This window comes from Nipponia nippon, unplaced genomic scaffold, assembly GCF_047370975.1.
Source record: "Nipponia nippon isolate SJK-2023a ecotype South Korea unplaced genomic scaffold, ASM4737097v1 scaffold_12, whole genome shotgun sequence".
NCBI lineage: Eukaryota > Metazoa > Chordata > Aves > Pelecaniformes > Threskiornithidae > Nipponia > Nipponia nippon.
In genome coordinates, this window is record NW_028262313.1 from 2,461 (window position 1) to 104,360 (window position 101,900).

Below are 101,900 nucleotides of genomic sequence, written 5' to 3' on the forward strand. Positions count from 1 at the left end.
CCTCTTGGCCCGGCACTCTCCCCACCAGACAGCCCTCGCTGACGCACCCGCGGGGCACCCGCCGGAGACAGAGCCAGGAGCCTCCAGGCACGGGGCCGGCCCCTTACCCTCGGGACGCTTCACGACCGGCAGGCCAACCTGGGCCGGGGGGGACCTAGCGAGCATCACGAGACGCCTGCAACGAGACACCTGAAAAACAAAAATCCCAAGCGATATTTCCGCATGTGAAAAAAATAGCACAGCAGCGAGTAGAGGAATTCAGTCAGAGCAAGGGAGAGGAGAGCAGTTGAGCTCAAGGAGGATTCGAGGTAAGCAGGTCAGCTCAAAACACAAGACGTCCTTTAAAAGCTAGAGCGACCTGAACGCTTCCAATCAGCATGAAGACTAACCGGTACGATTCCAAACACGTTCTGCGCGTAAAAGTACGCGCTCTTGCCGGCGTTGGAAAACGTCTCACCCCTTCCTTACGGCACGGCTGCAGGGAGACAACCCTGCGAGGCTGCAGGACAAGGGCGTACCGCAATCAGAATCTACGCTTACAGATCCGCCGCAACAGCTACGGCCCTCGCGCTCCTGCGCAGCTTGCTGGCTCGGTCGATAAAGCTGGAAGCGAAGCGTAACGCTTTCGAGGGTAAAAGGAAAACCAGAGGACAAATCGCAGCAATTCGCTTCCTACTAAAAAAGCTGTGCGTGTGCTTACAGACATCCAATAAAAATACTTCTACTGGAGAAGGGCTGGATTTTCCTTTTGCGTTAATTTAACTTGCACAGCTGTGAATCGATACCAGCAGATTATCTGTCTCCAAGATACGCAGTTATCATTTGACCAGGGGTTTTTTTGCGCCTTACGTCATTAGGAGCGACATCTGGCCAGCCGCGCTGCCCGAGAGAGATGCTACTGAACTGCCAGGGAAACGCACCCTTGAAAGCCAGACAGAAAGAAAAGTACTTCAGAGCACTCCGTCAAACGAGCGGGGGGGACAAACCCGTAACGTTCAGTTGCCTCTCCTGGTCAACGTTTAGAACAAATACCTAACGGCTCAAATACACCTGAGCAATTGTACGCCACAGCTAGTTGGCAGTTAAAGTTGAAACAACGCCACAGCTAGTTGGCAGTTGCAGGTGAAACAATGCAAGGCAGTTTGTATAGACAATTTTAACTTTTTTTTTTTCCTAAAGTTACATCTAGGGTAGAAAAATCAGTGAGAGAAGAGATCCCCCATACGGTTTTACTTTGCGGGCGGAATCCAATCCCCGGGGCTGCAATGCCTAAGGCTACCAGAAAGGACCGGCAGATTTGCTAACGCTTTTGGCTGCACCGAAGCACGCAGAGGAACGCGTGTTGATGACATCTCGGCTGTTGCACCTGAGAACCAGCGATGCCATCAACTTCCGGAAGACGTGCTGTGCTCGGGTCTTTGGAAGCAAACGGACTTTTCTTTCTTTTTTTTTTTTTTTTTCTTTTTTTTTTTTTAAGAGAGCGGAAAGTCTCGCTGCTGCTGACTTCTACTGCCAAGCGCATCATCTCTGAAGATCCCCACTCTGATGGGGAGTTCATAAAACACAACTTCTTTGAATGGGAAAGACTTCCATTCTGGAAAATCTCTTTCCAACTGAAGTAAGAAACCACACGCTGTAGGTTAAGGAAAAAGGACGCTGCCGAAGCAGTAACTCACCGAAACCACGTCAGGACTCGCTGTCGCTACTTACAAGGCTGGCAATGCTTCTCGGGAAAGCGACGCCGATTCCTCCTCTTTTGTCCACGTCTCTCCTTGGACCTGGATCGCTTTTAGTATGGGTGCCAGTATCTCAGTAAGCTTTTCAAGTACTACTGTAAGATATTTTCAAAACTTACTGACTGAAAAAGCACACAACAGACGATCCCTCAGAAACATCTGTAACGCGACGCTTCCCGGACACGTCCGCGCTTTAAGCGCAAGATAAGCAGGGCTCAAGAAACGCCATGCCGATGAGGCGACGCGTTCGAGACCCTCGGGAGGCTTACCGAGGGGCCCCATGATCACCAAGAGCTACGGAAACATCAAGACCCGAGAAAGCCAGGGTACGAGACACAGAAGACAGACTACGCAAAAGCAGAACGCACAGACACAGGATGGAACCGCCCTGCCCAGCCAACGTCAGCAGCGTGCTAAGAACAGTAACCCGGTCCTTTTCCCTTCCCAAAGGAGACTGCTCCTGGACAGGCCTCTCCCCGACACCAACTTTATAACCCCTCCCTGCAATTCCTATCCTTGATACCTCCTCAGCCCTCACCCCGCAACTGAGCTTTCAGAGGGCCAGGGATCTGAATCCACCCTCAAAAAAGAAAAAAAGAAAACCACCACACACCGAACTAGAACATTCCTGCACTCACTCAGTTCTTCTTCATCATCTCAGAAAAAACCAAAAAACAAAAAACCCCAAAACCTCCCAACCCAAAAACCCACAGCACACTAACAAACTAAAACACAGTGCTGGTATTCAGCATCGGTCTGGTTACTGCCAACCGCTTCTGCGACACCCTCCTCCTCAAAAGCACCGCACCGCCCTGCTCCCCTGCTCCACGCCTGTTCTCAAGAAAGATGCTGCGGCTGTCGCTCGGTGCGCCTAGGATGCCAGGAGACACAAAGTTCCCGTGGCGCTCGGGTGAAATAGCCAGCCCCGTGTGCCTCCCCTCTACCACCCAGCTCACCTCAACTTCTCAGCCGATTCTCAAGGCAGCCAGCACAGCTCCCACAAAACCAAACGGGAAACGATTAACCAACATGCCATTTCATACTTTACTATTAAATGACGACCCGGCTGACAACCACCTCGCCTCCTCCAGCCGCTCCTCAGCGGGAAGCTACGCCCCCTCCGAGGCTGTTAAAAGGGAGGACCCTAAGGAAAGAGAACAACTCCTTGAAAACTAAAGACAGGGAACGGGATAAAAGCAAAAAACTTCAATAATGACGGGAATTAGGGCAACAAAGAGAAAAAAATGAAAACCGGGGACAGTGAACTAAAAGAGAGACGTAGGAAGACAATTGAAAAAGCAAAGGTACTAATAGAGACAAGGAAGAATTAAAAAAGGGAAACGGCAAACGGAATACAAGTAGACAGAAGCTTTTGTCGTGGTTTAACCCCAGCCAGCAGCTAAGCACCACACAGCCGCTACGGGGGAGAAAATTGGAAGGGTGGAAGTCAGAACACTCGTGGGTTAAAGGAAGAACAGTTGAACAATTGAAGGAAAAGACAACAGAATAGTAGTAATAGTACTAGTAGTAATAATAATAAACCAATAACAGTATACAAAGCAAGCGATTCACTCTACAGGTGCTCACCACTCGCCGACCGATGCCAAGCACGTCCCCAAGCAGCGATCGCTGACTCCTGGCCAACGACCCCCCGTTTCCCTACCGAGCGTGACGTCACACGGGAGGGAATAGCGCTTCGGCCGGCGCGGGTCAGCTGAGCTGGCTGTGGCGCCTCCCAGCTTCTGGCGCACCGGGCAGAGCACGGGAAGCTGAAAGGTCCTTGAGCGGTGTAAGCGCTACTTAGCGACAAACAAAACGTCAGTGCGTTACCAACATTGTTCTCATCCTCAATCCAAACCGCAGCACTGTGCCAGCTACTTGGCCCAGCCCCGTCTTCGCTTCATGGGTCCCACCTGGGCTGCCCTAGCTGGAACCCATCAGGAACTGAGGCCATCACCCCAGCCCCACAGCACATCACTGCGTCCCCTGGACCCAACCGCAGCCGCTCACCCAGAGGCCAGGGGCTGGAAACACATCTGGGGTCACAAAGGAGGCAGCAAATGTTTGTTCCTTCACGCCCATCAGAAATCCCAGCAATGAGCTGGTTACGAGGCTTGGTGCCCAAAGGCAGCGGGACAGAGGGAAAAGAGGGACGAGGAAAGCAGAAGGAAGGATGGAGGGAGGTAGAGAAGAGGGGTAGGACAGGGAGCCAGAAAACGGGATACTGGGAACAAGAGAGGGACGGGGAACCGCACAAGGGTGTTGAGAGAGAGAGAAATGGAGTGCAGCGAGGAGGAGGATGGGGAGATCCCACAGGAACAGGGAGCAACAGGGGGCAGGGGAGAGAGACAGAAGGGACCGAGCGGGACAACAGGAACAGCAGAGAGGGACAGAGAGAATAAGAGACACACAGGCAGCGGCGGGGCGGGGCGGATAGAGGGAAGTACAAAAGGGGGAAAAAGCAAAAAGAATTAAAAAAAAGTGACAGGAAGTTGGATAGAGGCAGTCACAGAAATAGAAATTAAAAAGCAACAAACATAGGCAAGAATTAAAAATTAGAGAATGTAAGACAGAGCGAGAAATAGAAAGGGAACAGGACAGAGAGGCAGGACATGTAAAAAATTGTTAAAGGGAGCTATGTAGAGGGAGATTTGAAAGGGAAAATAAAAAACAATGGACTACAGGAAACACAGGAAAGAAAAATGGGACAGGGAACTAGATAAATGGAGACATAGAAATAAGACGTTAAAAGCAACATGGTACGTGACAGGAAAGTATTAAGAATAAAGGAAAGGGAACTAGATAAATGGAGACATAAAAAGAAAATTGTAAAAGCGACAGGGTAAGGAAAACCAGAAAAAATTAAAAACAGGGAGAGCAAACTGCGTAAAAGATGAGAGAGAGAAAAATTCAAAAAGGATGGGACAGGAAAGAATTAAAAAACAGGGATAGGGACCTTGATAAAAGTAGACCTAGAAGGAAACTTGAAAATGCCAAGAGGTACAGCACAGTCAGCAAAGAACTAAAAACAGGGACAGCAAACCAGATTACATATGGAAACAAAATTTTAAAAGCCGAGGGATAAAGAGAGGGGAAAATGAAAAAAATAGAGATGGCAATCTAAATAGAGACATACGAAGAAAAGAAATGAAGTGAAGCACAGGCTGGAGGACAGACAGGAAAGCATTAACAAATAAGCGCATTGGATGGGATAAAATTAGATATCGGAAAAATAAAAGCCACGTCTCTTAGGAAAGACAAGAAAAAACTACCAAATAAAGAAAGGGGGACAAAGAGAGAGACGCATACAAAGTAAATTTTAAAAGCAACGGGGTACACAACAGACCGAAAACTATTAAAAAGTAAGGATAGGGAGCTTGATCAAAGTAGATGTAGAAAGAAAATTTCAAAAGCAACTGGGTAGAGGACAAACAGAAAGAAAATTAAACACAGAGGCAGCAAATGAGATAAAAGTAGACATAGAAACAAAAATTTTAAAGCCGAGGTACTAAGACAGGAAAGAATTAAAGAAATAGCAACAGCGAACCAAACAAATGCAGAGAGACAGAAATTGTAAAAAGCGACCGCCCTAAGGAAAGATGAGAAATAATTAAAAAATAGTGACAGTGAACGGAATAAAGGTAGAAAATTTTTGAAGCAACAGAGTTTAGGGAAATAGAGGAAAAAATTTAAAAGTAGGGGCACTGAACTGAAACGGGGACATAGGAAGAAAATTGAAAATCAAAGGCACTAAGGAAATAATTAAAAATAAAGACATCGAAGGGAAAAATGTAGACAGGGAAAGAACGTTTTAAAAGTGATGGGTATGAGGGAAATAAAGGGAAAAAATTAAAAGATAGGGACAGCGAACTAAAACAGATGTGGAAAGAAAATTTAAAAAGCAACGGCACGAATGAAAGAAAAAGAAATAATTTTTTAAACAACAGCAAAGGGAATAAAAGTGGGCATAGAAAGAACATTTAATAAGCAGAGGGGAACTAGGGGAATAAAGGGGAAAAATTGAAAAATAGGGACAGCAAACTCAGAGATGGAGAAAGAACATGGAAAAAGCGAGGGCACTAAGGACAGACAAGAAATTATGAAAAGACAAGACAGCAAAATAAAGACTGCAAAGGGAATAAACGTAGACAATTTTAAAAGCGACAGGGATTAGGGAAATAAAGGGAAAATTATGAGATAAAGGAGAGCAAACTAAAACAGAGATGTAAAAATAAAATTTTTAAAGTGACGGCACTAAGACAAGAAATTATTAAAAAAAATCAAAGGTAATAAAAGTAGGCATAGAAAGAAGATTTAATAAGCAGAGGGGAATTAGGGAAACAAAGGAAAAAATTAGGAAATAGGGACAGTGAACTAAAATAAATGCAGAAAGAAACTCTAAAAAGCAAGGGCACTAACAAAAGACAAGAAATTATTAAAAGACAAGACAGCAACATAAAGACAGTGAACGAGGTAAAAGTAGAAAAATCTGAAAAGCAAGGGGGATTAGGGAAATAAAATGGAAAAATTTAAAAATAGGGACTGAACTAAAACCGAGATGTAGAAAGAAAAGAAATAATTAAAAAATAAAGGCATCAAAAGTAAGAAAAGTAAGCATAGAAAGAACATTTTAAAAGGGGGCGATAAGGGAAAAATTAAAACATAGAGACAGCAGGCTAGAACAGATTAAAATAGACCATCTAAAAAGCAAAGGAATTAAAGAAAGGCAAGAAGTAATTAAAAGAACAGCATAATAAAGACTGGGAACGGCATAAAAGAAAATTTTAAAAAGTAACAGGGATTAGAGAAATAAATGGAAAAATTAAAAAATAGTGGCAGTGAACTTAAAGAGATGGAGAAGGAAAATTTAAAAAGTGAGGGCACTATGGAAAGACAAGAAATAATTAAAACATAAATACAGGGAAATAATGACAGCTACTGGAACAAAAGGAGACAGAAAACTTTAAAAGAAACTGTGATTAAGGAAATAAGGATAACATTCAAAAATAGCATCACTGAACTACAATGGAGATGATGAAAGAAAATCTAAAAAGCGATAGCACTAAGGAAAGACAAGAAAGGACAATCAAAAACTAACAGCAGCAAACGGGATAAAAGTAGAACATTTTAAAAGCCAAAGGACGGAGAAAGGAAAGAACTAAAAAATAGCAGCAGTGAACTACAATGCAGAAATAAAAAAAAAAATGCACTAAGGAAATACAAGAAATCATTCAAAACTACAGATGGTGAACAGGAGAAAAGTGGGCAGAGAAAGAAAATTTGCAAAGCCGTGAGCATTACGGAAAAGAAGGGGAGGGAACTAAAAACTAGGGACAGCAAACGAAAGGCAGAGCAAGAAAATTTAAAACGGGAGGGCCCCAAGGAAAGACAAGAAATAATTAACTAGAGCACAATAAAGACAGCAAAGGGGATAAAAGGAGACAGAAAATTTAAAAGCAATGGAGATTAAAGCCATATTGAGCAAATGAAAAAACGGCGATGGCAAACTATAAGGAAAATAAGGAAAAAATTAATCGAAACTGTGAACTAAAAGAGAGATGTAGAATTAAAAAATTGTAAAAGCAATGGCAGTAATGAAAAACAAGAAAAAATAATTAACATCTCATGACAGCAAAGGAGATAAGAGTAGAAAATTTTAAAAACCAATGCTCAAGATTAAGAAAGGAAAAAAGGAAAACCCAAATATTAAGATTAAGAAAGGAAAGCACTAAAAAATAGTGACAGCTAACTACAACACAGACATAAATAGACATTTTAAAAAGCAAAGGCACTAAGGAAAGACAAGAAATCATTAAATAATAAAGACAGTGAACAGGACAAAAGTAGGCATAGAAAGAAAACTAAAAGAAAAAGAAAACAAACTAAGAGAGAGCTGTGGAAAGAAAATTTTAAAAGGTAGGGCACTAAGGAAAGACAAAAAAATAATTAAAGATAAATACATCAAAATAAAGACAGGAAATGGTATAAAAACAGACAAACTTTTAAAAGCAATGGTGATTAAGGAAATAAGGAAAAAATTTTAAAATCCCATTGGTGAACTAAAATGGAGATGGAAAAGAAGATTTAAAAAGTGATGGCACTAAGGAAAAACAAGAAAGAATAATTAAAAATCAATGACAGCAAACAAGATGCAAGTAGAAATTTTAAAAGCCAAAGGATTAAGAGAGGAAAGCAGTACAAAGTAGCAACATTGAACTACAATGCAGACATAGACAGAAATTTTTAAAAGCGACAGTGCTAAGGAAAGACAAGAAATCATTCAAAATAAAGACAGTGAACGGAATAAAAGGAGGCATAGAAAGAAAACTTAAAAAGCAATCAGCATTAGGGACAGTGCACTAAAACAGAGATGCAGAAACAAAATTTTAAAAAGCAAGGGCACTAAGGAAAGACAAGAAATAATTGGGAAAATTAAAAAACAGGACATCAGGAAGTGATTTAAAAACCCGCATCGGTGAACTAAAACGGAGACGGAAAAAATGGAAAAAGACAGAAAATTATTTTTGAATCATTTATATAATACAGCAGATATAGGTTTGTATTTGGAAATCCTTCTTTTTATATATATATATATATATATATGAATACTGTATATATACATATGAATATTATTTTTTTATATATATATATATATATAAAGGCGAGAGATTTTTCTCTACTGCAATGCCTCACACCCGTATTTACAGTTTTGAACGTTTTTGATCACACACACGAATTTTCGAGGCCGATTCCTCCTCTTTTGTCCACGTCTCTCCTTGGACCTGGATCGCTTTTAGTACGGACGCTAGTATCTCAGTAAGCTTTTCAAGTACTACTCTAAGATATTTTCAAAACTTATTGACTGAAAAAGCACACAGCTTCTATGACGAAAACAAAGCCTGTTTCTTCTGAACGCCTGAACTCTTACAAACGGCGTCTTTCCTCTTTTAGGACGCAACTATTTTCCCGATATCATTTCCTAGTAAGCGCACAGAAACAGAAGATTGCGCTTTCAGGAAGGCAAAATAAACGGAGGGAAGTCGGCTTTGCACAGGCAGAACACGCTCCAGCGCAGACCTTCTTTTCCTTTTAGGATCTGCGTTAAAATAGTTCCTAGAAAAACTACAGAAGGAAGGAGAGCTGGCGCATTCTTGACGTTAACTTTGAAGTCCATGCTCCAAGCGCCTTAGGAAAAACGCGGACACGCATCGCGGACGTACCTTGTACTCGCAGACCGCTACGCAGCCTTTCCGTCCGTCTTGCGCTTTCACGGCAGAAGAAAGGGCGACCACGGTGAAACGGCGGCAGCTGACACTCTGCTGAGAGAGGAAAAAAAACCTGTAGCATAAAGCTGGGGAGGAGTCCCAAGCTGCCCGGTTTTGTGAAGTCTTGCGAAGGCTACAGCCGAGCAAAGGAAAAAAGAGCCGTTTGGAACATATTGCCAAACAACATTCGGCAATAAAACTCGGAGGCGTTTGACACGCGCCCATTTTTTGGTAACTTGCTATTTGCTTCCTGTTATCGTTGTTCTTCCTTCAGAACCTCTACTTGGAGCCAACTTCTTTGCTACCGGTTCAAGCGTTTCCCTTCCTGGTATTACTAGCACACGGGCCCAGGCAAGTCCCTGAACTGCTCTTCCGAACTTCTCCAAACGACAATTACAGCCACGAAAGAGGACTTCAAGAGAGGAAAAGGAGAGGCCGGGCAGCAAAAAAGCTCTGCAGGCTGCCACCAGTCAACATTCCACTCTTTTTTTTTCTTTTTTTTCCTTTAAATACACCCCCCCGCCCCCAAATACAAACAAAAAAACCCCATGACCTTGTATTTTTTTTCCTTTGGGAGCTCACCCCTGTCTCAGCACAGTGTCCTCCACAGAGCAGGAAGCGCAGACGATCTGTATCCCGATCTGCACGCGACGAATCCGTGTTCAGAAGAAATAGGCCAGATCTGTAAGACCGGTGTTATTTTGGGGGTTTTAACAATCACAACGCAATTGCATCGACCGACGCGTTTGTGAGAAAACTCCTTAACTTCTAAACGTAGCACCTCCTTGGGTAAAAAAACGTGTGCGAGACTGAAAAAAAGGGATGATTCAGAGCTCCCGCTCACGATGGAGCCGTGGCGAAAGGAATGAAAGTGAAGACAAACAGCAGCAACACGAAGTGAAATTCGGCTTTAATTCTAGGCACGTGCTTAAGAGACTCTCCAAGCCCACACCTCAATCCTAGGAGCGACTAGCCCTTTTCTGGAAGGACAAACTTTGTTACTTCAAAGTCCTAGACCGAAGGCTCCACGGAACAGAACGTGCACCGAGCCACAGGCCACCGTGCCACCGACGCTCTGATGGCAAAGAAAAACCAAGGAAAACTAAAGTTTAAAGATCGGTTTCCATCGCGTTTCATTCCTTACGTTTCCACTGGCACCTAGGTGCTCCAAAATGAACTCTACCGACACCGCATGTTACTAACAATTTAGTTCTGCGTATCAAAACAACAGGCTATTTCCAGCTCGCCCATCAAAGTAGCACGACCGACCAGAAGAGAAACACCGGACCCTAAAGAAGGGAACAGGCAGCTCTTCATTTCTCCTAGAGGAAAGTCTGTTCTTTTGCCCGGAAGGCAAACAGCCGAAACTGCCAAGGGAGCACTGCAGGAACGCGGCGCGCTCTCTCAGCTGCAATTTGTCATCGGCTTTTCTGCACGGGCAGCGGCTTTGCCTTTCCTCTGGCTTTGATGTGGCGCCCCTGGAGCGTCCTTGACCCGGCAAGGGTTTCTCCCCGCTCCCGCAGCCCCAGACACGCGATTACCTGAGCGCCGAGCGGAATCACCCACGCGGGATTTTCTTCCCGGGACGCAGAAGGTGACGCTGGGAAAGGAGGAGGCAAAAAACGAAGCGGTTTGTCCGGCAGCCACGGCCCTAGAAACTACACCTCCCGGCATGCCCCGGGGAACCAACGTGACCGACCAAAAGCCCCGGATGCCGCGAGACGCAACCCTCCGTGCTTTCGGACCCTGCGGGGACACCGTTCCCCCCGCCGCCGCCGCACGTGGAAGCCCCGCCGAGCCCCCAGCGCGGCTCCGGGCAGCCCCCGCCAACACCTCCGGCTGCCCGCCCCCGCCCGGCGCCGACGCGGCGCGGCGCCCCCCCGCCGCCCGGCCCCGGACCGGCGCGGCGCGGCGCCCGCCCGGCCCCGGAGCGGCGCGGCTCGGCGCGGCACCCCCCCGCCCCGGAGCGGCGCGGCTCGGCGCGGCGCTCCCCGCTGCCCAACCCCGGCGCGGCTCGGTGCGGCGCCCCCCCCCGCCCGGCCCCGGAGCGGCGCGGCTCGGCGCGGCGCCCCCCCCCGCCCGGCCCCGGAGCGGCGCGGCTCGGCGCGGCGCTCCCCCCGCCGCCCGGCCCCGGAGCAGCGCGGCTCGGCGCGGCGCCCCCGCCGCCCGGCCCCGGAGCGGCGCGGCGCTCCCCCGCCGCCCGGCCCCGGCGCTCCCCCGCCGCCCGGCCCCGGACCGGCGCGGCTCCCCCCCCCCGCCCGGCCCCGGACCGACGCGGCTAGGCGCGGCACTCCCCCGCCGCCCGGCCCCGGCGGGGCTCGGTGCGGCGCCTCTCCGCCGCCCGGCCCCGGAGCGGCGCGGCGCCTGCCCAGCATCGAATCAGTGCGGCTCAGATCGGCGCGGCGGCCCCCCGGCGCCCGGCCCCAGAGCGGCGCGGCTCGGCGCGGCGCCCGCCCGGCCCCGGACCGGCGCGGCTCGGCTCGGCGCGACGCTCTCCCGCCCCCCGGCCCCGGCGCGGCTCGGCGCTGCCCCGCCGCCCGGCCCCGGCGCGGCTCGGCGCTGCCCCGCCGCGCGGCTCGGCGCTGCCCCGCCGCCCGGCCCGCACCGGCGCGGCGCCCGCCCAGCATCGAACCAGCGCGGCTCAGCTCGGCGCGGCGCCCCCCGCCGCCCGGCCCCGGAGCGGCGCGGCGCCCCCCCGCCACCCGGCCCCGGGAAGCCCCACCCGCCCGGCTCCCACACGGCACCGCACCCTCCCCGCTCCGTGCCTCCCGCCGGCCCGGCCGCTCCCCCCCCAGGCACCGCCGCCCTTCTCGGGACTTTCCCCGCTCACCTCCTCCCTGCCTGCAGCCGCAGCCGGGCTCCCGCTGGCCCCTCCGCGGGGGGAAGCTCCACCCACGGCGCGATGCCCGCCCCCGATGCACCTCGCAGGCGCTGGCGAAGCTCCGCCCTCCCAGCGGAAAACCCCGCCCTCTGCAGCCAAGCTCTGCCCTGCACACAGCACGCATGCGCCGGTGAAGCTCCGCCCCCTCGACAAAGCTCCACCCTCCCATGGCAAAGCTCCGCCCCCCCGCAGCAAAGCTCCGCCCCTGAGACAGCGCGCATGCGCAGACAAAGCTCCGCCCTTCACAGCAAACCTCCGCCCTCCCACGGCAAAGCTCCGCCCCCCGCAGCAAAGCTCCGCCCCTGAGACAGCGCGCATGCGCATACAAAGCTCCGCCCTTCACAGCAAACCTCCGCCCTCCCACGGCAAAGCTCCGCCCCCCCGCGGCAAGGCTCCGCCCCCGACGCATCGCGCATGCGCTGGTCAAGCTCCGCCCTCACCCGGCAAAGCTCCGCCCTCACCCGGCAAAGCTCCGCCCCCCCCCGCGGCAAGGCTCCGCCCCCGACGCATCGCGCATGCGCTGGTCAAGCTCCGCCCTCACCCGGCAAAGCTCCGCCCTCACCTGGCAAGGCTCCGCCCCCCCCGCGGCAAAGCTCCGCCCCCGAGGCAGCGCGCATGCGCGGCAAAGCTCCGCCTTTCACATCAAAGCTCCGCCCCCACGGCAAAACTCCGCCCCAAGACAGCGCGCATGCGCCGGTTAAGCTCCGCCCACCCACGGCAAAGCCCCGCCCTTCAGCGCAAAGCGCCGCCCCCCCTCGGCAAGGCTCCGCCCCCAAGACAGCACGCATGCGCCAGTGAAGCTCCGCCCTCGCACGGCAAAGCTCCGCCTTACCACCGCTAGGCTCCGCCCCCCCGCGGCTAAGCTCCACCCCAACACAGTGCGCAGGCGTGGTCTCCAGGGCCGGGGCCTGTCGCTAGGGGTGGTGCCCTTCCCCTGCCCGGGGGCATCCAGGGGCGGGGCCCGGCGCTAGCGGCGGGGCCGCTCCACACCAGGACCGGGGCATTCGGCGGGGCGGGGCTGCAGCGGAGGCGGACGCGGCAGTGCTAGCAGCGGCAAGCGCCTCCCGTGCGGCGAGAGCGGCGCTTCCTTACCGGGAGGCAGCAACGGCTGCGGCGGCAGCACCCCGCGGCCACCGCGCTGTCGCATGCCCGTTACCGGCCACCGGCACCGGCGACCACGGGGACGCCACCGCCCCTGCGCGGCTCCCGCCCTGCAGTACCCGCTTTTGGCCGCCAGGCGGCAGCACCACACCAAGCCCGGCGCTCCGACCGCGCCCCGCGGGGAGAAAGGACTCGCCCCCCGGCCCGCCTGGGGCCGCCCGCAGCCGCCGCCGCCGCCGCCGCCGCCGCACGGGGGGGCGGGGGGTGTCACAAGCCTCGCCCTTCTCTGCCCCTGCTCCCGCTCACAGCCCACGCAGCCACAGCCATCGCCTCGCCACCAAAAAGCACCCAAGCGGCTCGAGCATTTCAGTCCTCTGCACTTGACAGCTTGCAGCGGCTGCTGGCCCTTTCTCTCCGCACCCCCCACCCCAGCACCCAGCCGGGGGACGCAGCACAGGGAACCTGGTCAATACCTTTGCCTTGCCTCGGCTTTTTTGCCCCCAGAAAAAGCCCCCGGGAGTGCTGGATTCATCTGCATGTGGCATCAGGGGTGGGAGAGTGACACCAGCGAGTCAACAGACCCTGGAGAGATTTTAGTAAAAAAAAAAAAAAAAAAAAAAAAAAAAGAAAATGAAAGCGACACCGATGGCATCCTCAAGGCACTGAAAGCTGCTTTGCGTCAGAGGGGCAGCTACCTACGATTATCAGGAAGCGCTGCATGCGAGCAGACCGCGGGCAAGCGCGCGATCTGCGAGCGAGCGATACGCTGGCGCCCCTCGGGCTCTGCTGCGGTGCCCTCTGCTCATCCTGCACACGCACCGGGCTTCCCGCGCAGGGCTTGCCGCTTAAACAAGACGCTGCGCCATGTTACTTACCGCCCTGCCCTGCGGCGTGCAAAGGAATGAGACGTGAAACAGGGAAAGCAAAGGGGCACGGCGGCCCCTCAGCTGGCCGCACCAGACGGCCGTAGAGCCCTGCCAGTTCCCTCGCTGCTCTGGACGGCAGCGCAGCTCCGCGCTCCCTGCCGCTCCCGCCAGCACGCGCGGCGCCCGCGCTTGGCCGCCTGCAGCACGCGAGACTCGGGAGGCTGGAGGGGCCGCTCGCCTCCTTCGGCTGCTTCATTTGCCGCCTTAAAACAATCGCTTCCACGCTCCGTTTCTTCATTTCAGACCCCTCTCCACATCTCCTGGCCTGCAAGCCATTTGCAGCAAGCAACACGGCTGAAATCCTGTGCTGCTAGACACCTAGCTGTCATCTTGCTCCCACGCCCAAAGGCTTTGGGAACCTGAACCCCCTGCTTGGTTGGGCATCGAGACTGCGAGGCGAGAAACACGCCTGGACTCCACCAAGCCAGGCGCCTGCCACATCGCTCAGCACGGTGCTACGCGGCTGCCTGACCGACACCTTCTGCCGCTAAAACCAGAGCGCGGTTCCCTTCTGAAGAGTCACCGGCAGCGCGGAGAGTCCCTCGCCTTTCCCTGCGCCAGGTCCCCCGGGAACAGCGTCTCAGTCGGACTGGAGCGTGCAGCAGCCTCCGGTCGTCCCAGACCCTCGCCCGTCCAGAAAGCGCCTGCCTGTAGCAGCGGCAGAACCACTGCTGCCCAGAGGGGAAAGGAATGGCTCGGGGCAAAGCTCCCCAGGCTGCCCGTGTCCCGTGCGGAGCTGGGGGTCCAGAAGCAAAGGAGCTATGGGAGGGGGGAGCAGGGGAGCGGGGGCACGAGACTGGAGGGCAGGGGACGCGGGGGGCACGTCACGGGGAAAAAAAAAAACCCGCACGGGGGGAAAAACCTTGTGTGGGGGGACGTTTGGGTGGAGAGCACTTGGGAGGGCGCAGAGACAGGCAGAGGAGGACGGGGGGCGGAGACGGACACGGACGGACAGCGGCTGTGTGTGGGTAGAAAGGTGCACGGGGGGACACGGGTGGGGATGACCTGCACCAGGGGGTCCGCCCGGCATAATCCACAGCAGATAACTCACCTGGGATAAGCCGCAACGGATAGTCCGCTCCGGAGAAGGAATCCACGCCAGATAATCCCCAGCAATGCCCCTCAAACTGCCAGCGGTTCACCCCAAATTTGGCCCAAATTGGTGCGGGTTTTGCGTTTGGGTTTTTTGGTTTGTTGGCTTGTTTTTTTGTTGTTGTTCTTTTTTGTTTTTTCTTTTACATCATACAAAACTTGGGGGTTTCTGCTTTTCAAAACTATTCAGTTCTGGGGTTTTCCGGCGCTTTTCCACATCATAACAATGGGTCATTTTTGGTTTTCTGCGTTAAAATGTAGGGGGGGGGGTGTGTGGGTGTGTGCGCGCGCGCTTGCTTTCCAGCTGCACAAATCCAGGCGGATTCGGCTTTCCTGGGAGCCCCAAACCGTGTTGCTCTTGGATATTTTGCTCTTGGACTTGGATATTTTGACACTTTGGTATCTTAGACTTCGGTATCTACTTACAATTCTGTCTATTTAGACTTAGTTATCTGTTTACACTTCCATAGAACCTTTACTTCCATTACACAGACGACCTACTTTGGCTTACTCGGTGACACACGGTAAGCGTAGATACCTCTACCTATCCAGACTTTCTTCTGTTTTCAATTCCTTCATCTACATCATCTCTTTTTGCATTTTAAACTCCTTTATTTCTTCACATATAGACAAGTTCTTTTTTATTTTAAAACCCTATCTATCTCCATTTAGATTTTTTAATAATTTCTAGAACGTAGCAGGTACAGGTTTGTATTTTGAAATCCTTTTCTCTCTCTCTCTATATAGAAATGAATATTATTTTTCAATATATATATATATATAAAGGCGAGAGATTTTCCTCTACTGCAATGCCTCACACCCGTATTTCCAGTTTTTAACATTTTTAATCACACACACACACACACACGAGTTTTCAGGCATTTTGGGGCTGTGACCCCCCCTCCTCTGGGGGGGAACCTCCCCGTGACACCTTCATCCCCCACTCACCTGCTCCTCTGTTTCATCATCACACCCCCCACCCCCAGGGACGTTGGGGTGCCCCAAATGACATCATCACCCCCCAGGCCCCTCCAACACTTTTTCATCACCCCCCCAAAAAAGGCACAAAACAAGGAAAACAGCCCCGACCGGCAGCTCGCTACTTTAATAATGCCGTTTACATATGTAGGCGCCCCCCGAAAAGGGGAGCTCCGCCAGAGAAATAAAATGGGGGCAGCCCCCCCAAACGGTTGCAGCCCCCCCAGCCCCTGTCCCGCAAGCCGGCGGCTGCCCCACGCCGCGGGGGGAGCCTGCCAGGGGACGGTGACGCACCTCTCGCTCAGGCTCTGCTCTGCCGTGCTCCCCCTCCGTTCCCGCGCTGGGACGGGCTCCCCGGGGCAGCGAACCTCCCCGCTCCCTCTTGGCCCGGGACTCTCCCCACCAGACAGCCCTCGCTGACGCACCCGCGGGGCACCCGCCGGAGACAGAGCCAGGAGCCTCCAGGCACGGGGCCGGCCCCTTACCCTCGGGACGCTTCACGACCGGCAGGCCAACCTGGGCCGGGGGGACCTAGCGAGCATCACGAGACGCTTGCAACGAGACACCTGAAAAACAGAAATCCCAAGCGATATTTCCGCATGTGAAAAAAATAGCACAGCAGCGAGTAGAGGAATTCAGTCAGAGCAAGGGAGGGGAGAGCAGTTGAGCTCAAGGAGGATTCGAGGTAAGCAGGTCAGCTCAAAACACAAGACGTCCTTTAAAAGCTAGAGCGACCTGAACGCTTCCAATCAGCATGAAGACTAACCGGTACGATTCCAAACACGTTCTTCGCGTAAAAGTACGCGCTCTTGCCGGCGTTGGAAAACGTCTCACCCCTTCCTTACGGCACGGCTGCAGGGAGACAACCCTGCGAGGCTGCAGGACAAGGGTGTACCGCAATCAGAATCTACGCTTACAGATCCGCCGCAACAGCTACGGCCCTCACGCTCCTGCGCATCTTGCTGGCTCGGTCGATAAAGCTGGAAGCGAAGCGTAATGCTTTCGAGGGTAAAAGGAAAACCAGAGGACAAATCGCAGCAATTCGCTTCCTACTAAAAAAGCTGTGCGTGTGCTTACAGACATCCAATAAAAATACTTCTACTGGAGAAGGGCTGGATTTTCCTTTTGCATTAATTTAACTTGCACAGCTGTGAATCGATACCAGCAGATTATCTGTCTCCAAGATACGCAGTTATCATTTGACCAGGGGTTTTTTGCGCCTTACGTCATTAGGAGCGACATCTGGCCAGCCGCGCTGCCCGAGAGAGATGCTACTGAACTGCCAGGGAAACGCACCCTTGAAAGCCAGACAGAAAGAAAAGTACTTCAGAGCACTCCGTCAAACGAGCGGGGGGGGGGGCGAAACCCGTAACGTTCAGTTGCCTCTCCTGGTCAACGTTTAGAACAAATACCTAACGGCTCAAATACACCTAAGCAATTGTACGCCACAGCTAGTTGGCAGTTAAAGTTGAAACAACGCCACAGCTAGTTGGCAGTTGCAGGTGAAACAACGCAAGGCAGTTTGTATAGACAATTTTAACTTTTTTTTTTTTCCTAAAGTTACATCTAGGGTAGAAAAATCAGTGAGAGAAGAGATCCCTCATACGGTTTTACTTTGCGGGCGGAATCCAGTCCCCGGGGCTGCAATGCCTAAGGCTACCAAAAAGGACCGGCAGATTTGCTAACGCTTTTGGCTGCACCGAAGCACGCAGAGGAACGCGTGTTGATGACATCTCGGCTGTTGCAACTGAGAACCAGCGATGCCATCAACTTCTGGAAGACGTGCTGTGCTCGGCTCTTTGGAAGCAAACGGACTTTTCTTTCTTTTTTTTTTTTTTTCTTTTTTTTTTTTTTTTAAGAGAGCGGAAAGTCTCGCTGCTGCTGACTTCTACTGCCAAGCGCATCATCTCTGAAGATCCCCACTCTGATGGGGAGTTCATAAAACACAACTTCTTTGAATGAGAAAGACTTCCATTCTGGAAAATCTCTTTCCAACTGAAGTAAGAAACCACACGCTGTAGGTTAAGGAAAAAGGACGCTGCCGAAGCAGTAACTCACCAAAACCACGTCAGGACTCGCTGTCGCTACTTACAAGGCTGGCAATGCTTCTCGGGAAAGCGACGCCGATTCCTCCTCTTTTGTCCACGTCTCTCCTTGGACCTGGATCGCTTTTAGTATGGGTGCCAGTATCTCAGTAAGCTTTTCAAGTACTACTGTAAGATATTTTCAAAACTTACTGACTGAAAAAGCACACAACAGACGATCCCTCAGAAACATCTGTAACGCGACGCTTCCCGGACACGTCCGCGCTTTAAGCTACGACGGCAAGATAAGCAGGGCTCAAGAAACGCCATGCCGATGAGGCGACGCGTTCGAGACCCTCGGGAGGCTTACCGAGGGGCCCCATGATCACCAAGAGCTACGGAAACATCAAGACCCGAGAAAGCCACGGTACGAGACACAGAAGACAGACTACGCAAAAGCAGAACACACAGACACAGGATGGAACCGCCCTGCCCAGCCAACGTCAGCAGCGTGCTAAGAACAGTAACCCGGTCCTTTTCCCTTCCCAAAGGAGACTGCTCCTGGACAGGCCTCTCCCCGACACCAACTTTATAACCCCTCCCTGCAATTCCTATCCTTGATACCTCCTCAGCCCTCACCCCGCAACTGAGCTTTCAGAGGGCCAGGGATCTGAATCCACCCTCAAAAAAGAAAAAAAGAAAAAAAGAAAACCACCACACACCGAACTAGAACATTCCTGCACTCACTCAGTTCTTCTTCATCATCTCAAAAAAAACCAAAAAACAAAAAAAACCAAAACCTCCCAACCCAAAAACCCACAACACACTAACAAACTAAAACACAGTGCTGGTATTCAGCATCGGTCTGGTTACTGCCAACCGCTTCTGCAACACCCTCCTCCTCAAAAGCACCGCACCGCTCTGCTCCCCTGCTCCACGCCTGTTCTCAAGAAAGATGCTGCGGCTGTCGCTCGGTGCGCCTAGGATGCCAGGAGACACAAAGTTCCCGTGGCGCTCGGGTGAAATAGCCAGCCCCGTGTGCCTCCCCTCTACCACCCAGCTCACCTCAACTTCTCGGCCGATTCTCAAGGCAGCCAGCACAGCTCCCACAGAACCAAACGGGAAATGATTAACCAACATGCCATTTCATACTTTACTATTAAATGACGACCCGGCTGACAACCACCTCGCCTCCTCCAGCCGCTCCTCAGCGGGAAGCTACGCCCCCTCCGAGGCTGTTAAAAGGGAGGACCCTAAGGAAAGAGAACAACTCCTTGAAAACTAAAGACAGGGAACGGGATAAAAGCAAAAAACTTCAATAATGACGGGAATTAGGGCAACAAAGAGAAAAAAATGAAAACCGGGGACAGTGAACTAAAAGAGAGACGTAGGAAGACAATTGAAAAAGCAAAGGTACTAATAGAGACAAGGAAGAATTAAAAAAGGGAAACGGCAAACGGAATACAAGTAGACAGAAGCTTTTGTCGTGGTTTAACCCCAGCCAGCAGCTAAGCACCACACAGCCGCTACGGGGGAGAAAATTGGAAGGGTGGAAGTCAGAACACTCGTGGGTTAAAGGAAGAACAGTTGAACAATTGAAGGAAAAGACAACAGAATAGTAGTAATAGTACTAGTAGTAATAATAATAAACCAATAACAGTATACAAAGCAAGCGATTCACTCTACAGGTGCTCACCACTCGCCGACCGATGCCAAGCACGTCCCCAAGCAGCGATCGCTGACTCCTGGCCAACGACCCCCCGTTTCCCTACCGAGCGTGACGTCACACGGGAGGGAATAGCGCTTCGGCCGGCGCGGGTCAGCTGAGCTGGCTGTGGCGCCTCCCAGCTTCTGGCGCACCGGGCAGAGCACGGGAAGCTGAAAGGTCCTTGAGCGGTGTAAGCGCTACTTAGCGACAAACAAAACGTCAGTGCGTTACCAACATTGTTCTCATCCTCAATCCAAACCGCAGCACTGTGCCAGCTACTTGGCCCAGCCCCGTCTTCGCTTCATGGGTCCCACCTGGGCTGCCCTAGCTGGAACCCATCAGGAACTGAGGCCATCACCCCAGCCCCACAGCACATCACTGCGTCCCCTGGACCCAACCGCAGCCGCTCACCCAGAGGCCAGGGGCTGGAAACACATCTGGGGTCACAAAGGAGGCAGCAAATGTTTGTTCCTTCACGCCCATCAGAAATCCCAGCAATGAGCTGGTTACGAGGCTCGGTGCCCAAAGGCAGCGGGACAGAGGGAAAAGAGGGACGAGGAAAGCAGAAGGAAGGATGGAGGGAGGTAGAGAAGAGGGGTAGGACAGGGAGCCAGAAAACGGGATACTGGGAACAAGAGAGGGACGGGGAACCGCACAAGGGTGTTGAGAATGAGAGAAATGGAGTGCAGCGAGGAGGAGGATGGGGAGATCCCACAGGAACAGGGAGCAACAGGGGGCAGGGGAGAGAGACAGAAGGGACCGAGCGGGACAACAGGAACAGCAGAGAGGCACAGAGAGAATAAGAGACACGCAGGCAGCGGCGGGGCGGGGCGGATAGAGGGAAGTACAAAAGGGGGAAAAAGCAAAAAGAATTAAAAAAAAGTGACAGGAAGTTGGATAGAGGCAGTCATAGAAATAGAAATTAAAAAGCAACAAACATAGGCAAGAATTAAAAATTAGAGAATGTAAGACAGAGCGAGAAATAGAAAGGGAACAGGACAGAGAGGCAGGACATGTAAAAAATTGTTAAAGGGAGCTATGTAGAGGGAGATTTGAAAGGGAAAATAAAAAACAATGGACTACAGGAAACACAGGAAAGAAAAATGGGACAGGGAACTAGATAAATGGAGACCTAGAAATAAGACGTTAAAAGCAACATGGTACGTGACAGGAAAGTATTAAGAATAAGGGAAAGGGAACTAGATAAATGGAGACATAAAAAGAAAATTGTAAAAGCGACAGGGTAAGGAAAACCAGAAAAAATTAAAAACAGGGAGAGCAAACTGCGTAAAAGATGAGAGAGAGAAAAATTCAAAAAGGATGGGACAGGAAAGAATTAAAAAACAGGGATAGGGACCTTGATAAAAGTAGACCTAGAAGGAAACTTGAAAATGCCAAGAGGTACAGCACAGTCAGCAAAGAACTAAAAACAGGGACAGCAAACCAGATTACATATGGAAACAAAATTTTAGAAGCCGAGGGATAAAGAGAGGGGAAAATGAAAAAAATAGAGATGGCAATCTAAAGAGAGACATACGAAGAAAAGAGATGAAGTGAAGCACAGGCTGGAGGACAGACAGGAAAGCATTAACAAATAAGCGCATTGGATGGGATAAAATTAGACATCGGAAAAATAAAAGCCACGTCTCTTAGGAAAGACAAGAAAAAACTACCAAATAAAGAAAGGGGGACAAAGAGAGAGACGCATACAAAGTAAATTTTAAAAGCAACGGGGTACACAACAGACCGAAAACTATTAAAAAGTAAGGATAGGGAGCTTGATCAAAGTAGATGTAGAAAGAAAATTTCAAAAGCAACTGGGTAGAGGACAAACAGAAAGAAAATTAAACACAGAGGCAGCAAACTAGATAAAAGTAGACATAGAAACAAAAATTTTAAAGCCGAGGTACTAAGACAGGAAAGAATTAAAGAAATAGCAACAGCGAACCAAACAAATGCAGAGAGACAGAAATTGTAAAAAGCGACCGCACTAAGGAAAGATGAGAAATAATTAAAAAATAGTGACAGTGAACGGAATAAAGGTAGAAAATTTTTGAAGCAACAGAGTTTAGGGAAATAGAGGAAAAAATTTAAAAGTAGGGGCACTGAACTGAAACGGGGACATAGGAAGAAAATTGAAAATCAAAGGCACTAAGGAAATAATTAAAAATAAAGACATCGAAGGGAAAAATGTAGACAGGGAAAGAACGTTTTAAAAGTGATGGGTATGAGGGAAATAAAGGGAAAAATTAAAAGATAGGGACAGCGAACTAAAACAGATGCGGAAAGAAAATTTAAAAAGCAACGGCACGAATGAAAGAAAAAGAAATAATTTTTTAAACAACAGCAAAGGGAATAAAAGTGGGCATAGAAAGAACATTTAATAAGCAGAGGGGAACTAGGGGAATAAAGGGGAAAAATTGAAAAATAGGGACAGCAAACTCAGAGATGGAGAAAGAACATTGAAAAAGCGAGGGCACTAAGGACAGACAAGAAATTATGAAAAGAAAAGACAGCAAAATAAAGACTGCAAAGGGAATAAACGTAGACAATTTTAAAAGCGACAGGGATTAGGGAAATAAAGGGAAAATTATGAGATAAGGAGAGCAAACTAAAACAGAGATGTAAAAATAAAATTTTTAAAGTGACGGCACTAAGACAAGAAATTATTAAAAAGATTCAAAGGTAATAAAAGTAGGCATAGAAAGAAGATTTAATAAGCAGAGGGGAATTAGGGAAACAAAGGGAAAAATTAGGAAATAGGGACAGTGAACTAAAATAAATGCAGAAAGAAACTCTAAAAAGCAAGGGCACTAACAAAAGACAAGAAATTATTAAAAGACAAGACAGCAACATAAAGACAGTGAACGAGGTAAAAGTAGAAAACTCTGAAAAGCAAGGGGGATTAGGGAAATAAAATGGAAAAATTTAAAAATAGGGACTGAACTAAAACCGAGATGTAGAAAGAAAAGAAATAATTAAAAAATAAAGGCATCAAAAGTAAGAAAAGTAAGCATAGAAAGAACATTTTCAAAGGGGGCGATAAGGGAAAAATTAAAACATAGAGACAGCAGGCTAGAACAGATTAAAATAGAACATCTAAAAAGCAAAGGAATTAAAGAAAGGCAAGAAGTAATTAAAAGAACAGCATAATAAAGACTGGGAACGGCATAAAAGAAAATTTAAAAAACTAACGGGGATTAGAGAAATAAATGGAAAAATTAAAAAATAGTGGCAGTGAACTTAAAGAGATGGAGAAGGAAAATTTAAAAAGTGAGGGCACTATGGAAAGACAAGAAGTAATTAAAACATAAATACAGGGAAATAATGACAGCTACTGGAACAAAAGGAGACAGAAAACTTTAAAAGAAACTGTGATTAAGGAAATAAGGATAACATTCAAAAATAGCATCACTGAACTAAAATGGAGATGATGAAAGAAAATCTAAAAAGCGATAGCACTAAGGAAAGACAAGAAAGGACAATCAAAAACTAACAGCAGCAAACGGGATAAAAGTAGAACATTTTAAAAGCCAAAGGACGGCGAAAGGAAAGAACTAAAAAATAGCAGCAGTGAACTACAATGCAGAAATAAAAAAAAAAAAAAAGCACTAAGGAAATACAAGAAATCATTCAAAACTACAGATGGTGAACAGGAGAAAAGTGGGCAGAGAAAGAAAATTTGCAAAGCCATGAGCATTAGGGAAAAGAAGGGGAGGGAACTAAAAACTAGGGACAGCCAACTAAAGGCAGAGCAAGAAAATTTAAAACGGGAGGGCCCTAAGGAAAGACAAGAAATAATTAACTAGAGCCCAATAAAGACAGCAAAGGGGATAAAAGGAGACAGAAAATTTAAAAGCAATGGAGATTAAAGCCATATTGAGCAAATGAAAAAACGGCGATGGCAAACTATAAGGAAAATAAGGAAAAAATTAATCGAAACTGTGAACTAAAAGAGAGATGTAGAATTAAAAAATTGTAAAAGCAATGGCAGTAATGAAAAACAAGAAAAAATAATTAACATCTCATGACAGCAAAGGAGATAAAAGTAGAAAATTTTAAAAACCAATGATCAAGATTAAGAAAGGAAAAAAGGAAAACCCAAATATTAAGATTAAGAAAGGAAAGCACTAAAAAATAGTGACAGCTAACTACAACACAGACATAAATAGACATTTTAAAAAGCAAAGGCACTAAGGAAAGACAAGAAATCATTAAAAAATAAAGACAGTGAACAGGATAAAAGTAGGCATAGAAAGAAAACTAAAAGAAAAAGAAAACAAACTAAGAGAGAGCTGTGGAAAGAAAATTTTAAAAGGTAGGGCACTAAGGAAAGACAAAAAAATAATTAAAGATAAATACATCAAAATAAAGACAGGAAATGGTATAAAAACAGACAAACTTTGAAAAGCAATGGTGATTAAGGAAATAAGGAAAAAATTTTAAAATCCCATTGGTGAACTAAAATGGAGATGGAAAAGAAGATTTAAAAAGTGATGGCACTAAGGAAAAACAAGAAAGAATAATTAAAAATTAATGACAGCAAACAAGATGCAAGTAGAAATTTTAAAAGCCAAAGGATTCAGAGAGGAAAGCAGTACAAAGTAGCAACATTGCACTACAATGCAGACATAGACATAGAAATTTTTAAAAGCGACAGTGCTAAGGAAAGACAAGAAATCATTCAAAATAAAGACAGTGAACGGAATAAAAGGAGGCATAGAAAGAAAACTTAAAAAGCAATCAGCATTAGGGACAGTGCACTAAAACAGAGATGCAGAATCAAAACTTTAAAAAGCAAGGGCACTAAGGAAAGACAAGAAATAATTGGGAAAATTAAAAAACAGGACATCAGGAAGTGATTTAAAAACCCGCATCGGTGAACTAAAACGGAGACGGAAAAAACGGAAAAAGACAGAAAATTATTTTTGAATCATTTATATAATACAGCAGATATAGGTTTGTATTTGGAAATCCTTCTTTTTATATATATATATATATATATATATATGAATTCTGTATCTATACATATGAATATTATTTTTCAATATATATATATATATAAAGGCGAGGGATTTTTCTCTACTGCAATGCCTCACACCCGTATTTACAGTTTTGAACGTTTTTGATCACACACACGAATTTTCGAGGCCGATTCCTCCTCTTTTGTCCACGTCTCTCCTTGGACCTGGATCGCTTTTAGTACGGACGCTAGTATCTCAGTAAGCTTTTCAAGTACTACTCTAAGATATTTTCAAAACTTATTGACTGAAAAAGCACACAGCTTCTATGACGAAAACAAAGCCTGTTTCTTCTGAACGCCTGAACTCTTACAAACGGCGTCTTTCCTCTTTTAGGACGCAATTATTGTCCCCGATATCATTTCCTAGTAAGCGCACAGAAACAGAAGATTGCGCTTTCAGGAAGGCAAAATAAACGGAGGGAAGTCGGCTTTGCACAGGCAGAACACGCTCCAGCGCAGACCTTCTTTTCCTTTTAGGATCTGCGCTAAAATAGTTCCTAGAAAAACTACAGAAGGAAGGAGAGCTGGCGCATTCTTGACGTTAACTTTGAAGTCCATGCTCCAAGCGCCTTAGGAAAAACGCGGACACGCATCGCGGACGCACCTTGTACTCGCAGACCGCTACGCAGCCTTTCCGTCCGTCTTGCGCTTTCACGGCAGAAGAAAGGGCGACCACGGTGAAACGGCGGCAGCTGACACTCTGCTGAGAGAGGAAAAAAAACCTGTAGCATAAAGCTGGGGAGGAGTCCCAAGCTGCCCGGTTTTGTGAAGTCTTGCGAAGGCTACAGCCGAGCAAAGGAAAAAATAGCCCTTTGGAACATATTGCCAAACAACATTCGGCAATAAAACTCGGAGGCGTTTGACACGCGCCCATTTTTTGGTAACTTGCTATTTGCTTCCTGTTATCGTTGTTCTTCCTTCAGAACCTCTACTGGGAGCCAACTTCTTTGCTATCCGTTCAAGCGTTTCCCTTCCTGGTATTACTAGCACACGGGCCCAGGCAAGTCCCTGAACTGCTCTTCCGAACTTCTCCAAACGACAATTACAGCCACAAAAGAGGACTTCAAGAGAGGAAAAGGAGAGGCCGGGCAGCAAAAGAGCTCTGCAGGCTGCCACCAGTCAACATTCCACTCTTTTTTTTTTTTTCTTTTAAATACACCCCCCCCGCCCCCAAATACAAACAAAAAAACCCCCATGACCTTGTATTTTTTTTCCTTTGGGAGCTCACCCCTGTCTCAGCACAGTGTCCTCCACAGAGCAGGAAGCGCAGACGATCTGTATCCCGATTTGCACGCGACGAATCCGTGTTCAGAAGAAATAGGCCAGATCTGTAAGACCGGTGTTATTTTGGGGGTTTTAACAATCACAACGCAATTGCATCGACCGACGCGTTTGTGAGAAAACTCCTTAACTTCTAAACGTAGCACCTCCTTGGGTAAAAAAACGTGTGCGAGACTGAAAAAAAGGGATGATTCAGAGCTCCCGCTTACAATGGAGCCGTGGCGAAAGGAATGAAAGTGAAGACAAACAGCAGCAACACGAAGTGAAATTCGGCTTTAATTCTAGGCACGTGCTTAAGAGACTCTCCAAGCCCACACCTCAATCCTAGGAGCGACTAGCCCTTTTCTGGAAGGACAAACTTTGTTACTTCAAAGTCCTAGACCGAAGGCTCCACGGAACAGAACGTGCACCGAGCCACAGGCCACCGTGCCATCAACGCTCTGATGGCAAAGAAAAACCAAGGAAAACTAAAGTTTAAAGATCAGTTTCCATCGCGTTTCATTCCTGACGTTTCCACTGGCACCTAGGTGCTCCAAAATGAACTCTACTGACACTGCATGTTACTAACAATTTAGTTCTGCGTATCAAAACAACAGGCTATTTCCAGCTCGCCCATCAAAGTAGCACGACCAACCAGAAGAGAAACACCGGACCCTAAAGAAGGGAACAGGCAGCTCTTCATTTCTCCTAGAGGAAAGTCTGTTCTTTTGCCCGGAAGGCAAACAGCCGAAACTGCCAAGGGAGCACTGCAGGAACGCGGCGCGCTCTCTCAGCTGCAATTTGTCATCGGCTTTTCTGCACGCGCAGCGGCTTTGCCTTTCCTCTGGCTTTGATGTGGCGCCCCTGGAGCGTCCTTGACCCGGCAAGGGTTTCTCCCCGCTCCCGCAGCCCCAGACACGCGATTACCTGAGCGCCGAGCGGAATCACCCACGCGGGATTTTCTTCCCGGGACGCAGAAGGTGACGCTGGGAAAGGAGGAGGCAAAAAAGGAAGCGGTTTGTCCGGCAGCCACGGCCCTAGAAACTACACCTCCCGGCATGCCCCGGGGAACCAACGTGGCCGACCAAAAGCCCCGGATGCCAGGGGACGCAACCCTCCGTGCTTTGGGATCCTGCGGGGACACCGTTCCCCCCACCACCGCCGCACGTGGAAGCCCCACCGAGCCCCCAGCGCGGCTCTGGGCAGCCCCCGCCACCGGCTGCAGCCGGCCCCCCACGACCGGCGCCGACCCGGCGCCCTCCCACTGCCCAGCCCCGAAGCGGCTCGGCGCCCGGCCCCGCACCGGCGCGGTGCCCCCCCGCCGCCCGGCCCCGGACCGGCGCGGCGCCCGCCCGGCCCCGGCGCGGCGCCGCTCGGCACGGAAGCCCCCTGCCGCACGGCCCCGGACCGGCGCGGCGCGGCTCAGCGCGGCGCCGCCCGGCTCAGGACCGGCGCGGCGCCCCCCCCACCGCCCGGCTCTGGACCGGCGCGGCCCCCGCCCGACTCCGGGCTGATCTCGCCACCGGCCCCGACCCGGCGCGCCCCACCCCTCGCCCGGCCCCGGGAAGCCCCGCCCGCCCGGCTCCCACACGGCACCGCACCCTCCCCGCTCCGTGCCTCCCGCCGGCCCGGCCGCTCCCCCCCCAGGCACCGCCGCCCTTCTCGGGACTTTCCCCGCTCACCTCCTCCCTGCCTGCAGCCGCAGCCCAACGACCGCTCCGCTCCACCCCGGGCTCACGCTGGCCCCTCCGCGGGGGGAAGCTGCGCCCACCACGCGATGCCCGCCCGCGACGCACCGCGCATGGTCTGGGAGGATTTCCAGTTTAATCTCTGTGGGCTGGACGACCTTCTGTATCATCCAGGGGACTTCTCGTTTCACCTCTATGCTCTGGAGGGCCTTCTCGATGGTCTGGGTGGACTTTCGCTGTCATCTCCATGGTCTGCGGAGCTGCTCTATACTACGGGAAGACTTCTGGTTGCATCTCTATCATGTGAAGGACAGTCTTTCGAATCTGGGATGACTTTCTGTCTCCTCTCTATGCTCTGGAGGACCTTCTCGATGGTCTGGGTGGACTTTCGCCGTCATCTCCATGATCTGCGGAGCCGCCCTATACTCCGGGAGGACTTCCGCTTGCATCTCTATGGTCTGAAGGACAGTCTTTCGAATCTAGGACGACTTTCTGTCTCATCTCTATGGTCTGGAGGACCTTCTCGATGGTCTGGGTGGACTTTCGCCGTCATCTCCATGGTCTGCGGAGCCGCCCTATACTCCGGGAGGACTTCCGCTTGCATCTCGATGGTCTGAAGGACAGTCTTTCGAATCTGGGACGACTTTCTGTCTCATCTCTATGGTCTGAACGACCTTCTCTGTGATCCGGGAGGACTTTGTCGGCCATTTTGGTGGTTTGGACGAGTTATTTTTTTGCCGGGGGGGGTTTGGTTTTTTAAGCTTTTGTGTGCTCTGTGCAGCCGCAGCCCAACGACCGCTCCACTCCGCCCCGGGCTCCCGCTGGCCCCTCCGCGGGGGGAAGCTCCACCCACGGCGCGATGCCCGCCCCCGATGCACCTCGCATGCGCTGGCGAAGCTCCGCCCTCCCAGCGGAAAACCCCGCCCTCTGCAGCCAAGCTCTGCCCTGCACACAGCACGCATGCGCCGGTGAAGCTCCGCCCCCTCGGCAAAGCTCCACCCTCCCATGGCAAAGCTCCGCCCCCCGCAGCAAAGCTCCGCCCCTGAGACAGCGCGCATGCGCAGAATAAGCTCCACCCTTCACAGCAAACCTCCGCCCTCCCACGGCAAAGCTCCGCCCCCCCCGCAGCAAAGCTCCGTCCCCAACTCATCGCGCATGCGCCGGTTAAGCTCTGCCCTCACACGGCAAGCTCCGCCCACCCGCGGCAAAGCCCCGCCCTTCAGAGCAAAGCACCGCCCCCCTCGGCAAGGCTCCGCCCCCAAGACAGCACGCATGCGCCAGTGAAGCTCCGCCCTTGCACGGCAAAGCTCCGCCTTACCACCGCTAGGCTCCGCCCCCCCGCGGCTAAGCTCCACCCCAACACAGTGCGCAGGCGTGGTCTCCAGGGGCGGGGCCTGTCGCTAGGGGTGGTGCCCTTCCCCTGCCCGGGGGCATCCAGGGGCGGGGCCCGGCGCTAGGGGCGGGGCCGCTCCACACCAGGACCGGGGCATTCGGCGGGGCGGGGCTGCAGCGGAGGCGGACGCCGCGGGGCGGGGCTGCAGCGGAGGCGGACGCCGCGGGGCTAGCAGCGGCAAGCGCCTCCCGTGCGGCGAGAGCGGCGCTTCCTTACCGGGAGGCAGCAACGGCTGCGGCGGCAGCACCCCGCGGCCACCGCGCTGTCGCATGCCCGTTACCGGCCACCGGCACCGGCGACCACGGGGACGCCACCGCCCCTGCGCGGCTCCCGCCCTGCAGTACCCGCTTTTGGCCGCCAGGCGGCAGCACCACACCAAGCCCGGCGCTCCGACCGCGCCCCGCGGGGAGAAAGGACTCGCCCCCCGGCCCGCCTGGGGCCGCCCGCAGCCGCCGCCGCCGCCGCCTTACGGGGGGGCGGGGGGTGTCACAAGCCTCGCCCTTCTCTGCCCCTGCTCCCGCTCACAGCCCACGCAGCCACAGCCATCGCCTCGCCACCAAAAAGCACCCAAGCGGCTCGAGCATTTCAGTCCTCTGCACTTGACAGCTTGCAGCGGCTGCTGGCCCTTTCTCTCCGCGCCCCCCACCCCAGCACCCAGCCGGGGGACGCAGCACAGGGAACCTGGTCAATACCTTTGCCTTGCCTCGGCTTTTTTGCCCCCAGAAAAAGCCCCCGGGAGTGCTGGATTCATCTGCATGTGGCATCAGGGGTGGGAGAGTGACAGCAGCGAGTCAACAGACCCTGGAGAGATTTTAGTAAAAAAAATAAAAAGATCAGAACCAGAAGGGTAAAAGTGAGAAAATTCATGGATTGAGATAAAAACAGTTCAACAACCACAACCACCATTACAGAAAAGAGGAAAACTAAAAATCTAAGAGAAAAACAAAAGCCAATGCAGACAAGCCATACAAATGAAAACAATTGCTCACCACCAAGTGACTGATGCTCCGCCAGTCCCTGAGCCGCAGCCCCCCGCCAGCCTCCCCCCTCATTTTATGGCTGGACGTGACGCACACGGTGCGGGATGTCCCCTTGGTTGGCCGGGGTCCGCTGTCCCAGCCCCCTCCCCTCCCAGCTCTCTGTGCCCCCGCCTGCTCGCCGGCGGGGCAGGGTGAGGAGCAGAAAGGGCCTTGACTCTGTGCAAGTGCTGCTCGGTGACTAAAACATCCCTGCGTGTGTTATCAACACTTTTTCCAGCACAAATCCAAAACACAGGGGCAGGGAGAGTGGGATGGGAGCAGGGTGCAGGTGGTGTCTTGCGGAAACAGTAATTTTCCAATTAGCAAAACTGCTAACTGCTTGTGCCTTGGGAACGGAATTTGGGAGGGAGCTCAAAGAGATGAAAGTGTTTGTTTAAGTAACAAACTGTGGGCAACTAACGGCTCCAGCCTTGAGGAAGAGCTCACAGACCGATAAAAGGGAGCATCTCGGCACCAAACACTGGACGGTGGCCGGAGAAGCGTGAAGTTTGATCAAACTGCAGAAAGTGGGTGAAAGGTAAACGTGGCGAGGGGAGATCGTGACCGCCGACTCAATTCAGGACCGAAAAGACTTGCCCCCCCACCTGAAAGGAGCACGCCTGCTAATTTACATAGCAAGCGAGGCTAATTTAAGTACAGCAAACCAATAGTGTATGAAATGTTAATCACCAGCTGATAAGTGTAAATTTAGGCAGGTTTATACCGATCTTGTCACCTGACAAATACACTGCCGGTTTGTGTGAGGGTGTGCCTGACTTGTGGGAAATCGCCAAGCACCCAGCTTTGCGCAGACCTGAAATAAGTGATCAATGTCTCTCCTGAGTGGGTGGTTATTGGGCTGTTGCACACCGGGCAAAGGATCCGCCTTTCGGACAACAGTTTTGGCGACCGCGGTGGGACAGCCGTGAAGCCTTGCCCAGAGCGACTCGCCGGCCACCGGAGGGGAGAAGCTGTTCTTCGGATTCCAGCGTGCGCCGACCTGTTTGTTCGGGGACTCTGCGAGTGCTCTCCCTGTCCGGAGCGGGCAAGCGACTCAAAGGTGCAGCGCGTAAATTAGAGACACTGTAAGGGGAGCTGTATAAACGGTAAAAGTAAGAGGTATTCGTGAACGCTTGACAGTGATGACTGGAGTGCCTGAAAAAGGGGATAAGACCATTCTTTTTGGGTAAAAATATGGGAGCGGGACAAGGGGCAGGAAAGTCTGCTGAACCTCCCCTTTGCTCTCCGTTAGGATACATCCTGCAATATCGGAATAAGTTTGGTGGGGATCCCCTAACTAAAAGAAAATTAAAAGAATACTGCAGTCAATGGTGGCCGATGTATAAATTGGATGATGGGGAAAAATGGCCGGATATGAGAACTCTGAATTATAATACTATTTTGCAGCTCGTTATTTTGTAGAAGGCAGGATAAATGGGATGAAATACGTGGATTTGTTCTTTTCTTTAAGAAATGATTATAAGACAACAAGAAAATGCAAATTGTTGGTATCTGATTCAAATGTCTTGATGACGGAGTATAAAAATAAATTGCCTCAGTGTTGTTCTGCTTCTAGCATTGGGAAAAGGTGTTTGAAAGTGGAAGCTGGAGAAGAGGATGCGCAGCTGATGGTGTCCCCGGGAAGGGAAGGGGACAGTGTTGGTGGCAGGGAGAGAAGCAGCGAAGGACGTGAGTCCTATTGTGGGCAGAACTCGGGCGCAGCAGAACCCCGTTATTCGGGCTCCGTTGCGCCAGGCGGTAGGACCGGACAGAACGCCTGTCTCTGTGACAGTACCTTTTTCAGCTTCAGAGTTAATGAATTGGAAGGAGTCTGCTGGGTCATATCGGGAAAATCTGGAAAAAATGTATCGGTCCTTTAAATTGATAATTGAAAATCATAACCCGGATTGGAAAGATATGCAGGTGTTGCTTAATACTTTATTTCTCCCTGAGGAGAAGAGAATGGTGTTAGGAAAAGCTCCAGAGGACAATATGAGGTTAAATACCAGGGGCGGTCCGGGTCATTTTATGCCAATACAAGAACCAGATTGGGATCAGAATATTAGTGCGGACAGATTGATGATCAAAAGGTATCAGCAGTTAATTTTGTGTGGGGTAAAGCAGGGGGTACCTAGACCCAAAAATCTTGCAAAGTTGTATCAGGTGGTTCAGAGTAAAAATGAAGACCCTTCTGCTTTCTATGAGAGGCTGTGTGAAACTGCTACAAAATGGATGGATTTGAATCCGGATGATGAAGCAAATGGGAGGATGTTCAGTATGGTGTTTATTGGGCAGTAGGTGCAGGATATAAAGAGACTGTTACGGAAAGTCGATGGGGACAGGGGTATGTCAATAACTGGGATGAGAGAGAAAGAAAAGAGAAACAGAATAGAATGAAGTTGCAAGCATCTTCGCTGGCAGCAGCAATAAATGGGAATAATAGTAGAAGGAAAGGTAGGGGTGGAAGTAGAGTAAGAGGGGGACGAGGCCGGGAAGAGGGTCACAAAACCTAACCCTGGTGGGGCCAAAGCACCGTGCAGCCTGTAAACAGGAGGGACGCTGGAAGAATGAACGCCCGAGCCCAAAGGAGCTAGAGGAGCAGGATCGGGTAAGAAATGCCCACCTTATGGCGTCAGAGGATTCAGACAATGAAGGAAGGGCACCGGGGGAAAACATTAAGGTCTCCCCAGCTGATCCCCTGGTTTCAGTTCAGCTGGCGAATCAGACGGTTAAATTTTTAATTGACATAGGAGCAATATATTCTCTATTAAACAGTTGTAAAGGACCTATGAGTAAATTCTCAATGTCAGTAATTGGTGCCACGGGAAAATGAGAGATTAGAACTTTCTTTCAACCGATTAAGTGTGAAATTGGAAACAAAGCACTTACACATGAATTTTTGTATATGCCAGAATGTCCCCTACCTCTGATGGGAAGGGATTTATTGAATAAATTGGGAGCACAGATAACTTTTTCATGAGAATAAAGTTCAATTGCATATTCCACAAAATAACGCCTGGGAGGCACAAGCATATATGTTACAGGAATTGTCAGAAACGAAGAATGCTGAAAATAAGGAAGAACAAATTGAAGCGCCCTCTGAAATCATGAATGCAGCGGTTCCCTTTGAATGGGCAACTGAGAAACCTGGAAGAGCCAAATTGGCAGAACCGGTAAAAGTGGAATTGAAACTGGGAGCGAGGCCAGTAAGACGAGAACAATATTCCATGAAATTGGAAGCTCGGGTTGTACTGGAGCCTATAATTAATAATTTTCTAAAATATGGACTGTTGAGAGTGTCAATCTGAATATAATACCCTGATTTTGCCTGATAAAAAGCCACATTCGTAGGAATATTGATTAGTACAGGATCTAAGAGCTATTAATCAAATAGTGATTGCTGTACACCCGGTGGTGCCTAATCCCTACACTCTGCTGACACGATAGTTGATTCAAATGTTTATTTTACAGTGTTGGACTTAAAAGATGCTTTCTTTTGCATTCCATTGGACGAACAAAGTGGGAAGCTGTTTGCCTTTGAATGGGAGAGCCCTGCAACGGGATGCAAAGTGCAGTTCTGCCGGACAGTGCTTCCTCAGGGACTCAAGAATAATCCTACAATCTTTGGTAATGCATTGGCAAAAGAACTGGAACAATGGCAAGGTCAGAAGCCTACCGCTCCCTGGTTACAATACGTAGATGGTATCTTGTTGGGGGCAGACAGAGCTGAAGAATGTAAAGAGGCAACTATTAATCTATTGAAGTGTCTGGGGTTGGCAGGATACAGAATGCCACAAAAGAAAGCACAGATTATGCAGAAAAATGTAATTTATCTTGGATTAGAGATATCCCAAGGAAAAAGGAAACTGGGAGTTGAGAGAAAAGAGGCGATCTGCCAAATCGCCCTCCCCCCATCGAAAAGAGAACTCAGGGGATTTCTAGGAATGGCTGGATGGTGTCGCCTGTGGATACCTAATTTGGGGTTAATGGCTAAACCTTTGTATGAAGCTGTTAAGGGACCAGGAGAGCTATTGGAATGGACTCCAGAATGCCAGAAAGGATTTGATGAAATAAAAATCGCTCTCATGAGTGCTTTAGGTCTCCTGAATTTATCAAACATCAGGCACTGGGAGTGCTTGTACAAACTTTGGGAGACGAAAAGACCAGTAGCTTACTTTTCAAAACAATTGGATAAAGTAAACTCTGGATGGCCAGGCTGTCTGAGAGCGGTAGCAGCTGCTGTGTTGCCAATACAAGAGGCATGAAAATTGACTTTGGGACAGAAAATAACTGTTTATGTGGCACATGCTGTTGCAGCGGTGCTGGAGCAGAAAGGACATCATTGGCCATCCCCGAGCAGAATGGTACAAGACCAAGCAATATTGCTCGAACAAGAATATATAGCAATGAGAGTGTCCAGTGCCCTGACTCTGGCATTGCTGTTACCTGTACATGAAAGGGAGGAATTGTCATATGATTGTCCACAAACCATCGAACAGGTGTACTCTAGTCGTTCAGACCTGAAGGATACTCCCTTGCAGAATCCCAACTGGGAGCTGTTCTCTGATGGAAGCAGCTTCGCCGTGAAAGGGGAACGGAGGGCTGAGTATGCTGTTGTTACCTTAGAAGAAGAAATAGAAGCAAGACCACTGCCAGTGAATACACCTGCTCAGAAGGCTGAATTAGTCACTTTAACTCAAGCTCTGGAATTATCAGAAGGAAAGTGGGCTAATACCTATACTGATTCAAAATATGCTTTTGGAGTAATACATGCACATGGTGCAATTTGGAAAGAAAGAGGACTGTTATCATCACAAGAAAACCCAATAAAGTACAGCAAAGAGATTATGAAATTACTTGAGGCACTTAATAAACCTAAAGAAATAGCAGTAATACACTGCAAAGCACATCAGTCTGGACAAACTGATGTAATTAAAGGAAATCGAAAAGCAGATGAGGCTGTGAAAAAGAGTTGCTCTATCAGCAACAGTGACAACCTTAGTTCCAGAAAGAATCTTAAAAACTGACACTCCTAAATATACAGAAAAAGAAGACAAGTTGGCTGAACTACTGAAATGCATTAAGACTGCCGAAGGATGGTGGGTGACTCCAATCGGACAATGTGTTGTAACTCCACAGATAATGAAGGAACTAACGGAACGAACGCGTAAGAGCACACGTATGGGAACTGAAGCTTTAATTGAAACAGTAAGAGGTAGGCTGTAGGAATCAACATGATGTTGATTGCTAAAAGTGTCACACAACAATGCGCGGTTTGTGTCAAAAATAACCCTAAGATCCAAAGGACACCCCCTCCCGGAGAGGTAAAAAGATGTTTCACGCCTGTGGAATATTGGCAAATTGATTTTTCCGAATTACATAATTGTAATGGATATAAGTATTTATTAGTAATTGTTGATACTTTTTCAGGATGGCCTGAAGCTTTCCCATGTCGCACCAACAAGGCAAGAGAAGCGGTAAAAACTTTGTTAAAGGAAATTATACCAAGATTTGGGGTACCAGGAGGGTTTTCTTCAGATCAAGGGCCTCATTTTGTTGCAGAAGTGGTTCAAGGGGTGTCAAGATTTTTACAACTTAAGTGGGATTTACATACTCCATGGAGACCCTGGTCCAGTGGAAAAGTAGAAAGGATGAATCAGACAACAGAGAGGCAGATTGGAAAATTGTGTCAGGAAACCCAGATGAAATGGATAGAAGTTTTGCCTCTAGTGTTATTAAGAATTAGAATAACCCCTGAAGTTAGAGAAAGAATTAGTCTATTTGAAATTTTGTATGGGAAACTTTACACAGTAAATTTAACAGGGAAAGGAACTCAGATGCACCTTAAGGGTGACCAAGTGTCGAGTGACTCTCTCTTGCCTGTGGCAAGGGTTCTCACTTCTCTCCATAGGCACGTCCAGCTGAGAACGCCTGTGCCTTTGGATTCAGCTGTACGCCCGTTTAAGCCAGGAGATCAAGTGTGTCTGCAGACCTGGAAAGAGGAGCCGTTGACAGAAAAGTGGAAGGGACCTGACCTTGTACCGTTAACTACAAACACTGCCGTGAAACGTCAGGGGATTGATACCTGGATTCACTACACCCGAGTAAAAGCGGCCCCTCCAAAGATGTAGAGAGTTGAACAAGTACAACCTTTGAAGTTAAAATTATGCAGAGACAAATGAACTGCACTTGGACTGATATTGAATCAGTTTTACATTTAGAGTGTACAAGGAAAAATTTTCTTGTATTGTCTTTTAGGAATAACATTAATACTGTTTCTATGGTTTTTATACAGGTACACTACTTTTCTAAAGCCCAACAAGAGAAATACGGTGGTTACTTTTTTTCCCTTTCCTGAGCCAGGTACCCAAAGGGAACCAGGAGGGATGCTCTGATGCTTGGAGTCATAATCTCCACCTGGAAATGGTTGAAAAAGCTATGAAAATAGCTAATCGAACAAGTTGCTGGGTGTGTACCCATTTCCCAGAGCATGGCAATAAGGGAGTACCTTCAGTCAGAATACCAATTCCCTTCAATAAGTCCTGGAATAATTTGTGGGTAAAACCGAAATTCACAAGGCAAAAAAAAAAAAGAGAGAGTGATTTTCAGACCTGGAATGTGTGAGATGTGTTAAGTGTATGACAACAAATAAGACCAGGTCACCTGGTAACACGTCGGTAGAGCGTTACCCGTGCTGTGAGCGGCCAGTGCAGTCACAAGGAAAGACACGACAGAACGGCTGTGGGAACGTTCCGAAGGCAGCGGCCGGTTTTGGCCATGTGGAAAGAAGGCACGGGAAGTCTTGCCGCCCAGTTGGTCTGGGACTTGCACCCCACGTGCGGTTGTCCCTAACATTACCATAATGAACGAAATGAACACAGGGCTATGGGTAAGAACATGTATGAAAAGGTACCAAAGAAGCCACGATCCATTAACTGATCGACCAGCTGCCTTCCATTCATTTGTCAGGTGGTTTCTGCCTTGGTTAGGAGTTAGAGAACTTGAAAAAGCAATAGTGACTATTTCAGCACTTATTGAAAACAGAGAATGCGACAGCTGACGCTATCAAAGCCTTGCAAGGGAAGCGTCAGAGATTGCAGAAGTAGCTACCCAAAATAGAATGGCATTGGATATGCTATTGGCTTCTCAAGGAGGGGTGTGTGCAGTGATCAATACTGGTTGTTGTGTATATGTGGATCAAAGTGGGCAAATCTCTACTGATTTAAATGAAATTTGGCAACAAACTAAAATCTTACATGAAATTCAAAAAGATGATGCATCTTCAGGATTCAGAGAGACTTGGGGATGGTTAACTTCCTGGTTCCCTGATTTAAACCTATGGATCAAGAGATTACTGGCATTATTAATAATAATCCTGTTAGCTTTTGTATGTCTGTATGTACTTCTACAATGCACCTGTAGGTGTTGCTTGGCCAGCAATCCAGCACAAAAAAGACTTATCTAAGGAATACCCTTAGAAAAGTCTCAAAAGGGGGAAATGATGTCTTGTGGAAACAGTCATTTTCCAATTCGCAAAACTCCTAACCGCTTGTGCCTTGGCAACGGAATTTGGGAGGGAGCTCAAAGAGATGAAAGTGTTTGTATAAGTAACAAACTGTGGACAACTAACGGCTCCAGCCTTGAGGAAGAGCTCACAGACCGATAAAAGGGAGCATCTTGGCACCAAAGACTGGATGGTGGCCAGAGAAGCGTGAAGTTTGATCAAACTGCAGAAAGTGGGTAAAAGGTAGAATGTGGCGAGGGGAGATCGTGACCGCCGACTCAATTCAGGATGAAAAAGACTTGCCCCCCCACCTGAAAGGAGCACGCCTGCTAATTTACATAGCAAGCGAGGCTAATTTAAGTACAGCAAACCAATAGTGTATGAAATGTTAATCACCAGCCAATAAGTGTAAATTTAGGCAGGTTTATACCGATCTTGTAACCTGACAAATACACTGCTGTTTTGTGTGAGGGTGTGCCTGACTTGTGGGAAATCGCCAAGCACCCAGCTTTGCGCAGACCTGAAATAAGTGATCAATGTCTCTCCTGAGTGGGTGGTCATTGGGCCATTGCACACCGGGCAAAGGATCCGCCTTTTGGACAACAGAGGGAGCGGGTGGGGGGTGTCGGAGTTTGGGTGGGGGCAATGGGCAGATGGGGGGTGCAGGCAGCACCCCAGGGGTCCAGAAGCAAAGGAGCTATGGGAGGGGGGAGCAGGGGAGCGGGGGCACGAGACCGGAGGGCAGGGGACGCGGGGGGCATGTCACGGGGAAAAAAAAAACCCGCACGGGGGGAAAAACCTTGTGTGGGGGGACGTTTGGGTGGAGAGCACTTGGGAGGGCGCAGAGACAGGCAGAGGAGGACGGGGGGGCGGAGATGGACACGGACGGACAGCGGCTGTGTGTGGGTAGAAAGGTGCACGGGGGGACACGGGTGGGGATGACCTGCACCAGGGGGTCCGCCCGGCATAATCCACAGCAGATAACTCACCTGGGATAAGCCGCAACGGATAGTCCGCTCCGGAGAAGGAATCCACGCCAGATAATCCCCAGCAATGCCCCTCAAACTGCCAGCGGTTCACCCCAAATTTGGCCCAAATTAGCAGTGTTTTTTGGTGGGTTTTGGTTTGTTTTTTGGTTGTTTGTTGTTTGTGGTTTGTTTTTTTTTTTTTTTTTTTTTTTTTGCTTTGCATCATACAAAACTTGGGATTTTCTGCTTTCCAAAATATTCAGTTCTGGGGTTTTCCGGCGCTTTTCCACAACATAACAATGGGTCATTTTTGGTTTTGGTTTTCTGCATTAACATGGGGGGGTGGTGCTTGCTTTCCAGCTGCACAAATCCAGGCGGATTCGGCTTTCCTGGGAGCCCCAAACTGTGTTGCTCCCCCCCTCCAAATTGTGTGGCCCCGCAGGGGAAAGTCCCCCTTTGGGGGAAACTGGCCCCAAAGCGGGATGGGAAAAGGGGGAAGGGACAGCTTTGGAAAGTGCTTTTATACCTTCAAGAGAGATTCGAGGGGGAGGTCGAGTTTTTAAATCCTTTCTATAAACAGGGTTTCTTTGCATTTTAGAAACCTTCTGTAGCATAGACGTTTACACTTACGTAGCTAGTTACACATACATATATTCAGGCAACAGATACCTTTGATGCATATTACCTGTTTACACTATTATATCTATTGACATGTACGTGGCTATTCACACTTATTATATAGAACATCTATTTAGATTAGCTAGCTGTTTAGACTTGGATATTTTGACACTTTGATATCTTAGACTTCCCTCTTCAGACTTAGGTACCTACTTACAATTCTATCTCTTTAGACTTAGTTCTGTTTACACTTCTATATAACCTTTTACTCTGTGACACACGGTGAGCGTAGAGAGCTCTACCTATCCAGACTTTTCTCTGTTTTAAATTCCTTCATCTACATCATTTCTTTTTGCATTTTAAACTCCTTTATTTCTTCACATATAGACAAGTTCTTTTTTATTTTAAAACCCTATCTATCTGTATTTAGATTTTTTAATAGTCTAAAATCCTTTATATAATATAGCGGATACAGGTTTGTATTTTGAAGTCCTTTTTTTATATATATAAGTGAATATTATTTTTATATATATATATATATAAAGGCGAGAGATTTTTCTCTACTGCAATGCCTCACACCTGTATTTACAGTTTTTAATGTTTTTAATGAATTTTCAGGCATTTTGGGGCTGTGACCCCCCTCCTCTGGGGGGGAACCTCCCTGTGACACCTTCATCCCCCACTCACCTGCTCCTCTGTTTCATCATCACGCCCCTGCCCCCAGGGACATTGGGGTGCCCCAAATGACATCATCACCCCCAAGGCTCCTCCACCCCACCCTTTTAATTCACCCCCCAAAAAAGGCACAAAACCAAGGAAAACAGCCCCAACCGGCAGCTCGCTACTTTAATAATGCCATTTACATATGTAGGCGCCCCCCCGAAAAGGGGAGCTCCGCCAGAGAAATAAAATGGGGGCAGCCCCCCCCAGCCCCTGTCCCGCAAGCCAGCGGCTGCCCCACGCCGCGGGGGGAGCCTGCCAGGGGACGGTGACGCACCTCTCGCTCAGGCTCTGCTCTGCCGTGCTCCCCCTCCGTTCCCGCGCTGGCTTGGACTTATCCAAGGGCTGCAGTCCTTTAGGAGTTTACCCGCTCCAAGTGGAGCCTGATCTACGAGCCAGTCTCTCCAGGAGTATACCTGCTGCGGCACAGACTTCTCCACAGTCACTTAGAGGTGCACCTGTTCCAGCGTGGCCTTCTCCACAGGCCACAATGCCTTCCGAGATATACTGGCTCCAGCATGGCCTTACCCACAGCCATGTCCTCTTCAGAAGTAAACCTACTCCAACATGGCCTTACCCATGCCCACACGCCTTGAGGTGCTCCAGCATGAGCTCATGCACAGCCACCAATGCTTCAAGGCGTACCTGCTGCAGCGCAGACTCATCCACAGCCACAGGTGCTTCGAGGGGTACTTTCTCCAGCGTGGCCTTCTCCTTCAGCCACAATCCCTTCAGAGGTATACCTGCTGCGGCACAAACATAACCACGGCCACAGATGCTTCGAGACGTACCTGCTCTGGCATGGGCTTACCACGTCCACAGACGCTTTGGGGTGTCCTGCTCCCACGTGGACTCATCCACAGGTCGCAGTCCCTCTGACTCAAGGTCAGCTGTCCTGGCCGTGCCCCCTCCCAGCTTCTTGTGCACCTGGCAGAGCATGGGAACCTGAAAAGTCCTTGACTAGTATAAACACTACTCAGTAACAAAAAAAACATCAGTGTGTTATCAACATTATTCTCATCCTAAATCCAAAACACAGCACTATACCAGCTACTAAGAAGAAATTTCACTCTAACCCAGCTGAAACGAGTACAAGTCCTTGCACTGCTGCTGCACATCTTGCTGGCTCGGTCGATAAAGCTGGAAGCGAAGCGTAATGCTTTCGAGGGTAAAAGGAAAACCAGAGGACAAATCGCAGCAATTCGCTTCCTACTAAAAAAGCTGTGCGTGTGCTTACAGACATCCAATAAAAATACTTCTACTGGAGAAGGGCTGGATTTTCCTTTTGCGTTAATTTAACTTGCACAGCTGTGAATCGATACCAGCAGATTATCTGTCTCCAAGATACGCAGTTATCATTTGACCAGGGGTTTTTTGCGCCTTACGTCATTAGGAGCGACATCTGGCCAGCCGCGCTGCCCGAGAGAGATGCTACTGAACTGCCAGGGAAACGCACCCTTGAAAGCCAGACAGAAAGAAAAGTACTTCAGAGCACTCCGTCAAACGAGCGGGGGGGGGGGGGGGGGGAGGAAACCCGTAACGTTCAGTTGCCTCTCCTGGTCAACGTTTAGAACAAATACCTAACGGCTCAAATACACCTAAGCAATTGTACGCCACAGCTAGTTGGCAGTTGCAGTTGAAACAACGCCACAGCTAGCTGGCAGTTGCAGTTGAAACAACGCCACAGCTAGTTGGCAGTTGCAGTTGAAACAACGCCACAGCTAGCTGGCAGTTGCAGTTGAAACAACGCCACAGCTAGTTGGCAGTTGCAGTTGAAACAACGCCACAGCTAGTTGGCAGTTGCAGTTGAAACAATGCAAGGCAGTTTGTATAGACAATTTTAACTTTTTTTTTTTCCTAAAGTTACATCTAGGGTAGAAAAATCAGTGAGAGAAGAGATCCCCCATACGGTTTTACTTTGCGGGCGGAATCCAATCCCCGGGGCTGCAATGCCTAAGGCTACCAAAAAGGACCGGCAGATTTGCTAACGCTTTTGGCTGCACCGAAGCACGCAGAGGAACACGTGTTGATGACATCTCGGCTGTTGCACCTGAGAACCAGCGATGCTATCAACTTCCGGAAGACGTGCTGTGCTCGGGTCTTTGGAAGCAAACGGACTTGTCTGTCTTTTTTTTTTTTTCTTTTTTTTTTTTTTAAGAGAGCGGAAAGTCTCGCTGCTGCTGACTTCTACTGCCAAGCGCATCATCTCTGAAGATCCCCACTCTGATGGGGAGTTCATAAAACACAACTTCTTTGAATGAGAAAGACTTCCGTTCTGAAAAATCTCTTTCCAACTGAAGTAAGAAACCACACGCTGTAGGTTAAGGAAAAAGGACGCTGCCGAAGCAGTAACTCACCGAAACCACGTCAGGACTCGCTGTCGCTACTTACAAGGCTGGCAATGCTTCCCGGGAAAGCGACGCCGATTCCTCCTCTTTTGTCCACGTCTCTCCTTGGACCTGGATCGCTTTTAGTATGGGTGCCAGTATCTCAGTAAGCTTTTCAAGTACTACTGTAAGATATTTTCAAAACTTACCGACTGAAAAAGCACACAACAGACGATCCCTCAGAAACATCTGTAACGCGACGCTTCCCGGACACGTCCGCGCTTTAAGCTACGACGGCAAGATAAGCAGGGCTCAAGAAACGCCATGCCGATGAGGCGACGCGTTCGAGACCCTCGGGAGGCTTACCGAGGGGCCCCATGATCACCAAGAGCTACGGAAACATCAAGACCCGAGAAAGCCAGGGTACGAGACACAGAAGACAGACTACGCAAAAGCAGAACACACAGACACAGGATGGAACCGCCCTGCCCAGCCAACGTCAGCAGCGTGCTAAGAACAGTAACCCGGTCCTTTTCCCTTCCCAAAGGAGACTGCTCCTGGACAGGCCTCTCCCCGACACCAGCTTTATAACCCCTCCCTGCAATTCCTATCCTTGATACCTCCTCAGCCCTCACCCCGCAACTGAGCTTTCAGAGGGCCAGGGATCTGAATCCACCCTCAAAAAAGAAAAAAAGAAAAAAAGAAAACCACCACACACCTAACTAGAACATTCCTGCACTCACTCAGTTCTTCTTCATCATCTCAAAAAAAACCAAAAAACAAAAAACAAAAAACCTCCCAACCCAAAAACCCACAGCACACTAACAAACTAAAACACAGTGCTGGTATTCAGCATCGGTCTGGTTACTGCCAACCGCTTCTGCGACACCCTCCTCCTCAAAAGCACCGCACCGCTCTGCTCCCCTGCTCCACGCCTGTTCTCAAGAAAGATGCTGCGGCTGTCGCTCGGTGCGCCTAGGATGCCAGGAGACACAAAGTTCCCGTGGCGCTCGGGTGAAATAGCCAGCCCCGTGTGCCTCCCCTCTACCACCCAGCTCACCTCAACTTCTCGGCCGATTCTCAAGGCAGCCAGCACAGCTCCCACAAAACCAAACGGGAAATGATTAACCAACATGCCATTTCATACTTTACTATTAAATGACGACCCGGCTGACAACCACCTTGCCTCCTCCAGCCGCTCCTCAGCGGGAAGCTACGCCCCCTCCGAGGCTGTTAAAAGGGAGGACCCTAAGGAAAGAGAACAACTCCTTGAAAACTAAAGACAGGGAACGGGATAAAAGCAAAAAACTTCAATAATGACGGGAATTAGGGCAACAAAGAGAAAAAAATGAAAACCGGGGACAGTGAACTAAAAGAGAGACGTAGGAAGACAATTGAAAAAGCAAAGGTACTAATAGAGACAAGGAAGAATTAAAAAAGGGAAACGGCAAACGGAATACAAGTAGACAGAAGCTTTTGTCGTGGTTTAACCCCAGCCAGCAGCTAAGCACCACACAGCCGCTACGGGGGAGAAAATTGGAAGGGTGGAAGTCAGAACACTCGTGGGTTAAAGGAAGAACAGTTGAACAATTGAAGGAAAAGACAACAGAATAGTAGTAATAGTACTAGCAGTAATAATAATAAACCAATAACAGTATACAAAGCAAGCGATTCACTCTACAGGTGCTCACCACTCGCCGACCGATGCCAAGCACGTCCCCGAGCAGCGATCGCTGACTCCTGGCCAACGACCCCCCGTTTCCCTACCGAGCGTGACGTCACACGGGAGGGAATAGCGCTTCGGCCGGTGCGGGTCAGCTGAGCTGGCTGTGGCGCCTCCCAGCTTCTGGCGCACCGGGCAGAGCACGGGAAGCTGAAAGGTCCTTGAGCGGTCTAAGCGCTACTTAGCGACAAACAAAACGTCAGTGCGTTACCAACATTGTTCTCATCCTCAATCCAAACCGCAGCACTGTGCCAGCTACTAGGAAGAACCTTAACTCTCTGCCAGCCGAAAGCAGGAGGCTTTGAACAGCAAGGGCGATGGAAGAAATAAGGAAAAACTTAATCAATAGCGACAGGGAGCTCCCTCGGAGAAGGAAAATTTAGAAAGCGAGGGCACTAAGGGAAGAGAAGAAACAACTAAACCCAACTAAACCCCAAGGGGAAAAGTCAACATAGAACACTGAAAAAGCAACAGGGATTAGGGAAATAAATGGGAAAATTAAAAAACAGGACAGCGAACTAAAGGGACGGAGAAGGAAAATTCAAAAAACGAGGGCCCTAAGGAAAGACAAGAAAGAATTAAAACATAAATACAGGGGAATAAAGGCAGCAAAGAGGACAACAGGAGACAGGAGAGTGCTTAAAGGAAGCGGTGATTAAGAACATCAGGAAGTGATTTAAAAACCCGCATCGGTGAACTAAAACGGAGACGGAAAAAACGGAAAAAGACAGAAAATTATTTTTGAATCATTTATATAATACAGCAGATATAGGTTTGTATTTGGAAATCCTTCTTTTTATATATATATATATGAATTCTGTATCTATACATATGAATATTATTTTTCTATATATATATATATATAAAGGCGAGAGATGTTTCTCTACTGCAATGCCTCACACCCGTATTTCCAGTTTTGAACGTTTTTAATCACACACACGAATTTTCGAGGCCGATTCCTCCTCTTTTGTCCACGTCTCTCCTTGGACCTGGATCGCTTTTAGTACGGACGCTAGTATCTCAGTAAGCTTTTCAAGTACTACTCTAAGATATTTTCAAAACTTATTGACTGAAAAAGCACACAGCTTCTATGACGAAAACAAAGCCTGTTTCTTCTGAACGCCTGAACTCTTACAAACGGCGTCTTTCCTCTTTTAGGACGCAATTATTGTCCCCGATATCATTTCCTAGTAAGCGCACAGAAACAGAAGATTGCGCTTTCAGGAAGGCAAAATAAACGGAGGGAAGTCGGCTTTGCACAGGCAGAACACGCTCCAGCGCAGACCTTCTTTTCCTTTTAGGATCTGCGCTAAAATAGTTCCTAGAAAAACTACAGAAGGAAGGAGAGCTGGCGCATTCTTGACGTTAACTTTGAAGTCCATGCTACAAGCGCCTTAGGAAAAACGCGGACACGCATCGCGGACGCACCTTGTACTCGCAGACCGCTACGCAGCCTTTCCGTCCGTCTTGCGCTTTCACGGCAGAAGAAAGGGCGACCACGGTGAAACGGCGGCAGCTGACACTCTGCTGAGAGAGGAAAAAAAACCTGTAGCATAAAGCTGGGGAGGAGTCCCAAGCTGCCCGGTTTTGTGAAGTCCTGCGAAGGCTACAGCCGAGCAAAGGAAAAAAGAGCCCTTTGGAACATATTGCCAAACAACATTCGGCAATAAAACTCGGAGGCGTTTGACACGCGCCCATTTTTTGGTAACTTGCTATTTGCTTCCTGTTATCGTTGTTCTTCCTTCAGAACCTCTACTTGGAGCCAACTTCTTTGCTACCGGTTCAAGCGTTTCCCTTCCTGGTATTACTAGCACACGGGCCCAGGCAAGTCCCTGAACTGCTCTTCCGAACTTCTCCAAACGACAATTACAGCCACAAAAGAGGACTTCAAGAGAGGAAAAGGAGAGGCCGGGCAGCAAAAGAGCTCTGCAGGCTGCCACCAGTCAACATTCCACTCTTTTTTTTTTTTCTTTTAAATACACCCCCCCCCGCCCCCAAATACAAACAAAAAAACCCCCATGACCTTGTATTTTTTTTCCTTTGGGAGCTCACCCCTGTCTCAGCACAGTGTCCTCCACAGAGCAGGAAGCGCAGACGATCTGTATCCCGATTTGCACGCGACGAATCCGTGTTCAGAAGAAATAGGCCAGATCTGTAAGACCGGTGTTATTTTGGGGGTTTTAACAATCACAACGCAATTGCATCGACCGACGCGTTTGTGAGAAAACTCCTTAACTTCTAAACGTAGCACCTCCTTGGGTAAAAAAACGTGTGCGAGACTGAAAAAAAGGGATGATTCAGAGCTCCCGCTCACGATGGAGCCGTGGCGAAAGGAATGAAAGTGAAGACAAACAGCAGCAACACGAAGTGAAATTCGGCTTTAATTCTAGGCACGTGCTTAAGAGACTCTCCAAGCCCACACCTCAATCCTAGGAGCGACTAGCCCTTTTCTGGAAGGACAAACTTTGTTACTTCAAAGTCCTAGACCGAAGGCTCCACGGAACAGAACGTGCACCGAGCCACAGGCCACCGTGCCATCGACGCTCTGATGGCAAAGAAAAACCAAGGAAAACTAAAGTTTAAAGATCGGTTTCCATCGCGTTTCATTCCTGACGTTTCCACTGGCACCTAGGTGCTCCAAAATGAACTCTACTGACACCGCATGTTACTAACAATTTAGTTCTGCGTATCAAAACAACAGGCTAGTTCCAGCTCGCCCATCAAAGTAGCACGACCGACCAGAAGAGAAACACCGGACCCTAAAGAAGGGAACAGGCAGCTCTTCATTTCTCCTAGAGGAAAGTCTGTTCTTTTGCCCGGAAGGCAAACAGCCGAAACTGCCAAGGGAGCACTGCAGGAACGCGGCGCGCTCTCTCAGCTGCAATTTGTCATCGGCTTTTCTGCACGGGCAGCGGCTTTGCCTTTCCTCTGGCTTTGATGTGGCGCCCCTGGAGCGTCTTTGACCCGGCAAGGGTTTCTCCCCGCTCCCGCAGCCCCAGACACGCGATTACCTGAGCGCCGAGCGGAATCACCCACGCGGGATTTTCTTCCCGGGACGCAGAAGGTGACGCTGGGAAAGGAGGAGGCAAAAAACGAAGCGGTTTGTCCGGCAGCCACGGCCCTAGAAACTACACCTCCCGGCATGCCCCGGGGAACCAACGTGGCCGACCAAAAGCCCCGGATGCCAGGGGACGCAGCCCTCCGTGCTTTGGGATCCTGCGGGGACACCGTTCACCGCGCCACCGCCGCACGTGGAAGCCCCGCCGAGCCCCCAGCGCGGCTCCCCCCCGCCACCCGGCCCCGGAGCGGAGCGGAGCGGCGCGGCTCGGCGCGGGGCCCCCCCGCCCCGCACCGGCCCGGCGCCCGCCCAACTCCGGGCTCACCTCGCCACCGGCCCCGACCCGACGCGCCCCCCCCTCGCCCGGCTCCGGGAAGCCCCGCCCGCCCGGCTCCCACACGGCACCGAACCCTCCCCGCTCCGTGCCTCCCGCCGGCCCGCCGCTCCCCCGCAGGCAAGGGAAAGGAGGAGGCAAAAAAGGAAGCGGTTTGCCCGGCAGCCACGGCCCTAGAAACTACACCTCCCGGCATGCCCCGGGGAACCAACGTGACCGACCAAAAGCCCCGGATGCCAGGGGACGCAGCCCTCCGTGCTTTGGGACCCTGCGGGGACACCGTTCCCCCCGCCGCCGCCGCACGTGGAAGCCCCGCCGAGCCCCCAGCGCGGCTCCGGGCAGCCCCCGCCAACACCTCCGGCTGCCCGCCCCCGCCCGGCGCCGACGCGGCGCGGCGCCCCCCCGCCGCCCGGCCCCGGAGCAGCGCGGTGCGGCGCCCGCCCGGCCCCGGAGCGGCGCGGCTCTGTGCGGCGCCTCTCCGCCGCCCGACCCGCACCGGCGCGGCGCCCGCCCAGCATCGAATCAGTGCGGCTCAGCTCGGCGCGGCGCCCCCCCGCCGTCCGGCCCCGGACCGGCGCGGCGCCCGCACGGCTCCGGGCTGACCTCGCCACCGGCCCCGACCCGGCGCGCCCCCCCTCGCCCGGCTCCGGGAAGCCCCACCCGCCCGGCTCCCACACGGCACCGCACCCTCCCCGCTCCGTGCCTCCCGCCGGCCCGGCCGCTCCCCCCCCAGGCACCGCCGCCCTCCTCGGGGCTTCCCTGCTCACCTCCTCCCTGCCTGCAGCCGCAGCCCAACGACCCCTCCGCTCCGCCCCGGGCTCCCGCACAGCACGCATGCGCCCGTGAAGCTCCGCCCCCTCGGCAAAGCTCCACCCTCCCATGGCAAAGCTCCGCCACCCGCAGCAAAGCTCCGCCCCTGAGACAGCGCGCATGCGCAGAAAAAGCTCCGCCCTTCACAGCAAACCTCTGCCCTCCCACGGCAAAGCTCCGCCCCCCCCGCAGCAAAGCTCCGTCCCCCAACTCATTGCGCATGTGCCGATGAAGCTCCGCCTTTCACATCAAAGCTCCGCCCTCCGACGCATCGCGCATGCGCCGGTTAAGCTCTGCCCTCACACGGCAAGCTCCGCCCACCCGCGGCAAAGCCCCGCCCTTCAGAGCAAAGCACCGCCCCCCCGGCAAGGCTCCGCCCCCGAGACAGCACGCATGCGCCGGTTAAGCTCCGCCCTTGCACGGCAAAGCTCCGCCTTACCACCGCTAGGCTCCGCCCCCCCGCGGCTAAGCTCCACCCCAACACAGTGCGCAGGCGTGGTCTCCAGGGGCGGGGCCTGTCGCTAGGGGTGGTGCCCTTCCCCTGCCCGGGGGCATCCAGGGGCGGGGCCCGGCGCTAGGGGCGGGGCCGCTCCACACCAGGACCGGGGCATTCGGCGGGGCGGGGCTGCAGCGGAGGCGGACGCCGCGGGGCGGGGCTGCAGCGGAGGCGGACGCGGCAGTGCTAGCAGCGGCAAGCGCCTCCCGTGCGGCGAGAGCGGCGCTTCCTTACCGGGAGGCAGCAACGGCTGCGGCGGCAGCACCCCGCGGCCACCGCGCTGTCGCATGCCCGTTACCGGCCACCGGCACCGGCGACCACGGGGACGCCACCGCCCCTGCGCGGCTCCCGCCCTGCAGTACCCGCTTTTGGCCGCCAGGCGGCAGCACCACACCAAGCCCGGCGCTCCGACCGCGCCCCGCGGGGAGAAAGGACTCGCCCCCCGGCCCGCCTGGGGCCGCCCGCAGCCGCCGCCGCCGCCGCCGCCGCCTTACGGGGGGGCGGGGGGTGTCACAAGCCTCGCCCTTCTCTGCCCCTGCTCCCGCTCACAGCCCACGCAGCCACAGCCATCGCCTCGCCACCAAAAAGCACCCAAGCGGCTCGAGCATTTCAGTCCTCTGCACTTGACAGCTTGCAGCGGCTGCTGGCCCTTTCTCTCCGCGCCCCCCACCCCAGCACCCAGCCGGGGGACGCAGCACAGGGAACCTGGTCAATACCTTTGCCTTGCCTCGGCTTTTTTTGCCCCCAGAAAAAGCCCCCGGGAGTGCTGGATTCATCTGCATGTGGCATCAGGGGTGGGAGAGTGACACCAGCGAGTCAACAGACCCTGGAGAGATTTTAGTGAAAAAAAAAAAGAAAAGCGACACCGATGGCATCCTCAAGGCACTGAAAGCTGCTTTGCGTCAGAGGGGCAGCTACGATTATCAGGAAGCGCTGCATGCGAGCAGACCGCGGGCAAGCGCGCGATCTGCGAGCGAGCGATACGCTGGCGCCCCTCGGGCTCTGCTGCGGTGCCCTCTGCTCATCCTGCACACGCACCGGGCTTCCCGCGCAGGGCTTGCCGCTTAAACAAGACGCTGCGCCATGTTACTTACCGCCCTGCCCTGCGGCGTGCAAAGGAATGAGACGTGAAACAGGGAAAGCAAAGGGGCACGGCGGCCCCTCAGCTGGCCGCACCAGACGGCCGTAGAGCCCTGCCAGTTCCCTCGCTGCTCTGGACGGCAGCGCAGCTCCGCGCTCCCTGCCGCTCCCGCCAGCACGCGCGGCGCCCGCGCTTGGCCGCCTGCAGCGCGCGAGACTCGGGAGGCTGGAGGGGCCGGTCCGCCCAGGGGGCAGCTGAGCCGCTCGCCTCCTTCGGCTGCTTCATTTGCCGCCTTAAAACAATCGCTTCCACGCTCCCTTTCTTCGTTTCAGACCCCTCTCCACATCTCCTGGCCTGCAAGCCATTTGCAGCAAGCAACACGGCTGAAATCCTGTGCTGCTAGACACCTAGCTGTCATCTTGCTCCCACGCCCAAAGGCTTTGGGAACCTGAACCCCCTGCTTGGTTGGGCATCGAGACTGCGAGGCGAGAAACACGCCTGGACTCCACCAAGCCAGGCGCCTGCCACATCGCTCAGCACGGTGCTACGCGGCTGCCTGACCGACACCTTCTGCCGCTAAAACCAGAGCGCGGTTCCCTTCTGAAGAGTCACCGGCAGCGCGGAGAGTCCCTCGCCTTTCCCTGCGCCAGGTCCCCCGGGAACAGCGTCTCAGTCGGACTGGAGCGTGCAGCAGCCTCCGGTCGTCCCAGCCCCTCGCCCGTCCAGAAAGCGCCTGCCTGTAGCAGCGGCAGAACCGCTGCTGCCCAGAGGGGAAAGGAATGGCTCGGGGCAAAGCTCCCCAGGCTGCCCGTGTCCCGTGCGGAGCTGGGGGTCCAGAAGCAAAGGAGCTATGGGAGGGGGGAGCAGGGGAGCGGGGGCACGAGACCGGAGGGCAGGGGACGCGGGGGGCACGTCACGGGGCAAAAAACCCGCACGGGGGGAAAAACCTTGTGTGGGGGGACGTTTGGGTGGAGAGCACTTGGGAGGGCGCAGAGACAGGCAGAGGAGGACGGGGGGGCGGAGACGGACACGGACGGACAGCGGCTGTGTGTGGGTAGAAAGGTGCACGGGGGGACACGGGTGGGGATGACCTGCACCAGGGGGTCCGCCCGGCATAATCCACAGCAGATAACTCACCTGGGATAAGCCGCAACGGATAGTCCGCTCCGGAGAAGGAATCCACGCCAGATAATCCCCAGCAATGCCCCTCAAACTGCCAGCGGTTCACCCCAAATTTGGCCCAAATTGGTGCGGGTTTTGCGTTTGGGTTTTTTTTTTGCTTTTTTGGTTTTTTTTGTTGTTGTTGTTCTGTTTTGTTTTATCTTTTACATCATACAAAACTTGGGGGTTTCTGCTTTTCCAGAATATTCAGTTCTGGGGTTTTCCGGCGCTTTTCCACATCATAACAATGGGTCATTTTTGGTTTTCTGCGTTAAAATGGGGGGGGGGGTGGTGTGGGTGTGTGCGCGCGCGCTTGCTTTCCAGCTGCACAAATCCAGGCGGATTCGGCTTTCCTGGGAGCCCCAAACCGTGTTGCTCTTGGCTATTTTGCTCTTGGACTTGGATATTTTGACACTTTGGTATCTTAGACTTCGGTATCTACTTACAATTCTGTCTATTTAGACTTAGTTATCTGTTTACACTTCCATAGAACCTTTACTTCCATTACACAGACGACCTACTTTGGCTTACTCGGTGACACACGGTAAGCGTAGATACCTCTACCTATCCAGACTTTCTTCTGTTTTCAATTCCTTCATCTACATCATCTCTTTTTGCGTTTTAAACTCCTTTATTTCTTCACATATAGACAAGTTCTTTTTTATTTTAAAACCCTATCTATCTCCATTTAGATTTCTTAATAATTTCTAGAACGTAGCAGGTACAGGTTTGTATTTTGAAATCCTTTTCTCTCTATATATATAGAAATGAATATTATTTTTCAATATATATATATATATAAAGGCGAGAGATTTTCCTCTACTGCAATGCCTCGCACCCGTATTTCCAGTTTTTAACATTTTTAATCACACACACACACACACGAGTTTTCAGGCATTTTGGGGCTGTGACCCCCCCTCCTCTGGGGGGGAACCTCCCCGTGACACCTTCATCCCCCACTCACCTGCTCCTCTGTTTCATCATCACACCCCCCGCCCCCAGGGACGTTGGGGTGCCCCAAATGACATCATCACCCCCCAGGCCCCTCCAACACTTTTTCATCACCCCCCCAAAAAAGGCACAAAACAAGGAACACAGCCCCGACCGGCAGCTCGCTACTTTAATAATGCCGTTTACATATGTAGGCCGCCCCCCAAAAGGGGAGCTCCGCCAGAGAAATAAAATGGGGGCAGCCCCCCCAAACGGTTGCAGCCCCCCCCGGCCCCTGTCCCGCAAGCCGGCGGCTGCCCCACGCCGCGGGGGGAGCCTGCCAGGGGACGGTGACGCACCTCTCGCTCAGGCTCTGCTCTGCCGTGCTCCCCCTCCGTTCCCGCGCTGGGACGGGCTCCCCGGGGCAGCGAACCTCCCCGCTCCCTCTTGGCCCGGCACTCTCCCCACCAGACAGCCCTCGCTGACGCACCCGCGGGGCACCCGCCGGAGACAGAGCCAGGAGCCTCCAGGCACGGGGCCGGCCCCTTACCCTCGGGACGCTTCACGACCGGCAGGCCAACCTGGGCCGGGGGGGACCTAGCGAGCATCACGAGACGCCTGCAACGAGACACCTGAAAAACAAAAATCCTAAGCGATATTTCCGCATGTGAAAAAAATAGCACAGCAGCGAGTAGAGGAATTCAGTCAGAGCAAGGGAGAGGAGAGCAGTTGAGCTCAAGGAGGATTCGAGGTAAGCAGGTCAGCTCAAAACACAAGACGTCCTTTAAAAGCTAGAGCGACCTGAACGCTTCCAATCAGCATGAAGACTAACCGGTACGATTCCAAACACGTTCTTCGCGTAAAAGTACGCGCTCTTGCCGGCGTTGGAAAACGTCTCACCCCTTCCTTACGGCACGGCTGCAGGGAGACAACCCTGCGAGGCTGCAGGACAAGGGCGTACCGCAATCAGAATCTACGCTTACAGATCCGCCGCAACAGCTACGGTCCTCACGCTCCTGCGCATCTTGCTGGCTCGGTCGATAAAGCTGGAAGCGAAGCGTAACGCTTTCGAGGGTAAAAGGAAAACCAGAGGACAAATCGCAGCAATTCACTTTATACAGGCAAGTGCCTGAACTGGTCTTCTGAATTTCTCCAAACGACAATTACAGCCACAAAAGAGGACTTCAAGAGAGAAATAGGAGAGGTCAGGCAGTAAAAGAGCTCTGCAGGCTGCCACCAGTCAACACTGCAGTCTTTTTTTCCTTTTAAATCCGCCCCCCAAAATACAACCAAAAAAACCCCACGACCTTGTATTTTTTTCTTTGGGAGCTCATCCTTGTCTCAGCACAGTGTCCTGTCAGAGCATGAGGTGCAGATGATCTGTTGCATTCATTACATTTCAAGTGGCATCTAGGTACTCAAAAAGTAAGCATACTGGCAGCACATATTACTAACAATTTAGTTCTGCGTATCAAAACAACAGGCTATTTCCAGCTCGCCCATCAAAGTAGCACGACCGACCAGAAGAGAAACACCGGACCCTAAAGAAGGGAACAGGCAGCTCTTCATTTCTCCTAGAGGAAAGTCTGTTCTTTTGCCCGGAAGGCAAACAGCCGAAACTGCCAAGGGAGCACTGCAGGAAGGCGGCGCGCTCTCTCAGCTGCAATTTGTCATCGGGTTTTCTGCACGGGCAGCGGCTTTGCCTTTCCTCTGGCTTTGATGTGGCGCCCCTGGAGCGTCTTTGACCCGGCAAGGGTTTCTCCCCGCTCCCGCAGCCCCAGACACGCGATTACCTGAGCGCCGAGCGGAATCACCCACGCGGGATTTTCTTCCCGGGACGCAGAAGGTGACGCTGGGATAGGAGGAGGCAAAAAATCAACCTGTTTGTCACACCCAGCCAATGGTGAAAACACAGGGGAGGATTCTGCCAGAGGGGCTGCATGGGCCAGGCCGTGCACCTTGGCAGCTCTGGCCAGCCGGTTTCTCTCCCCTTTGCCAGGTACCAGGGAGACACCGCCGCCTCGTGCTGCTACTTCACCCATGGCCCCTCGCAGCGCAGCTGTCCCAGGACAGCCGGGGGACCCCCACCTCACCTCTGCCCTCAGGAACGGTACCGGGAGGGACCCTCCACGCAGAGAGAGGCGCATGGCATGGATTTAGTTCCCGAGGGAAGACACTGGTCTCCCCGCTGGCAGAAGGATGACTCGCCTCCCTGCTGCTTGGAGCTGCTTGCTGGGGACAGCCCTGCCATGCCAGGAGTGGAGTCCAGCCGACAGATGCTCCAGCAAATAGACCCTCCAGCTAATTGCAGCTCCTGCTCATTATACCTGTAGGTAACTTTGCCACTGGCTAATGCGTGCTCCAGACAGTGGACACCCCATCTCTCTCCACAACTCCTGCTTTCTACAGTTTTGGCTACTTGAAGCCCCAGCTCTGCACTGAAGCTGCAGTTGATTTCAGCTCCTTCTCCCTACAAGCTCCAGCTATTTGCAACAGTCTGGGCTTTTGACAAGGTCGTGAATCAATCACTGTCAAAACTTGAGGATTAGGATTAAACATCATAGTTGTACATTGTAGAAATATTAATTAGTTTGTATTATTAATTAGTTAATAACTATTCTAAGCAGTGCACAAAGAAAAGCTGGACTCAAACAGGGCGTGCAGGGCCTGTAAAGTGCCCTTTCCCCCCCGGAGACCACCTCAGACGTTGAGTTCAGCCTGGTGCACGCCAGCCTCCCAAACTTCAGGTTCTGACACGACCAGACCCCCACTCTGCGGAGGGTCCACACACCCTGCCCACTCTCTGCTTTCCTCTGCAGCCCCCAACATCCTCCCACCCCCCTCCAAAACCAGCCAAACGCTTCTGCTTTTGGCCCCCAAACCAGCTCACTTAGCGGCTATTTCTGAGTCCAAAAACCCAGCTGCTGAGCCTGTTCTCAAGTCCCAAACATGCAGGACTGGACCTCTGTTTCTGAGCCCAAGGCCACACAACTCAATTGGTTTCTGAGCCCCAAAATCAGCTCCATGACCCTGTTATCAAGCCCCAGGACCAGAAGACCTGGTCTCCCTGCTCAGGTCCCGAACCAGCTCACCCCCTCTGCTTTCCAGCCCCCGTGGCAGTGCCCGTGTGCGCTGCTGGGGGGGGCGCACAGCCACCCCTCAGCCCTGCACCCCCGGGGCCTCACACACGGTTTCGGGGAGTGCTTGGGGACTGCGGAGAGCCCGGCCCTACGCCTCTGCAGGGCAGCACCAGCACAGGCAGGGCATCGCTTTATTATTGCCGTTTCGGGCTTTATTTCTCCGGCATCATCAGCACCGAACTCCAAACCCCTCAGGCTGAAGGACCCCTGCGGGGAGCCGGGCCTAACCACACCGCCTCCTCCAGAACTCACTGCAGCTCTCGCTCTTGGCACTGCCGGGAGAATTGGCCAGTTCAGACCCTTCTTTCTCCTTCTCTCCTTCCTTCCTCTTCTGTCACTCAGTTGTCCTCCGGTCTGTCTTATGACTCTTACAAGACAAGGCTTCCTAGACACGTAGCCTCGCTCACTTGTGCACTACACGGCTGTACCATACTTTGGGTTACGCATACAGACCCTGTGGTTCATGTTGGTGTTCTTGCCTGCTGCTGGGTCCCTTGGGACCCCCCTCAATTTTTTTGGGGGAGCATCCAGATGCCTGGATCCTCCCCTGTCCCTCCCCCCAACAGTGTGGTCCCCCCACTGCTCCTCTGTACCCAGAATCCTTCGCCCCAGAATGGGGCAGGGGATCCACGGGGCAGGGAGATCCATGGCCATGAGCAGCCAGTTTCTCCAGGAGAATGCTGTGGGAAACTGCATCAAAGGCTTTACTGAAGTCCAGGTAGACAACATCCACAGCCTTCCCCTCATCCACTAAGTGGGTCACCTTGCCACAGAAGGAGATCAGGTCAGTCAAGCAGGACCTGCCTTTCATAAACCCATGCTGACTGGGCCTGAGCACCTGGTTGTCCTGTACGTGCTGCATGATGGTACTCAAGATGATCTCCATGATCTTCCCCAGCACCGAGGTCAGGCTGACAGGCCTGTGGTTCCCCAGATCCTCCTTCTGGCCCTTCTTGTAGATGGACATCACATTTGCTAACCTCCAGTCAGCTGGGACCTCCCCAGTTAGCCAGGACTGCCGATAGAGGATTGAAAGTGGCTTGCTGAGCACTTCTGCCAGCTCCCTCCATGCCCTGGGGTGGATCCCATCCGGCCCCACAGACTCGTGGGTGTCTAAGCAGTGTAGCAGGTCGCTGACCATTTCCCCTTGGATTATGGGGGCTTCATTCTGCTCCCTGTCCCTGTCCTCCAGCTCAGGGGGCTGGATACCCCGAGAACAACTGCTCTGACTATGAAAGACTGAGGCAAAGGCAGCATGAAGCACCTCAGCCTTCTCATCCTTTGCCACTACATTCCCCCTGCATCCAAGAAAGGACGGGAGCCTCTCCTTAGCTCTCCTTTGGTTGTTAATGTATTTATAGGAGGAGCCAGGGGCCTTAGCCAAGGAAAAGGAGTGGGAAGATGACAGTGACACAGAGCTGTCCCAAGGGGAAGACATCACCGCCAACAGCATCTGGGTCACCCCCTTGGTGCTGGAGCTCTTCCAGGACCCCCGCGCTGGTCCCCAGGAGGAGCCTGGCTGGCCCAGCAGCATGGGCACAGAGGCAGCAGGAGAGGCAACCTGCAGAGCACGTCTCCTGCCCCGGCAGGTCCCATGGACGCCAAGCCGGCAGCTTCTGCCCTGGCCGGAGCTCCTGAGGAAGAGGAGCACCGCGCACCTCTCGCTCCTGCGGCACAAGAAGAGGCAAAGGCACCAGCTTCTCCTGTCTTTGGTGAGCAGGCTACAGCAGCACAGGCAGAGAGCCAGGCGCCTGCCCCACGCAGCCCCACAGCCTGCGCCGCCGCTCTGCAGGACACAGCCCAGTGCGTCGGGAGCGAGGTCCCGGGCGAGGCTGCGGCTGCGATCCAGGGACCTGGCCAGCAGCCGGAGGAACAGTGGGACCTGGAACACAGCACGGATGCGGAGATGGCAGCAACAACACCTACAGCACCTCAGGTCACCGAGTCTGCCTCGGCTGGAGAGCCTCAGGGAGAGGCCAGCACAGCCCCTCTCGTCCCAGCGGCATGTGAGGATGGAGAAAAGATGGCTTCTCCCATGTCTGGAGACCATCGAGGAGAGGCCAGCACAACCACTGGATCCCCGGCAGCACAAGAGGGTGAAGTGGCATCTTTGCTGCCTCAAAACCCTCTGGCAGATGCTGGCACACCCCACCTTGCCCCAGCAGTGGACAATGAAGGAGATGCAGTGGCTTTTCCCTTGGCCTGGGACCCTTGGCACCAGGTGAGCCAGGCATGCGTGGCCAGCACCAGGCGTGCTGAGGCACCGGAGGCAGGCACAATGCCCGAGCTGTGTGTGGTGCTTGCCTTTGCTGGACTTCCTGGGGTCCCTGGCCCCCCATTCCTCTGCGCAAACCAAGGCCCTCCCAAGAGCTGCCTGGCTGTCAGCGTGATCCTCACATGCTCCACCTCCGGAGGAAAGGCACTGAACAAGAGCAGCCCGTGATGGACCTCCCAGTAAAAAGACACCAGCCGGGCTCAGAACGCCAAGCGCCACCACCCCCGAAAGCCACCACCCCCAGAGCCCAAGCAACCGGGCAATGTGCCACCCACCCCTGCCACTGGTCACAGAGCCTCCCCTCTCTGCTCAGTCTCACGGCCGGGGGCAATCCCAGAGGGCCTCAAGCCTGTCTGGCACCGTTGGTCTGGGGAGAGCCCAGATGGTCTTCCCTGTCCCCTGCTCCTCCAGCGTGTCCCAGGGAACGATGTCCAGGAGCGTTTGTGTCAACACCTTCCCAGGGATGGAGCAGCCTGGAGGTTCTCCCACCGCTCCTCCTTGCCCTTCTGCAAGACGGCTCTGGCAGTTGCTCAGGTCGCCAGCAATCTCCCCAGATAAGCCAGCCCTTCCAGAGAGCAGCAGAGCGTGGCTTCGCACTGGCACGGCACGGCTCCCCCCAGCCCTGGGATGCTGCCCAGCCAGTCACACAGCCATTTGGTAAACGGTTTAATTAATATACTGAAAGGACCACTGCTGGCCCGAGCTGGAGTTCACCCACTGCTCTGCTTGGCCGCCAGCCTCTTGTCTCTCTCTTCAGCAATGGTCAGGCGGATGCCCTTTCCACGGGGCAGGGAGATCCACGGCTTGTTGCCCTGCAGGAAAGGAGAAGCAGCCACCTCACATCATGGAACCTGGACAGGGGCAGAGCTCTCCCTCATAGAGAAAAGCAGCAGCAGTCAGCCCCTGCCCACACTGGGCCACGTACACATCGCCCTGGCATTGGCCCAGCAGGAGCCCCTTAGGAAGGTGCCGAAAGCGTACAGGCCTACATCTGCTTCTTTCGCTCATGGCCATGAAGAATGCACTTTGGCCAAAACTGCAGCACCCCCCTTTCCTTCCCAGACAAAAGAGCCCATCGGGGATGGTGAGGGAGCAGAGGCGTTGGGGCGGCGGGTGCTCTCAGTCAGAGCAGCTGCCCAGGTCACATCAAGCTCTGAGCACTGAAAGTTTAAAAAAAACACAGGGCTGCTTCTTGAAAACGGCCCCATTCCTAAATTTACGATGCTTCCCCTTCCCAGAGTGGTCAGTGCAGTGCAGGCAGAACCACAGGGAGTGGAGCCAGAACTGGTGCCAGCACTGGAGCTTCACCGCGTGGGAAGGCAGCTGCCTACAGAAGACACCAACGCCTCTCTGCTTCAGCCAGCAGCCCCCAACAACAGGGGAGAACCCACCCGCCTTGTGTCCGCGCAGGCTTACTTTGCCAATAACGAAGATGTTGGAGAGCCTGGTGGCAAAGCTATTGCCATTGGCGTCCTTCACATGAACCACGTCAAATGACCCAGGGTGTCTCTCCCGGTTGGTGATCACCCCAATACGGCCCAAGTTGGCACCGCCGGTCACCATGCACAGGTTACCTGCAGTGAAGGGAGACGGGTGTGACAAGAGCTGGCACAAGGTGCTGTGGTGAAGCCGTTCTGCGTGGGCTCTTTGAGGAGCACCGCTGGAGAGGGCAGGGACAGAGCCGCAGTGGCCCACAGAGCGGCCACCGGAGCACCTGGTGACACCTGCGTCCCACAGGAACATCTCAGGAGCCTCACAGCACTCTGGCCCCAAGGCCCGTACCAACCATTCCCCACCACCTTCTCGCTTGTGTCAGCACCAAGGAGGTGACCCTGTACCACTTGTTCTGGCACTGCTCATGGCTCTGCAACTGAAACCTTCTCCCACAGCCAAGAGCCAGGAATCTCTCTAGGGCTGCCCAGAACTTTCTGCTCACAGGCCTGTGAGAGCCGGGCTCAAGCAACCTCTCCACCAGCTCGCTGCTTCTACCTGGTGCCTGCTTGCTCTCAGAATCGCTCCAAGTCCCTGTGCCAGCTGCAAGTGGAGATGCCCCAGGGAAACAAGCCCTTTCCTAAGGCTGCCACCCCTGCCTCTCTACTTTAGAGCAAAGACATCTCGCATTTGTATTTCACTTCTACACTGCTCCCCATGGTAGGGAAGAGTACAGTGTTTTAAGTGTGATGCAAGACCTACCTGTGTCAAACTTGATGAAATCTGTGATCTTGCCTGTCTCCAGGTCAATCTGGACCGTATCGTTCACCTTAATGAGGGGGTCCGGATAGCGGATGGTGCGGGCATCGTGGGTGACCAGATGAGGGATTCCTTTGGTACCCACAAAGATCTTCCTCACCTTGCACAGCTTGTACTGCAAACAAAACCCAACAGTGCTCAGCCAAGGCAGCGAGTGGCACCGTGGACCAGAGGACTCTTGTCCCCCAGAGAGCCACCAGCCACTGCAGGCCTCAGACCCCAAGTGACACCCCAGGGCTCGCAACAGGAGCCCAAGCAGCAACTTGCCCAGCTCACTGCCCCAGCAATCCCCCTCGTCGGGCTGCCACATGGTTATGCTACAGCCCCACTGGGAAATGCCTCCGCTTCAGGAAGAGCTGCCCACCCCAGATTTCGGCCTCCCCACAAACGCTGGCTGCATTTTCCCAGGAAAGCCTATGCCAGGGCAATTTCCTCATTTTGCCCTGAAGCCCATGGTCACACAACGGAGAGATCTGTATCCCTCCTCCAGGGCACCCTGGCTTCCCTCCTGCCTTTCACCCCCGACTCCTTCTCAGCCACTTTGGGACTCATGGGACAACAGAGTGGTAGCCAGAAGTAAAAGCGTATCACGGGGGGGCAGAGAGGCCCCAAACGCGCACCACAGCCGGCTACAGCACAGTCAGCTCTCCCCTCAGCATCACTGCATGCCCACACAGCCTGCCCTTAGGAAGGACACACGAAGGAGAGTGCAGACTCGCAGCTCAGGCATGACAATGTGCTTGGGTTAAGGAAAAATGTGCGGAAGTCGCTCCCTGACACCCAGGGCCAGAGGGCAGTTTTGTAAACACTTCTGTAACAGACAGGAGGAGTTCACGGCTTTTCCACCACAGGCAGTACCATGTTTCTGACCACTGTTCGCTTGCGGAGCCCTACGCTAAGGCTCGCCACACCACAGCAGAGCCACCCCTGCCCCAAAGCTCCCCGTGATGGTAACCCAGCCTGTGCCAACAGCGGTCATTTCAAGCACCAGACAATGCACCTGCAGTCATCTGGGAGCTGCTCTCACGTCACCAAAAGGCTTCCCCCTGCCAAAGGCTTCGGACCCCAACCCTGAAGGCCCTGATCTTCTCAAGGGTGGCATGGACTCAGCTCTCAGGAAAGAAAGCCAACAGCTCCTGTTCAGGAGATGCCAAAGAGGAAACACTGGCCCGACCAAACCCAATTGGGCCCGCACTTACGCCAAGCTGAAGCCCCTCACCTTGGCCTCTTCAGCTGTGATGCGATGAACAGCAAACCGGCCCTTGGTATCATACACCAAGCGGAAATGCTCGCCTGTCTTCTCGATGCTGATGACATCTGATTTCAGAGAGGGAAATAAAATAGCAGCTGTTATCAGCTATGTTACCTGACATTGTAACTCAGCACGAAGTTCACATTTAAAAAGGACTAGGGACTGCTGAACAATGCTTCAGGCGTGAATGACGAGGTCAGTGTCTCCTTCCTGACCACAGGCTCACACCTTTTACTGTGATACAGTGCAAATTAGCAAAAACTGCCAAAAGGCCGAAGTCTGAACAGCAATTTACGCATATGCAAGCAGGCAGTTATAGGCTACAGGTATCTGGCTTTGGTATTCATTGCAGTGCACAACTCCAAACTAAGCAACAACTGCTTATGCTTAGCTTTTCTTCAACTCCACCAGGAAAGCATCTTTCCCCCCAGATCATGCCAGCCTTGCAAAACAAGCCCCTGCCCAGTGCAGCAGAGCTGCCTAAGGTACCTGCCCCAGCCCTCCCCACTCACCCATGAAGCCCGCAGGGTAGGTGATGTCCGTGCGGACTTTGCCATCTATCTTGATGAACCTCTGCATGCAGATCTTCTTGACCTCATCTCCTGTCAGGGCATACTTCAGCCTGTTCCGCAGAAAGATGATGAGCGGAAGGCATTCCCTCAGCTTGTGAGGGCCTGTCGATGGACGGGGTGCCTGCAAACAGAAGCTTTCTGCTGGGTGCTCAAGCACAACAGCAGCATCAATCGTCCCCAGAGAAAGAATGCTACTGCTCCGACAACTCTTGCAGCAGCACCTAAGGACAGCCGTGTGGAGCCTAACTGCTAAGTAGGCAGTGACAGGCTGCAGATATCTTTTTTTGGTGTTCACAGCACCTTTCCCCCAAGTCTTGCCAGCCTCACAAAGCAGTGCTCCCAACACAGTACAACCATCTACTGACCCACCCCAGTGAAAGAGAAACACCACAACAAGCAGGTCAAAAGAGAGCAGCCAACGACCCCACCGCATATCCCTTACAAACGGGGTAAACACGAAAGCTGTTTGCAGGGCCCGTAACAGCAAGCACCCCCTTCTCCCCCGCACTGCCCAGCTGCCCCAGCTCACCGCCACCCCCCGAGCAGCGCGCCTGAGCACGCCCGCAGACCCCGCCGGGCCCTGGCACCGCCTGGAGAGACTGCCAAGCCGCCTGGGCCCGCGGAGAACGGGAAAGGCTGCTGCCCCGGGCAGCCCGGCCCCGGCCCCGGCCCCGGCCCCATCCCCGTCCCGCACTCACGAAGACGCCCGTCAGCTTGTCCAGCATCCAGTGCTTGGGCGCAGCCACGCGCTTCAAGTGCTTCTTGGGGCCGCGAGCCTACGGGACAGGACGGGATGCGTTACGGGCCGCCGCGAGGCCCGCCCTCCTCAGCCGCCCCTCCCCGGCCCCCCCGGGCCCCCACCCCCCCCAGCCCTGGCGGCGGGCTCCCTCCCACGCCCCTCGACGCGGCGGGAGCGGCGGCGGCCCGCGGCGGGCAGCGGATGGCAGCGGATGGCGGCGGGGAGCGGCCGCGCCGCGCTCTCACCATGGCTGCGCTCCGCCGGGAAAGGGCCGCCGCTTCCGGTCCGCCGCTGATATCCGCGGGCGCGGCGGCCGCGCCGCGGGGGCGCCCCCTGCCGGCCCGGAGGCCCAGCGCCGCCCGGTGCCGGGGCAGGCGCGGTGCCCGGCGCCCCACGCGGGCCGGGCCGTGCGCTCCCCGCGGGGCCCCGCTGATGTGCGGGGAGGGGGGCTCTGGAGGGGAGGAGGGGTCTGGAAAGCCCCCACCAGCGAGGCTGGGTGCCCCGTCCGCTCCCCGCTGTAAGCGGCCTCGACGGGGGCCCTCCTCCGCTCCCGGCAGCGGGCGGCTGTGTCGGTGCCGGGGGGGCACGGGGGAAGGGTGACGGGATCCCTCCTGGCCCTCGCCAGTGCCATGGGACAGCCCCCCACGCTGTGCCCATGCGGTTTGGGAGAGGGTGTGAGGGTGTCTGGGGTGGCACATCCCATCCCCTCCCCTGCGGCGCGGGGCGGGGGGGCTCGGAGACTCCGGGTGCCCCGGCTGCCCCGGGAGCCAAGCCGGGGGGGGGACACGCGTGCCGGGCCACCGCACTCCCCTCGCCCACGGCCCCTCCCGGGGTGGAGCTGGGACGCCACGCAGCCCCCCGAACCCGACTCCGGGCCTGAGCGCCCGCTCCCGAAGGCAGCTCGGGGGCCAGCGGTCCCCGGCTGGGCTCCCCGGGGAGGCTGGCCTGTCCCCCCGCGGTACCGGGGCACCCCCGGCCCCCCGCGCCCCGCCAGGCAGCCGAGTGGAGCGGCCCCGCACCGGGCGGCCCCCGGCGGGTCCCCGCAGCATCATCCCGCAGCGGGGCGCGGGCGGGACAGAGGTCCCACCCTCGGGGGTGACACGATGGGGACCCCGCGCAGGCGGCACCCCTGGCGCTGCCGTAAAGCCGGGAGGAGGCACGGGAGCTGCGGCGGGCAGATCCTCCTCCCACCCCGGGCCGCTTCCCACGGGGTCCCACGCGGAGATGGACCCCTCGTCCCCGCCCCAGCGCCGAGCTGGACGGGGAAAGGGACGCAGCCGGGGGGACAACGCTCCTTCAGATTTTATTAGACAGCAGCTTGAGGCCCCCGCCTGCCTCCCAGCGAGGCGGCTCCGCGCGGGGGGCGGGCAGCGCGGCCCCACCCCTCCTCCAGCCCCGAGGGCGGCCCCGCCCCACCCTCGACCGGGCCCCGAGCGCTCCCCGCGCCCCCAGCCCGCCCGCAGCGCCGGCCCTCGCCCCCCCGTGGGGCAGCCGGGGCGCTCGCCGCGCCCAGCGGCACCGGACCGCGGGTCCCCGGTGGGATGGGGCGACGCGGGAGCCTCCCCCGCCCCCTGCGCCAGCCGCCCTCCAGCCTCAGCAGCCGGCCGGCAGGTCCGCGGGGAAGTCGAACTCGTGGTGGCCGAGCCAGAGCTCAGGCAGCTCGTCCGCCCTGTCGAGGCCAAGCTCCAGCACCAGCGCCCTGAGCACCTCCTCGTCCACCGGGTCCGAGTCGATGAGGCCGGGGCCGGCGGCCGGGGCGGGGCGGCTCCCCGCGCCCCGCGGCTGCGTCCCCAGGCCCCAGCCGGGCGGTGGGCCGGGCTCCCGGGGGCGCCGGGCTCCCCCCGCGGCGCGGTGCTGGCTGTTGAGCTTCTGGAGGTGCATGCTGGCCAGGAGGTGGGGACCCGCCTGCAGGGCCAAGGGGGCGGCGGCAGCCGGCGGAGCCCCCCCCGCGGCGGCCGGCAACTCCCCGGCGCCGGTGCCGGTGCCGGAGCGGTAGGGCAGGGTCGCCGCCACCTCGCGGTCCTTCGAGCCCCGGGGGGGAGACCGTAGCGAGCTCATCTCCTCCGGGGCCTGCGGGGACACGGCGGCGCTCAGCGGGGCGCGGGCTGCCCGCCCCCCCCCGTGAATGGGGGGTCCGGCGGCGTCCCCAGCCGGGGGGGAGGCTGGAGCGGGGCGGGGAGCGGGGCCCCGGCTCCCCCCGCGCTTACCTGGGCGGCCCCGCTCCCCGCTCGGCTCCGGTCCCCGCACGGCCCGGGCAGCTGCCGCCGCCGGCGGATTTATAGCGGCTCCGGTGCGGCCGGGCCGCGGGGAAAAGCGAAGCGGAGCGGGGCCGGCGGGCGGACGGGGCGGGCTGGGAGGGATGGGACGGGGCGGGACGGCCCCCGGGGGCGGCGCCGGCAGCGCCTGCCCCCGGCCGGCCCCCGGTCGGCCCCCGGTGCCCCCCCCTTCCAGGCTCGGTCCCTCCGCGTCCTCCCCGTTCAGGCGTGGACCCGCCATGTCACCCCATCCAGCCTGGACACCCCCAACACCCGCCGTGGTCTCCCACCTGCCTCCCCCATCCAGGCTGGGACACACTTGTAACACCTATCCATGGTGGGCGGCAAGAAGGGGGTTCAGTTGGCGCAGGGGCTGACGAGGGTGACGTGGGCTGGTGCCCTCAGCGCGCCGGAGGGGGATCTGGGTGTGAGGGCGTCTGTTGAGGGGGCATTGGGGGTACCCCCCGAGCCTTTATCCCACCTTTTGCACTTTTCTTGCTTTGCACCAAGCTGAGCTCCAGTTGTCCCTCCGCATTCGGGGATGTGGACAGAGATGGCAGAGGGGGTGCTTTACCCTGTGCCTCAGTTTCCCCAGCTGTCTCTGGGTGGGCAACCTGCCTGGTTTAGGGTGCCATATCCCTACAGTCCCATCCCCAGGTGCAGCTCTCCCTGCACCTCACCTAACCCCCATTTAGCGACACGATGTTTGACACTTGGGGGGATTCCTACTGTTTGTTTGTTTTCCCAATTGTGTTCCTGAACAGCTCGCAGAGCCGTCTGTGCCTGCTGCCGGGACAGAGCACGTGGGGCCCCAAGGTGGCTTGGAGGGGATGCTGGCCAGCTTCTCCGCTCTCTCATACCCCACTTTTCTCCTGGCTGAACCATCCCCAGGGCTGATGTCTCCCTGGGCACCGAGAGCCTTTGCTGTGCCGGTGCCAGCGCCAGCCTCCTGCCAGCAGTCACCGCGCAAGGCCGGTCTCCCCCTACCCCACCGCAGCAGGCACCGGGGGATGGGGGGATGACGGGGGGAAGCAGGAGGGGGTCAGCAGTCACTCCGCAGGGACATGGGAGCCACATCCAGCTGAACTCCCTCCATGCTGGATTTCCTGTTGTTTGGATCAGCAGTGAAAAACAAGAGATCAAAACAAAGCCAGGCCAGGCTTGGGGTCCCTTCGTCTTGCTATTTATTCCAGCATAATCTAATTAAAGCAACAGGAAATATGCTTTCCCACAGCAACTGGACATCTTTAAAAAGAAATGGCACAAATAAAAGCTCTGCAGGCCAGGTGAAGGAAGGGACAAAGGCAGCAGAGGCCAGGCTCCGTGGTCCCAGGCACCAGGAGGGATCTGCCCCAGGTACCTGTGCCCTTGCTGAGACGCCTCGCTGAGATGCTGAGCAGCAGCTCTCATGGGGCGCCGTAGCATCTGGAGGTTCATCAGAGATCTCCTGGGACAGGAGCTGCCACCCTGCCCTGAATCTCCCTCGATACTCGGCAGAACATCCCCAGGGTCTGGCCCCTCCGCACAGGATTTCAGGAGCCCACCCATCGCCCAGGGTGGGGGGTTTGTGCTGCCTTTACGTGATGGGGCTAGAAGTGACGGTCACAAACGCAACTGCAGATCTTTGCTTTCCAGGGCTGGCTGGACCTCTGCTGAACACGTGAAGTGCTGTGAAAAAGAGCACTGGCAAGGCAGGGTGGGCGCAGGAAGAAAGGAAAGGGCTGGGAGTATTTCAAATACTTTATTTAAAAAAAATTTCCCAGTTAAAAACACAATGGCCGTGCCTTTCTGTAAGAGGCACAGCGTGTGCCCCGGGCCCCAGCTGGCCCTCAGCACCGCTCCCTGGGTGGGCAGCTCAGAGGCCATGCTCCTCCGGGAAGGCAATGCGGCGCTGGGCTCCATCTGGGGAGGGTTCACAGCTCTGAGCAGCCCCTCTCTTAAAAAACATTTAAAAGCAGTTGTGAGAATAAACTCTGTGGTGTTAAAAAAAGGAAAGAGAAAGGAGCAAGGGAGGCTCTGCCGGCACTGGAAGGCTGTGGCGGGAGGGCCCACACTCCTGCCTGGGGAGAGCCACGGTGCTCGCAGTGCACAGCAGCTTTTCTTCTTTAAAGAGAAAAAAATCAACCAACCAACAGTAATTTCTTCCAAATTTCTCCCACAGCCACAAATTTCACCAGCTGCTCACATAAACACGCCGTCTTCCCCATGGGAAATGCTCTTGCGGAAACCTGAGACTTCCTTCTCCTCTAAACAACATGCTTCAGATTCCCTGCAAATAAAAGGAGGCAGAAATGGATATTTCCACTGATATTTCAGCCTGACGGAGTGGCCTGGCCAGGCAGGGACAGGGGTGTCACCCCTATGCCTGACGGACCGGGCAGCAATACAGGAATCCCAGCCCCAGCGCAGACCCTGGTCCCTGCTGGCCCCTCGCACCCTTCGCAGAGGCTGCTGTCCTCCTCCCAGCCAGACCTGGGGAACTACCAAAGGGAGACCTTGCCACTGCTTCCACTACGAGTTTCACCTGCAGGCTGATCGCTGGTTCAGGATTCATGGGCCAGCACTGGAGGAGCACACACTCACTCCCTGCTGCCTTGTCCTTCCTCTGGGCTGGATGCACTGCCAGGAGTGTGCAGCATAGAGCCCTCCCTTCCAGCTCTGGAGCGATGCTGTTCCTTCTACCCTCCTGGACAGGTCAGGGGGGTTGGGAGGGACCTTTGAAGACCATCTAGTCCAACCCTCCTGCCGTGAGCAGGGACATCTTTCATTAGATGAAGTTGCTCAAAGCCCCATCTTAGTCTGCTCAAAGCAGACTGAGGCCCTTCAGCTTGGAAAAGAGATGGCGGCGGAAGTGCAACAAGGGTCTGTGAAATCACAGACTGGCATTGGGAAGGTGAATAGGAACTAGTTACTTGCTGTTTCTCATTTACAAGAACAAGATAGCACTCAGTGAAATTACCCAACACCCAGTTTTACACAAAAGAAAGTAGCTTTCCACACACCAGCCACGACACTCACTGCTGTGGACACCCAAAGTCTAAATAAGTCTGGAAAAGGAATAGAGAAATTAATGGAGGACAGGTTCCTTGGTGGATCCTTAATGTGCATCCAGCAACAACAATGCCTGGCTTGAGAAGCCCTGAAACCACTAAATCCAAGAAGCTGGGTAAAGATACCAGGAAAAGGATATATAAAACCAACTGCCATGCTTCTTTTAGAAATGCAGATTTACAGACACATTTACTGTACATTTACAGATATACCTACTGAGCCTACCTTCCTGTAGAGAGCTACACACCCTCCTGGCTTTAGTAACCACCCTTGCTTTCAGTGACATTTTTATTAAACATCAAGAAGTTAACACAAGAATGGGTTCTTCAGATATGTAAGCAGTAAGTAGAAGCCCAGGGAAGACATAGGCCCATTGCTAACAAGGGCAGGGAAACCAGTTACTAATAATGCTGACAAGACAGAGGTTCTTAATACCTTGTCCACCTCTGTCCTTACCAGCGTAGCTGGACCCCAGATCACAGGAACACATACCTACGGCGATGCACGTGTCCACCCACCAGCAGGGATGGGTGGTCTGTGACCTCTTGCAAAGGTTCAACCCACATAAATCTATGTTAACAGAAGTGGCTGACGTTGTTGCAAGGCCACTGTTTATAATATTTGAAAAGTCGTGGAGATCAGGGGATATGCCTGATTACTGGAAGAGGGCAACTGTCACACCCATCTGCAAGGAGGGTGCAAAAGAGGACCAGGAAACTACAGGCACATTAGTCTTACTTCAATCCCTGGGAAAGCCATGGAACGAGTCCTCCTAGAAACTATTACAAACCAAATGAAGCAGGTGACTGGGAAAAGCCAGCACGGATTTACCAAGGGTAAATCATGCCAGGCTGATCTGGTCGTCATCTACAACAAAATAACATCTTCTGTCGACATGGGGAGAGCAGTGGATGTTGTTTACCTGGATTTCAGCAAAGCATTTGACACTGTTTCCCACAGCCTCCTCCTGGACAAACTGGCAAGATATAGATTGGATGGGTGGTCTGCAAAGCGGGTAGGGAGGGAATTGGCTCACAGGCAGCACACAGAGGATGGTGATCAATGGTTTTTACTCAGGCTGGCAGCCTGTCACAAGTGGGGTCCCCCAGGGATTGGTACTGGGCTCCACACTGTCCAACATCTTCATAAACGATCTGGATGATGGGATTGGAACAACCTCCCCAGGGACGTGGTAGAGCCCCCATTGCTAGTAGTTTTCAAGATGCGACTGGACAGGGTGCTAGATAATCTCATCTAGGCTCCCTTTCCCATGAAAGGTTGGACCAGATGATCTTTGAAGACCCTTACAACCTGGGCTGTTCTACGATTCTAATAAGGACAAGGCCCCGTGCTCCTCTGCCCAGCCAGAGGAAAAAGGCAATGGCAACTTTTGCTAACAGGGACCCACAGCTCTGAGCTGATGTGCTACTAACACTGAGAATCCCAAGTGAAGCAGGAGACAGATGACATTGTCCACATTGAGCAGTCAAGTGAATGGTTCATCGTTTTAGTCATTGAGAAAGACTCCAATGAACTTTCTGAAGTCCTCTCTAAAAAGACCTGTAAGCCTGAAGCAGAAGCGTTGGCTTGGACAACTCACTTTTGATAGAGTTAAGAATTTCTTCAACTCTCTGTGGCTCATTGCGGTCTGGCCTGCAGCTTGGTGTGATCTCCAGCACATAATCAGGACCGTACTCTGTGAAGAACTGCAGGGAAGAGGAGAGGAGAGTCAGCAGAGAGGTCTCTGGCTGGCTGAGGCTGGAGGGAGGGCTCCCCATGGGTACCTGTTTGTAAAAAGGCAAAAACATTTTCTCCATCTGAGGGGCACATGTAGCTCAACTACATCAAAGAGGTGCTTCTGCAGTGTGCGTGCCCACCTGAAGTTTGCAACCGCTACCAACTCAAGGGCTTGGAAAGCAGAGCTCAGTGGTGCAGCCAAAAGCAGTCTCATGTCTATCCCAATGCTTTATTTGGGAAAGCTGTTGACACTCACTTTACACATGGTTACCTGCAAACCTGATTTTTTTTAAGAACAAAATTCAAGTGCTGCCTATCCAATATCCTTCCTTTTGGCTCCCCTCCCCACCTTGCAGAGTCCTGCATTGACATGACTGTGAAAACACCTGGAAAGAGAAAAATCAGTGTGCTTCAAGGTTAATAATGTGTCTTTCCTGGCTGAGTGCTCCAATAGCGTGCAGCTGAGCCTGAATGAGGAAATCTGCAGCATATGGGCTCTACACGATAACACAGAATCGCAAATTATTGCCAGCAGTTTTATTTCACAAGCACACAGTGCTGAGCGAAGAAGCAGACACACCAGGGTTAAAAATTCGGCAGTGAAGTTGCAATCAGTCCTGTTGCTACCCCTGGAGAGCTTCACCACACGGAGCGTAGTCCAGACTTAAAGCTATTGTACCAAAGGTAAGGAAAGTCACAGCATTATAGTCTCCCAAGTGATTAATGATACACAGGGCTGGGGTCTTCTTTAAGGATGAGATTGGAGGTGGCAGATCTGGCAACCCAAGACCGACATCTCTGCACTAGCAGGGGCAATGAGGGCTTCTCCAAGCACACCTCAAATGCCAGTACTGACGAGGAAAATGAAGTGGCTCCTGAATGCTGTAGGTTACAGTCCAGCATTTGAAAGCAAACCTGAAATCACACTGGGTTTACCAGCCTGTGAATTGCAGTGTTACGGAGCTGCCCGCTCTGTAAGTACATCAGCTATTCACACAGAATGGGCAAGGCAGCTGGGTCAGGCATGCTGCCTGCCCTGCTGCCTGCCCTGCTTTTTTGTGGGCCGACACAATATTCCACTGAAAAGGGAGTAAAAGGCAGATTTTGACAGCTGCACCAGCTCATTTGTGCAGTGCTCGGTCACTGTAGACCCAGCCAGCTGATTTAAAAAATGGAAAAATCTTTCCTTTTTAGCGAGTCAGGGTTTTGATCCATGCTTTCAACGCTGTGAGAATGAGATCCCATCTGTCCCCCAAACCAACGCAGGGCAGCAGAAAGCTGCAGTATATCGTGGCTGCTCTTAGCTCATTAAAAAATTACCATGACTATTCAGATCAGAGATGGACCCAGGGCCAGCTTGAACAGGAGCCGTACCCAGCTGTATCGTGCAGCATGGGAACACATGGTTAGCTAATTAGCAGGCTAGGCCTCTTTCTTCCAAGCTTCTCCATGGTCAGCCCAAGGACCGAGGTCTATTTTTCAAGCAGACTATCTTCACAGTTTTCTTAAGTAATCTCTTTTATAGCTCAACATTTTCTTTTCTTCACCTCTGCCTGGAGATCGCTTTGGAAAGGCCCTGCTGAAATACTGAGATGAGAACACTGACATTTTTCCTGCTTAGAAAGACTGAAAATGGCTACAGCAGAAGAAGCCAATGTGTTTTGGGAAGTCCTCACTGAGAGCTGGTGCCTCTAGTCTGGTTCGAGTTAGCTCTTGTAGTGTGAACAGGAGACAGATACTCCCAGAGCATACAGGCTCCACTGGCAAAACCCACTGACTCCACAAACCAAGCAAGCTGGCTTATTTGCAGGAAAAAAGGAAATACACATGAAATCTTGACTGCAGCATCCGTGAAAGAGCACATGGAAAACGCACACCTCTCAGTAACTGGTCTCGGCTGCACAACCTGCTGGTTACACAGGCAGTGGCACAGCAGACTTTGTACCATGGGTCTAGCACATACAACCTGGGAAACAACGAGGCACAGTTAATCCTGATGAAGGCATCATTTTGCACTTCCTCATCCTCTGATTTCTGTGGCATCAAGTGAAACAGAGCACCAACACAGTTTCATGAAACTGTTTTTCAAAGTCTATGTTAAAGGGCAAAAATACCTGGACTTTTGCACTGTTGTGGTTTATGGCAGTTGAGAAGCTTTTGGTATTAAATAACTAATATCCTGTAGAGCAGCTTCGTGTGTTGAGCCACCCAGCATGGATTGCAGGGCACAGTCAATGCAGAAGAGCTTGGGGCTGGCTGGGTTTTACACCATCCCCCAGAAAGCAGGTCAGCAGGGCAAGCCTGGTAAATCTAGAACTGGCTTATCCAAGAGCTCCGATGCAGGCGCTCTGAAGCGAACAGCTCCAGCTGTTCAACACGTTCCTACCCCTCTACTACAGGTTCCTGTGCAGGTGGCAGGACAAAATACGTGTCCAGTCACCCCAGGTCACAGACTGAGACACAAGGGCTGAGGCACAAACCAGCAGGGCACAGGGGCAGCAGCAGGAGCCCCTGCCCACTTTTGCTCCCCTGTGCTGGCAGGACAGCCAGGCAGGTAGGCAGATAAGGACAGGACCGCCTCTCATTGCTGCAGCTAGAGGTGCTCCTTGTCTCTGAGGAAGCACTAACAAAAGAAATTATTTCAACCACTCATCAACTGATAAAAGCAACAGGCAGCATCTGGGAATCGGCTGAGTTTTGACCCACCACAGGGACCCAGAGAGGCAAATCCACCAAAACAAACCAGTAACGTTGATTTTCTCTTTGAGGTGAGAGGCTTAAGCCTTAATATTTCCAAAGACAGTACAAAAGAGCTATTTGTACAAGCACCTTGTATCCACTCTCTTGCAGCATGGAGGGGATTCAAGAGGTGGTTTTCAGTATTTCAGAAAAGACTCATTCTGTTTCTTCATCTCTCGGAACAAGGAGGATGTTACAGGCAGGCAAACTCATGCTTCAGCAACAAAAAAAAAGGCGTGCACTACTCACTCATCCATTTATTTGTAGCAGGGGAAAATCTATCTCTTTCATCCCTGAAAAAAAACCTGTCATTTTCAGGGATGAAAAAAACAGCGTTGAGAACCAAGACTCACAAGGAAAGCTAAAATTGCTCTCCTTAATCAGCAGCTCACCTGGAAACTCACAACTGCTCCCCTTTAAAACTCAGGCATGCCAAAACTGAGAGAATCACAAACGTCCAATGCACAATCCCAAAGCCCTGAGCAGGCCAAAAGGAGCTGAAGTTTAAACCAGAGGGAGGCATACCTGGGACTGCAAATCCCTTCCCTCCCATCAGCGGGGTGTCCCAGAGAAAGGAGCAGTGCCCAGTGTAGTGCCACAACTGCTGAGTGCTTTGGTGGTCTGAGAGAGGGTGGGAGTAATGGTTCAGGAGATGGGAATGTGGCATGACTGCAGGAAAAGAAGTGTTGGAGGAAGAAAAGAGTAGGCATAGAGGCCTACACAAAGACCAGCCTTTTCACAGCTTCACTGGTTTATCAGCCTCGGCTGATAATTTCCTGATGATGAGTAAACAGATCCAGCTGGCAATGTTTCCAGTTGACTGTTCTTCCTCCATGAGCGACAAGACCTTGGAGGACCATGGACACAAGGAAGAGTTATGGGTCTGAGTAAAGCAGCCTCAGCCAAACATGGGGCCAAGTAACCAGAAATCGTTGCATTTGTCTCCACCTCAGAGACAGCATAAGAGCAACCCCAAACCCAGCTTCCTTCTCTTCTAAGAGACATTCAGGCACTGACCCAAACCACTCGAGCAACCAAGTGCAAATCAGCTGGAGAAATCACTCCCAGGTTTCCTGCACATCTGTGCTGCTTCCCATCTTATTTCAAAGTATGAAAAAGATTTAAGCTACAAACCCAAAGATGCAGTTTCCAATGAGAATGAAAGTCAGCCAGAAAGGCTTTACCAAGGAAGAAAGGATGGGAAGAATCAAATTTTTACACTGCAAGAGGAGCTGCTGGAGTCTCCAGCTGGAGGTCTAAGCCCTGAGAGTTGGGCAAGAACAGCCTGGTGGCACTAGGGATACTGGGACAAAACAAAACTGAGGGAACCAACCAGAAAATCTGAGCATTTCTTGCGATGGAAATATTTTTTAAAGTGGACAGTTTCCTAAAGGAAGTGGTGGAAGCCCGACTGCTTCCATTATCTCAAACCAGATAAAGCCCTTGAGCATAAACAAAAGGGAACATTCCTGTACTGGGTGCCAGTTTACTTTGAAAGGGGAGTTTTGATACCTAAAAGCAAGTATTTTTTTCCACGTCCAGTTTTCATGAGCCAGGCAATTTTCTAATTCATTTATTTTTTAAAATGAAAGTCCTGGTAACTGTTACCAGCCCAATATACCCCTCACAGGTATCTTTTAACAATCCTCTCACACAGAAAAACGCCACCACATTTTGTCCACACAGTAAGACCTACACGCTGTAATACACAGGCTGGGGGGGCAACGGGCAGGGATAACCTGCCCACAACTCCCCGACTGTTGAAGAGTATCCAGAAGACAGAAAAACTTGGATGATGCAGACGGAGACTGCATGCATGTGAATTCTATTACAGGGGTACAGACCTTTGCATCACCTGAAACCTCGGTGCTACAGACACTGGACCCGTCATCCTTGTTCAAAGAGGTGGATGAACTTGCTCCAGGTAACTCAAACCAAGGTGGCAGAGCAGGCTCTCAGGTGTAATTCCCCTGCCTCATTTATGGTAGGCAGGGTTTTAATGAAGAACGGTGGAATTAAAGCCCCTACCTTTAGTGTTACCCCATGCAAGGTGCATACTGGATCACATCTTGGCATACAACCAGGCGTCCCCACCTCGCTCCAAACCAGAGGCTCAGCCAATTCAGCCCTGTCAAGTACCAGATGGAGAGCAAGGAATTACAGAAACCAAAAGGACGGCCCCAAACATGCCGCCTTGGAGAATCAGCTACCCCCTTTCCTGCGTGCACTTGGCAAGTCCCGTAAAGCACACTATGCACAGTCAGTTGCTAGCCTTGCACTCTTCTTTTTGCCCAGGGTCCTGCTTGACTAGGACAGGTTTGGAGAAGTGCTGAACACCCACAGCTGCCCCCAGGACTAGCTTAAACATGTATGTACCATAATAATGCTGAATCCTCTCACACACCAAGCCTTACATGTTACCAGTGGGACGAATACAGAGACAGCAGGATACTTCTTGGCCATACATCACAGAAAACTGGAAGAGCACCCAGAGAAACTCTGTGTTCACACTGTTCTTTATACTCATTCCCCTGCATCTGCTATCGGCTACTGTGGCAGAGAGGAGAGGATACAGACAGACTGACAGCTTCCTGGACAATACTGCTCACCTGACATGGTGAAGGAGGTACCATCCTCCAGATTGCACATTCCCACGCTATTTAAGACCATCACAACACGTCAAGCAAGCAAAGTCCGGTGTCCAGGCCAAGGGAGAAAGAGAAACACTTGCAGTGGACATAACCATGACACAACTGTTTCTTGCAGCACGTGGGAAAAAAATCTCAGATCCATGGTTTGGGAAGAAAGCTCTCATGGGCTGGGAAGAGGAAAGGACTTTTGCTACAGAGGGCTCAACTCCACTTCCCAGTTCTCTTCAGCTCTGTGGAACAGCTGTTTGCCTTTTGAGAATCGCTGTCTGCCGGGCCAGGCGCCCAGCTCAACACCAGCTGAGCCACCAGCAGACACTAGAACATGCCCCAGCCCACAGGCAAGGAACAACTGAAGGGCTTCACTCACAATCAGGGCTTTGTGACAGCTTTCCTGTGCCCCCCCGCCTCCCAAATGCAAATTGTCCCATTCCCTGCCCCAAGCCCCTTGCATCCCCTCAGAAAGGCCCGGCTGCTTGTTCGCTCACTTCTGGGAGCAGCGGCGGCAGTTGGTGGAGCAGGGACCGGAGCGGAGGTTGTTCAGCAGGTACAAAGTGATTTTTGTTTCCTCGACAGGGCTGAGCTGCCACTTCTCCTGCTTCTAACCCTCCTGGGGTCCCCAGGAGAAGGGGCATGCGCAGTTTAGGAACGTGACTGTGTTCAGTTTGTGGTATCTTAGCAGGGCCACAGCTTGCCTCTTTGATCCCTGGCCATGAAAAGCGCATAAAAGATTTAATTCAAGAATGAAGACCTTTAGAAACTGGCCTACGGGGACTCTGTCTGCCCCAGACCTCCTCCCACAGTAGCAGTGCCCTGTATTATCACCACCCCCTGTGCTGGTCACTGGCTGGTGGTCCCTTTCATTTAGCTGCCAACACTTCCCTGCCCAACACATCGCGTTCAAAAAGCACTCTGCAAGCACCACTCTGGGGCCCCAGCACCGAATGTGCTGCAGGCTCACTGCTGCCCAGATATACGCAGTCAGCATCTCACACAAAACGCTTGATTCCTGCAAGCACAGCCCAAGCACATGATCACACCGAGGCAAAATCTCCCCAGCTGGGTACAAAACAGAGCGACATTTAACTCTTCCCCAGTAAATAACCCTGAGGAGGGCAGCAGGCAGCAGCCAGAAGGCCAGGACTGAGAGCACACTGCTCTGCCTGATGAGCCGGGGCCCGTCAGGCCACCTCGCTCACGCCGCGCACAAGGATGCTCTGCTCCCTCGGCCCTCCTCATTTTGTAAATCACGCCTTACAAGAAGACCTCGATGTCGTTTATGAAAGCGTTTCACACTAGTTTACTGATGCGTCATTCCATTTCCTCGTGTCCTATCGCTGGTCACCAGAGAGAGGAGATCAGCACCTCCCCCTCTGCTGCCCCACTTGAGGCAGTTGTAGACTGTGATGAGGGCACCCCTCAGGCTTCTCTTCTCCAAGCTGAACAAGCCAAGTGACCCCAGCTGCTCCTCGTAAGTCTTACAGACACCCACGGTCCACTAAGACGCCCACAGACATCAGTCTCGTGCTCTGGGTTTCTTCCCTCCCTGCCCTCCTTCCTCCATTCCTGCTCAAAGTCTGTTAACGTTACCTTCTCTGGTTTGTGAGCATTTTTGGGGGGACTAAACAAGGCTAACGAGACTTTATAAATGTCTCATTTAGCACACCCAAGAAGACAGAGCATAACTGCACACAAGCCCCATGGATCGGCAAAGCTCTTCAAAGCAAACATGCTCCATCTGATTTGGATGGCAGACATTCAGACGCTGATCCAGCACCGCACGCTGTGCTGCACCGTCATTAGTGTTACGCTGTGTGTAGCGGCATGAGAGCAACCATGGGCCGATGTACCCCATGGCTGCTGGCCACAGCTGCCCAGGCTCGGGGCGAGCTGCTAACCTAACCCTTCAGTGCGCAAAGTTTGGACATCTCTGTTTCAATGCAAATGGCCTTGCCACATCCAATACAAAAACGCGAGGGGGACCCTTACTCCTGGGCAAGTAAATACTATGCACAGCATTATGAAATAATCCACTTTAGGAGGAGGAGGGGGCAGGTAACTGCATCAGAGTTATATTAAAGAAAACAAAAATAATCCTTCAATGTTCTTGTCAAGATGGTTGGTTTCAAAAATTGTTGATCTTGGTTGTGGTTCAAGAGCTAAAACACAGACCAATGCTGATGGGAAGAAGCAAGAAAACATTTAAAATTGATAATGGAAATCCTTTGAAAAACTGTAAGCATCAGACTATGGTTCTGGCTTTCAGGGTACTTGTTGATAGAAACTGCCTAATGCATTTCAGAACAGGATTATTAATGTAAATGAAAAATAGCATCTGGTGCCATTAGCGAGGCTAGAAATTAAGCTCTTGATCTCCGGCCAGAGGATGTGAGCTAGCACCCCTCTAGGAGAGGCAAAAACTTCACACCTGACCGGGGACACACACCTTCCTGACTGTGAAGCAGCCCACAGTGGCCACTTGCAGGCAAAAACACAAGTGTGGCAGCTGGCTTGTGCCTCGGTTCAGTGCAAGCCCTACACGGCTGCAGGGCATTGCATGCACGTGGGTAACACATTACAGCCCAAAATCTCACCTTCAGCTGCAAGGTAGTCCCAACCACCAGCAGGCTCTGTAGCAGATAATACTGGGATAAACCTGTAGACAGGGAACACTCCTCCCAGTGCCTTTTAATTAGCAGTTCATCAGTGCCTCAAAGCCAGGGAGCATACATCCATTTGTTCTACTACTTCGGAGCAAAGCTGTAAGGAAAGGTTCCTATGCCAACCTAAGGGCCGTGCCTCGGGGTACTTCACCTCCTGCTCTTCAAACACAACTTCACCACTTCCACCTGGTAACTGAGGGGCTTCATCCCTGGGGATCTGAACCCCACTGCAGTTCACGTACCCACTTCTTCCAGGTCCCAAAAGAGATGCAGATTCCCTGAAGGCAGGTTGCTGCTCCCTGCTTACTGACATGAATATCACCATCTTTTAGCTGGTACCTGACCCAGAACCGTTCAACTCGTACCAAGGCTGTTTCTTATTACCAAGGTCACTTTATCACTAAGGCTACTTTATTACCTTTGATGAAGCACATGGCCACAGGCTTTAAAATAATCAGACAACTTATCATATGCCAGCATCTCCATGCATTTGTTGTGGACCTGATGTATGCTCTAGCAGAGCACCGTAGATTTCTGACTTGTTCCCGACTCAGCTCCAGCAAACTCCACTCACCCCAGAGCTTTCTGGCTATGATGAACCACCGCTCCAGCCACTTCACCTTCACCAGCATTCAATAAGCACTGCAGCTATGCTTCTGATACTCACCGGCTGCTTTGCTGGCTAACATCACCACCCCAGAGATGATTATTATTAAACCCTCTCTGTGGTGCAGGAGTCAAGATGTGCCTGCTCATGGCAGGCACTTGGTTTTGCAAGCCTGCCATAAAATTTCTCATATAGGTGCCCAAGTGGGAACAGCAGCACTTGGTGACTGCTTCATGCAAGGCAGCCCACGTTTCCCCTCCCTCCGGCTCACTCCTCTTCAACTGCTGCACCACAGCTCCAAGAGACAGGCTGGGCTGATCTCCGGGAACTTGTTGCTCCAGGGTGAACCCTGAGCAGCTCATCTCACCTCATCTCCGGAAACAAAACCACAAGCACCGTTTCGCTGCAAGGGGAACCCAAACAGGCTGGCCACCAGCAGCACCACAACTCGCAGCCAGCTCAGCTCTGCAGCCCAAGTACCGGGCAGCCCAGGAGGGGATACAAATTTATAGAATCATAGAATACCAGGCTGGAAGGGACCTCAAGGATCTTCTGGTCCAACCTTTCTTGGCAAAAAATTCCTTTGACAAGGAGCAGCCAGAGCACACAGGGCCCCACTGTGCACCTTGTGACATCCTGCAATCAACTCATTCCCACGCTGCTCTTAGCCTTCAGGGCACTCGGTGCGGGAATCCACAACAAATAAACCGTTCAGAGCAACAACAAACAGGCAAAACCTAACCACCTTCAGCAGTCAACTCCTACAGAGGGACCCACCCTTTTCAATTCCCACATATACGAAAGATCCAGTCTTGTTTAAAACCTCTTTCTGCAGAAACCTGGTTAAAGGATCATATTTAAGCACGACAGCTCTCAAAAAGCATCTTGTAGCTGTAATCACCAGCTTCTAGAATGATGAATTTCCAGTTTCAATCCAGACAAATGCTTTACTTCCTCATGCATAGTGGTCCATGGTATCCTTAGACAAAGGCAAAACTGTAATTCTCCTCTGTAGTCACTGTAGGCTTCAACTGCTTTGCACATGCAGGTTTGTTTCTGTAGGGTCAATAACACTGATCTGCAGTTTGAGACCTATTATGAACCTATAGTTATTCCACCCAAATTCAGTCTAGACTGTGTCCCTCCAACCAGCTGTCCAGACCCGCTCAAGACTTTAAAAGTGCCAGCACTGGAACTGAGACAGCTCATATGCGATCTTGAACAGCACCTGACCCCATGGCCCGCTGCAAGACTGCTGGTCAGAAAAGCTTCAAAGTTGCACCTGGTACTTTCTGTAAGTCGATGAAAGCAGGGCTAAACTTTAAAGCCTTGAGAAAGGCTTGGCTCTTTCCTGGCAAAACTATGTGCACATCCTAAAGAGCTCTTTGAGCCAACAGATGACTCCCCCTCCCCATCCTCTCTGTAATTATCTGAGACTGGAGTTTATTGGAGCCTGAGATCCCTTGCAAAAAGATGCGGACGGCCTCGGGTTTTGGGAACAAGCACCCACTATGCTGCTAGGACAGTGTGTTATTGTTATCGGAGTGTCTCAACAAAACAGTATTGAGCGGCAAGGATGCCGTTTGGATTAGGTAGAACGACTCAGCTCTCGCACAAGTAGAAGGGAGGGTTTGTCAAAGCTTTACCTCGTGATCAGGGATCTCGGAGGACAGCGTTCTCCCAAGGATGACACCAGTCAAGTATGCCCAGCAGCGAGCTGTGTTGGCAAGGTTGTAGCCTCCTGTCTCCAGCAAGAATTGTGATTTTGGAACGGGAAGAGAGAGGGAGAGACTTTAGTGGAAGGAACAAATTGTGGAGGCGACACACACAGTTTACATGAATTCAGCTTATTTCATCCACTCAAGCTGTACCCAAAAACTGCATTTTGCACCTGCTGGCTACACAAGGGCAGGTCCGAATGACACCGTATGCAAGGGCAGACCTCCCAAACTGAACCCCAGTTACACCCAGCGTGGCACAGGCTAGGCTGCTTCAGCCACCATCTCGAACCCAGCACAAGCCCCCAGCCCCGCGTGCTGGGCTCTCTCCTGGCGACAAGGAGGAGCGTTCAAAGGTAGCAGGGAGAGAAGTGCAAGGGCAGCAGTGGAGACAGGATTCCTGCTTTTTAATGCCAGCCTTCGACCCATAAAGCATAACATACATGCCCAGCCATTCACCGGCGAGCTCTTCAGCACTGTCATGTTTGAGAGGACAAATATGAAGCTCATTAGTACAACTTGCAACTGCTTTACAAGTAAATGAGGTTTCACAGTCAGTATGGTAATGGTCACCTTCGTGGTAATGGTACATGAGCCCACAAGGAGAAATTTTAGCTGAAAGCAATCCTGCAAGAGACTCAGAGGAAGTTTTTTTCCAGCAAAGATGACTAAAATAGTAAGAGAGAAAACCACTTTGAAAAGAGAGGGAGACCATATTTTCCAACGTTCCCTTCTCTTTGGGTTGTTTGTGGGTTGGTGTTTTTTTTTTTTGTTTGTTTTGGTTTTTTGCAAGTATTGACTCATCCCCCAATTTCCACTTCAAATGCTTCCACAAGTTGCAGTAGTGGGACAGTCCTTTGGTATTTTCACGAGTGACAAATAGTTGTGCCTCATTTTTTGACAAAAGTTTTGGGGTTTCTTTCTGCCTGAAAGGTGCCATCCCCAGCATACCCACAGACATGCCATAGCAAGACTGAACACTCATAACCTTTCCAAAACAAAGTGCATTAGGCACATCAAATTTTAGGCTTAACATGCTATACCTGATCTCCCCAGCCTCAAAAAGGACAACAGCTAGAGCTGATACAGCTCCAGGCACAGAGCTGGGGGGCTCTCCCTGGCACACAGTGGCTTTTGTTGTTCTGAAATGCTGTTGCATAAAGCCTGTGCTGTGCTCTCCCCACTGGACAAGCAGATGGTTATGCAGCATGGCAGAGCTAAGCCAACCTTTGCTTTTGCTGGGTACCAGAGCCCTGCCGTACCATGCAGGCAGACAGTCCTTTTCCCAAGCCCCTGCCTGAATCCAAATGAAATCACTCATTGCCAGATGCCTGAGGTCAGTTTGGGAACACAGCGCTCGCTTCTAAAGAGAAGCACTGAAGGGCTGATCAGCAGAGATGGGAATCAGAGGTGCCATTGAGAAGCCAGAGTCAGCTCATCGGGGTCAACATCCTCTGCTCTCCTCCAGAGGAGCCAAGCAGCCTTTAACTCAAGATCTTAGGGTCAGGACTGAGACTTGCACCTGTCGGTATCAAGGATTTCAGGTCTGTGTGAAAACAGCACTGCGCCATAGAGTGCCCTCCGGACGCTGCCCAGCAGCCACCCTGCTAAACTCCAGTCAGTGCCGAGCCCAAGGGCACACACGCGAGGAGGGCCTGCAGGAGGACAAACCCGCTTCCTTGTGAACAGCAGGATGCGCATGCACTCACCTCCTCCCAGGATGAGAGTTGCTAGCTGCCACTGCAGGACATACTTCAGGCACTTGCCCACTCCCTCGGGCGTCATGTTGAAAGAGCACATGGGATCTCCGGCAATGGTGTCTGCACCCAGCTGCAGCACAACCGCGTCTGGGTTGAATGCGGCGTACACCTCCTTCAGCACACTGTGGAGAGGAGAAGCAGCGGGGGTTACTGCAAACATGGCTCAGAAGGATGCTGGTGGCATGGTCCTGGTCCCTCAAATCCACCAATGCCTCTCAAGGTTTCTGCATTCTCTGCTCCCACCCCCCCCATACCAGTTATGCTCCCTCTGCTCCCAGTTAGCCTTCTGCTTCCGCTACTCTCCTGCAGTAAGTTTAGCTCTCAAGGCACTCATCACAAGGCTGATGAAGGCAAAAGCATCACTAAGAACACAGGGGAGGGGAGACATCTAGTCCCGATCAGCTCAGCGGTAGCATCACACCACACATTTACATTGGCCACCCTGAGCGGAAGGGCTGCAAGCCAAATCCAGGGACTTTTCTCCTCTGTAAAAGTCACGGTGAAGAGCAGGGCCTGGCAAAACAATCCTAAACTCTCAGACACCTCTCACCAGGACAGGACAAATAGAGGAAGGCTCTGTCTAGGTTCTTGCTCTCCTCTCTCCCATGTGGCTCTTGAGGCAGAAATACATTTCCCCCAGCTCTAGCAGATGCTGGGGTGCAGCAGGGCCAGTGTCCTGGAGACAGTTTACTAGAAGTATTCTCTCTTGCAGAAGGCAATTGGGCATGTCAGACATTTGGCTTTGCTCCAGGAGATTTTTAGTATTATGAACACCACAAAGGGAATAATCCTGTTCCCAGCACTGTGCTCCAAAGCCCAAAATACAAGGCAAATAATGGAGAAAAACACATTCCTTTCACAACAGTGTTTTTATTTTGCTCAAGTAGAAACAGATGTGATCCCTGGAATAAATGCTTTTGCCTTGGTTAAGGGAACCTAAGCATCGCCAGTTCTTATTTGATATGCAATTAGAAACCACTGTGGTGCCAAACGAGAGAGCTGCTTCCCCGTGACAAAGAGCTTGCATTTACCAGCACTCACCCCAAGAAACTTAGCCAGTCACTGCACCCAGACAAGGAACCCCACTGAGCTCGGTGTGGTCTGCCGAGGCAGATGCCTGCAGGGCTGAGGCCATCAGCTCTACAAGCACCACAAATTCACTACTGAAATACAGGCACCACTGGGAAAAAACTCAACCAGTAATGAGAACAACTCTGGGAAAAAACTCACACACACACACACCCCCCGCAACGAAATATGCGAGCCTGGGGAAAAACAAGATTTCCATTCAGTATGCACATTCACCCCGGGTATGGCAGCACAGCCTGCACATGCCAAGAGCCTGGCCCCAACACCCCAGGTACCCAGCAGGGCCAGGTAGCTGACAGCTACTTGCACCGCTCATGTTTTGACAGCTACCAAGCCATGTTGTCCACACAGCCCCACCAAGCTAAGCAAACTGAGGCATATGGTGAAAATCACAGTGCCAAGGAAAAAGCGGTCAAATCGGCATAAGCTTCCTTCCTGAAGTGGAGCCAAAGTCATCCTCTATTCTGCAGATGTCAAGGACAGGACGGATGAGAGGGGCTTCCACCTCTGCCCAAGGCCCACGTTGTACTACTCTTCCCTGGAGTAAGGAGGACTGAACCAGCTTTCTTCAGACACCGTAAGGCTTCTTGACACTCTCTGCTGCTGGCGAGGGCTTTTGTCACCTGCACTCAGACCTCTGCAAGCACATCTAGCTCCTATGAGGTGTCTCTGGGTCCCTCTTCCTCCATTTCCCTCGGACACGTTTCTCTGCTTTTGCTAGACAGGCAGCTGACACTGGCCAGTTCAAACAGCTCACTTTTTCCCTAGGAAGCTTTACATTCCTCTTGGATCCACCAGAAACGGACAGATGCATGTGAAATAACACGAACAGAGGAAAGTTTATCCCTTGCTAGCAAGGACTGAGGGTCCCCTGCCCCCTCACCCATCTCACAGTGCAAAGACAGCCACTTCCACCAAAATGCAATCAGTATCATGAGTCCTATTATTTCCCCAATGAAACTCACTTCAGGCCAAGGCTTCCTACTCTTTCCTTTCTCAGCAAGGTCTCCCAGCGAGGACAGAGAAGAGTCTTTTAGCCCACCCCTGCAGGTTTTTGCTGGCTGCATGAGGAGTTTTAAACAAAGTTCACTCTCTCCCAGGACTTTTTATTTTTAAAGCACATTGCAGACATTACCTAAATGATAAACATCTCCTTGACACGACAGCATTTGTCTGTAGCTGCTGGGATCTCTGTTAACGCAGAAGGGTAGCTTAGCCTGCTTCTTGCCCCACGCTGTGCTCAGAAACAGAGTAATTCTTTCTGGTGTTTTAGGAAATCAGCAGGAGGACTGCTCTGCAGTCTCAGCCCCATCCAGATGTTGACGGACCCTCACACGCATGCAGGCTACAAGCTTGAGCTGACAATAAAGTCAAACTGACCATACAGCAGCAGGTAGTCCCTTCCACCTATCCTTCCCAGCCCCTTCCTTTTGCTTATGATGGACCTGCTCTGATCCCACAGTGTGCAATTTCAGAGACCTGAACTAGTAGGAAGTTGCTTAGCAGGGTTAGTTTTCTGCTAGGTTAACTCCCTGAACTGGTTCATGGAAAGGAAAAGAGGTGAAAGGAGTGGGCAGCCAAGGATAAGGCAGTGGGAACGGGACTCTCTTCTCCTTCTGGCAGCATCCCTCAGGGAGACCAGCTCAGTCATGCTGTCAGAGCTCCAAGCCCGTCTGGGAACTCCCGATACACCTCCCTGCAACGGCAGGCTAATCCCAGCTAGAAAACTGACTTTGCATCGAGATGCATCATGATCTCTCACCACCTCACAGCTGTGGATGCAGGAACCTCTGACTTGTGACAGCTGGCTCCAGTGGGATGGTATCCCTATCACTGTGGCCAGGGCACGGTGCGGCCAGCAAGGACCGTGCGATCTGGGCTGTGCGCTCATTTGGCACATGTGCAAAGGGGATGTTCTGCCCCCTTTCTGTTCCTGAACTAACAAACAAGTTCAGGGAAGTCTCATGAGCAATGTAGGGCCACGAAGACAAGGTGACCCCAGCGGTTCCTTTCTGGCCCTGGCAGAGCGGTGTGCCAAGGCAGGGCTGCACTGCCTGCCCTTGCAGCGGAGATGAACAGACATTGCCAGTTTTCAGACTTCTCCAAGCTCTTTCTTTCAGCAGTATCCAATTCACTGCCCCCCCAGCCAGTCAGTCCCTGAAGGAAGCAGCTGACTAAGAAGTTGCCTTTTGTTACCCCCAGAGAGGTCAGAAGGACAGCTAAAACAGTCAGCAGCTGACAGGGAGGATGGAAGAGGATGGGCTTCTGCAACTGCTCAAACAAAGCCAGAACGGCAGTCAAAATTTCACAGCCCCAGTGAGATTGCCACTGGAAGAGGACCAGTGCCACACAATGTTTCCTCCCATCAGTGTCAGGAGATGGCCAGCAGCACGGGAAGGAGCTCCCCAAACTGGAGGGCTTTCCTTTACCTGGAAATACAGGCAAGACTGTGACTTACACCTCCAACCTCCAAAAAGCTGCATCCAAACCCCACCAAGCAATCAAGTTACATCTGCTGTCACCTTAGCAGCAACGCATGGGCCTGCCTGCTCCTCCTGCCGACGCTGCAGGCAGACACGACCCAGAGCCACCCAGGGCCCTGCTGCTCTCAGAGCCAGCAAACGCTCCCCACACCAGCTTGCCTCCTGGCTCCTATGGGTCTGCCGCCCTGCTGCTGACTGCCCCGCTTTGTACACGTCCCGGCGAGACCCACGATATGCCAAGGTGATACACCACAAACACCACAAGCCCCGTCCATAAGCTAAAGAAAGCAGCCAGACTAATTCTGTCAACTGGAAAGTAGGTTTGAGCTGAGGGTCATGCCCAAATGCAGTGCACACATAATGCCTGCCAGTGCAGGCACTCAGAAAGCTCCATGATCCAGTCGGTTAAATTGGGCCTTTTCCCCACGTTAAAACTTGGGACCTTTCAAAAGAAAGCAGGGGTCTGGAATTTCAGACTAGTTCCATGCCTACACACCGCTAACACAGCTCCCCTGCAGCACATACAACAACAGGCCAAACAGCATCCAGATTTTGGGTGGGTTTGTTTGGGCTTTTGTGTGGTTTGGGTTTTTTTTTTGGGGGGGTGGGGGGTGGGGAGGGGCGGGTTTGTTTGTTTGTTTGTTTGAACTTTTTTTTAACATTCTGGACAATACTAGAGGACAAATAGCTGATTAGTTATCTCTTTCAGCTATAATTAATTGCAAGCTTATCAAGCAAACTACTACAGCCGTTCAAAATAACTCAGATTTCTCTCTGTCTTTGGAGCAAAGATAATGCTTTTGAATGTCTCTGGATTATTTCTAAGTTTACTTTTTTGCACTTGCAATGTTTCCCACATTTTGCATTTTTTTTTAGTCTTCAAAAGGTTAATATTTAAACTCCAGGTAAAGTTACTGACATGTTTTCAGAACCAATTTCATTCATTGATTTGGGCAGTTTTGGAAGGTGATCAAGCAAATCAGCTCTTCTGGATGCTTACAATTAGCCAGACCCATCATAACGTTCTCTTTTGATGGAGAGACTACCCGAGCAGGCGGGCTCCCAGAGGGCTCTTAGTGGGAACATACCTTGGACACATCTCTGCATGAGCAGAGTATACTGCAGAAATTCAGCATCCAGCTCTGGTGCTGTCACTCTCATGGCATCTCTGAACCTTTTCATCCCTGGCTGCCTTTGTCTTCAAATTTTTAAAGACATCAGATTTTCCAGAAATTAAATAAATAATGTCACACTTTGGCCCCCTTTCCTCACAGCAGCTATTAGTAACAATGTACTTTAATTGGAGCCTGTGTCATTCAACTTCCAAAAACAATAGGCAATTATCTGTGTGCCACACCACCTCGAAAGCAGGATAGGACTTTATCTACTAGAACAAAAGCGATCAAACACAAGCACTGTAATTTATAGAGAGGCAAGTTCAAAGCGCACATGCTCCGAGACACCAAGAGCAAACCTCCTCCCCGTTTATTTATATTGCTGTGCTGCAGCAGACCAGCCTCCACCGAGACTGGGAAGGCAGTTGTCCTCCCTCCACCGAGGGAGGTGAGACTGTTTTGCACAGCGTCTCCCTGGCTGTTTGCTCTGGGAATGCCTGATCTGGCAGTGTCTCAGCACGGAGCAGAGGGCTGCCAAGGAGCAGGTTTCCTCTCACCAGCAGCGGACACAGGAGAAGAATACGAGGAAAGGCTCTGGGCAGCGTGCAGTCAGCCTGCAGAAACCCATGTCGGAGGGAGTCACGCATTCCAGTCTCACCATGGGTTTGGGAGGCACAGGCAATCATCCTCAGAGATCAGCTGGATGAGACACCCAAAGTCACGCACATGACTGTCTCCCAGCCAGGACAGAACTCCTCCTCTTTGCCCAGGAGATCTCAAAATTTCTTTGTAGATACTTTAGTTACATGCAGCTTGGAACCTATGGTTGGCTTTGATGTCCTTCAACTGGGAATGCTTGCAATGGGCTACTCCTGAATGGGCTCCTAACCCCTACTCAGCCCCTAAAGCTGCCCTGCCTTTTGGAAACATGTCCCCCAGCAGGAAGAGGGCTGCTCTACCACCAGCAGTGACAAGCACCAACAAGCTAGCAGGAGGCACGGCCACAGCATGACTGCCCTAGTGGGCTACAGGTCCGGAGAGGTTTCAGCTCTCAGCTGTTAGAGCTGAGAGGTGGATGTGCTACCGTGTCCTACAGCCTGATGTTCCTCTCCCCTTGAAAAGAACAAGCCCCGCAGCCCAGTTTTGACACGGGCAACGGCTTGTGAGGTCCATCACCAACTGAGTGACACAGGGGCCTGCCGGGAGGCAGCTCAATCACCAGCAGACATTTAGCCTTTCATTCTTCCAGTATAAACAAAAGGTGCTTGGAAAACACTTTTAGCTCAGCCCCAAGATCTCCCACAGATGGTCAGGGTTCAGAGCATTTATTTGAAGAAAAAGCATCTAGCCCTAAGTCCACAGCTAAAAAGTACATGTCCCTTCTCTTAAACACACAAGGCTGACCAGTGACAGAGACCCTCCAGCCACCCACAAATGCCTCTGTATATTCAGTTTGCCTAAGGATTCGGACAAAACCTGTGAGACCTCCAAAGATCTGTGTTCACTGTAATCAAAAACTGTAACAGGGGAAGGGGCAAGCCTTAAGGAAGGACTGTAATTAAAAATAGTAAATAAACAAAAATCTGCGCAGTCTCTGTTCTCTAAAATCCCATCCAAGTATGCTGTATCAGAGCAAGAGGGCTTACGTTTCACAGATCTGGTAATATTTCTCATCCTGAATGCCATCTTGAATAGGTACATTCACGCTGTAATAGCGACCTTTCCCCAGGCCCACATCTGTTACATCACCAGTGCCTGAAAAACAGAAACATCCCATGATTAATTACGAGGGAAAGGGGATCAGCAGCAAGAGAAATGTGGGGGATGTCTCAGATGAGAGCAGAGAGCCAGGACCTTTGGCGTGTTTATGGAGAAGTCCACTTGCCACCACCAATAAAGGAGGGGTTGGATGGACTTGGTTCTTGCCCTCTGCCCAATTCTGTCATGCAGCTTTCAAGGGCTGCAGGTGGCCGCCCAGCAGTGGCTCTGCCCAGAGCTTAGTCACAACCAGAAAGGGGGAAATGCCAAACATGTACCTCCCCCCTCTTTCCTTCTCCTGGGTCAACAGGAGAGGCAGCGAGACGCCTCTGCTGGACAGAAGGGATAGGACTTGCCTTTGCTGAGGCCTCGGCAGTGACGCGCGAACCGAATTAGCACAAACCTCACAAGTTCAACTCGCCTGGGAAAAATCCTGGTGAAAACTTGTGCAGAGAAACAGTCATGACTTTCGAGGTGAAACTAAAGGCATCTTCAACTCCTGTCAGAAAAGGGAAGAGAAAAAAGCTTTCATGCATCATTCACATAAATGACAGAGTCTAAACATACAAACAAGCCACTCGATAAACACGGGGCAGCAAGCAGAGCAGGAACAGAACGAATGAAGCAGAAACCCAGATGTGCCTCAATAAATCCATCCTTAATCAACAGAGACCCGAATTCAACTGCAGCAAAGGTCACAACTGAAATGAATTTGGCGGGTCTCATGCTAATCAGTACTGAATGGGTCTTAATACCTCAGGTCAATGCCCACGTTAGCAGCGCTCGCCTGCACTGCTTGGCCTGCAAGGCTGCGGGAGGGAGCTGAGCAGGGATGCCTTGGCCAGAGCTTGGCTCTGATTAGAACCAGAGCTACTGGGAGCTCTCGCTTTTTCTCAGCGCTGCTGTGGTTCAACACGCCTTTTCTTTTCCTTAAAGACATATTAAAATAGTGGGGGTGGGGAGGGAAAAAGAAGTAACAGGAAACGTAACAGAAACCAAATGTGGGGGGAAAACTGAGCAAAATGAAACACACCATAAAATTTAGGAGAGCAGGAAATGTTAAATGGTGTTGAAATAATGTCCCTGAAGGAGAGAGCCGTTTCAGCAAGGCCAGCTCTGGCTTTAGTTTTATAGTGTCAAGCCTTCTTTCAAAAGCACCGTTTACTACTGACTGCTTCCCTCTTGCACTGGTGGCATTAAACAATTAAACACTGTCAGCAGCTGTTCTGCCAGGATGGGAGACAAGGGACTGGGGGAAGTTCTTGCTGGCAGAGGGGATTACTGGAATGGGAACACGCTGTTTGTTGCTTTAGGTATAAGACTGCTGCCCAGACCCTCAAGAGAGGTCTGATGAGCGGCACAGGACTAACCCACAAAGCAGGACAAGGCAGAAAGGGACTGAGGGAACTCGACTGCACTGAAAGCCATGGCTGTTGCAGCTGGTAAAGCCCTACTGCCCCAACAGGCCTTCACTTCTCCCATTCCTCCCCCTGAGTCTGTGCGGATGTGCTGTTTGCAGCCTGCGCTGGGCCTTACCATCCCCATGATGCAAATCCAAATCGATATAAAGGACACGGTCAAATTTCTGGCGCAGCCGCAGGATCCCCAAGACAGCGTCGTTCAGGTAACAGAAGCCAGAAGCTTCATCTCTGTGAAAACAATCTCCGTGAGGTCGAACATCACTAAAGCAATCACCACTAATTTCGGCATTGTCACTTTTGCTTTGCAAGTCTCCACCTTGCAGGGGCACAGAGGAGGATGAAGAGCCCTACCAAGGCCCAGCAGCAACCAAGGGATGGGTCAGGAGCAGCTCAAAGCATGGCTGGGAAGCACAGGGAACATGACTGCTTGTGCCAATCGCTTCTCAACCCTGGGCTTGCTGGCAGCTGGTAAAGCATCAGTCGGCCCTGCTGCAGAGAGGCCCTGACCCCTGGGGGGCTTGGCAGGGTACCTGTTTCACTGTTGCACAAACAGAACATTAGCTTTCTGCATCTGAGATATTTTAAAGAAGTTCAGAGCCACTCGACTCAAACCCAGTCTCCGCTGTACCTCCTCTCCCTCTGCGGCAAGAGGATGGGCCCCTGGACAGTCCTGCTTGGCCATTTTCCTGCGAGTGCTGGATAGGCACAGGCAGGCAGCTACTCCATCCCTGCTGTCTGGGTCACAGCTCCCAGGAAGGTCCTGGCAGTAAAAGGCTGGTCCAAGGCAGTCACAACACTGCTGCTCTGTTCCAAAGTCTCGGGGTATGAAGGTTAAGCCTCTCCCGAAAGCAACGTTCTCCCTTCCTCCCCAGGAAAATGCAAACAGGATGCCCCACGTGCAGTCCCTCACAACACAACTCCCAGGTTCAGCCAGAAGAGAGCCCCAGAAGCTAAACAGAGGACAGATGTTGCATGGAAAGATTTATCCCGGACGTACATCAGAGGGCATCTTCCATATTGCTGGCATCAAAGGAACAACAAAGTTTCTTAATACCTACTCCAGACTCGCTTCGAAGTCAAGTCCCCATCACCACTTGGCACTAGCCCATATGCACTCTTAGGTCAGCCCTGGATAGCTGATTTAAACCAAAGCTTTATAGTTTGCAACAGGAGTGTCCAAACCCCTCTTCCCCAGGCTCAGATGACTCCAGGATCTAAGATGGGCCTCTTGGAAATACTTCTTGACTTTCAGCCACAGCACTCAGCTCATTTCCCCTGACACTCCCCTGCTTAGCAAACAGCTGGAAACAGGGAGGAGCAAGCACGGGATGGCAGAACTGCACTTGCTCTCACTCCCTGCAAATGTCACGGAGCACAGATGCTTCCCAGTGACTCTCTTCATTTACAGTGATGCTGAGAACTGGGATGTTAGCAGGTATCCTGGGAATCTTCCTTAATTGTGATTACACACCGTACTCCTCCCCTCCTTCCCAGCCTGCAAGGAAGCAAAGTGAACTATGTCATGTCTCGGGCACTCTCTCCATGCTGTAACACACAATCTCTTCCAAACTCGAGGCCGAGCAGAGCTGGACACTGGCTTGGACAGAGGCTGACCAGAGTCAGAGCTGCAGCTCAGGGCCAGCACTTGGGATTTCCCCCACCCCCCGCGCAGATCCACGCAGCAGAGCTCGGACTGTCACTGCTGGAAGGGAGGGCAGGGCTGGGTCAAGAAAAGGCACTGACTCAGCATCTCGCCCTCTGCCCCAAAGGCATCCCAGTGAACTGGGAGCTTCAAAAGCCCCAGGTGACAGTGATTACCATTCCTACCTTTACGACCTTGGAAAGTAACTAAGCTACCAGACAGCAGGTCTTTTTTGACAAAAGGACATGTATTTTTCTAGGATGCAGCTCCTAGCACCAGGCACCTGCAGTTGGGCGTGACACCCAACTGGTCTGGCTGGACCTTCACGCTGGCTTGGCACCTACCACAGATGCTGCCTACCCTGCAGCATCCCATGCCACCTCACTGGGGTGACTGGGAAGGCTCCTTTGGGATCAGTAAGTATTAAATGCCTTTTTTAAACAGACTGTTTGCTTCCCAGAACTGTACTAATAGCACAATAGTGGCAGCAACACTGCTAAGATTTCTTCCGTTACAGACATTTTATAAACCACGCAATCAAGATAAAAGACAACAGAAGATTTTTAAAAAGCCATCCCTCCTGCAAAGAGCAAGAGGGCTCAGCTCAGCCAAGCTGAACTCTCTCCTTTCTCAGCAAGCCGTAGCTGAACCCATATTCAGCAAGGTGCTGACCAGGAAAAGGGTCCTGATGAGACCTTGCCATCACTGGAGTTTGCACACCACTGTTACACCTCCAGAGTTTCTCTGCCAGGTCAGAAAAGTCACTGGAGCAAGAAGAGAAACCTGTGCGCTCATGTACAAGTTGTTAGGGTTAGACACATGGTTCGTGCTAATTTCTGGGGCTCCCCAGAGAAACAGAATGGCACTGCAAAGGCCAGTTAGCTGGGGACAAGGAAGGGTGCTGTCTTGTCTGCATTTGCAGACAGGCCTCATGTTTTGGGAGATGGGGAACGACGAGTTAAAATAAAACATACATCCATGGAAAATGGGGAAGCCATGGAAACAAATTATTTTAGCACTACAGAATCACAGGATTCAGGGATGAAATTTTTACTACTTCTCCTGTTGTTCTGGAAGATCACTGTTGACATTACAGCTCAGAGCAAACAGCCACCCACAGAGCATGGGCAAAACCAGAGGTGAGTCCTGCGCTGTTTCAAACCTCTTATTAAGAAACCAAAAAAGCCACACAAAATTATTTGGACAACATGTTGCCATGTTCCCATTCTCTTCCAAGTTGGGAGCGATGCCAATCGTTTGCCTCTCCATAGCCCTTCTCTACAGACTTTGCAAAATCAATTCTCACTTGAACTCCCAAAGATAACCAAGTACCAATGGATGGCAGGACACCTCTGAATATATCTGCCCCAGACCCGCACTGCAGTCCATGATAGCACCAGGACTGGGCAGGAACCAGCCTACTCTCAGGCCTCTGCCCTACACTCTGCTTCTTCCTTATCTACCTCCTGCCTTCCCTCACACCTTGCTCTCTCTTCCAGCTGGATCACTGCACCCTGAGGGTTCGCAGGGAAGCTGGGGGCTAGGAGGCGGGGTTCAGACACCAGGTGAGAAAACACAAGGGAAGAGATTGTTTTCTTACTTCTTTGCATGATGCCACCCTCCAGGCCAGTTAATTGCTACCTTGCACTTGCCATCCAGCAGGCACTGGGCTGCAGTGATGGTGGCTCCTCCCACGGCTGCCGCATACTCAAAGATCCCTTCAGTAGCCGGACAGTCATAACCTGCAGGTAAGAGTCTGTGCGTCAGACACAACAGGTCTTTTCCTCTGGGGGAAGCACATTTTCTTTGTTTTGAGCTCTCTCTCTTTAACCGTGGCTCTAACTTTCCGTTCCAGGTGCAATGAAAAAGCCACGGCACAAAACCCTCACAGCAGGTATCAGATTTGGACTCACACAGCAGATTCAGGGGGTGTAAGTAGGAAAAAAATTGTATTGGGTTTGCGTGGCAAGGTTCTTGTAGTGGGGGGACTGCAGGGGTGGCTTCTGTGAGAAGAGCTGCACCCATGTTGGACAGAGACGGCTCCAAGACAGACCCGCTGCTGGCCAAGGCTGAGCCCATCAGCAATGCTGGTGGCACCCACCGCTGTGATAGCATATTGAAAAAAGCGTAAAAAATGCTGTGCAGCAGCTAGGAGAGAGGAGTGAGAATATGTGCAGACACCAAGGTCAGTGCAGAAGGAGGGGGAGGAGGTGCTCCAGGAGCCAGAGCAGAGATTCCCCTGCAGCCTGTGGTGAAGACCATGGTGAGGCAGGCTGTGCCCCTGCAGCCCATGGAGGTCCACGGTGGAGCAGAGATCCACCTGCAGCCCGTGGAGGACCCCATGCCGGAGCAGGGGGATGCCCAAAGGAGGCTGTGGCTCCGTGGGAAGCCCACGCTAGAGCAGGCTCCTGGCAGGACCTGTGGACCCATGGAGACTGGAGCCCACGCTGGAGCCATCTGTTCCTGAAGGACTGCACCCCGTGGAAGGGACCCACACTGGAGCAGTTCGTGAAGAACTGTAGCCTGTGGGAAGGACTCATGTTGGAGGCGTTCATGGAGGACTGCCTCCTGTGGGAGGGACCCCATGCTGGAGCAGGGGAAGAACGTAAGGAGGAAGGAGTGGCAGAGACAACATTTGATGAACTGACCACAACCACCATTCCCCATCCCCTTGCACCGCTCACTGGGGAGGAAGGTAGAAGAGCTGGGAGTGAAGTTGAGTTTGGGAAGAAGGGTGGATGAGAAGAAAGGTGATTTTAGTTTTGTTTTCAATTCTCACTATCCTACTCTGTTACTAATTGGCAACAAATTGAATTAATTTCCCTAAGTCGAGTCTGCTTTGCCTGTGATGGTAACTGGTGAGTGATCTCCCTGTCCTTATTTCGACCATGAACTTCTCCATCGTATTTTCTCCCCTACCTTATTGAGGAGCAGGAGAGAGCGAGCATCTTGGTGGGCACCTGGTGGCCAGCCAAGGCTAACCCACCCCGAAAATCAATAATCAAAATGTTTCCTTGCACTCAGATCATTCACAGATGGGTCTTGAGCCAACTTCTGATATGTGTGCCTGACCAGCCCGACCTACTGGTCCCTCATACCAATCTCACAAAACTACTCTCAGTTCTCTGGCTACTCTACTAGGAAAGCCCTGACAGGGTCACTGATGTTTCTCCCCCTTAAAAACAGACATCCACAAAGGAGACAGGCCTAGGTACGCTGTAGGTCTATAGTTAGAATAGGATCTTCACCTATTCCTACAGCAGCCTCCCTGGAGCTGTTCCCCAGCAAGGCGTGACCCCAGGGCTGCTCCTCTGCCTGCAGACAGATCAGCTTCAGAAATATAAAGGTCAGATCTCAGGGAGACTCACAAGATAAGCACAGAATCTGCACCACTGCCTCAGTGCTGGGTCACTCCTGTTCCTGAGACTAAGAGAGTACCCACAGCCACCTTGCCTGCTTTAACTACTGCATTGCTCAGGTTCTCTTAAGTCCAGGCAGGCAAGAGCCCTCGGCTCAAGATGTAAGCAAAGTCACCAGGCAAACAGCAGCTGCTCTGGTCCCTGGCTGTAGCTTCAGGCCGTTGTTCACACACGCCCTCCACCACAACAGGCTTGCAGCAGCTAGTCTCAGCTTTGTTCCAAGGACAGCATGCCAGGGCCTTCTGTCCTGCCCGAGATCCTCAAAGCAGCAGCAAAAGGCAGTGGCTCCCGGTATGCAAGGGACAGGCTGAGCTGCACCAAGCAGCAGCCTGAGGCTGACAGTACCCTCTGCTGGCAACAGTGGAAACGCCAGCCTGACAGGTGACTGCTGGCTGACGGGGTTCAGCAACACCCCATCAAAGAGTGTTTCCCTCCACAAACAGCCCAGCAGCCCACCTAAGCTCACCCCTCTGTCTAACCTCAGCTCCAGCAAAAAGCATCCTGGACCCGATACCCAGTTAATCTCTCGCTGAAGATACGCATCCTTACCCAGTCCATACTCCACGGACTCTGGATGGTCATCATCCCCCTCCTCGCTGACCTTCTGCAGGTGCTGCAGGTAGGCGTCTGTGTGGAAGCTCGCCATCTCCTCCATGGAGGCCACTTTTGGCTTGACTATCCTAGGCAGAGAGGAGGAAGGGAGTGCGTCAGGACAAGAGGCTCCGGGGTTCAGCTGGAACACCCAGCTTTAACCTCCTCAGACTAGGAGCCTTTTTTTGGCAGTTGCTGTTGAAAAAGCAAACAAGACTCCGCCTCCTCTTGCAGCGGACTGTCAGTTTGAGTGAGAAAGCTGCCCAGCTGAGCTGGAGTAGGCCTTTCCCCCAGCTTGGCACTGTCTGCTGTTCTCACCCCAACAAGGAGTATCTGCAGGTGCTGCCTGCATTAACCTTTCCATTTTACTTCAAGTTTTTTTTCCCTTCTCTCTGCGTTCTCCCAGTTTGAGCAACCTCCAGCAGATCCAACGTTCTGGTTACACACAGAGGAAATAACAGAGTGAAAACGCCCAGGCCCAGCCCAGTGCTGCAGCAGGACACCAGCCTGCTGGGTCAAGAGCTGAGCAGCACCTCTTACATGCTCTTAACTCTGCTTGTGTTCAAAGCAGAGACTGTCTCCGTTCTCAGTAACTCGCTTATCACCTTTCCCAGGTTTGGGGTGCTTTGCAATCTGCCTAAATCAATCTTGAGACACGTTGAAGCACTCTCCAAACCTCAGACTCTGGGGGCGCATGCTGGCAACGCAGCACAGCTCCATGGCTACTGGAAGAATGCAAGAAGCTCCCAGCTCTGCGCTAGCCCAGGTGCTGGGCACTTCTCACCCCATGCCAGGGCAAACAGCCCCTTGGGTCTGCCTCTGTAATGGTACCTGCAGCCGTTTCCCAAGCATACTCTACCAAAACGACCAGAAAGAAAAAAATCTTTTCTAAAAAGTCCCAACAGGACTTTCTGGCCCCACTGAACAGGAGCGTGGGATTTTTTTTTTTAAATATTTTATGAGATGCTATATAAGAGAGGCTGAGCTAAGCCTTTCTTTCCCTTCATATCCCCCAGTGTCAAGAGCCTAATGGAGCAGGAGGGCTCTCACTGTTCTGCCTCAGACCTCGTCTTGTCTTCTCTCCTGAACAGCACCAAGACCTCAGAAAAAGTCTCCCAAATCAATGACAACACAGCAGAACAACGTGGTCCCTCTCAGCACCAGCACTGGCCAGTGGTTTCAGAGCAGTGCCACCAACGATGGCTTCTACACCATCGCTTCTGCTCAGAGCCATGAGAGCAAAGGGTGACAGTGTGCTCTACAGAGAAAGCACAAGGCAATTTGTACTCCATCGGATCAGGAAGGGTAACCACAAATTACACCTGCCGTAACTGCCATAATCTTGTCCATTTAGCAAAACAAGCAGACTTTCCTTAGATCCTAGAAATACACACTGCCTGGGCTCCTATAATCACGCTGCCAGCAGGGACAGTATAAGACCTGCAGTTACTCAGTATCTTCCAAACCTTAGCAGAAAAGAAAACATTCTCTTCACAGAAAACGGGAGCACTTACTTCATCTGGTCAAGTAAGGAATACGCTTCAATCAACGAATGCACCATACTGGCCTAAAGAAAGAAGAACGAGACCGTGAGAGCAGCTCTCGTGCCCGTGACAGAAGCACGGCAACCGGGGGCTAAACGACTTGCAGCGAAGGGGTAACCGCGGCTCCTGGCGGCAGCACCGCTACACGGACGCCGGCCCGAGCGGGGGCCGGGACAGGGCCTCCCCCGCGGCGGGCGCGCGGCGCGGCGGGGCGGGGGGGGGGAGCGCGGGGACAGCAGCGCACCGCTGCGCGGGGGGGGGGGGGGGGGAAGGGCCGCCCGCGTGCCCCGGCACCCGCGTGCCGCGGCCACCCGCTCCCGCCCTGCCAGAGGCGGTGTGAGGGGGGCGGGCCCTCCCCCTGCCCAGGGCCGGAGGTGCCCCCCGCCGCTGCCCCTTCCCCCACGCTCCCCGTACCCTCCCGCTGTCCCAGGTGCCGGCAGCCTCCCCAAAGCCCCCGGACCTGCCCGCAGCCTCCCTAGGGGCTCCTCCGACCCCCGGCCTCACCACTGCGCTCCCCACGCCGGGTTCCCGCAGGGCCCGTCACCCGTCACCCGCCCCCCCCCCGCCACCCGTCACCCGCCCCCCCCGCCTCGCAGCCCCCGGCGCGGCGCTGACCCGCTTGGGCACTTTGCAGAGGGAGTCGCAGAGGGCCACGTACTCCGGGCTGTACACGTAGACCGGCGGCGCCGCCGCCATCAGGGCCGCCACGCCGGGCCGCCCGGCACTGCCGCCCGCCCGGGGCACGCCGGGACGGGCAGCTCCCGCCCCGCCCCGCCCCGCCCCAAGGCACGCCGGGAGCTGTAGTCCCTCCCTCCCCCGCGGCCCGCCCCCCTCCCCCGCAGGGCCGGGCCCCGCCGCCCCCGCCCAGCCCAGCCCAGCCCAGCCCGGCCGCGCGAGCAGAACAGGCCGCGCGCTCGCGTTAGAGGCTTTTTATTGGGGCCGCAGCCCGCGCAGGTCGGGCGGGGGGCTTTCCTCAGAAAGGCAGGAGAGGAAATAGAAAGGTTAAGGAGCAGCAGGGAGTCTGAGAAAGGGCGGCTGGTGGAACCAAGCTCTGCCCTCCCCGGGACAGAATCAGGGACAGCCACCAGAAAACAACCCGAGATCAAGGGGATCGCGCGCCCTCCCGCCGCCAGGCTGAAGGCAGTAGATTAAAGGAAAGGAGTGAACGGAGGCAAGCCCTCGCCTGGGCGGCAGGCAAACCCCCTCCTTGCCCACCTCGCCTTTCCAGGGGCCCCTGTACCACAGGCACGAGGCTCTGGACATGGGAGGCCAGTCAAGGGGCGATGTGGATGACGGTCCACCTACATCAGAGTCGTTGCCAGGGTCAGAAAGGCACCCCTATATCACAGCCACCTCCATGAGGAAGAAAAGACAGGTTATAGTTGTATGCAGCTCCCTTCTGAGGGGAACAGAGGGTCCAATATGCCGGGCAGACCCTCCTCTTAGGGAAGTCTGCTGCCTCCCTGGGGCCTGGGTGAAGGACATCACTTGGAAACCTCCCAGCCTGGTACAGCCCTCGGACTATTACCCATTACTGCTCTTCCACATGGTGACGCCACAACGCGTAGTCCAAGGGCCACCAAAAGAGACTCCAGGGCCTTGGGACGGTTGGTAAAGGAAGCTGGAGCACAGGTTGTTTTTTCTTCTGTCCTTCCAGTTGCAGGCAGTGACATTGGAAGAAACAGACGGGCCCAGTCTATTAATACATGGCCCCATGGCTGGTGTCACTGCCACAATTTTGCGTTTTTCAATAAAGGGATGGCCTACATGGCACCAGGCTTGCTGGCATCCGATGGGATTCACCTTTCTCAAAAGGGGAAGAGGGTCTTTGTTCATGAGCTAGCAGGGCTTACTGACAGAGCTTCAAACTAGGCTTGAAGGGGGAGTGAGACAATAACAGGCTTGCCCATGGCAAGCTGTGGGATGACACGCCAAGGTTAGAGGGATAGGGTGCTAGCGAGGGCCCTCAGCCTGTTGCTCTGAGACATGCTGGGCACACTGGAGCACACTTGTAAGTCTTACAGAGATGAGCCAGGGGCTCCTGAGGTAACAGGAGCCAAGAAGGAAACACCAGTGAAATACCTCAAAGGAACTAAGGAGTGTTCCTCTGAGAAGGTGACGCAGCCAACAGCCCAGCTGAAGTGCCTCTACACCAATGCATGCAGCATGGGCAACAGACAGGAGGAGCTGGAAGCCACCATGCTGCTAGAAAGCTATGACCTAGTTGCCATTACTGAAACTTGGTGGGACGAATCCCATGCCTGGAGGGTGGCTATCGATGGCAACCAGCTGTTCAGAAAGGACAGGCAAGGAAGGAGGGGCAGAGGCATTGCCCTCTACATCAAGAAAGGGATAGAGCGTGAAGAGCTGTCTCTGAAGAACAGCCACAAGCAGGATGAAAGCTTATGGGTAAGAATCAAGAGACCGAGGCAACAAAGGGAACCTTGTGGCTGGTGTTTACTACAGACCACCCGATGAAGCGGAGCCTATTGACGAAGCCTTCGTACTCCAGCAACAGGAGGCATTGCGCTCACAGGCTCTCAACCTGCTGGGAGGCTTCAACCACCCCAACATCTGCTGGAAAAGTAGCACAGTAAGCTATAGGCAATCCAGGAGACTCCTGGAATGCATTGAGAATAACTTCTTAAGCCAGGTAATAGATAGCCCTACCAGAGGGGATGCGATACTGGACCTGTTGGTCACCAACACAAGTGAGCTAATCGGTGACATCAACATTGGAGGCAGCCTGGATTGCAGTGATCATGCACTGGTGGAGTTCACAGTCCTGAGGGATACGGGTCAGGTGAAGAGTAAAGTCAGGATCCTGAATTTTTTGAAAGCAAACTTGCAGCTGTTCAAGGAGTTAGTCAATAGGACCCCCTGGGAAACTGCCCTGAGGGACAAGGGGGCAGAACAGAGCTGGCAGATCTTTAAGGACACTTTCCATAGAGCACAAGAGCTCTTGATCCCCAGGTGTAAGAAACCAGGAAAGGAAGGCAAGAGACCAGCATGGCTGAGTCAAGACCTGCTGGTCAAACTAAAGAGCAAGAAGGAAATGCACAGGCAGTGGAAGCAGGGAAGAATATAGGGACACTGCCTGGTCGTGGGCAGGGGTTGTGGGATGGGGTCAGGAAGGCCAAGGCACAGCTGGAGCTGAACTTGGCAAGGGATGCAAAGAATAATAAAAAGGGCTTCTACAGGTATGTCAGCCAGAAAAGGAAGGTCAAAGAAAGCGTACACCCCTGATGAGCAAGATGGGCAAACTGGTAACAACGGACGAGGACAAGGCTGAGGTACTCAACAACTTTTTTGCTTCAGTCTTCACTGGCAACCTCTCTTCCCCCACCCCTCAAGTGGATGGACCACAAGGCAGGGAACTGGGGGAGCGAAGTCCCTTCTGCTGTAAGACAAGCTCAGGTTCGAGACCACCTGAGGAACATGAATGTACATAAGTCTATGGGATCCGAGTTCCAAGGGAACTGGCTGCTGTAGCTGCCAAGCCACTCTCCATGATATTTGAAAAGTCATGGCAGTCAGGTGAAGACCCTGGCAACTGGAAGAAGGGAGACATTGCACCCATTTTTTAAAAGGTTAGAAAGGAGGATGCCGGGAACTACTGACCTGTCAGCCTGACCTCTGTGCATGGGAAGATCATGGAACAGATCCTCCTAGAAGCTATGCTAAGGCACATGGAGGACAGGGAGGTGATTCAACATAGCCAGCATAGCTTCACCAAGGGGAAGTCCTGCCTGGCCAACCTAATGGCCTTCTATGATGGAGTGACTATATCAGTGGACAAGGGAAGAGCTACAGATATCATCTATCTGGACTTCTGTAAGGCCTCTGACACAGTCCCCCACAACATCCTTCTCTCTAAATTGGGGAAAAGATGGATTTGATGGATGGACTGTTTGGTGGATGAGAAATTGGCTGGATGGTCACATCCAGAGGGTGGTGGTCAACAGCTCAATGTCCAGATGGAGATCGGTGAGAAGTGGTGTCCCTCAGGGGTCTGTATTTGGACCAGTACTGTTTAGTATCTTCATCAGTGACATAGACAGTGGGATCAAGTGCACCCTCAGCAAATTTGCAGATGACACCAAGCTGAGTGGTGCAGCTGATATGCTTGAGGGAAGGGATGCCATCCAGGGGGACCGTGACATGCTCAAGAAGTAGGCCCATGTGAACCTCATGAGGTTCAACAAGGCCAAGAGCAGGGTCCTGCACCTGGGCTGGGGCAACCCCCAGTATCAGTACAGGCTGGGGGATGAAGGGATGGAAAGCAGCCCTGCAGAGGAGGACTTGGGGGTACTGGTGGATGAAAAGCTGGCCATACGCTGACAATGTGCGTTTGCAACCCAGCCAGCCAGCTGCGTCCTGGGTGCATCCCCCACAGCGTGGCCAGCAGGGCGAGGGAGAGGATTCTGCCCCTCTGCTCCGCTCTGGGGAGACCCCCTGGAGCCCTGCGTCCAGCTCGGGGGTCCCAGCACAAGGAGGACATGGACCTGTTGGAGCGGGGCCAGAGGAGGCCACGGAAATGGTCTGGGGGCTGGAACCGCTCTGCTAGGAAGAAAGGCTGAGAGAGATGGGGTTGTTCAGCCTGGAGAAACAAAGGCTCCGAGGAGACTTTATTGCAGCCTTTCAATACTTAAGGGGGGCTTATAAGAAAGATGGGGACTACTGTTTTAGCAGGGCCTGTTGCAATAGGACAAGGGGTAATGGTTTTAAACTGAAAGAGGGTAGATTTAGACTAGATACATGGAAGACGTGTTTTTCGATGAGGGTGGTGAAACACTGGCACAGGTTGCCCAGAGAGGTGGTAGATGCCCCAACCCTGGAAACATTCAAGGTCAGGCTGGAGGGGGCCCTGAGCAACCTCATTTAGTTGAGGATGTCCCTGCTCATTGCAGAGGGGTTGGACTAGATGACCTTTAAAAGGTCCCTTCCAACCCAAACTATTCTATGATTCTATAACCCCACTCCCCCCACCACTTTGTGGTGTGTGCGTGCCTGATCCCCATCAGTCCAACCACATTATCCTATGTGGGGTTTGACCTGCAGGATTAGAGCAGAGCTGGGACCCACCCTAAAGCCACCACCCCTCTCCTGTGCAAGGCTGTGGGAGCTGGGGCAGAGGCCAGAGCTGAGCATTAAGAGCACATCTGTGATGGCACAGCTAATGCTGAGCCAAGCAGCCAGCTCAGAGCTGCTTCACAGGGCACGTATGAACTTGGAAACCCGTGACTTAGCCATTAGCAACGCTGCCAGGGACAGAGCAGACGGCACAGAGGGGCTGCCACCGGCATCCCCAAGCCAGCCAGAAGCCCCGTCCTCACAGCTTGCAAGTAACAGGGATCTGTTACCGCCTTGGGATGCTCCTGGCTCCCGCAGCGTCCCCAGCTCTGCACACAGGACCCCTGAGGGGGGCATGATGGGCTGCCTACTTCCACACAACACAGCTGTGGCTGGCTTGGACTGCTGTGATTTTGGGTGTGCTGGGAGAGAGGCTCAGGCAGCATCCCCTATTCCTCTAACAAAGCTTTTCCATGAGCAGCAGGAAGAGCAAGAGCTCCAGCCTACACTAGTACAAACCCTGCAAATTGGAATA

The 101,900-nt window shown here is 52.5% G+C and overlaps 3 protein-coding genes, 3 long non-coding RNA genes and 1 pseudogene across 25 annotated transcripts; 1 reads left to right on the forward strand and 6 right to left on the reverse strand.

Moving 5' to 3' along the window:
• Positions 1–7,793: 7,793 nt before the first annotated feature.
• Positions 7,794–11,960, reverse strand: LOC148056609 (uncharacterized). Its single transcript, XR_015702462.1, has 3 exons — positions 11,832–11,960; positions 9,584–9,683; positions 7,794–9,052 (listed from the first exon to the last, which is right to left on the reverse strand). It is a non-coding gene; the product is annotated as an uncharacterized LOC148056609 (long non-coding RNA).
• A 12,829-nt stretch (positions 11,961–24,789) lies between these two features.
• Positions 24,790–28,469, reverse strand: LOC148056610 (uncharacterized). Of its 2 annotated transcripts, none has more exons than XR_015702463.1 (4): positions 27,677–28,469; positions 26,922–26,980; positions 25,963–26,062; positions 24,790–25,434 (listed from the first exon to the last, which is right to left on the reverse strand). It is a non-coding gene; the product is annotated as an uncharacterized LOC148056610 (long non-coding RNA). The 2 variants fall into 2 exon arrangements; XR_015702464.1 differs by having other exon boundaries at positions 24,790–25,437.
• Positions 28,470–40,017: 11,548 nt separating this feature from the next.
• Positions 40,018–48,241, reverse strand: LOC148056611 (uncharacterized). Of its 7 annotated transcripts, XR_015702457.1 has the most exons (4): positions 48,114–48,241; positions 46,966–47,024; positions 46,007–46,106; positions 40,018–45,478 (listed from the first exon to the last, which is right to left on the reverse strand). It is a non-coding gene; the product is annotated as an uncharacterized LOC148056611 (long non-coding RNA). The 7 variants fall into 7 exon arrangements; XR_015702455.1 differs by having other exon boundaries at positions 46,007–47,024; XR_015702456.1 differs by lacking the exon at positions 48,114–48,241 and having other exon boundaries at positions 46,966–47,222.
• A 7,586-nt stretch (positions 48,242–55,827) lies between these two features.
• On the forward strand, positions 55,828–57,502 carry LOC148056612 (uncharacterized; annotated as a pseudogene).
• A 386-nt stretch (positions 57,503–57,888) lies between these two features.
• On the reverse strand, positions 57,889–62,367 carry RPS4X (ribosomal protein S4 X-linked). The gene is made up of 7 exons (XM_087748351.1): positions 62,298–62,367; positions 62,012–62,089; positions 61,254–61,434; positions 60,709–60,806; positions 59,433–59,604; positions 58,656–58,813; positions 57,889–58,051 (listed from the first exon to the last, which is right to left on the reverse strand). The coding sequence occupies exons 1-7, from the start codon at positions 62,298–62,300 to the stop codon at positions 57,950–57,952; spliced, it is 792 nt and encodes a 263-aa protein (XP_087604477.1). The 5' UTR covers positions 62,301–62,367; the 3' UTR covers positions 57,889–57,949.
• Positions 62,368–63,645: 1,278 nt separating this feature from the next.
• CITED1 (Cbp/p300 interacting transactivator with ED-rich tail 1) lies at positions 63,646–64,397 on the reverse strand. The gene is made up of 2 exons (XM_087749112.1): positions 64,260–64,397; positions 63,646–64,122 (listed from the first exon to the last, which is right to left on the reverse strand). The coding sequence occupies exon 2, from the start codon at positions 64,108–64,110 to the stop codon at positions 63,646–63,648; it is 465 nt and encodes a 154-aa protein (XP_087605238.1). The 5' UTR covers positions 64,111–64,122; positions 64,260–64,397.
• Positions 64,398–66,032: 1,635 nt separating this feature from the next.
• Positions 66,033–97,637, reverse strand: HDAC8 (histone deacetylase 8). 13 transcript variants are annotated; one of them, XM_087748165.1, is made up of 11 exons: positions 97,508–97,637; positions 96,263–96,315; positions 94,707–94,837; positions 92,339–92,480; positions 89,212–89,324; positions 88,097–88,174; positions 87,564–87,672; positions 81,180–81,352; positions 79,399–79,493; positions 68,959–69,142; positions 66,033–66,576 (listed from the first exon to the last, which is right to left on the reverse strand). In XM_087748165.1, exons 1-11 carry the CDS (start codon positions 97,553–97,555, stop codon positions 66,554–66,556), a joined length of 1,149 nt encoding a protein of 382 aa, XP_087604291.1. In that variant the 5' UTR covers positions 97,556–97,637; the 3' UTR covers positions 66,033–66,553. The 13 variants fall into 13 exon arrangements, 12 of the variants coding, with proteins under 12 accessions (XP_087604291.1, XP_087604292.1, XP_087604290.1 ...); XM_087748166.1 differs by lacking the exon at positions 97,508–97,637 and adding an exon at positions 96,908–97,051 and having other exon boundaries at positions 68,959–69,064; XM_087748164.1 differs by lacking the exon at positions 97,508–97,637 and adding an exon at positions 96,908–97,051.
• Between the last annotated feature and the right edge of the window lie 4,263 nt (positions 97,638–101,900).

Excerpts from the sequence above, each read along its gene's own strand:
- RPS4X (XM_087748351.1), bottom strand. Across the intron at positions 58,814-59,432 it reads TTTCATCAAGTTTGACACAG|GTAACCTGTGCATGGTGACC; the intron begins GTAGGTCTTGCA and ends CCTTCACTGCAG. Across the intron at positions 58,052-58,655 it reads ACATCTTCGTTATTGGCAAA|GGCAACAAGCCGTGGATCTC; the intron begins GTAAGCCTGCGC and ends CCTTTCCTGCAG.
- CITED1 (XM_087749112.1), bottom strand. The coding sequence starts at position 64,110 with ATGAGCTCGCTACGGTCTCCCCCCCGGGGCTCGAAGGACCGCGAGGTG.
- HDAC8 (XM_087748164.1), bottom strand. The coding sequence starts at position 96,988 with ATGGCGGCGGCGCCGCCGGTCTACGTGTACAGCCCGGAGTACGTGGCC. Across the intron at positions 94,838-96,262 it reads TCCTTACTTGACCAGATGAA|GATAGTCAAGCCAAAAGTGG; the intron begins GTAAGTGCTCCC and ends CTCTCTGCCTAG. Across the intron at positions 87,673-88,096 it reads TTCACCAGGATTTTTCCCAG|GCACTGGTGATGTAACAGAT; the intron begins GCGAGTTGAACT and ends TCTGTTTTTCAG.